This window comes from Lytechinus variegatus, chromosome 10 (assembly GCF_018143015.1).
Source record: "Lytechinus variegatus isolate NC3 chromosome 10, Lvar_3.0, whole genome shotgun sequence".
Classification (NCBI taxonomy): Eukaryota; Metazoa; Echinodermata; class Echinoidea; order Temnopleuroida; family Toxopneustidae; genus Lytechinus; species Lytechinus variegatus.
The window spans coordinates 26,551,680-26,673,575 of record NC_054749.1 but is presented as its reverse complement, the minus strand read 5'-3'; the positions used below and the strand labels follow the sequence as shown (position 1 = coordinate 26,673,575).

The window sequence follows — 121,896 nt, the reverse complement described above, 5'->3', positions numbered from 1 at the left end:
TTGCCCCATGAAATATGTCATTTTGGAAAGAATGTGAAAACATGTTTGTCACATTTGACTGTGAACTCCCTTGACTCTAAAGTACAGCACTTTTTTTTCAATGTAGGGGGACTAGATGTAGTATCTTGGATTTTTGTAGAATTAAAATAATTGAGAAAAGATTTTAATCTATATTTAGTTTCCCTGGTTTCGCTCTTGCGGGCAATTATGATACAAATGTTTCGCTCTACATGCAGATTCAGAACATATCAGTGAAACTGAAATAAAAAAGCAAGAAATGAGTGAGATATTTGAGAAATGAATTGTGGAGTTCTGGAATTGAAGGCAATCAAAAAGTCCTGAGAACTTGAATATATTAAATAGAAATACATCAAATGGCTTTGTAAAATAGATCAAGAATGTGCTGTATGTATTCCTCTGAATAAAAAAAATATAAATAGACACAACTAAAACATGGTAAAAAAAACTCTGCCAAATCTAAGAAGTATCACAGTATTAGCCTGCACTTTTTAAAGCATCATTCCTGCATATTTTTTTTTAGACATTGTCCTTCAGGTTGAAAATAGATAAATGGTGTTAAAGAACACTGGCAAAACCAAGATTGATTTTGTGAAAAGCTAATATTTCATGTGATTTGCTGGATCTGGTTATTACTAGGCCATGTCAAAACAAATTTAACATTCCCAATACATTTTATTATGCAATTTTTTTTTCTCTCCTCTCATTAGGTTCAGAAACTTAGTCTCTCATCAAATTTAAATTTGTTAGAGTCAGACTTTTTTGCCTGTATTCTGAAGGCGGGTTTAACTTAGACCATGGTCTAACTCTGCTAAAATTATGGGAAGCCAAACGTTTCAAAAATTGTTTACAGTGAATGCTTCTCATGTTTACTGTGCTCTTTACTAATTCTTTACTGGTGAAGACAACAGTCATACATGTACTTATCCTTTCCAGGCAGTTAATAATGTTTTGGGAGTCAAATGAGGCGATAAATTGAACCTCTACTGTTAGAGATTTATGTAACAACTGGCTTTCCATAGTTAAAGCACAACTTGAAACCAGAGTTGACGTTAAACCCGACTTCAGAATACAGGCCATACTGTTTGACTTGTATTGCTCAGCTTTGCATAATGATGCAACATAAACATTATGTTTATTACAATTTTTTTTCTTAATATTTATTCAAATCCAGTGGAGAATCTGGAGCTGGAAAGACGGAGAACACCAAGAAAGTTATCCAATACCTAGCACATATAGCAGCCAGCAAGGGTGGCAAAGGTACAGCCACAATCCACAGTATACAAGTAAGTATTCAACTAGCAATCTAACTATTTAACTCGCTAACCACATAACACCTGCACTAGACATCCAGTGGGTAGAGATTTGGTACTGGTCTGTGCTAATGACAGTTTGATATTAAAATCTTTGGAATGCTATTCCTCATTCTGATTTGATGCTGTCGGTGCATTCATATTTAGAGGAATTGACATGATTAAATACTTTCCTACACACATTTTGTGACTGAGATCTTTCATGAAATTGACATTGAATAGATTTTTTCTTCTTCAGAAAATGCACATAAATCAGCCTTAAATACCCTTTTTTCATGATGCACAAGCAATGCACACTAGCGAGCTTGTTTATCTATTAGTTTATGAAAGCACTTGAGTGACTTGACACATATTTGACCTGACAAAATCTCTGCTCACTAAATGAGGATATGATCATCACAATCTCATTCACTTTGAATATAAATAATTATATTAAATCTGTTAAATATTGGAAAAGTCATGATGTTTTTTGCTTGCTTTGGTGAAATATAGATATATAATGATCGGAAATGCGTTGTCATTGGTGCTTTTAGTGAAAGCCACCTGTTAAGTTGATTTTTTTTTAAATAATAGAACATTAGAAAAGCAAATTGATTAATTTGTAGCAGTGCGATTAATTACTATTGCAGCCTTTTTCTTGTGATATCGATCAATGGTCTAACATTAAATCATTTAATTTAGCTTCATTAACAAAGTATAATTTGTATGTAATGTCTAATAATAATAATGCTTTATTTGCAGAAATCTAGTTTATAAGTGGAGTTCTAACGTAAATTACCAATATCTATTAAAAGTATTAAACAAGTATACATAACTTCTTCTCTAACCATAATTCGATATTTTAGTAATAATTGTATGATGCTATAATATGACATGAATTTATCATGCATTTTATGTATAACTTGATATCTTTTCTCTTTTCAAATATAATGCCAATGTTGATATTGCTGAAAATTGGGCCATGATTATTACTGACAGAGACTCACCCAGACAGTGTTGGAAATATGTACAGTATCTTTAGTTGAAAAGTGATACGGTCCATAGCTTGTTGATTATTCTCTGAAAACAGAATATATGCCTTATTACCTTTTAGCTCTAAGTGCTATAATACTTTCCATTCACTTCAGAATAAATAAAAGAAATCAAAAGAAAACCATGTGTCATTAAATATTTACTCATGTTATTGCTATCAAAAGGTAGCAACCAACAATATCCTATTATTATATCATCTTGCAAAACATATATAATTTCAACTTTAAAAGCCTCTTATAAAAATCTGTGAAGTATGTCCAACACTGTTTGAGGTACTGCTAAATAGGTTTCATGTGTAATCAAATGGTTTAGGGTAAAACATAAGGCCCAGGCTATGTTCTTCATCAGCCCAAGCTTTCAAATTATCCTGCTGAGTTTCTCATCTGACAAACTTATACCCTTTTTATACAGGCTAAAATTTCCTTAACCCCGTACTATAGGTGGGGCTAAATTGCCATTTAGCTCCACCTATAGTGCAAAAAAGCAGGGTTATCCCAGCAATTGCGGTGCTAAGAGCGATAGTACGGGGTCAAGATCGCTAGTGTAAAATGAAAGTGGGCTAAGCTTAACCCCGTACTATAGGTGGGGCTAAATAGCAATTTAGCCCCACCTATAGTACGGGGTTAAGGAAATTTTAGCGTGTGTAAAAAGTGTACGAGTGAAGTACTTGTACTACGAATGATCAACAAAAACCACTAGTCCGGGGTTAGCGAGTTTCGTGTGTAAAAAGCAAGCATTCCTTATCCAGGGTTAGCATTAACAATTTGGCATGTGTGAAAAGGAAAAAAAATAGTACGGGGTTAAGGATAGTACGGGGTTAGCGATAGTCCGGGGTTAAGAAAATCCTGTGTAAAAAGGGTATTAGCTGCTCTTTGCTGAATAATCCTGCAAATTCATTAAGACCGACTTGGGATATGGTACAGGATATTTTTTATGAATGTTTCATACCATCACACTCTAGATGAAGTGGAACCCAAAATGCGCATGTTTTGTAGCTCAAGGTCACATCCCATGGTCAAGCGGGAATTATCCCACTTGGGCTTTGGCATGCAGCGGGGTTTTCTTAAACATCAATATTTATCTTGAAAGAGAGCTAATCAGGCTAAAATAGTGAGATTTAGCAAACTCGGGCTGATGAAAAACCGCTATATGATATGCTTGCCATGTGTATTTTTGCTCTATAGATTATTTTGTTTTTATTTATTTGGATGTGCATTGAATGCCATTGATGCATGACTTCCAGAATGCTTGGTTTTGTTTTCAAGTTTCAAAAGACAACTTTCTGTCATATGAAAGTTTTGTTTAAGTTAAATATTGGATTCATTTTCCCCCATGAACCTTTTTGAGTCTTGTATAATTGCCTGTTTTGGAACCAAAAATATTTTCCTTCTTTAAAGACCTACGTGTAAGTGAAGTTACTGCATGGTTTTTTTATACTAATTTATAGCTTTTTTGTGAATATTTCTTTTATAGTTAGGTTTAAATTATGTTATTATTAATGAACTTGTAAAGTATCTCCAAGATTCCCTTTTTCCCCTGTTCCAAGAAAAGTGAGAGATGGGGGACAGATATTTGAGAGATTTTGAAAGTGCATAATGTTTGAAGAGTTTGTGCATGCAAGATCATTGGTTGTTCTGCAGTAGTCTGTATTTTGCTTGGATGTTGATTTTGTAGATTGAGAGGGGCTGCATCATAAATAAAGTTGTAAGTCATGCATGACTTTATGAACCATTTTACAAATGACTGGAACATGTTCAAATTATGGTGCTCAATCATTTGAATTTGTATCAGCTAATGTTGGAGAATGTAATTCAACTAATTTCCAAAATTTGATGAGTTTCTCAGAAAATTTAATCTCCCCTTGTTAAAATGCAAGTGAAATTTGGGGGCATCCTGTTCTGCACAACAAGATACACCAGTCGTTTTTAAGTCATTTGTAGCTCATTAACAGTTTTTTGAAAATGCCCCACCCCTCCCCACCCTCCCTCGTGCGTGAAAGTAGGATACATGTTATTGTACTGAGTGATATAAAGTTGAACAACTAGTTGAAGAACATGAAGAAAGTATGATATGAAGATCATAACATCAACACCTTTCGGTTGATATTTAACATTAACATTTTTGCGGTGAACTCTCACCCAGGAATGCCATAAATTTGTCAAAGATATGTGGCAGATCTGTCAAATACACCAAAAAATGTATGATATTTTGGATGTGTTTCAAATAGGGAGATCAGGTTTAATGTTGTTGACAACCAAATAGCCTAAATTTTAATTCACTTTTCCAACTTCAGTCCTGATAGGTGCCAAGATCTAGAATTGCTTTAGGAATATTTACATGTATTGTCCAACCCTGGGCATAGTTATGGGGTTGATCTTTTATGGGGATGAGAGGGGAGGTGGGGGGGGGGTGGGGGGACTGACTTTGGAGTAAGAAGAAAAGACGCTTATTGGTCTCTGTAAAGGGAGATACTTTAAAGGACAAGTCCACCCTCCAAAAAATTGATTTGAATAAAAAGAGAAAAATTCAACTAGCATAACACTGAATATTTTATCAAAATCGGATGTAAAATAAGAGTTATGGCATTTTAAAGTTTCGCTTCATTTCACAAAACAGTTATATGCACATCTCGGTTGGTATGCAAATGAGAAACTGATGACATCACTCACTCACTATTTCTTTTGTATTTTATTATATGAAATATTTTTATTTTCTCGTCATTGTCATGTGAAATGAAGTTTCATTCCTCCCTGAACACGTGGAATTCCATTATTTTAACATTTTGTGCTTCAGGCAAGGAGGTCCTAATCGTCAAATTCGTAAAAATTGAAATAGTTTATAATTCAAACAATAAAAAACAAAAGAAATAGTGAGTGAGTGACATCATCGACTCTCTCATTTGGATGTAACTGGCTCGTTCATATAACTTTTTTTGTTGAAAATAAGCGAAACTTTGAAATGTCATAACTTTCTTATTTTACATCCGATTTTGATGACATTTTCAGCTTTGTGCTTGTCTGACTTTTTTCTATTGAATCAAATCAACATTATTCTGAGGTGGACTTGACCTTAAATAAGAATTCTTTGAATACTGACAAAAATGATCCTGTAAAAAAACTAAATGAATGGATGATAAATATTGAGATTGCCTGATATTGAATGAAACTGACATCTATGTGACTGTATAGGGGCTAAAATCTAAAATTTGTATGTTCGTCTGATATACCAGAAGCAAACAAAATATTCCAACATTTTTCCCTTTTTAGAAGTCTTTTTTTTCTGACATAAGATAAGTTCAGGTGGTTGTGAGCATGCCCCCAATTTAATGGAAGAGGTGTTCCAAATTACCAATGTCGGCAAGTTCATAAACCCGATGACATCACTTGAATTATGGTTACTCCTAGTCCACCCCCACCTTGCTTATGCAGCCATGTAATTAGACTCAAGGTCCATTCCTGGGTAATTATACACTTATTTGAAGATCCTCTCACATGAAAACACATATGTGGCTACATTATGGCTCCTGCCTTGTCTACAAGTTGTAAGGCTTTCTGACCTGTAATGTGCTTTGTGAAATGGAAAGTCACAGGCTTTAACAACATTCCATAAAGGCAAATGTATAGGTTAATAGCTGAAGCTAAAATGATGCAAATTGTGATTCTGCCTTCAAATATCCAGCTTCCAGGGTTTTTTGATGGGAGGACATATTTAACAGTAATCATTCTATTTTCAATTATCCAAGATGCCACCAACAACTGTTCAAACAGTTTTCGTCCCCAATTTAAAAGAGGCCATATAGATAATTTATTATCAGAATGTTCTTTCTGACTGTCAGACTTCAAATGCAATTATTAGATCCAGACATCAGGGAGTACATAGCTGAATTCTATAGGGAAGGGAGCAAAACATGCAAGGATGTTTTCCAGTACATGGGTCTACATGTACATGGCAACTTCATGCAATTTTAGCTGGGCTTATTATGGTACAATGTGTTGGAAAGCGAGTCACAAAGAACAAGATTGATGAAAACATATGAATGTTTTCCCCTGGGCTTGCACAGTCTTTTTATTCCTTGATAAAATGTTTTCTGAACATATATGTGAAATAAAGTGAAAGAGGGAGAAGGAAATTGATTTCTGGAATAGATGTTTTGAATCTTGTGCTATAGGGCCTACTCTAAATTTCAAGGATTCAAAATAAATCCAGATCGTCTGAATATTAGATTTAGATTTAGATTTAACCTTGTGGATTAAAATGTAAAGCTAAATTATTGAAATTCAGATATTTTGATATTTGAAAGTTAGTCCTTGAGATTGAAAATAAAGCCCAAACTCTGGTCAGTATTCCAGTCGATCTGGATTAATTTTGAATCCTTTAAATTTAGAGGAGTGTACTACTGCTGAGTGCTGGACATTGTAAAATTTTGTATTTTCTACTAAGAAATCAAGGTTTTAGGCAAAAATCAATGTTTTGGCCAATATAAATTTTATACATAACAGACTTTTCACCTTGTTTCACTCATTTGAACCGGCAACCAATGTTCATGTTATTGGAGGAATTACAATATATTGCCATTTAAGAGAGAAGGAGAGAATGAACGAATGAAAGAACAAGGTGTAGGAGATGTTCACATAGTTTGAATCAGGTTGTCAGAGCTTGCTTTTTGTTGTTGTTGTTTTATTTTGATTTGTATTGGATTTGGAAATGAAGTCATGTGGTGTCTATGATTTATTCGTTGAGTTTTGAGTGTTTTCTATTGCATGCTTTGGTTAGCATTATTTGCGTTAGTATTGTTTTTTTTTGCTATTTAATATTTTAGTTTTCTTTTCCCCTTTTTACTCTGGTTGTTTTATCTATTCTTATAATCAATTTTGAAATAGAAATATATCTTTGAAAGATGATCTCATGAATATGTTTCCCTTTCTCTCTTCCTTTCTCATCTCTTTACTTATGGAGTGTAGCAGGTAAGAATAATGAAAGCAAGGATGGTATCTGAAACTTTCTGAATTTTTTTTATTCGTCATTTTCATTCGCAGTTTATATACTCACACCAGCTTTCACAGATTACATACATTATATATGATTATTGGGACTTGAGGATATCATTCGGTTTAGTCTGGGACATTTTTAATTTCCTTTATAGTTTCATTTATCATTTTGATTTAACTTTGGTGAAGGTTCATTTAGAGAGAAGATTTTTCAAACTATTAGGATTCAACCATCGGTTGATTCTGAATATTTCAGTGAAGATACATTTCCTCTTTTCTTTCATCTATTTTAATTGTAACACATGACATAACAAGAGGACATATATTTTGACTATTAAAAGTGGTAGCTATTATTTTTTGAAGAACTAGAATTATCTGATAAGATATTCTTTCAATTTTTTTTTACAGCGGGTGGACTGTAAGCTTCAGAGCTTCTCAAATGATATATTTTCAATTCAGTTTTTGCAATTTCATTTTTGATAGCATACAGTGTATAGCCACAACACATTTTCATTTTCATTACTTTTCTTGTTAATCCCATCAGAATATTTACTATATTTTTAGAGTTCACCTTATATTATTATCATTATCTATAGATGAAGAATATTTACAGCAAATATATTCTGAAACATTTATTTATCAGTCTTTTTTTTCTTACTCGAGAACAGCTTCACAATCCCAACACATCAAGCAGATCATGACATCCATTTTACACTGTACTCTACATTATTTGGGGTCATTTTTGTTATTCCTCAGGTTTGGGCAGGGGAGGGGGGGGGTATTACAAAGTTGATTTGATTTTTTTTCTTTGAATATATACTGGACTGATGTGTATGTGCTTCGAGTGTGTCAATGTCATGGCTTCCGTGGTGAACAGTGTGGAGGAGGAATTTGGATGTTGCATCTGTACTGGTAGTTGTGAGAGTATGTTTATGTATGTATGTTTGAGTGTATGTTTGTGTGTATGTCTGTATGTCAGTCTGCTGGTGTTGAATGCAATTTGTATGTTATGTCTGTGTGCGGAATGAACGTTCCTCGTGGGGCTTTCTTAAATTTTCTTTTGCATATTGTAGTGATGTCCAAGCTTGAAGGAGTATGTATTGTGAATCAAAATAAATTCCATTATCTCATCAATGATTAGCCTATATAATTCTTATGATGAATTACAAAATTTCTATTTTCAAAGTATATTTATTTTCTTTAAAAAAAAAAAAAAATAAAAGAATCTTGAAAGGATGCTATTAAAAGATACACATTCTGGACTGATTGATTATTTGATTAAATCTTAATTGATTCTTGACTGATTTGTAATCTCACAATGGTGTTTTATGTTAGACTTATTTTTATGATATATTTATTACTCATTCATATAAGACATACTCTCTTGATACTTTGAAATGTGTATTGCAGATATTTTATCCCTGCTAACTCCTATTCCCATGGATTAAAGGCCTATATGAGTAGGATAACTCACTTAAATTCAGTACATGTAAGCATCCCTGTCAAATCCTCTATCTCCCTCTCACACTCTATTATGTCCCTTTTCCACTTTCTCCTCATATCCACTTTCTCCTGGACCCCCCCCCCCTCTGAAGGGTATGATCCTACAAAAATACCCTACACATTTAAGTGTTGTTAAACAACCCTTGCAATTTTCTTCTGCACCCTTCTGATCACTTCCATCTTTACTCTATATTTTATTCTATTTTACAACCACTTCTTCAATCCTGCAACGCCCCCTCTACTCCACCCCTCTTACCCTCTACTGAACTATCACTTAACTCTCTTCTGTACCCCATTATACAACCACTTCTTCAATCCTGCCACGCCCCCTTTACTCCACCCCTCCTACCCTGTACTGTACTATCACTTCACTCTCTATTGTACCCCATTATACAACCTCTTTTCGATCCTGCCACGCCCCCTCTACTCCACCCCTCTTACCCTCTACTGAACTATCACTTCTCTCTCTTCTCTATACTTTTCCCATTTTACAACCTCTTCTTCAATCCTGCCACGCCCCCTCTACTGAACTATCACTTCTCTCTCTTCTCTATACTTTTCCCATTTTACAACCTCTTCTTCAATCCTGCCATGCCCCCTCTACTGAATTATCACTTCTCTCTCTTCTCTATACTTTTCCTATTTTACAACCTCTTCTTCAATCCTGCCACGCCCCCTCTACTGAACTATCACTTCTCTCTCTTCTCTATACTTTTCCTATTTGACAACCTCTTCTTCAATCCTGCCACGCCCCCTCTACTGAACTATCACTTCTCTCTCTTCTCTATACTTTTACAACCTCTTCTTCAATCCTGCCACGCCCCCTCTACTGAACTATCACTTCTCTCTCTTCTCTATACTTTTACAACCTCTTCTTCAATCCTGCCACGCCCCCTCTACTGAACTATCACTTCTCTCTCTTCTCTATACTTTTACAACCTCTTCTTCAATCCTGCCACGCCCCCTCTACTGAACTATCACTTCTCTCTCTTCTCTATACTTTTACAACCTCTTCTTCAATCCTGCCACGCCCCCTCTACTGAACTATCACTTTTCTCTCTTCTCTATACTTTTCCCATTTTAAAACCTCTTTTTCAATCCTGCCACGCCCCCTTACTCCACCCCTTCTACCCTCTATCATGTATGCTATCACTTTATCTCTACTCTATTTTCCCTTATTATAGAGCCTCTTCTTCAACCCTAGCGCAACCATCTACTCCGCCCTTCTTGCTCTTAATACTGCACTATCGCTCCATTCTTTACCCTATACATTACCCCATCGTACACACTCTAAAAATCAAGGATTTAAAGTAAATCCAGATCGGCTGCGAATAGTGACCAGCTAAATATTAGATTCAGTTTTAAACCTTGTAGATTTAAATATAAATCTAAAAGATTTGAATTTAACTCTTGAGATTTTAAAGTTAATCCTAAAGATTTATTCAAAGTATCTATATTGGAATCTGCTCTTACTGTACCCCACCCTCCCTTCACATCTCTGACTTCACCTCCCCCTTACCTCTCTACTTCACCCCCCCCCCCGGACATCTTTACCTTCTCTGCAGCCCCTCTCCACCCCTCTCTCATTCCAACCTACACCCACTACTTGTCTCAAAACGTATTGGTATAGTACATCATGTTCTCTGTTCATGTTTCCATCTTTTCAGGACCTAGCTGGAGATAGGATTAAGAAAAAAAAAATATCCTATCAATTACCAAATGCGGTATGTTAACAATCATTTTGCAGTTGTTGTTCAATTCGAAAATATGAAAACTCCCTTTGCTGTTTGAATTTTATTGCATTTATTTGTGTTCTGAATTTGACGGCACAGTTTGTTATATACAACACTTTAGCCAAGATTTAGATTATGCACTAATACTTATACATTGTGTTGTCGTTTTCCCAATGAATGAAGCCTTCCTTTGTGATTATGTATTTATGAGAGGTGTTTTTAAGCATTTAAAAAAATCTCTTTGTTTTGAATTGTTTGCTTAAGCATTATGCTCAATAATCATACATGCAAAAGCATTGTGAAGGAGAATAAAGGGAAATGTATTATAAGGAATGTAAGAAAACATAATACTCATTTTTATGAAAGAAAAGGAAATTTGTGATTTATTTTGTACTTGAGATTATGCACGCCATTTCAGCATGGACCAGAAGTGAAAGAGTTTTGGATCGGGTGTTTAATGGAGGGTAGGAGGGCTTTACCTTTAATTTGGCACAGTGTATTTACATAATATCACTCCAATACAATTTTGGTTCAGAAAGCAAGAGTATCATGGTCAAAGAATTCCTCATCTAAGGAAGTAAATAAATACTCCTGGTAGTAAACTCAACACATTCTTACCCTGCTTTATTCTGGAAGTGACAGGCTGTTTGATAAATATGTGACTGGTGCCTTGATGGCATGATATGGATAAAATGTTAAAAAGAAGAAAGGAGAGCGCACTGGACTGGATGAAATAGGATCTTTGTCTTGGCATCTGCTGGTTGTTTTGGCTTGTCATAGGCATATCATATTTCAAGGAACTGATATTTTCTATGAAGTAGCTTACATCAACATCCATACATAGTATTATAAGCTAGGGAGACTTGACTTCTGTTGTAATGTACATGTAGGCCTATATAGTGACAAATTCTTCAAGGAAGTGATGGAATATATGAATATTGAAATATGAATTCATATGATGAAATAAATATCCTGATTTATTATTATCATTATTATTATTTATTCATGTATATATATATATATATATATATATATCATGTAATTTTTTTTTTTTTGGGGGGGGGTGAAACTAGAAAACTTGTGAACTATGTGCTTCTTTCTTAATATGTTAAACTGGTTTTATGTACCTAAAATATGTTGTCATATGTACATGTATTATGGAATACACTTTGTTGTATTTGCTTTGTGTGACATTACCATGGTTACTTTATAATCTATGTAGTGTACATGTAGTATGACTTTGATAAAAACTTAATGGATTATGTAAATATGTGTATGTTCAGATTATATTGTAGTATAATGTATTTGTTAATAGTTACATATCTGTATATGCATGTGCATGATTTTATATTTTCTTGTGTTATGGTATGTTCTTCTTTTCAAGTTTCAATATATTTTAATTTCTGCACCTTTGGTTATACCCTATCTGTCATTCTCCCATTTCAGCATCTTGTTGCTTCCATCTTGCCCTATCTGTCTTGTACGTTATTGATTCATGGTTGCAGGTTTTATTATCAATCTTGTTTTTGTATCTTTTCCCCACCCCCTTTTACCCTGTTTTCATGTTGATTATAATCCATCCATCCACCTGTCCTGGACCCACCCACCTCTCCACACCCACACACACCATCTACTAAACTTACACCCCTGCCCCCGCCTTGCCCCACCCCATTCCCTAACCCCTCGCTCCACAAATTATATGCGGTCTGTCTGTGTAGAGTATGCATAGCCTTTCCCGGAACATTGTAGTAAGTACCATTCTTTGTTTCCCATTTTCATACACATAGTAAAAATGCTGTTTAAAGTTTTACTACACCTGCACATGTATATGAACTTGATGGAAGTTGTTTAATGGTTTAAACAATCATGCTAAGTTTATTGAAGATTAAATATACAATATAAAACTTAATTATTTAAGAGTTTAAACACTTTAAACAACTGTGATGTTCATATAGTGAATGGTGTTGTATAAAAATTGAAACAGTGTTTTTGCTGTGCACTCACTCACATTTCACAATCACACTGGATCACAACACCACTGTCTAATGGTACACTAAACTAAAAGTATCTGAGGATTAATTATTTCTTAATATCCATTTAGTTCAAATCGATTCGGTTGTACTAATGCCACTTAATAAGGAATTTCAGAATTAGAGAATTTTAACACATTTTGCCACTAACACCAGCAGTTAACATATGCAGCAAACTGGTATGGAATTGCAATTCTTGATTTTCAGATTCAACATCAGAGATTACTTTGTGGAAACAAAGTTACATTGTTGTAACAAATACAAATAATTCATTTCACTATACTCAAAATGATTTTTACTGAAAGTCAGTAGAATTTCCTTACTTTTTCAGTTAAGTTTGAAAGGAAGGTAAGTATTAAAGTTGATTTGGAATTCATGTTCGATAATCAAAAGCTAATTGTATTCACACGTATACAAATGTCTGATACAATAATTTATTTATTTCCCGTTGTCATTTAATTCCTTTTATAAATAAATGCTCATAAAAACACAACCCTAAATCTCCATGATGAATTTCTTAGTCAAAATCTGTTCTTTGTGTAAATAATATGGAAAGGTGAATTGTAAGTGTTGTTATTTCGGTTATGCTTGAAACTTTTGAATCTGACCGTTCCCCTTATCCCAGAAATGCTTGTTTCCTTTGTGGTGTTTATAAATTGGGTTTTATAAATGTTTTTGTTCTTGTAAGTTTTTGCACTGCGTGCTGTGTTTGTTAGTCACAAATTTATGACATTGGGTTTTAATTTGCAAAAAAATCTGAGTTGATGGATCAACTCTGCTTTGACTGCCGTGAGTAATATCTTTTTAAAGGTAAATTTTTATTTTGAATGAAAACACATTAAAAATATGCTTCTTGTAATTATTTTATTCTCATTTGGTGAATAATGTGTGAAGCAGTTGTTTAAAAATAGCATATATTGGAAAGGAAACAAATCTATGAGACATTAAAGTGAGAATACAAAAACATAGACTTTGAAGATATGAAGGGCCCAACAATGTATTAAAACAGGAGACAGACAATGACATTAACAAGATAAAGAAGGTCAATTAATTTAGAGTAGTTGTTATAATGAAATTTACCATGAACAATATCATTTAGTAGGTTATCATCGTTTAATTTAATTCAATTTAAAAGAAAAGAATTTTAAAGCAGATGTCTGGTTTGGTTATTGCTTTAAAAAGATAGCTGTCTAAAATGAAAGTTTTATTAATAGTCCTTATTCAACCAACAATCTCATTAAAATGAGCCAATGATAATCTTAAATGGGAAAACTGATTTAACAGAGATTTACATTTTAAAACAAGTGTTAGGTATGCAAAAGTTCAGTTGGTGTTCACTTTCCATCCGTATAAGATGTTGATTTGGTTTTTAATGTCAATGTTGTTTCTTTTCAGGGTGAACTGGAAGCTCAGCTGCTCCAAGCCAACCCGATCCTTGAATCTTTCGGAAATGCCAAGACCGTCAAGAACGACAACTCTTCACGTTTTGTAAGTAATCGTGGGAAGACGTAAACAGCGATGGTTGTAACAATAAGAATTTATTGATAACTGAAAATGATACCAGGGATCCGTTTCAAGAGTGACTTTAGGAACGACCGGTGAACCTATCTTATGTGCTATACATAATCACCAACGAACATTTAATGTTGAATATCATTTACCACAAGAAGGGATCACCAGTCGTTCTTAAAGTCACACTTACCTTACAAACAGCTTTATGGAACGACCCCCTTGACTATTGAATAGCATTCTGTCTTTTTTAATTCTGTGAAAGCTAAATATTTTATGTCTTCTGAAAATGGGGACCCTAGTGTAAATGTATACTCTCATGTTTGTCTTCATTGAATGATAGCTCTAGCCTCTTGGTGTATTTTTTTTACCATTTTCCTTAGAAAAGTACACCAAGCCACCTTGAACTTTTAGTTATGAATAGAATCATTTTAGGAAAGGCTTTGATTTTTATTTTAGATTAATTGTAAAGGTATTTAATGCGTAATTTGAGATAGAGATAAACATCTTTTGAACAATGGGGGAAACGTTGGTGTTTATTGTATAAAGATACAGGAGGAATTGATTAGGGGTCCATTGTATAAAGGACTGGCGACGGTTGAAACTTTGCTATTGTGACAACTACCATGGTAACATTGCTTAGCAGCCGCTCAGCAGCCAATCGCAAGCAAGGTTTTCATGACAGTTGCAATAATGGCAAAGTTATACTTATGAAACAGGGCCCCAGGATTAAAATGATGAGACTGTTAAAAAAAAAATTGTATGTATTGTAAGTCCAAGTTTTACTGTCATTTTGTTATCTTTTTCTTTCTTCAGGGTAAATTCATCCGCATCAACTTTGACACATCTGGGTTCATCGCAGGAGCCTACATTGACAGTTGTATCCTTTACTTACAGCAGCAATTTTCTAGTTGGTGACCCCAGAAACAAGGCAGCTGCGTAGAATGATCAGTAATACCAAAATTACGAAGCAAAGTAAAATAATGATGGGTGAGAGGGGCTTGCCCTTGGTGGCTTTTCAGGGTTTTTGTCTCACCTGCGAAGCAAAGTCTCTGTAAGTTTATTGGTCTAGTTCATAAAAAGTGGACATAAGAGTAACCATGTGTCACTGAACATCTTGTGCGAGTTAGAGTAGTATTCAAAGTCAGCACTGCTGCTGTATTGAACCGCGTGATGCAGGTGAGACGGCCAGAGGCATTCCACTTGTTTTTTAAAGGCTCTACTCCCCTATCTGAAACTCTGGTGTAATATGATGAACATATATAAAGAAAGGTCCGGCATCAGGAGGCTGACGATGCATAAATTCAGCATAAGATACCTTTCAGAGCATGCCACACCCGTAATGATCACTGAAGATGGGTAGCCCTCATGGTTTAGTCTCACATATGACCCTGTTGCTCAGCTCCTGGATGGTGTCTGACCATGCAAAAAAACCCAAAACAAACAAACAAACACACAAACGCAATTTATTTTTCGTAATTTTTATTTGATTTTTGTACTCATTTATTGAAAAAAGAAAGGGGGTGGGTGGGGGCCGAAGCACCCCTTGCTACTCTTGATACATGTATTCAAAAAAAGGGGGGGGGGTGGGTCAGTTGGTTTGTACCAAGTTCCAGGTCATTGTTTGATATTTGAAATGGCAAGGTTCTGTTTAACAAAGAAGTAAAGAGTGGTCAGTGAAAATGAGAAAAGTGTTTGTGAATCAGGTTAAGAGTCTCAAAAGTTGAACCTTTTCTATTGGTTAGAGCGGATGCAATCAAACTCGTGTAAATACTAGCATTTGTTTGGATCTGCCCTGGAACCCTCCTGGGAAAATGATGACATTGATGGCTGAATGGACCCTTGTTAAAGTCTTGTACACAGATGTGAAAGATTTGTTTGGAGTGATAATAACCTTGTTATTCAGTGATGACAAACATGCATGTATCTCTAATGGAACAAGCAGTCCTTCGGCCAAAAATTTATTCCGACACAGTGCGGCAAAGTATGCAGAGGCAAGACAATTTGGTCTGGCTGCCCCCAAAAACTTTGGACCAATCAAGTTTGTGACAGGTTAAGGCAAAAGAATTTTCAGGGAGGCCACTATTCAGCCTGAATTCACACTGTTCTTAGCATATTTTCAGCCATAGAAAATACCATTTTGATGTAGGAAAGGGGTCGTTCTGGATAATTTTCTGACTTTAGAAATCAATTCTAAGTGGCATCCCCTAGTTTTGCTGGCAGCTTTCTGGCAGTAATAGTATTTGATGGTGAGTTTTTGCATCCCATTTGTTCAGATTTTGGAGGTTTTAAAAACAACGAATTGGTCACATGACGGGTGAGAATACTGCTTACCTGTTCACCAGCATGAAAAAATGAGCAAACACTTTTATCCTACTTGTGTTATAATACCCAGTGTTTGAGGGTCTGCTCTTAGTATTGTAAGTGGGTAATTAGTGAGAATGCACCTGCTCTATGCAATCATACTGGGTGATATGAATTCACAAGGTTCAGATTCTTTTTGGGGGGGTTGTTTTTGTAAGTATTTTGTATTTTGCATTTGGATGATTTCTGCTGTCCCATGGATTTATTTTTGTTCGTGTAGTGGGAGAGATATTTTATCACATTTAGAAATAATGGGAAATTCAAATACCTCTCATATGTAATCACCAAACATATCCATTCTTGTTTCCTTCCTATGGAATACCATACTCTGGAGACTAGGAGACTAGATAGAGAACTAAAGTGTGAGGATATGAGAATCGACATTTACTTTCATGATTCTCCATTTTACTATTCGACTGGTAAAAAAATTGCTAGATAAAAAATTCTGTGGTATAACAGGACTCTTACAGTTTTAAAAACTTGCAAACACTTCTTGTATTAATGTCATTGGATTTATTGTTGACATTTCTCTATGCCTTTGGATGATAAAATGTTCATTGAAAATGGCTCATACACTTGATATGTTTTATCAATGTCAAATGCAAACCGGATCATATCTGTAGAAACAACCGTCCCTCAAAACCCCCAAACCCCAGTCTGTTTTTTTTCTTATAGTCAATGTAAAATCAATTTCATGTTAGTGTACAATTAGATTTGGACTCTGAGATATATGTTGATGTAAGATGATATTTTAAAGGGCAGAGATAGGACTTTGACCCAGCTGAAGTGGCAATCTATTCTCTGAAAATGATTTTGAATAATTGCCAGACAGGGAGGTACTCTGTATGGTCATGATTCTAACTATGCTGCATGTAAGCATGAATATACTTGCTTTATCGTGCATTTTTAAAAAATATATATATTTTTTTAGAATGCATTTAATGCACAATATTTCTTACAACCTACATTATTTGCCCAAAATCCATTGTATTTGGACATTATGCTGAATAGAGGGGAAAACCCTTAAAAAGTTATTGTTTTGTTTCCAGGTGTTCTATATGCTATATCAACCAGTGTCTCATTTCATGAAGTATTATTTGTTATAGTAACAAATACACAATTTATCTAACAAATTTACTATCAGCCAATCAGATGAAAGGATTTCAGTAGCTATTAACTGTTATTGTAAATTTGTTATTGTAACAAGTTTTATGAAATGGATCCCAGATATGGAAATCTTTATTTGTAATTTAAAGGTGGTTAAGTTGTAAAGAGTGCACATTGTACATGAAGTTTATGGCATAATGGGACTACTTGGTCCTCGACAGCAGCATTATTTTAGTTTACCAGTGTACTAGATGTACTCTGAGGATGCCCCACCCCCTCACCCACCAAAGCAATATTATCTAGTAAGGCCTAATTTTTTTAAGGTGGTGGGATGAAGACCCCCCCCCCAACACAAGGATGTATGCAAACATCCACATTAAACACTCTCCATCGCCTATATCTATTGGTGCACTTGATCTTTCCACCCTTTACTATCTGTAACTCTCTCTCTCTCTTAACAGATCGTCTTTGTCTCTCTGTCTTTCACTGTCTCTCTCTATCTCTCTGTCTTTCTCTATCTCTCTCCGTCTTTCTCTGTTTCTCTCTTCCTGGATCTATGTATCTCTCTCTGCGTATGTCCACTTACAACTTTTTATACAAACCTTTAGTGCTTCCTCATCCTCCATTGTTACCCTTGACATTGCTAAGTTGCAAAAGGACACTGAATGCATGTACTTTACCTTATCTACTTCCCCTATTCCCTTCTGCTTCCCTCCTTACAAAATTGACGAGTGATATGTCTTTTTGACAAAGGCATAATTCTTGCCCAAGTTTTGTTGGCAGACTGTCACCCCAAACAAACATGGGGTCTGTGTTGAGGATGTGGGTTTGTTTGTCTTGGGTGCATTTCTTTCCTTGTTTTAAAGAGAGATGGTAGGAAATCTTGAATTGATTCATCATAGATGCATGAGTCAGCTACTTGAACCATGCGTTGTGCGTTGATACCCTACCCTACTGCACTATGGACGATCCTTTTATCGTACTTACATGCACATGTGCTTGCTCATTATTTAGTTCTTCTATTAGCATTGATCCCTTGATCGTTATAATATGCACTGTTTAAAAGGAGGTAATATAGAAGGGTGCCTGTTGAGTCCTAAGAAACATGTACAACATATGGTCTCAAATAAAATATTATCTGTGTTGCATGAGCCAAGATATTGTATCTGTAATAGCACCCTTGGTTAGGTATATTACAATGATTTAATTTAGTTTCTTAATGACTAGATTTCAGTTTTAGCATAACCATTGCCACTTGAGAGCAGATGCTATATTAAACAATAACAAGAAATTATTCAAACCAGTACATGTAGACTGGTTAATTGTGGTTAAGTGGTATCTGGACTTGGAACCTTGTGGTTCCAGGATCAAATCCCTGCCGCAGCACTAATGTCCTTTGGCAAGACATTAACCTACTACATTTGCCACTCTCAGCAAAGATGAGGCCAGTGGGCACCTGACAGCGAAAACAAATCTTTTAAATGTGTTTGTCCTATCAAAAGTCTGCTGGGCCAAAGCCAGGGTAGCAACATCCAAAGTGGAGCATTGTGGCCAATTGGATAAGTCTCCGGACTTTGAAACAGAGGGTTCAAATCTCAGCCACAGCCTAATTTCCTTTAGCAAGAAATTGTTCCACATTGCGCTGTACACAAACTAGATATTTGGTACATGGGCAACTGGTAGGATTAATTCTTTGAATGCACTAAACACCATTCATAAAGCGGTAGCTCAAGCTAAAGCTGAGGTAATAATAGTTGTTCTTTGTTTCCTCTTGCAGAAGGTGCTATATAAAATCCTGCTATCATTATGATTTAAGTCAGTTTGGAACTTGTAGGGATATGATATTTCCTTTGTAAGATTGCAATATTTTTAGCACAAAAGACCGTTTTCCTTAACCTACCCTACTTGTCAGACCTTCTGGAAAAGGCTCGTGTCATCCGTCAGGCCGGCACCGAGAGGACATTTCACATCTTCTACCAGTTGTGTCTGGGAACCAACGCTCAGGACAAGGGTAAGCATAATGTGAACTACTTCACACAGGAAGTTAATCGTGAATTAAGATCTAAGAAAATAATTCTTCAAGAACATGTTTTGTGTGAAAATTACCGTTGTATGAAACCGATTGATTTGAATGATACTCACTTGGAAAGAAATAAGTGACTTTTTTCTCTGCTGGTTCTAGAGTAAAAATTAGTATAAAGCATTAGATTAGTATCACAATCAGAGGAAGTATGTTTTTCAGTTGTAATTTTAAGGAATTATTTATTACATCCTCACCATCATCATTCTTGATATTAAAAGTATTGTGAGAGATCTATAAAATTTATCACTAAATCAAAGTTGGTCATAACCTGTTTCAAAGTATCATTCTCATTTGCCTCTATCTTTCAGAGAAATACGTGCTGCGTAGCATCGATACCTACAACTACCTTAGCAATGGAAACGTGCCTGTCACTGGGGTGGATGATGTCAAGGAGTTTCAAGAAACCATCAGTGCTATGCAAATCATGAACATCAGCGATGAAGAGATCACATGTAAGTTCATCCAGCTATCGTCGTTTAGGTTTGATCCAGTGTGGTGGATCTAGACGCTTCCATTGACATTCGCTCTTTCCGCAATTACTCCTAATGCACCCATTAATCCAAAAAGAAATCCAAATTTCAAGCCATGTCTTAACCTTGATCATTGTCCTCACATGATTCCAGTGTGGGAAATGCATGAGGGGGAGGGGCAATTTGCCCTCGTGATACTCGGCCAAAATCACCTCTAAAATTCCCCCATAATCCATGCTTTCGTGCAACCATTCTTTCTAGATTCGCCCAAAGATCTGTCACAAACAATATTCAAGGTTATTTAGAAAATTAGTATTCTAGTTATGGAAGATATTGCATGTGACAAGAAATTAGGATCATATAAGCACCCACTTATATTATCTTCATTTTTGTAATATTGTTGATAAATGAAAAGGCATTTCTTGGTTACTTCTGAAGGAAAAGATTGCGCTCTCTATCTTACATTAAAGTGTTGTTTGAACCTGTCATCTACTGCGCGCAAGGCAGTGGCTTTACCACTAGGCCGTTACTGGTCCATGGCACAGTCACAATGAATAATGATGCAAATAATGCACAGTTGGCAGTATGTTTAATGATGATGCTCATTATACACTATCGGCAATGGTGTAACATAAAATATGCTCTGTATTTTTGCATATATGTAAAAATACTCTATCATATTATTTATGCTCATCATATGCAATAATGATGGATTTTATCGAAGGTGTATCAAAATTAGCACTGACCTAACCTTATTCTGTAACTTGTTCTATTTTCAGGTTGTCTCAAGGTGGTCTCTGCAGTCCTGTGGTTTGGGAACATGGAGTTCAAGCAAGAGAGGAACTCAGATCAGGCTATTCTTCCCAACAATGAGAGTAAGTATACATCAAAGTCATTCGTACGGAATACCCCACATTTTGCCTCCACTAGAGCTGTGACAGTGTTTTTTTTTTTTTAAAGGAAAATGCAATGGAAGACATGTGATTATACTGGCTTAGCGTTCATGAAACGGAAAGCTGTGCTACTAAGTTCCTACAAGATTTACCGCAACAAAACAGGAGCTTGTGATTATTAAAATGATTTTAATGTGATTGATAGTCGTTTGGTACTTGTGGAAAGACTACCAAGTAGATGAACTGAATTAGAAAAGTATTTCCAAGGACAGTTTTATGGAATATGCATGTGCAATCCCCTTTATATTGGGGCTTCCTGAAAAGATTTCCATCTGTTCTATCATTCATATGAAATGTTTTAATGCTTACTGATTATCATGGCGCAAGAGGTTCATAGAATGAATTAAGAATAGAGAAAATGATGGTCTGACATACAAAAGGTTGATAATTTCATTTAATTACCCATTAGCAGATGATCATCATATAGGGGAAGGCGGGATAAGTTGTGACACTTTTTGCATTTTGCATGTTAGAATTGATATGACTAATAATATTGTAGAAGTAAGTACCTTGCCTTTAAATTTGATTCTTGGGAAATATTTTTCACCCATATATAACTTTCTACCCCCACACTGAAAGTCATTGTGACCTTTGAAAAAACGATGTCAAATGGCTCAACTTGCCCCATCTGTGGGGTAAGTTGTGTCACCGTCAGGGGTAAGTTTAGCAACAAAAACTATGTACAATATGTATGCGGGAAGAACCAGGATGTCAATTTTTCATTTAAGTCTTTTCACATGCTAATTCTCTATAAATACTAACATCTTCTAAAAGTAAAAGAACTGTCATGTGAATTTGCTTCTTTCTGCCTGCATATCAATGGCTTTTTACGTTTTTTATTTTTTTGTTATACATCACCATAAGAATCACCATGGCTCAACTTGCCCCATGTTGATTTGGCTTAAATTACCCCAGTCCGAACTTATTGTGATATTTTCACATGAACACATTTCTTATGCATTCATCATGTAAAAGATTATGACAAGAATGAGAATCCATACCTGGACTAACAATATTGTTCTTATTTCTATAATATATTCAAAGACGTGTGTGGGTAAAAAGCACTTATCTATTTCACACCCTTTTTCACTTTTTTGACTGAAATTTGCAATTTTCCCTCTAAAAAAGTACTTATTGTTTCAAAGTTGAAAACAAAGTGGTTGGGTTAAGGGTTATGCAATGGGTCATCAATACGTGACACCACCACAATGTCTGACTCACTCATTATTAGCCTGGGGGTGGTGGCTCAACTTGCCCCTATGCTCAACTTACCCTGCCTTCCCCTATAGCAATCAATGTTCAATTTTCCTTTCCACATATCCTTCTATCCATTTGCTTCTTGAATAAAATTTGAAATATCTTTTTTCTTTTTTTCTGTGGAACAGTTGCCCAGAGGATAAGTCATCTCCTTGGAATCAGTGTGACAGACTTCACCAAGGCTATTCTCAAACCTCGCATCAAGGTCGGCAGAGACTATGTCAACAAGGCACAAACCAAGAACCAGGTAACTAGCATTCTCCTCCCCCTTGCCCACCCCTCATCTCCCATTCCTGTGTCCCCTTCCCCTTTATTCCTCACAATTATTTTGGGTTTGACCTATGTACCTACAAAGCATATAGCAAGGAACAGGTTTCGAGCACCTTCCTACTCCCCTTGCCTCCTCAAAATCCTTAACCTGTTTGACCTTTGTCAAGAAAGTAACAATTATGGTACCGGGGACTAGCATCGTTGATACCCCTTAACTCCCATCGCAGTTCTTTACGTGTTCAGTATTAAGAATATTCCTCAACCATCCTGATTGCACTGTACATGTAGTTCTAATTTAGGTGATCAGACCCTCCTTGTTTCCTTTGGCATGGATATATTTTCTGACTTTTCATAGTAATAAGTCCATCGCTTCCATCTTATTAATATTCATGTATTTTCTTCTTTCTTGACCTGTGTAGGTTGAGTTTGCATGTGAAGCTCTGTCCAAGGCACTCTATGAGAAGCTCTTCCAATGGGTGGTCTACAGGATCAACAAGTCCCTGGACAGGAGCAGACGTACTGCAGCATCCTTTATCGGTATCCTCGACATTGCTGGCTTTGAGATCTTCCAGGTACGTGCACAATCCAATCTCCATCATATTTCTTCCTTTCCGTTTTGATAAGAATATGTTTGTTTAAATTTTCAGCAATACAAATATATAATTTTTCTTCCCATTACCAAAACTTGCTAGTTTTTGAAGTGAGACAATCTTGTGATGATTTTGTTTTGCAGATGAACTCCTTTGAGCAGCTTTGCATCAATTACACCAATGAGAAACTCCAACAGCTGTTCAACCACACCATGTTCGTCTTGGAACAGGAGGAGTACCGCCTGGAGGGCATCGACTGGAAGTTCATCGATTTTGGACTCGATCTACAGCCTTGCATTGACCTCATCGAGAAGGTAGGAGGGATTCCAGAGAAATAGGAAAAGATAACTTAGAAGCTGGGCAATCCCATAAAGTATATACATCAGGGGGGTATTTCACAAAGAATTCAGTATGACTAGAGTTGTACTTATGTGTCTAGTTGCCTGCGATATAAAAGGTATGACCGCATTGGTCAGATTATACCAAGAGGACGCTTACTTCCACGTACTGATCAATAAGATTACCCGTTAATTTCAATTTCCAGATTTGAACTAATTGTCTATCATTTGACCCATTGCCAAATACCGAACATGAATGGACACCTTGCTGTTATTCTTTAAATAAAATCACAAGCATATTTTGAAGTAACATTAATAATCATGCTCTTCTTGGTGATTTGAAAAGCACTGTTCTGGTTTTTGGCAAATGGCCTTCATCTGGTCATGGGAATATTGTAATTACGAAATAGCTCATTGGAATACTAGGCAATGATAATAATATTAAATGATTTTTTTTGTAGCCCATGGGTATCTTGGCTCTTCTTGATGAAGAATGCTGGTTCCCGAAGGCCACTGATAAAACCTACGTAGAGAAGCTGCACAAAGAGATGACCAAACACCCCAACTACATGAAACCAGACTTCAGAGACAGTGCCGACTTCTGCGTTATACATTATGCTGGCAGGGTGAGTGCGACAAGTTATTTTTTTTATAATAATCATGATTGAGTAGATTTGTAGATTGAAGAAATTACTCATCAATCTGTGGAACTCCTGATATGCTTGTTAAATGTATGTTTTCAGTTTTGATTTGAAGTTGATCATGGATGACAACTTTCCTTAAATTTGATTGGCTGATAAATACAGTTACAATGGTATCTGTCGGATAAAACAGTACTTGTCAGATAAAATGTCTTACAAGTCCTGTCATGAAACACACACCAGATTATGTGAAACATGTGTTAATAACATGTTCCATGTCAAATTTGCCTAAGTTGAACTGATATCTGTGGTCATAAGAGATTCAAATCTGTCCTTTGTACATGTATATTTATGGTTATGTGACATTGAAAGCTGATGAGTGGAGAATTTCCAAATCCACTGTTTGATATTAGTTTTAGCCAGTAGGTTTATGTGACTTATCTCCGTGATCTCTTTCTCTAGGTGGCCTACTCAGCTACTCAGTGGTTGACTAAGAATATGGACCCTCTCAATGACAATGTCATCGCCCTGATGAGGAACTCTTCAGAGCCTTTCATCACTTCACTCTGGAAGGATGGTAAGTCTTTCTTTTGTCTGGTCTGCATGTTAGTCTCCTGACGGTCAACGGGTTAATGGATCCACGTCCAGCAATTCCCGGATGAATAACCTCCTAGGTGGTGTTTCACAAAGATTTAAGTGCAAACAAGATACAATCTGTGAAAAAAAGGTGTAAATGTTCCAACTTTCTGATTTAAATCCAATTTTGATGAAATTTTCAGCAGTATGCTTATTTGAATTTTCTCTTTTATTAAAATCAAGTACTTGTTTTGGTAGACTTGATCCTCAGTAAAGAGCCATAGGTGTGGTGTGCAGTGTCATCCAGAATGTAAAGGCTGTTAACAGTCCCCCCCCAAAAAAAAAAAAAATGATGCCAATTCTGTTTGAATAAACTTTATAAAATACTAAAAGTTCACAAAATGACAAAGGGCTTTCCTCTGTAGCAATCGTATGGAATGAAAACATAGCAGTTCTTATTCAGCTTACGATTTAAAAATTTAGAAAAAAAGAAAGATTTTCTTTCTTAACTCTTGAAACATGATTCATTATAATTCTCATGTTTAATCCTCATTGTGCCTTTGGTACCTTTGTGAAGTCCATCCCTGAGTATAAAAAATATCTCCCCCCCCTCCATTCTGCACCTGTACGCGTACATTAAGATACTGCTATTAAATATAAATTTGTAATTGTTTTCCGGGGTTGCCTTAGAGTCAAGCTAAGCTTGAAGTGGCAAACCCTGCAACTTTCTTAAAATCGATAAGCTATAGAAGATACAACCTTGTTCATACTTGTTGTTAAATATTTTGTTGTATACTATGTAATTTCTTTGTTATATTTTGTATTTGAAAAGTTTCAGAAACAATGAATGGAATGAAAAATGTCAAATGTTGGAGCAATTTCTTTAGTTCCATGCAATTCAATCTTCTACACACCATTTACATCACATTGACATCTACTTTGATCAGTAAAGACTTATCTTTTCAATTTTTCGAAACATTTCTTTGATACCTTGTCACCCGCTAGCCAACATCGTTGGTATGAGCAACCTGGAAGGAAGCAACACTCGCTTTGGTAGCTCCCAGACCCGTCGGGGTATGTTCCGTACCGTGGGCCAGCTTTACAAGGAGCAGCTGTCTGATCTGATGACAACCCTCAATTCCACCAACCCCAACTTCGTCCGTTGCATCATCCCCAATCACGAGAAGAAGGTAAGATATGCCAGGGCCCTGTCTGACACAGAGTTATGATTGATCCCATCAATCTCAACTGTATGGAAATCCATCCATACTATAATTATTTCTACAAGAAATTTGGACAACCTTCTTCGTAAACAAAGATAATCACACTGAATCTTCAAGAGAGTGATGAATGTATGTATACACATCATATCTAGAAAATATTTTGAACAAACATGCATTTTAGATGTTGACGCTGCTGGCCATCCATAGTTGCGGATCATCAGATCAATTGTAACTCTTAGCAATGCGGGGGCCCTGGTTGATATTCTCTAAGGAGATCTCCTTCTTTGTAGGTGTTTTGACATTAAAAGTTAGTGAATAATAATAAGATTTGGAGGAAGAAAATGATAGGGGTGCATTGTATTAATATGCAAATTTCTTCACAATTATCATAGAGGAGGTGCTGCTTGTCTTTATAAAGCTGAATATCGTATATTTGTCTAATATTCAGTATTACAATTTCAAATCTGGATATCGTGCATTGCCATTGAAGGATCTAATGCCAATGAAAATCTTGAGAACATGAATGTTAGGTGAACATTGTCATGTTTGTCGTTATAGGCTGGCAAGATTGACTCCCATCTAGTACTGGAACAGCTGAGATGTAATGGTGTACTGGAAGGTATCCGTATCTGTCGTCAGGGCTTCCCAAATCGTATCCTCTTCCAAGAGTTCAGATCCCGGTAAGTGGCCTTCACATCTATTTCAAGCCTCAGGGATACCTTTCTTAGGCTTTTTCAGGATGCACAGTTGTGCTCGAAAGTTAGTGAACCTCACCACAAAATGCACTCCTTCGTGCTGAGTGTTGAATGTAGACAACACTACAATGTTCAGCGAGCCCAGAGAAACAAACTTCATTGAAAATATAATATTTTCTCACCTGACTTCTTAGTTAAATATCTAAAACATGGTAGAACTTGAACACTTTAAATACGTTCATATTCTGTTGGGGGTTCGCTAACTTTTGAACACCACTGTATTTAGATAGCTCATATGGGCCTGTAGGATGTTCTGGCTTCTTTCTAGGTGCAGGGAGTGAAATTAGTTTGCATCCTGAAACTTGGATTTGATTTTTTTAAGACACACATGTAACAATATGTAACCATATGGCTATATTCTTAATTAGGTATTCATTTATTCAATGAAAAATGTTAACTTGTCTATTACCAGTGAATCAGAGAGACCATGAAAAAAAAAGAGAAAAATGATGTGTGAAAATGGAAGTGACTTCCTGCACATTATAAACCTATCTTGCTCTACCCTGCTGAGATTATTCCTGTTGCAGCTCCAGAAAGCTTAACTGAAATGGGATACTCTCAAGTCCAACTATTTAGTAGCGCAAATGAAACTTGACTTATGGCTTTCGCTTGACTATTTTTTATTTGGATCTCTGATAACAGTGGAGGAATGGTTCAGAAGAAAATTCTTGAAATTTTCATTACCTTTTTAAGAGCTGGCACTTTGTTCAACCCCTCCATCATGATTTCTGATATTGTTATTTTACTGCACACGTTATAGTGTTTTCCTTAGCATTTGCTCCTGTTACACTTGCTCCTACCGGAAAGAAATGCACTCGTTAAGCCAAACAAACAGAAACTTCAAATCTTACCCTAACCCTCACTTTGTGTTTTTAGAGAAAACCGTAGAGGAGCATGTTGCGCAGGAGAAAGTGTCTCGTGCCCATTTTGGGGCTTGTTTATAAGTGTTCATTGATCGAATTGCCCAAGCTCCTGTATCATTACCACCCTTGATCATTACCATTGAGATTTACTTTGAATGCTTTTGTCTTTCTTGTGTAGATATGAGTTGCTGACACCAGACGTCATTCCAAAGGGCTTCATGGATGGAAGAAAGGCCGCCCAAGCCATGGTAAGTTGTTCCCTATGCATTGTGTAAAGACATTCTAGGGATAGGAAAGTTAAGGTGCCTCATTTTTTAAAGACTTGTTAAAACGACATATGCAAAGTTTCTGTAACAAGTGTACTATCAGCCAATAGAATCAAGGAATTTCAGTAGCTGTAACTGTTATTACACATTTGTTATTACAAGTTTTTTGAAACAAAGCTCCAGAAGTTGGAGCGAATCAGATTATGGCATTGTAAAGTATCCCAAAATATTGTCTCAATGTATATTCGACAGTCAAACTTGTCTTTTGTGGCTACCAAATTATCTCCCTTCTGAAAGGAATATGTGCCATGGAACTTGTCTTTGAAAGACACATGTCTACACTGTCGCCTTTCCCTTGGGCATTGTTAATAATCAGGTTCGACTAAATAATTTAGGGTTTAGGTGGACCCCTCAAGACGATGGTGAATAGAGGAGTCTGTTAACATACAAGTAATCAGGGATGAGAGAATGATACATTGAAACGATTCTTCAGATTTTTGTGATTTCAATAGCGATTATCATCATCACCTTATTTCCTTACAGATCAGCGCTTTGGAGCTGGACCCCAACCTGTTCCGTCTGGGGCAGAGCAAGATCTTCTTCCGCGCCGGTGTGTTGGCCCACCTTGAGGAGGAACGTGATCTGAAATTGACCGACATCATCATCCGCTTCCAAGCTCACTGCCGTGGTGCCATTGCTAGAAAGTAGGATATTTCAATATGATGTTAAACAGATCCGGCCCTGTCACATAAAGCTCGGCAATCGATCTTAGCGCGGATTTCTATGACCGATTGCATTCATTATTGTGTATGATCAATCCAAGAATTCAGCCTTGTGATCAATTGCTAAGGTTTATGTAACTTGGACCTGGGGCCGGTTTCATGAAGACTTCCAATTATTGTAACTTCCATGGAACCGTGATCCTGATATGGCTGTCCAGACTGTTACCATGGTATTTCATAGAATAAAAGGAAAGTTTCCATAATTGAAGATCTTTATGAAACAGGCACTTATTTATCTTATATCTCCGTAAAAAGCAAAAACGGTGTGAAGAAATAGGAAAATATATAGAAGGGGGTTGACATCTCCATTATTGACTGCTTTTACAGAGCTGCCAACTATTACACTTATGCCATATTTATTACCATTTTTGAAACCAAGTTACTGCATTATGCTCTTTTTTCATAAAATACTTCTTGTTATGGGTTGTACAAGGTTGGCAGCTCCACTGTAATGTAGTACTGATTGTTCTGGGACCAGTCCACAAATCTTGTTATAAATGACAAGTTACAGCTCTGCAGTCCACCTACTGAAATAATGTTATTTATTTGTTGTAGAATGTTGTGTATGTTAGTGATGACAAGTTTAAAGTAAGAAGGCCTCGACAAGAAGTATTAAGGGTCTTACCTGGGTATTATATTCTGAAGGATGTCTTTGTTGATGATCCATTGCCTCTCAGAGAGATGGGGTGATGTTTCTTTGTGGAAGAATTACAAATTGGATCTGTTTATGAATTGCTTTCAATAGGAACTACCAGAAACGTATCCAGCAGTTGAGTGCCATCCGCATCATCCAACGTAACTGTCTGGCCTACCTCAAACTCCGTAACTGGCAGTGGTGGCGTCTTTTCACCAAGGTCAAGCCGCTCCTGAACGTAAGTTATTTTCTAACCTACCCTGAACCTTACAACCAATCACCAATCCAACTGTCCTGTACTTGGTGAGCCTTAGTTATTCTATCGCTCTGATCCTTGCCAATTTGAGGAATAAAAGCTAATAAAAAAAAGACTTTAGATAATTAAATGGGATTATGTCATGAGATCATGATATTTGGAGGTGAATTGTAAAGATGGGAAGATGCAGCAATGGAAGAATTGTAGTAGATTATTTAGTCAATGTGAGCTCAAATGCAAAATTGATCAATCTCGGCTTCTTATAATTTCATTGGAATTTTTAATTCATTTTGGTCAATCATTTCTTATTTCTAGGTTACTCGTCAAGACGAGGAGATGCAGCAGCGAGAGGATGAACTGCGTAAGGTCAGGGACAAGCTGGAGAACACAGAGAAGGACTACACTGACATGGAGCGTAAACTCCAACAGGTACTTGACGAGAAGAGCCTCCTAGCAGAACAGTTGCAGGCCGAGTCAGAACTGAGCCAGGAAGCTGAGGAGGTGAGTTAATGTCAGATGGGCTATGAATTTCATGGGGAGTGATGATGATAATGATGATAACAATCTTAGATATTATGGTGATGATGAGGGTGATAGTGATGATAATGATGATGATAACAATGTTAGATATTATGGTGATGATGAGGGTGATAGTGATGATGATGATGATGATAACAATGTTAGATATTATGGTGATGATGAGGGTGATAGTGATGATGATAACAATGTTAGATATTATGGTGATGATGAGGGTGATAGTGATGATGATGATGATGATAACAATGTTAGATATTATGGTGATGATGAGGGTGATAGTGATGATGATGATGATGATAACAATGTTAGATATTATGGTGATGATGAGGGTGATAGTGATGATGATGATGATAACAATGTTAGATATTATGGTGATGATGAGGGTGATAGTGATGATAATGATGATAACAATGTTATAGTCAGGCAGCATATGTCATCTACTTCGAAAAATTGGCTAAGTCTGATTTTTCACTTTTATGTGATTGGTGACATCATAAGGAACAACTTCCAACTTGGTGACAAATTTCTAATGGTCATCTTGACCATGTGAGGGGTCAAAATTGGGTCAATAGGGGTCAATTTTTGGAATTGCCCCGATTGTGTTGAGTCATATATCAAATTGTTTGTCTGGCTATACTGAACAAAAAAGTGTACACAACTATATACTCTTGACCTCCCATTAAAAAGTTATGCCGGGAAATGTCAAGAGGTCAACGAACTTTCGTTACATTGTATATTTTTATGGCAAATTACACTGAAGGTGATAAAAAGCTAATATTTTCGTTTTTTCTGTTTTGCATGTGTGTACTTTTTTATTTTTCATTTTAATAAGTTCATCTTCAGAAGTCGTTATCCAGAAGATATTAAGGGTCAAGACAAGGTCAGGGAAAGGTCAAGAGGTCAACAAACTTTCATTGGTAGCCAAAATACACTATAAAAGCGGTTTGAATTTAGAAGTAGGTTCTTCATTTTGAAAAGTCTCTTAGAAGACATTATCCATTAGATAAAAAGGGGGTAGAATGTGCTCATTTAGGAACAAAATAGATAAACAGTGATAGACGTCGAATAGTTTGAGTGTGGTATCATGTTTTATTGCAGGAATACCTTGAAACGACTTGACAAATCCTATAAAAAATCAAATCATCTTCATGACGTTATAAGTGCAACCAGCTCTTTCCGAGTTGCTTGATTTAGGAACTCAATTCAAGTTCTTTTCATTTCCAATTTACCGATCTTTGATATGTAAAGAAACATTTCATCCATTTGTTTGTACAGAATATTTTAATCAACAGAAAATATTGTCATGTACTGGGGTATAATCTTTTGTCGTTTTTTTTCTCCTACTTTGTGAACTACCTGGATGTTGCCAGAAAGAATAATCACATCAAATTTCATTGAAGTAAACCACGGCCATGCCGCAGCGGGCGGAGGTTGCAGCGGTCCCCAGAATTTGTAAAAGAAAATTGCATATTTTTTTTTACTGAAAGATACATGATAATTGACCAAAAGTATGCACGAAATCTATAAATTTCTCTTTACATTATGCAAAAGCGGTCCCGATGATTAGCTCAGAACAGCACAACACCAGAATTGCGTAGTCCTTCTTGGCTCCAGAGATCGAGTAATGGTCAGAATATATCACATCAGCATAATATTGACATACACTTCTACAATACGCATGCCTGCATGATGTTGCCTCTTTGTCAGAAATAATATAACCGTCACAGATTTTGAATTAAGGAGCAATTGGAGCCCAACTTATAATATCATCCTCAATCCTAAGTTAATCCAAATGAAATGTTGTGCATCTTTCTTAGGAGCTGGGGCACTGGTCAATCGATGTTTATTCTGTTACATAGTATTACACTTATACCCTACTATACAATACAATAATTTCTGTTGATTGAAATATTCTGACAAAGCAATGAAGGAAATGTTTCTTTACATATCAATGACTAGTAAATTGAAAATGAATTGAACTTAAAATTGATTTCCTTAAAAAAAGACACTCGGATAGAGCTGGTTGCACTTATTACATCATGAAGATGATAAGGGCACAAGGGTTTGTCAAGTTGTTTCAATGTATTCTTGCAATACCATGATACCACACTAAACGCATTCGACGTCTATCTCTGTTAATCTATTTTGTTCCTAAATAAGCATCTTAATTTATTTAATGTTATAGATACAGACTTTTCAAAATAAACAACCCTTAAAAAATGAGACTTCTACGATTCTAGTCGCTTTTAGGGTATTTCAGCTACATGTTGACCCTTTGACCTTTCCCTGACCTTGTCTTGACCCTAATATCTTCTGGATAAGGACCTCTGAAGGTGAACTTATTAAAATCGAAAATAAAAAAGTACAAACATGAAAAAGGAAAGTAAGAACCCCCCGGCGGAAAATAGCTTTCTTAACACCTTCAGTGTAATTTGCCATATATACAATGTAACGAAAGTTTGTTGACCTTTTGCTATTTCCGGTCATAACTTTTTTACGGGAGGTCAAGAGTATATGATTGTGTACACTTTTTTGTTCAGTATAACCAGACAAACAATTTGATGTATAACTCGACACAATCGGGGCAATTCCAAAAATTGACCCCTATTGACTCCATTTTGACCCCTCACATGGTCAAGATGACCATTAGAAATTTGTCACCAAGTTGAAAGTTGATCCTTGTGATGTCACCAATCACATAAAAGTGAAAAATCAGACTTAGCCAATTTGTCGAAGTAGCCGGTAAATCATGACATATGCTGCCTGACTATTAGATATTATGGTGATGATGAGGGTGATAGTGATGATGATAACAATGTTAGATATTATGGTGATGATGAGGGTGATAGTGATGATGATGATGATAGTGATGATGATGATAACAATGTTAGATATTATGGTGATGATGAGGGTGATAGTGATGATGATGATGATGATAACAATGTTAGATATTATGGTGATGATGAGGGTGATAGTGATGATGATGATGATGATAACAATGTCAGATATTATGGTGATGATGAGGGTGTAAGTGATGATGATGATGATGATAACAATGTTAGATATTATGGTGATGATGAGGGTGATAGTGATGATGATGATGATGATAACAATGTTAGATATTATGGTGATGATGAGGGTGATAGTGATGATGATAACAATGTTAGATATTATGGTGATGATGAGGGTGATAGTGATGATGATAACAATGTTAGATATTATGGTGATGATGAGGGTGATGATGATGATGATGATGATAACAATGTTAGATATTATGGTGATGATGAGGGTGATAGTGATGATGATGATGATAACAATGTTAGATATTATGGTGATGATGAGGGTGATAGTGATGATGATGATGATGATAACAATGTTAGATATTATGGTGATGATGAGGGTGATAGTGATGATGATAACAATGTTAGATATTATGGTGATGATGAGGGTGATAGTGATGATGATGATAACAATGTTAGATATTATGGTGATGATGAGGGTGATAGTGATGATAACAATGTTAGATATTATGGTGATGATGAGGGTGATAGTGATGATGATGATGATAACAATGTTAGATATTATGGTGATGATGAGGGTGATAGTGATGATGATGATGATGATAACAATGTTAGATATTATGGTGATGATGAGGGTGATAGTGATGATGATGATGATGATAACAATGTTAGATATTATGGTGATGATGAGGGTGATGATGATGATGATGATAACAATGTTAGATATTATGGTGATGATGAGGGTGATAGTGATGATGATGATGATGATAACAATGTTAGATATTATGGTGATGATGAGGGTGATAGTGATGATGATGATGATGATAACAATGTTAGATATTATGGTGATGATGAGGGTGATGATGATGATGATGATAACAATGTTAGATATTATGGTGATGATGAGGGTGATAGTGATGATGATGATGATGATAACAATGTTAGATATTATGGTGATGATGAGGGTGATAGTGATGATGATGATGATGATAACAATATTAGATATTATGGTGATGATGAGGGTGATAGTGATGATGAGGGTGATAGTGATGATGATAACAATGTTAGATATTATGGTGATGATGAGGGTGATAGTGATGATTATGATGATGATAACAATGTTAGATATTATGGTGATGATGAGGGTGATAGTGATGATGATGATGATGATGATGATAACAATGTTAGATATTATGGTGATGATGAGGGTGATAGTGATGATGATGATGATAGTGATGATGATGATAACAATGTTAGATATTATGGTGATGATGAGGGTGATAGTGATGATGATAACAATGTTAGATATTATGGTGATGATGAGGGTGATAGTGATGATGATGATGATGATAACAATGTTAGATATTATGGTGATGATGAGGGTGATAGTGATGATTATGATGATGATAACAATGTTAGATATTATGGTGATGATGAGGGTGATAGTGATGATGATGATGATAGTGATGATGATGATAACAATGTTAGATATTATGGTGATGATGAGGGTGATAGTGATGATGATAACAATGTTAGATATTATGGTGATGATGAGGGTGATAGTGATGATGATGATGATGATGATAACAATGTTAGATATTATGGTGATGATGAGGGTGATAGTGATGATGATGATGATGATGATAACAATGTTAGATATTATGGTGATGATGAGGGTGAAAGTGATTATGATGATGATGACAATAATAATGTCAGATGGGCTATGACTTTAATGGAAAGTGATGATGATGATGATGACAACGATGTTGGATCTTATGGTGATGAAGGTGATAGTGATGATGATGATGACAAACAATATTCATTTTTTTCTAAATTGTTTAAGAGATAAGGGTGAAGCTGACTACCAAGAAGCATGAGCTTATGAAAATTGTCAGTACATGTATTGATGATGTTGATGTTAAACAATGTTCTGTCCATGTTTTTTTGTAGATGAGGGTGAAGTTGGCTGCCAAGAAACAGGAGCTTGAAGAGATACTTCATGACCTTGAGGCTCGTATTGAGGAAGAAGAAGAGAAGAATCTAGGTCTCGGTGCAGAGCAGAAGAGACTTCAACAGAATATCAATGACCTTGAAGAACAGTAAGTAATCACTAGAATTTCATAATTCTATTCAATGGTAATAGAATAATGTTTAATTGCAAATCAACTGTAATGGGGTGTTGGAAGAGAGTTGCATTCTATTACAGATCAAGTATAAAGACCAAGTGTAATGGGGTGTTGCAAGGAACTTGCATTCAATCAGATCAAGTGTAATTGGGCTTTGCAAGAAACTTATGTTCACATCAAGCATAATGGATGGTTGCATGGAAATTCTCTTCAATTGCTAATTTAAGCATTGCAAGAAATTTGAGTTACACTTGAATGGAAATCAAATTTGCATTCAATAAAAAGATTTGAAGTGTATTTTTCTTGTGCTTGATTTAGAATTCGGTTTCTTGCAATGCCCTTTTAAACCACATAGTGCCAGTGGCATTGGTTAGGGCCTATTTTATAAAATACCCCAATAAGTTGTAAAATAGCAAGGTTTTAGATTACCATTGAGAGTAATAAGATTGGTAATGTAGGATGATACCCCCCATAGCTCTAGTATTGAAGATAGTAATTTATTCACTGCCTTATTCACCAAGTTATTGTCTTTTATAATCATGCATAGGAAATTGTCCCCCCCCCAAAAAAAAAAAAATAATAAATAATAATAATAATAAAATGTGATGAATGGAAAGTAAGAGATTACATCATTGATTGGATATTCATCATGGATATTGATTTAGGAAGATGGCACCAATCATAACATATGAGATAGATCTAAAATTGCTTTGTATGATATTGATTTAGATTTGTCTTCATAATACTTTTTTGTATATTTAAAAAAAAATTAGTCTCAATAGTATGTTGCTCGATAGGCCTATGTTCTTTGTTGGTCCCACCTCCAATAACTTTTAGTGGTCCGTACCTAAAATTTACTGGTCACCCAAAATTAAGAAAAATATATATAAAAAAGATTGAGTTTATTTTGCAAGTCTTTTATTGCTTTTATTGCCCCCCCAGAAAACCATACAAACAAACAGTACACAAACACACACAACATAATTCATGAGAGCCAATTTTTTTAAAGATGCCAGAGCCATTTTTGTCTCACCTGCGAAGCAGAGTGAGACTATAGGCGCCGCTTTTCCGACGGCGGCGTCAACATCAAATCTTAACCCGAGGTTAAGTTTTTGAAATGACGTCATAACTTAGAAAGTATATGGACCTAGTTAATAAAACTTGGCCATAAGGTTGATCAAGTATTACTGAACATCCTATTAGAGTTTCATGTCACATGACCAAGGTCAAAGGTCATTTAGGGTCAATGAACTTAGACCATGTTGGAGGAATCAACATCGAAATCTTAACCTGAGGTTAAGTTTTTGAAATGTCATCATAACTTAGAAAATATATGAACCTAGTTCATGAAACTTGGACATAAGGTTAATCAAGTATCACTGAACATCCTGCCACTGATCTCTCCCTTATCTGGATGGGAACAATAACGCTGATTGGCCTATTCCGTGTTGAAGCACCGGAAGTTGGTACCTCCGCACGCCGAGTTCCCCCAAAAGAGCCAAAATCGAAGTAGAGTCTGGTTTACGACAATAGTATCAATCTGAATTATACTTACGAGATCAACTCTTATAACAGCACTTTTCAATGTGAATTTATACCTAATACAAAGTTTAAGATGTTGTCCTGTGCCACGTATAATTGCACTTATCGTGACGACCGTGGAAACAGAGAAAAGGGGATTACTTTTCACAGATAAGACAAGCTGGTGAACTGCATAGTTGTAGACTTTATGTAGTCCCATGTGCTCAAATACATGTGTGGTAATTCTAAATTACCAGAGCAAGTTTCCAAAACTTTAAAACTCCAGGGGGGGGGGGTAATCGATTGTTGTGATTTATCTGGAAGCGTGATGAATTTAAACCATGATTCTAATAAATATTCAGTTTATTAATATTCACAAATGTCACCAAGTTTTATGAGTTTATCAGTCATGTTTGGACAGAAGAATATCACGAGACACGAAAATACTGACCGTGTAGCCTGTATTCTGAAATTTGATTTAAGTTAAAACTGAAAATCTGCCGTTTCAGTCGGAGGAGTTAAAAAAAAAAATTTGCGAAGCATAGATCCTGACCGAAATAGACTGATTTTTTGGACAAGGACTGGATCTACAAGGTATTCTGAAAATTATTTTATCTTTTATTTGTGAAAGGACAATAAAATTTACAAGCTAGAGGTATACATGTACGGTAGGACTAGGACTTTAGGGGGTTATGTAACTTGTGGCATGTGAATTTGTGATATTTCTCTGTCAACAATAGATCGAATTATTTTTTCCAAGAACTCATTTTTTAAACAAAAGTATGTAAAAAAGACATTAAGCTACAGAGACGGATTTACAGACTTCAGAAATTTCACAGAACTTATTTTGAGATGCCGAATGTCTTCAAAGAAAAAAATGTCTCGGTGGAGCAAAAAAAAGGGGGGTTATCAACCAGAAATTTAGGGGGTGACGCAAGAAAAATAACCTGACAAGCAAAAAAAAAGGTTATCAACCCAAAATTTAGGGAGGGATGCAAAACAAAAGAAATAATCTGACAAGCATCGAAAAAAGGATATCAACCAGAATTTTAGGGCGGACCACAATGATTTTAGGGGGGTCCACCTGAATTTAGGGGGGATGCAGGAAAAAAATTGACAAGCAAAAAGAACAAAAAAAAATTGTCAACATAAATTTTGGGGGTCTATCCCCCACCTAAAATATAGGGGGACAGGACCCCCCCCCCCGCTTCCGCTGCCTATATGAACAAACTGGGTAGAGGATAATTGAAGAGGGTCGATCGATGTGACAGAAGGAGAGAGAGAGAAGGTCAAGTCCAACTCAGAAAAATATTGATTTGAATCAATAGAGAAAAATCAGACAAGCACAATGCTGAAAATTTCATTAAAATCGGATGTAAAATAAGAAAGTTATGACATTTCAAAGTTTCGCTTATTTAAAAAAAATTGTGATATGAACAAGCCAGTTACATTCAAATTGAGAGAGTCGATGATATTACTCACTCACTATTTCTTTTGTTTTTTATAGTTTGAACTATACAATATTTCAATTTTACGAATTTGACGATTATAGGACCTCCTTGCCTGAAGCACAAAATGTTAAAATAATGGAATACCAACCGAGATGTGCATAACTGTTAAGTGAAATGAAGCGAAACTTTAAAATGCCATAACTTTCATATTACATCCGATTTTGATGAAATTTTCAGTGTTATGCTTGTTGAATTTTTCTCTTTTTATTCAAATCAAGTTTTTGTTGGGGTGGACTTGTCCTTTAAAGGGCGAGTCCACCTCACGGAAACGATTATTTGAATAGAGAGAAAAAACACGATAATGCTCAAAATTTAATCAAAATCAGAAGTAAAATATGAAAGTTATATTTTTAAAGTTTTACTTAAGCGATGAGATTTTCGGTGTTACACTTGTTTGATTTTTTTTGGGGGTGGACTTAAATTAAAGGGGGTTTCAAGCCCAGTGTTATAAGCCTGCATAACCTAGAAAATCGTCGCCCTATCGATCCTAAGAGGTTATTTGGCAAACCTCCAAAATACCCCTAGACAAGTCAAAGATTTCATCCATTCTTCCTTAGGTGAGAAAAACACCAACCCCTTCAAAATTATGTTTCCGAAATGTACTGGGAAAGTACCATGGTTTCAAGAAAATTGCGAATTCTGGCACCTTAAATATATGAAGTTTTGTTTAAAAAGCAAGAGCTTCAGTGTGCAGACAGCTAGCGTATCGCTCACAATGCATATGCTAATGGAGCGATCGCGTTCTTTTTGGGGGAACTGGTATGGCGGACAATAGAACTCGCCGGCTTCAAACAAAGGACCCTCCCCGCATATCCAGTTAGGGGAGAGATCAGTGCATCCTGCATAAGTTTCACGTCACATGACCAAGGTCAAAGGTCATTTAGGGTCAATGAACTTTGGCCGAATTGGGGATATCTGTTGAATTCCCATCATAACTTTGAAAGTTTATGGATCTGATTTATGAAACTTGGACATAATAGTAATCAAGCATCACTGAAAATTTTGTGCAAGTTTCAGGTCTCATGATTAAGGTCAAAGGTCATTTAGGGTCAATGAACTTTGGCCGAATCGGAGTATCTGTTGAATTACCATCATAACTTTGAAAGTTTATTGGTCTAGTTCATTAAACTTGGACATTAGAGTAATCAAGTATCACTGAACATCCTGTGCGCATTTCAGGTCACATGACCAAGGTCAAAGGTCAATGAACTTTGGCCGAATTGGGTGTATCTGTTGAATTACCATCATAACTTTGAAAGTTTATGGATCTGATTCATGAAATTTGTACATAAGAGTAATCAAGTATCACTGAACATCCTGTTCGAGTTTCAGGTCACATGATCAAGGTCAAAGGTCATGTAAGGTCAATGAACTTTGGCAATGTTGGGGTTTTTTGTTAAATAACCATCATATCTCTGTAAGTTTGTTGGTCTAGTTCATAAAAAGTGGACATAAGAGTAACCATGTATCACTGAACATCTTTTGCGAGTTAGAGTAGTATTCAAAGTCAGCACTGCTACTATATTGAACCGCGTGATGCAGGTGAGACGGCCAGAGGCATTCCACTTGTTAAATATCATTGGTATCAGTTTGATATATTTTTTACTGGTCATGTAGGACCAGTGAATCTGGCTATTTCTGAAAAGTTACTAGCCCGACAGCAATTTTTACCAATCTGGGACGGTTGGTCCGGTGCCAGTGTTGCGCGCTGGGTAAAGTTCAAAGAATAATATTGGACTATTGGCTGACCAATACCAAGATTCCTCATCTACGATGACCATTAGATGCATTTTTTCATGAATTGAATTGAATCATTGTGGAAATGCAATATGAATGCTAGATTTAGCTTCCTCTCCCATTGATATCATTACATCCCCGTTTCCATGTTGTCCAAATACTAACTTCATGGTAATAGTTCATTAAATCTGAAAAGCTAACAATTGTATCCTATTTACTAAAAGTAACCTTTATCTTCTCATTCTGGCTGCAACATGAGACTTTATGTTCAGAGTTTTCCCCATGAGTTGCCAAAGGCATCATTGCATTAGCTGTCAGTGTATCAAATTTTGTTAATCAGTATTTTAGAAGAGTGCCCTCTTGTGTTGAGAAGAGTAAATTCAGTCCCAATACGTAGATAACCAAATAGCAATTTATAGATATTATTTGCAAGTACTGTTCAGAAATTAATATTGATGTATATTGTTTGTAATACACTTATTATTAGGTGTTGTAAAGAGGATATTCACCTTAATAAAACAGAGGGGGGGGGGGAGGTGGGGGAAGGCTGATTCAGTCAGGCCGCGCCTTTTATGACTTTTTTCTTTCAAGTCTTCATTATTTTAGTTCAAATTTGCGACCCCACGAGCACTCGGTGCCAAAATTAAGTAACATTTCCTAAGTGCATGTTAGACCCAAAATTGATAAAAAAACATAAATACATTGTGTTCTTATCTGGAATTCATCAATTTCTCATTATTTCTACTTTTGCTGATTAAACTCAATTAATTTCATCTTGTTAATGGTCAGAAAAAGTCGCTGAAGATTTTCCATACAAATAAAATAAAAAAAAACAACAAATTTAAAAACAAAGAAATACATAAGAATTTTAAAAGACATTGAAATATATAAGAATATTTAAAAACATTTAATTACATTTTAAAAATCCGATAATTTAGATTTTATTCTAAAGTACATTTAAACAGAATCCTACAAAGAGTCTGTGAATAAAAAATAAAGTATGGTTGTTTGGTTATCAAGTATATTTATGAATTAAAATGTGCTTTAATTTTCTTGTGTTTCAGGCTTGAAGAGGAAGAAGCTTCCAGGCAGAAGATACAACTAGAAAAGGTCCAAGCTGATGCCAGAATCAAGAAAGTAGAGGAAGATTTAGCCATCCTAGATGATTCTCATGCTAAGGTAGGACATTATTGTATTCTAGTTAGAAGTGCAATTTTATAAAATGATCAACCCCTGATTGGACATAAGAGCCTCATTTTTTATTTGTTTTTCTCTTTGTGTACTGCTCAAGACATGATTTGAGAGCATATCTACTTTTTACATGAAGTAAATAACTAGAAAGGATCCCCCCAAAAAGATTGATTTTAATGTACATGTACATACTGTATGAAATTGTCCACAAGTAGAATCAATGGCAGAAAGAGAATAGAGGAAGAAGGATAGAAAAGGAGAAAGCAAAAGGGAAGGGGGGGGGGGTGAAAGAGGAATAAAGTACTGTCAAACCGATCAAAGGAAGCTTAAAATGAGAATTTAAAGAGAATTTGCTATCATGATCATATTTGTGTTAGTTACATGTAGATGCCAAGTTCAAGTTACATATAAGACCTTGAACATGTGTCCAAAGTTTGATATTTTCTATTTGTTGACATTTTCCTTTGATACAGGTATGTGAAAACCTGTCAATGAAAACATCCAAGTACATGTATCGTGGTAAAATCATAGAAGTTCATGTCAAGCATTTTTTATTTTTGTATTTTATATATTATTGTTTATTTGCTTAAGTTTGAATGTGAATTAGTAATGAAATAATACAGTATGATATTGTTTTAAAAAGTACAAACTTAAAGAATTATTTATATGTAAACATTTGTAACAAGTTTAACATAGCCATGTATGGAGTTTCCCTTGGAGCTCATCATGAAATAATGAGAGAAAACACTTGTTGTAAAAGCATCTAATGTACATTTTAAATCATAGTTTACAAAGTGTATACGTTTGCAAGTATTTGAAGTCTAAGTTTGTCAGATTCTGTGGTTAGTATGATTTATTACAGAGATATCACCATTAATCCATGAATTACCTATGTGTCAAATATACATAGGGAATTATTCTCAGTCCTGTTTCATTAAACGTGATATCCTAAAACAAAAACTATAGAAACTGTTAATAGCCACAGGAATAGCATCATTTGATTGTCTGATGGTGAATTTGCCATATAAATTTGTTATTTATTAGGATAACAAGTCATTCTGGAGGCTGTGTCATAAAACATGTTATAATAACCGTTCAACAGCTACTGAAATCCTTCATTCTGATTGGCTAATAGTAAATTTGTTATAGAAATTTTGCATCATGAAACCTGTCCGAGGACCTGGTTGTTAATAGGCTAATAACACTGCTATATCTGTAGAATCAATTAGTAAGGTGTCTTCAAGTGTGATGAGAAACGCCTAAGTAAGACCCAATGTTTTGCTTCCCAATTGGAGGGTAGATGCCAGGCCAAGAAACAGCTGTCATATCTATGCTCTCTCGGCCATTTGGCTGTTATTGAAGCGAGGGTGATTTGTAATTTTGAGAGAAAATCCATCGAGAGGATGATATATGTGTGTCTGTAGATGTCCAAAGAAGAACTCCAGTAGAGAATGAAAATGAGGTGGAAAACGATTCGAGAGACATTTCATATCCTGCCAAATAGCAAGCATATTGACTTTGCTGTGATGTGCATGTATCATGTTCACACTCTACCAATAGACAGAGAGCAGCTTTTCATTTTTTTAAATAAATGATATACACTAATGGGGAGCAAGAAAATTACAATCGATTAAAGTCAACTTTATGGCAATTATTTGCAAATTTGCATTTGATTGCTTGCCTGATCCTTGCAATGATGCAGCAGTGAAAATCAATTTTGCTCTTTAGTTGCAATTGATATTCAATCTGAAATTTACAATTGATTTCAAATGTTTCCTTGCAACACCCCCAAAGATTGAGTTCTAAAAATGGCAATTCAACAATATGGAAATCTGTTTCTGACCGTGGCTGTTCCGTGTTTGCTTATAAGTAAAGAAGGATATTGGTAGTTCTCATCCATGGTCATTGGAAAATAATACCTTTAAAAGACCCCAATTGTAAATGGGACTACGTAGCTTTCGCATCAACAGTGATGTGCTGCGGGTCTGTTCACACATTACTAAGAAGAGGGGAAGACCACGATTCACATGTTTTGTTTTCAATCTTGCGCCTGTGTCGGGAAGCTTTGCACTTTCCAAAAATGAGATTCTGATGACAGCCTTGGAATATCGGACATGGATAGGTGGTAGCTACCAAACAATACCCACAGTGTGACCAACAATCATCATGCCAGAAGGACATGAAGTTTTACATCTGTCCTACTAATTACTCAATTTTTCAAAGGCTACATCTTCATTTAGCTCCACTCTGAGTTATTACTGTTTACCTCGGGAGTGTGATGTCAGAATTGGAAATAATCAGCCAATTTGTTGTAGTTCGGTAGGAAGGAATATTGGCAGTGATTTGATTGAGGAATCAATGTGTCTCTGACCCTGGTGTTTTTACTCTGACTTCGGAAGTGACTGAAGAGGAAGGAAGAATGTCAGAAGTTATGTTTGGCGACTTTTCAGTTTAACAAATGTACAATCGTGTATTTCTGTGATGAGTTAAACATTTTAGTAACTGAGGATAAAGCCAAGCTTTGATATTTCACTTTTAATGATATGGTTGAAAGCAAAGGATGGATATAATAATTTGCTATTAATGTAAACAACTATAATACAAACATGGATGATGACACCTCAAAGTGAAGGAATTTAATACCAACTTGGCTTCAGAATCGCGATGACATCACGCCTTTATGATGAAAATCAGGAGGCAGAAAGGTTGACTTTGAGTCTAGAAGGAAGGAAATGAATTCCTCCCGTAGAATATCTGTAAAGCTTTCAGAGTGATTGTGGGCAAGGACAACGTTGTTATTGAAATGGAATCAGTAAGTGGCAATGGAGTGGTGGATTCTCTCCCTACCTGTTTCGTTATTGGAGCGAGTGTTTTGGGATGTACTCCTGGCAGCCATCGCATTGCTTGTGCTCTTCCCCCAAAGAGTTGAGTAAAATAGCAGTGTAGAAAGTATTTATTCAATGAGATATTTTGTCATGATGAATGATTGGAATGGAGAGGAGAGAAATTATTAATGGAGGAGAGATGAAGGCACAAAGGAAAGAACTGAAGTAGGAGCTAAGGGATGGGGGAGGAGGTGGAGGAGAAAGAAGAAGATAAAGAAGAAGGGAGATAAGGAGAAAAGGAAGATGAAGGGAAAGAAGGAGAAAAGGAAGATGACGGGAAAGAAGGAGAAAAGGAAGATGACGGGAAAGAAGGAGTGAAGGATGAGGAAAAGAAGGAGGTAGAGGATGGAGAGGGAGGGGAGGAGGAGACAGAGAAGGAGGAGGAGGAGAAGAAAAAGAAGTGGAAGTAGGAATGGAAAGATAAAGGAGAGAGAATGAAGGTGTTTTTTTTCTTTCTTTTGCTATAGAATTTGTTTCTTTGTTTTGGTAGCAGCGAACGTCATCACAAAATGATGATGGTAATAAAAAGAATTATGGTTGTAATAATGATTATAAAATAATAATTTGTGACCTTTCATCTTTTGATATAAGCAAAGGCATGTCACATAACGTTACCAATAAAATCGATGAAAATTGATTTTCATGTTTGTATTCAGGGTAATTAATTAAATTTCCTCCACTTTACAAATCGGTTTGAAAATATAACCAATAAATCGTTCATTAAATTATGATAAAATTGTTCCTAAATGGTATTCAGCTGAGATTGAGATTGAGAGGTATGGCCTTCACCTGCTTTTAGTATTCATCCTCCTTCACTCTATTTAAGTATACATCTATGGATGTTAGTTTCTGGTCTAATGGGCCTAATATATCAATTTTCCACCGCTGAGGATAACAAGGATATGCAATATTGGTATAGATAACTGCCCAAAATTAATTAGATTAGAGCCATTTATTACAGCTGCGTGTTTATGGCTGATTTGTGTGTACAGTTGGAGGAACAACATCATCGTTTCTAATAATATGTCTTCAGAGTGCAATGTCGCAAGCAGAGAATGTATATAAAATGACATTTCATTTTCTTTTTGATTTCATATATCTTTTTTCTATTCAAAACAGGGTGGTTTAGAGTTCATTGTGTGTTATACTGTTTTGTATTCAGAGGAAATGTAATCCAAATTGATGAAGAACTAGATGTTAGTGCATGATCTGTCGTATTGAATCAGAGACAACTACGCATCAAGCAGAATCATATATATATTCCTGAAAAATGACAGTTTAGAAATGGCAGATGCTTTCACCGCGGAGCCAGACTTCAAAGTGCAGCTGAATCTTCGGACAGTGGCTTACTTCATTTGGCTCAATTCTGCGTATATTCATCACGGTGATGTACTGCTCCCGTGCAGTAATTGCAGGGACTCCTGTTTTCCAATTAAGGTTCAATTTGAGGTACTATCCTCGGTCAGTCCAGAGTGAGATTGGCCATGGTTTGGGTTGGTTTGTTGGGAAAGTGAGACTGGGGGGTTTCATATCTTTGAGCTAAATCCTGTGGTGAGGTATGGTGGATGGGGTTGTGTCTCTCCACCGCTCGTAAGAAGGATAGAAGGAAGGATAAAAGGAAGGATCGGAGGAAGGATAGGAAGAAGATGAAGGATATTCCGGCAGAAGATCAGGAGGTATATTTTCCTCTGTGTGTTTTTATTTTTTTAACTTCATAAAGATTCATCTTAAATTCTATTGTAGGTTCATACACCTGTGTGATATATTTTAAATTGATCAATATTTGGGGTTTTTTTTGCAGATGGGTTGAAAGGACATGACTTTTAGTTTATATTTTATTTTATGTATATTTTATGTATGAATGGAACTTCATGGACATAAACATTTGTTGTAACAATAATAATGTTGTGAATTGTATAGGTCATAAAACAATTGATGAGAGATTATATTGGGAGCTACCAGTGCACTTAGAAAATACCCATTGATATTTTGGTAGCTCTGTTTATTTGATTACATGTACATTTATTTGTAAAATGTAGAAATATAATTAATTGTCAATACTGTCAATGTACTAAGTACCATTTTTAACAAAGTCATTGAAGCACCATTATTGGTAATTGTTGTTAGGTTTAATAGAGTATCATTCAATTCAATAAATTAATGAGAGATATAAAGCCAGGCAGAGCCTATGTTAATGTTTTGATGTTCCTGAAATTGTATTTTTAGAGACATTTTTTTCTGCCCAATCTTTATTACTGTGTTGGATGGACTATTCATTTATTGAGATTAAGATGTGAGTTGAATATTAAAGCCTGATTACAATTTATTTTGTCATATCAAGTTGATAAAAATTTATCTAACTTGATGAACATAACCTTTTTGCTTGAATTTTTTACCACTTTCAAATGAGTATAATTGTTTTGACATTGGAATCTGTTTAGTTAAAAGTATGTTTTTTCATTGCCGTAAATAATTTAAACTCCTACATGTATATGAAGTGGCAAGGTATAAACAACTGCAGAGGTATGTTTTTGTCAAGCAATATCAGTTTTGTGATATGCTTATGAAGTAAATGATTCAAATGTTTTTTTTATGTGTGCTCATGCTTATTGCTTGGCTATTACAGAACCTATGAATGGTTTAATATTTCTTTGAAAATTACCCTTCCCTGTTGTGGGTCATACAGGGTATCAAAGAATATTATTTGGAAAATAATGTTCATTACATAAAAGAGATGATAGGGACAAGGTATTTTATGATAATGCAGCTATCTGACCCAAAAGAATGGCAATTTACTGATGCTCTTTGTTGTTCAAAATCATTGGGTTCAATCCCTTGTTAGGAATAAGAAACAAGAATGTACGTAATTTAGTTTTTCTGATGTGTATCAATCAGATCTTACTATTTTTTCCGTGGACCAACCTATAACGTCTCCATCAGAAAGACATTACCAAGGCTCAAATCTCAAACCTCTGCATCAATCTGTAAACTTCCTCCACATAGCTTGTATTGCAGGAATAAGAAAGATCCCATATGTTGCTGAATTTATCTTCAAAGATATGTTGAAATCATTTTTAAAAATATCTCTTTATTCCTACTCCTAGAGCCATGGATTTGTTGTTTTAGTATTGTTAAGCTCCATTGCAGCACATTACTAAAGTTTTATGCTACATGTATGTCCAATTAGTATGATACTTTTTTATATTCTACATGTATAAGAGCGGTGTTTTTCAAATTCGATGTTGTGTCTTTATTGTGTTTAGTTGTTGAAAGACAAGAAGATCGTTGATGAGAAGCTCTCGGAGGTGTCTGCCACGTTGACCGAGGAGGAAGAGAAGAGCAAGGGTCTGATGAAACTCAAGGCTCGCCATGAATCAAGCATCGGAGAACTTGAAGACAAGATTCGCAAAGATGAGAAGGTGAGAGAATTGGGAAAATTATAGCAGTTATAGCAACAGATATGATGTTGATAGAAATGTTGTTTTTTATGATACTGTTGGTGGTAGTGGTGTTGATGATTATGATGATGATGATGGTGATGCTGTTGATGGTTGTGATGACAGTGGTGGTGATGATGATTATGATGATGATGATAGTGGTGGTGATGATGATGATGGTGATGACGAAGTTAATGATGAAAATGTTAATGTTTACGGTAATGATGACGTTTAGTAAATTGCTAATATTAGTCATTATGATTTCATTGGTGATGTGTATGTTTTTTATGGCATTGATGTTGATGATTTGGATGGTATTTATGATAATAACATTAATGTTGCTGATGGATGAGAATATCAAGGTCCTGTAAATTTGTCTAATTATGCCTTGAACTGATGGGTTGGTATAAAAAAAAAATAGCTTTAAGATATTTAACTGGTCTTTTATTTCTTTCTAGCTACGTAATGATTTGGAGCGTCACAAGCGCAAGCTTGAAACTGAGACAGAAGATCTAAGGGAGCAGCTTAATGAGCTTCGTCAAGAGATCGTAGAACTGAGGGCGCTACTTGCAAGGAAAGAAGAAGAGCTCAATGCTGCCCTGGCTCGGTAAGTAAAGGTGTAATTGTCATACAAGTGTGGATATTCTTATTTTAAAAAGAGAGACCAGTGGAAGGACGAAGGGATATATTTCAATTCAAGTAAATGTTTATTTTCGTGCAACTTAACATATTAAGGATCAACTGGTCACATACTTTTGTCCCATTCATAATGAGATTGGAAGTTATATTTTAATACAGGGAAGAAGTGCAAAGTGGTGGATGGGGGCTAGGGGCAAAGATTTGCGAGTGATCCGGTCAACCACAGTCATGTGATGAGAGCAACACCAACATCTAACATGCATGTTCGTCAAATTTTTTTCTTGATATTCATTGTCATGGCAATTAAATGTGCTTATCTTTTCTTTTTTACCAATGATGTTGTGAAAATGTCATTTAGGAAAAAAATTATGACATTGATGGATTTCCATAATGTTGAGGTTGATTGGATCAATCACAATTTCTTGAAAGTTGGGACCTTGGGCACCTGTGTTCAACAGGGACAAAAAGAACAGGATTTAACACTCGACTTTTGCCTGACTGATTGGTGTCATGTTTCCCCCTTCTGTTCTTTCTCAGCATCGATGATGAGGTGACCCAGAAGAACCAGCTTCAGAAGCAGGAGCGTGAGCTCCGTAATCAGTTGACCGAGCTCCAGGAGGATCTAGACGCTGAGAAGGATGCTCGCTCCAGGGCTGAAAAGAACAAGAGGGATCTCAATGAGGTCAGTATTCAAAGCATTGGCTAGAGCTTTGCGAAAAGCCGTCATAAAAGATTCTCAAACCAAGATGAATCATGTGTATGAGTACATGTATTACAACTTGAAAAACATTTTAATGTAACTATATGTCCATGGCAATCTTTGTAAAAAAATGTAGTCAGTTGTAGATTAAGTGTATCTTCCTTTTTCTGAATATGCCATCCACTTCCATATCTGATGCACTTTTCACAAATTCACCATCATCCTTTCTCAAAATGTGGGGCATCATCCATCTTCAACCATGGTTACCACCTTGACAACAGTTACTTCCCAGCCCAGCCTTTCCATGAGCTTGCCTGTGTTCTTGTAATCAGCTGAGCATTTGTTTATGAAACAGATAGTTGATGATTTTCACTGTCTATTGTCATCAGCTCCAGCAAATCTCTGAATCTGATTGGCTGAGTGTATATTAGTCAGTCGATATGACTTTTCATGAAACTTGGGTCAGATGAAGCAACACTACATATATTTTGTATCTGAATCACAGGAACTGGAGGCGATCAAATCCGAGCTGATGGATTCTATCGACAACACCGCAGCTGCCCAGGACCTGAGGAACCGCAGAGAAAACGAGCTTCAGGACATAAAGAAGCAGCTAGAGGAGGGCAGCAGATCACACGAGCAGACCATACAAGATCTCCGTCACAAGCACAACAGTGCCATCGAACAGCTCAATGACCAATTGGATAACGTTAAGAAGGTACGCGTACAAACTGAACCAGGGTGGTTATTCACAAAGATTTAAGTGTGACCTAAGAGTTGTAAAAATAGCAATTTGTCTGCTCATAATATCTGACCAGAGGCAGCAAAAAGTGATTATCATTACAATAGCATATTTCGTTTGATTCTTGCCAGGAAGTCTGTAGTTAGGTAGGTATCTTTTTTCTACATTCTGCAAGAAAATAATCTAATGAAGCTTATGTCTGATATATTTTATCCCTGTAGCATCAATGTGGCTAAATAGGAAATGTGTTGGATGGTCTCTTGTATCAAATTATTATAATTTTTTTGATCAGTCCAAATCATCTTTGGAGAAGAACAAGGCCAGTTTGGAGAGCAACAACTCTGAACTGAACAACGATCTCAAGCAAGCCACCCAAGCCAAGCAAGAATCGGAAAGGAAGAGAAAGACCCTGGAAGCACAACTAGCTGAACTGAACGTCAGGCTACAGGAAACCGAGAGAGCAAAGACAGATTCACAGGAGAAGGCCTCTAAACTTCAAGTACCCTATACATTTTTTTCTTTATCAAATCATATTTGCTTCAAAATATCTTTCTACCAAATAAAATGTAACATAACATAAAATACTATGATTATATTCATAACATGAATAATGATACAACAATGTGTGATTTAATTGTAAGCATAATCAAAATCATACATTTACAGCAAAATTTCTCCATCGACTATCAAACGATACAAATTCATTATTTTCAACAAGAATATAATGTTCAACAGAACGGTGTTAATTTAACATAGATTTGAAAGAATTTAATGATAATGTTTTTTTATGTGTTTGAGAATATGTAAATTGCTTTTATTATTGTAACATATGAATGATGTTAGATTTATTTATTGCACACAGCAGTCTTACAGCTGAATTTGGTACAGTTATATCAATATTGATAGTTTTCAATGTACAAAAAAATAATAGAAAAATGAATTATTCTTGCAGATTTGAGGAGTAAAAGATAAATCTCGACCTAATATAAGCTCTTGGTTTATTTCCTATCCATTAGAATGAAGTAGAGAGCCTGAATACCGTCCTGGAGGAAACAGAGAGCAAGGCTTCAAAGGCCACATCATCATCCAACTCCTTGATGGGTCAGCTGACAGAGATGCAGGAGAGCCTTAACGAGGAGACCAGGCAGAAGCTAGAGTTCAATTCCAAACTGAGAGCTATGGAGGCTGAGAAAGAGCAAATACAGGAGCAATTAGAGGAAGAGGAACAGGCCAGGAGCAATGCTTTGAGACAGATCTCAACCCTGCAGATGCAGGTAAGAAACAGCTACCCCCCTCCCTTTCTCTCTCTGCCCCCCTTCCCTTCTCTCTATGTCCCCATAGTCTTGTTCAGTCCAGAGTGAGACAATCACTAACTTATGTCAATAGACCTTATGGGTATGATGTCTAATCTCACAGCGCCCTCTCACAGAGGATATAGGAATATATGTAAACACAGAGATGTGCCAGCCGCAGATCACCAACACATTCAAAGCAATGGCTTCAGCCTCTAAGATGACGATGCAATGACGTCAATGCTCAATTAAATATTGCTCAAATTTGTGCTGCCAATATTCATGATAAATTGAAAATATGGCCTTTACTGACAAAACTTCTTTTTTCTTTACAAAACACATTCGTAGGGCATATTTTCTGTATAGTAGCACAAGGTGAAAAATGAAAAAGAGCATGATAATGAGCATCAAGGTCAGTCATGATTGTTGATGGGCTTGACTAAAACTCTACCAATGACCTTCCTGTGTTTGCTGTGTCTTGTTTAATAGGTATCTGATCTGAAGAAGAAGGTTGAGGACGATTCCAACTCTCTGGACCAAGCAGAAGAATACCGCAAGAAGATGTCCAAGGAACTGGAGGCCATGAACAACACCAACGAGGAACTCAAGCTGGCTTCGGACAAACTGGAGAAGACTAAGAAGAGGCTACAGGCTGAGGTAAAGTATGGATGGGATGCATTGAAAGGTTGGGTTAATGCATATGTTTCATAATATATCGGTGCAAGCTGTGCCGTCACTGTGTCATCACTCTGCTTTCATCCTGAGGGAATGGTTGACTGTTGAACCAAACAACATGCATTTATCATCCTGATTCTTTTTCTCAGATCTGACTGCTTTCCTTGAGTTTGATTGGCTGAGAAGCACAATTCCAACAGTAACTGTCCGATAATACGTCCCACAAGTCCTTCCATGAATTCTCCCCTAATGTTCAAATGATCTACATTTCAAACTTCTTACATTACATATAGTAATAATAATAGTGATGAAAATAGAGGGTATTTATTAATTACACAAATCCACCTTGTTAGGTGCTCAAGGCGCTCCTCCATTTTCCAGTCTAAGCTAGGCTACTGATATCGGTGCTCAGAGCTTTTTGAGAAACTACTTCCTGCCAGTACTCAATGCCTCGCCTGGGTTGAGTGCAGCGCATAGTGGATCGATTACTCGCTGAAGGAAATTACGCCAAGGCTGGGATTGAAACCAACGATTGTATGTTTCAAAGTCCGGAGACCAATGCACTGGGCTACCACGCTCAGCTAATCTAATGATATATGTATCTTTGATTGTTTGTGATGATTATAGCTTGATGACGTGACTCTGAACATGGAGAGGGAGAAGGCCAGCGTCACGGCTCTGGAGAAGAAGCAGAGGAAGTTTGACAGCATGCTCAATGATGAGAAAGCCGAGAAGGAACGCATCATTCAGGAACTTGACGAGAGATCAAAGGAATGTCGTGACAAAGAAACCAAGGTAGGATGTCGACCATAGACCAAATATTCCAAGGCCAGTGCCAAGGTTCATATTCATTTGGTCTACAAGTGGTTGGTTTACTTCTTAGATACCACATGGGCTAAACCCACTTGGTCTAATTGCCATTTGGTCTACACAACACTTGTCTAATTCCCCCTTATTTTACTTATGATAATGCTCAGATTTTCTCTTTGTCAGCTTATTATTTTTATTATTTGGAGCAGACTAATCACTCAACCGAATCATTCGGCAATGACCAAACTCTTGTTAGATCATAGATTGATACATGTAGCTCTTTGCAATAGCTGTGCTGTTTAGTTCATGTGCGCATCTTGAGGGTCCAAGATTTAACATTCGACCTGTCTAAATAATCGCATTATAATTTTTTGATCAAATTTAGTATCGTAGGTAGAGGGATTGATGTGTGAACCATCCACTAACGCTTTGTGTTTCATATTTTTCTTTAGCTGATGAATCTTAACCGAGAGTTTGAGGAACTCCAAGAAAGCTTACAGGAGAGTGAGAGAGTACGCAAGACACAGAGTGCTGAGCTGGATGAACTCGTCTCATCAAAGGACGATGTCGGCAAGAATGTGAGTAGTATAGAAATAATACACATCATGATGCCCTCTCTGAGTTTGGTAAATTTGTCTTGTGTAAAAACACCAGTAATAGTGTAGGTAATCAAACTGATTTTCTGTATTTAGTTATAAAATGTTTGAATTTGCATAGTGCAACAATTAATCATGAATGGAAGAGCCTCAAAATAAAGAAGGAAGATATCGTATACAAAAATAGAAAATAAGATTAAGATAAGATATTTAGAGATAAAAAAAATCAGCATAGTCTCTTTTGCCTTTTACATCCATGGGCTTGAAAAGACCTAACAAAAATGTTAAGGTGTTTTGGATAAACATTTTGTCATATATTTTGACATGTAGTGTTAATGTGGTAGGTAGTGTTTATATTTTTATGTTTATATAACTATGTTTGCATGATCCTAGATTTGTGAGATTTTCCCACTACTTATAAACAAATTGAATATATGACAAGTGTAAATTAGTAATAAAACAATTTTTATGAGTCTCTGTTTTTTAAATTTTAATATTAAATAAAGTCTGTCTAAAGCATTGTTACAGGGTTATTTGTATGAATTAGACTAAAGTTTTATGTGACATTTTCATTTTACAAAAATATAGCAGTCTTTGAATATGTTTTCAGCTGTTAAAATTTACATTTGGCATTTTTTCAGCCGTTAGAGTTCGAATTGGCCTGTAGTGCCTTTTTCTCTGCAAATGTATTTATTCAAAATACCCCTCTGAACACCTTCTCTACAGTCTTAGTGACTGGATTTTAGGACGCTACTGACAATAATTGTATCTCGACATTTTCAGCCCACTCCGTGCCTGAGAAAGGGTTTTATATGAATATATTCATCTCCTGTTAGGTTCATGAGCTTGAAAAGGCCAAGAAGTCTTTGGAGACCCAGATTGAAGAGATGCGTACTCAGATGGAAGAACTGGAAGATGAGCTCCAAGCCACTGAGGATGCCAAGCTACGTCTAGAGGTCAATCTCCAGGCTGCGAAGGCTAACTTTGAAAGAGATTCATCATCAAAGGAGGAACAGTCTGAGGAGAAGAGGCGTGCTCTCGTCAGACAGGTATGTAGGCGGGTTTGGTCTGCATTCGATCCCAGTCCAGTAGTCATCACAGGAGTGTTGAAAGCTTCAAATTTTGTGAGATTTCATATGTTGTTAGAAATGATTGGTGCCTTCACTGCAGTCAGGTTAACCTAACAATGTGGCAATTGGTGGTTAAGTTAGATATATGATGCTGTTGTTTGGAAGATTTACAAGTGTATATTGATATGGAATGTTATTGACCGAGATAAAAGTTGAGTTATGCCCAGGAGTGTATTAATCGTTTCTATCACCTTTATTATAGAAAATCTTTAAAAGAAGCTAAAATGCTTGAAAATATAAAAACAGTGCTTTTAATTGTTTTCACTTGAGAATTATTTCAGCATGCTAAGAGTTAAGAATTGAAAAGTCATATTATAGACTTTTTAAAACTTATTCACACACTTATAGCTCAAGCTCCCCTTCCTCCACTAGCTCCCTTCTCACCGACCACATATTGTGGTGTAGAAACTTTTATAAGTACGTATTAATGAATGTTATAATAATGATGATAATAATAATATAGGATTTGTATAGTGCACGTATTCACCTTGTTAGGTGCTCAATGCGCTCCTATTTCACCCCGGCTAAACTAGTCTACAGATTCCGGTGCTCACATCTTTTTGAGGAATAACTTCCTGCCGGTATCCATTTACCTCACCTGGGTTGAGTGCAGCACAATGTGAGTAAATTTCTTACATATGATTTTGTATACATTATGTAGCTTCGTGAGATGGAGGCTGACCTTGAGGAAGAGAGGAAACAACGAGGAAGCGCTGTTAACCAGAGGAAGAAACTTGAGATGGATCTCAAAGATCTAGAGAGTCATGTGGACGCTGCCAACAAGACCAAAGAAGATAGTGTGAGACAACTACGCAAACTTCAGGTACACAATCTTTCAAAGTTATCCCCTTTAGCAATCCTAATGAATCTTGCAATGTTTACTAATTTAGCAAGCCTCTTAATGAACTCTTTCAAAGTTTATCTGTTTCATTAACTTTTGAATGAATTTGGGGTTGAACATGATAAGCAGAAAGCTGATGTAAGATTATATTTCTGAAGATTGAATATCGTTACTGCAAAGAAGGTTATTGATATTCTCATAAAAAAGAAGAGATAATGGATCAGAATGATTTTGTTTTTCTTCAGAAGATGAAATATGACTGCCTAGTTAGAGTACAGTTTGTGCACAATATTGTGAGGAAAATACATCCCCCAGAGACAAAACAAACAAACAGCAACAAAAATACAAAATTTGATTCCATTTAGCACAATATATGTTTAACAATAATTGCAAAATGAATGTTTCTATCAGTGCCATAATTCCCCCCCCCCCCCAAATCAAATAAAATGGGATTCTGATATTTTATTGTAAAATCATAATTCTGATAACTATGGCATTGATCACCATTCTTAAGGTATTATATGATAGTAGAAAAGGAGTTATTTATTCTTCTTTACAGGTATTTGAATCTTTAACCTGTTGATTACTGAATTCTGTAATTCCCATAGGATTTATATAGGGACCTCCTGGTTCTGGTAACCAATTATTTAGTATTACAATGTTTACATTTTTTGAATGTTCCTATTTTCTTTAATAGGCTCAACTGAAAGAATACCAAGCAGATATGGAGGATGCCCGCCATGCTAGAGACGAGATCTTCCAGTCTGCAAAGGAAAATGAGCGTAAGCTTAAAGCTATGGAGACTGAACTCATGACACTACAAGAGGTATATCCACATTTTTTATTCACATGATCTTTATAATAATAATAATAGTAATGTTAATATTAATGATGAAAATATGATAATGATAAAAATCATGATAATGTTATAATAATACTGATACTAATATTAGTAGTGATTATTGAGCAATGCTGTAAACAAGTTGTTCCAGTGATGAAAACGTCTATTGCACATTGTGTTGTTAACAGGAATTGGCGATGGCTGAGCGTGCCCGTAAGCACGCCGAGATGGAGCGGGATGAGCTCCACGAAGAGATCAACAGCAACACGTCCAAGGGGTCTGCAGCTATGGACGAGAAGAGGAGGTTAGAACAGAAGCTCTCCCAGTTGGAAGAAGAGCTGGAGGATGAACAGACTATGGTGGAGAGTCTGATGGATAAAGAGAGGAAAATCACTGGACAGGTAGGAGGGGAGAGAAGAGGAAAATGAATAGGAAACGAGAGAGAGGGGGACAGAGGGGAAGGAAGAAAGGAAGGAGGGGAGGAAGGAAGAAAGAAAGATGCTGGTATGAAGTTCAGTATGTTTAGAGAGGGCAGAGTTTGGTAGATACAGAGAGGAAACCCACTGGACAGGTAGGAGAAAAGGAGAGAGAGATAATGAAGAAAGAAATAATTAGGAATGAAGTGGAGAGTAGAGTGTGAAGGAGAGTGGTAAAGCAATTAATGTGGGGGTGATATAATATGGGATATGGAAAGAAGAGATAGAAAGAGAAGAAGAGGGAATAATGAGAGTGGCATAAATTTGTGCAGATAGAGAGTTTGGACAAGTTAGCCAAAGTGATCACTTTTAATGAAATATTACAATTTATTTTGGTCCTGTCATGAAGTATTCATTCTAAAAATCCATTCAATTTTTGCAATTGATGTTTATTTGTAGATGGAGCAAATGCAGGCCGAGCTGGCATCAGAGAGGTCTTCCAATCAACGCAATGAGAATGCTAAGAATATTCTCGAAAGACAGGTAAGACATATTGACCTTCTGGGGGCCCCATGGCACAAAGCATAGCAATTGATGTGCAATCAATCGTATGATCAACTGTACGATCATTATTAAGCTTTGGGTAGTGGGTACCGTGTCATGTCGGATTGGATGTGGTTGAGGATGTGAAAAGTGAAAGGTATTTCACATTTTCAAGCGCAAAAAATTATCATGCATGCAGGATAATTCAATGAGTTTTTAAGAAGTGGACAACAGACTTCTGGATTTGCGTGTCAGTGACAACAGATATGATTTTCATGCTGATGGTCGTGATGTTGGTGGTTGTGATACATGTAGTTAGGATGTCATTTAATAACGTAGTGATGCTTAATGATGGTGATAATGATGGTGATGTTTATGACATTGATAATGATGACAGTGCTGATAGGTTACTGTGATAATGATGATGGTTATTTTGTGTTTGATGATGCTGATATTGACAATGATGTTGGTGATGGTAATGATGGTTTTATTGATGACGATGATGGTATTGGTGGTGATGATGATGATTGTTTTGTTGATAGTGACAATGGTGGTGATAATTATGATGGTATTGGTGGTGATGATGATGTTGATGGTGTCGATGATGAAGACGAGGATCATTCCTGTTATTACTATGATAATGATTGTAATAATTCATTGCTAAATAGAACAAGGATTCAAATGCTAAGAGGGCCGAGATGAAGAGTGCGAGTCGATCCAATGATATCGGTGATGATGATGTTGACGATGATGACGATGTTGATGACGATGATGTTGATGATATGATGATGGTGATGAATTTTCTTATGATTAAGATTAATATAATGATTGTAATGACTACTTGAATTCATTTTTATTGCTAAATAGAACAAGGATTTGAAAGCTAAGATGGCTGAGATGGAAAGTGCTAGTAGATCTAAATCCAAGGCTACCATCCAACAGCTTGAGAGCAAGATAGCACAGCTTGAAGACTCTCTTGATATTGAGGCTAAGTAAGCACATATTACCAAGTATTCACGTCCTGTGTGCAAGTATTAGGGCTGAGTTAAAATGTGTACAGACTGTTCAGTTGACTTGTGGAAGTATCTTTTCTACTTTTCCCAGCCAGCTTTAAAAAAAGCTGTTAAGCATTTTTCACAATGAATGTAGTGACTAAGACAATGCAAGTCATGATGTTGATAATAATATTGATAAATCATCCCAAGCCTTTGGATTGTGTTTTCATTCACAATGTGTAGATATTCTTTCTAATCCTGCATCTTTTTTTCTCAAGGCTCGATTATTTTTTCATGAAATAAAGATCTATTTTCATCCTAATGTGACACAATACACAAATATATTAAATGAATGTATTGTAAATTTGGCTAAGGATGAACAGACGTTGAGTGTAATTGAAGTGGCTATTATGCCAGGCTGTCTAAGATTGATAAATATCTGTTTTCAGTAGAAACTAGAATTAAACTCAAATCCATTTGAATCTATTAAAGGGAGCAAGCTTAGCTCATCCGTTCTGTATGGGTATGTGTTATTTTCAATAGGGAACGCAACACAGCAGCTAAGATGGCTAAGAGAGCCGATAGGAAAGCCAAAGAGATGGCCATGGCTATTGAAGATGAACGCCGCCATGCTGAGCAGTACAAAGAACAGGTCAGTAGATGGCGCTGTTTCCATCCCTTCAAAATAGAGAGTGGTAACAGTGCGATTGGTCCATTCTTTCATAGACCATCAAATAGTCCCTTGAGTTTATCCATAGAGACAACTTTCCGGAGGCACCATTTTGCTGTATATGTCTTTGCACATTGTGACAAAGTAGTCTTTAAGTACATGTCCACTCTCACAATAAATCCATGTTTGTATGATACTTGTAAGAATGTTCTGAGGAAATTTGTACTCGGGTGAGCTTTTTCACCACTAGTGGATGGTGAAATGAAATATCAATAATTCAACATTTATAATTCAATGTTTTCCATGTGAATTTTTATGATATGATATCCAGAGTCCAAAGGAAATGCCACCCCCCAAAAAAAATTGTTGAACAAGATGGTTTTGAAAATTTGATCGATTTTAGAACTTCAGAATGAATTTAAGGTGATTTATATAGTTTGTGACAAATTTGTGCTTCAGTGCATTTTTTCAATATTTGATAGCATTTACCTCAGAAATTTTTTTATACATTCATAGTTATATTGTTAAGGTATAATTTCACGCGCACAAAAAGTAGCACAATTAACCCCTAATTTGCATATAAAGAAAAACATAAGAAAAAGGAAGTGGGCAAGATTTAAGGATAACTACTCATTAGATTCATTTGATATTTGGTATATTTATTCCATTTGAATGTATACATCAATCCATGAGAGCTTTTGATGAAAAAAGAAATTCTTTTATTTTTTATGATTTTTTCTTTTACTTTTGTTATTCTTTATTTTTCTGATCACACGTAATTATGTATTCGTTCATCAATAATTAAAAAAACAATAAGAGATTTAAAAAAACTTTTTAATAGACTTGTAGCACATATATCACTGATATTCCACACCAAATTTGGACACTCTACACCTTTTTCTTCATCCTCAATCTTAGGCCACAGTGTCACACCAACACACAAAATCACTATTCTGAGAAAACAAAGAAAACAAAAAGCTCATACTCACTGCATGTAGAACGCATGTATCAAACACCCCTATATCCATCTCTATGACAAAATAAGTACTTCAGAAAGCTGATATATGCAATATATACATATTTTATATTTACAAATGCAATGTTTACATACATATACAAATTTACAACAAAATATTTACATATTTACACATTTATGATAATTAACATTGATTAAAAAATATTGCACGAAATGGGAGGGTCCAGCAGCCAGCGTTAATATCTGATAATGCTACTGGACCCTCCTGAATATATGATGCTGGGGCAGTGTAAGTGATTATTAGACAGGCAGTGGCAGTGTCCTACCAATTGTCGTCATTAATTGCTACAAAAAAATAATAAAAAATAATAAATAATAAAAGAAAATAAATAAAAATAAAAAATAAAAGAAGATATTAAAATAATAAAAAACAAAAACATAAAAAATGAATGAAATACGTAATAAATGAATTCATAGATTAAGAATTAGAAATTAAAAGTAAAATCCAAATTCATATAAATAATACAAATCAAAATTGGACATTAGATATAACTATTAACAAATATTTACAACAGGAAAATAAATAATTATAAATTCATTCAATTTTCGCGTGCGCAGTAAGGGAATATGATCATGCGGGCGATATTTACACCTCAAAAATTCATGTACTATGACAATTCCCTTAGCTTAATAGCCACCCATCGAATACAACCCCCCTTCCCTTTCTTCATCAGCTTCATCCCTACTTTTCCTTAATGCCCTAAGTGCCTTCCTCCTTCTTTTACTGACCTCCCTTGCCCTAGTTCTTGCCCTCTTTATCCTATATTTATCTTTAATCTGCGCACAAATGGTAGTGTGAATTCCCATTTTGAGATTTAGTTTTTTGAAAATTCTGTAGCGACTAGACTCTGCGCCACAGTTGAACGCAAGAATTGCAAGGTTGACTGCAGTGCGAACAACACGTGGACCTCTCCACAGGTGTTTAGGACACCTTTTCCAGATGAGAGCATTGAAGCTCTCATTCTGGTTCTGGGTGATACCTGGGAGGCATCTCTCAAGGAGATCTGGATCACTGAGTCGCGTGAATGTAGGAAGTAGAAGCTCGAGAAACACGGGATCCAAGTGATTCTCATTCATCTTCTCTTTTCCTGTCTTTTTGTATTCACACCAACCATCTTCCGGACAATACTGATGGCGCACATCACTATCAGACAATGTGACTGAATGATAGAGAATAGCCAGTATTGCCCTGCGCATCTTCTCCACTGCCTCTTTCTTATCATTATCATTATCTAAAGCCTTCATATTAATTGTATTACTTCGAATTGTTGACCTATATAATTTACATAACCTACCAATTGACCCTGTATCTGCTGTCCCTCTTAGCCTACCCTTAGCCCGCCCTACCCCCTTCCCATCCTCTAACTTACCCTTGTTATCCTTCCTTACCTTATCAAGTGCCTTATACATTCTTTTACCCACATGCCCTACACAATCTAATTTATGTACTGTACATTCATCCCCATATATATCCTTAACTGCTTTGTATGCTGCACTGTCCCCATCACTTAACATATACTTATACCTTAATTTATATTTATCTTCAGATCTACCCCAAATTTTAACAGCCGCATCTACCTCCATTTTTCCACTACTCCCTTTATGAATCCCTAAGCAAACATCCTTATGACTAGCTTCCCACGCCTTATATTTATCACTACTTTTATCCCAGCCCTTCCTATACTCACATTGTTTACATGTTTTTGATAGTACCTCCGTATCCAAAACCTCCCCAGTATCTATTGAGATCACCACCCCCACCCCATGATTCGATGTGTGGCCACGCCTATGCCAAGTACCATCGTAGGACACTGCCACCTCCACAAAGTCATCCTCCTTTATTGATGGATCTTTATCCATGGCCCTCCTCCGTAGGCACTCTGCCGCCATCTTCATGTGCTCCTCAGATGCCTGGAAAATGAGAGTGAGAAAATGGATTTCATGAACACTTAGTCTTCAGTCAATTATAGGCTTCACTAAAAATGTTTTCAACACCGAGTTAATTTTTTTTGTATCATAGAAATGGATATCAACTATACATGATGCTCAACCATATAATTTTAGCTTTGGAGTACATATAAATGTAGGTTAATCATAGATTTTAGATAGTTATGATAAAGCGTGAATGAATAATGACTCACTTCTTGTGCTGCTTTTGACAATGCAGCCAGATGGCGTTCGTAAGATGGGGCTGTAACAGGTGGCGAAGTACCCAGGATTGATGTGAAGTCACATAGTCCCTCACGTGCTAGTCCCACTTCACTGGCTGCCAGCGTAGCTCTTCTGTTTATCTCAGCAGACTTCCCTGGCCCTTCACATGCATTCTCTGAGGTGCAAAATTCCTCCTCTTTACTGCAGATGGAACATCGTAGGACCAGGGTGCAACTCAGCCCCTCCCTCTTCGTTTGGTCCTCAAAAGGAATCAGATGCCCTATAGTAGAAAATATGGATTATGGAATAACTGTTAACTAAAATTAATCAAAGGCTGACCATTACATCTACAATTTTGAGAAAAATAGGATCAATATTAGTAAAATGATGATTTATATCGTTTAGACTTATTCTATATGCTATTGTATCTAATGTAGATTTTGTAAACCAAAACTTTCAGTTTACTTTTTTTATTACTTTTTTTAGAAAAAAAAATGGAATTCAGAATATACTCTTAGTACCCTAAATTAAAAAGCAAACCATTTCAGATCAATATATCAAGCTAGAGATATAGTTTGATAATGATTTTGCAAACAATGGTGAAATTTTAACCCAAAATTAGTCAGTCCTTTTATTATTTCTTACAATTAGGCTAGGCTTTACTTTATTCCATTTTTATTTTTTGCTGCCAGGCAGTCATGGCAGTAGTGCAGTGTCTGTACATTAAAATATTGCATTTTGAAATGGGTAATTAGTAAGAGCTACATTCATGAAATGTGAATTATCAAGAATAACAACCAATAAGAAGTACATACCTCCCTGGCACACGTGAGCCCTTTGCAAAGCAGAAGCAAGCTGTTTTCCACTGATCAGGTAAAATCCTTCAAGATCCCTACGTGAATCTGTACATGTGGGACCGCTTTGTAGATCTGGGCTTTCACTGGTTTTGTTGAGGGATAGCTTTCTTTCTGATGCTGTAATCACTTCCTCTTCCTCTTCTTCTCTATTTTCCAGCTTTTTCATGACATGGTATGGTGTTCCTCTGAAGAAATTCTTCTTTTTTACGTATTTTGGGGTTTTGCGAGGCATTTTGAGTCGAGTATCCACACACAGCCAAATCACACGAGTTTGAAGAAAAGTGATTATTTTGTCTCCACCTCTAGATGGCAGTATTGCACATGTATGAAACTAGTCTAGGAATTCAGACCTTGTTTTCCTCTTCATTTTGATGCCCTATTTGATAGGTTTTGCTTAACAATTTTATTTTTAATGAATTTTCAAAGAAAATAATGCGATTTTCGTGTGAAGGGAGCGCCAAAAGGTTATTCAATACCGTGTTATCCTTGACTTTGAACTTGAATTTAACATATTTCTAGTGATTTGTTTGACATAAAAATTTAGATTATGGTATTTCAGATATCCCTTCTTCTAATGATCCAAAAATTAAAAAAATTATTTTTTGGTCAAAATTGTCCCAGATTACTATTTATACCCCCTTAATAATTATTTGTAGATGCCACCTAATGGATTGGTTACGATAAGTCGAAACTGTGAAATATTTGATTGTAGTTGGACAAGAGCAATTCCCGGTTAAAAACCTTGAAGCGCCAGCTGGATGAAACTGAAGAGGAAGTCACCAGGCTTAATGCCGCCAAGCGCAGGATCCAGCGTGAATTGGACGAGCAGACGGAGGCCAACGAAGCCCTACAGAGGGAGACTCAGCAGTATAGGAACAGATTACGGTAAGTTCACCAGGTCTGTCAAAAAAAAAAAAACAGAATGGCTTCTTCACTGGAAATGCATGCTGCATTAGTGTCTCAGGCCTGAACAAAATATTTGGTTTATTAGGGGATCATTAGGTTTACGATTACTATTAACATCCTAATATGGTTACTCCCAAAGAAACCTTGATTTTGATTGGCTGGGGAGATCTGTAACCATGGTAGGTACTATAAGCATAAATTGTTTTGAAATGGGCCCCCAAAGTTTGTTTTTCCTCACGTGGATGGTAGTTATTTGCATGGTAAAGGGAAGTACACAAACAATAATTTTGTCTCTGAAATGTGTTGTGAATGGCATTTCACTAGAAAAGAATGGATGTTGATTTGACGAAAGGTTTGTTACTAAAACTCATTCTTGACAAGCGGTCATGCTACCAGTGTTGGGATTCAACTGTATCCTTGCATTAGAATGCTGTAGTCCATCACAGCTGATGTTGCACGTTCTGAACTTTGGATAAGGAGTTTTGGAAAGGTTAAGAAAAGAGTGCATGCCTCACGAGTGTCCATTTGGATAAGTTTATGTAGAACTTAGCAAGATTCCTGTTGATGGCATAGTCCAAGTCAATATATGAATCACACGAACATGGTTGGTGGTATTCTGCTTTTGTTCCTTTTTATTTATTTTTTTGTTAATTCTTAATTTTGTATCCATATTACTTTTCAGCAATTGATTGATTTGAATATGTCGTGCATGAATGTGTGGACTACTGGACTAACTAACATATTTTTTTTTAAATTGCAATTACTGGTCAGAAGAGAATCACAAGGTCCTACATGTGGTTGATGTACTATACTTTAAAGCCTGTGTATAGCTTTGGTAAAGGGTCAATAATATGATTGATAATCGAATATCATCTAATATGACAGTCTCTTCTCTGAGAAAATTTCAAATATTCAAATCTTGGATATATAGCGCCCTCTCTCGGCGATGCTTGTTTTAAATTAAAAAAAATTGGCATTCAAGCACTTATCTTATAAATTTAGTGATTAGATATCCAAAAGTTACAGACAAAGAACATATCTTGAAAGTTTAAGCCCATTCCATGATTTGGAATAGGATTTAATTGAAAGACCAAAACACACAGATATTTTAATTTGATCGGGTGACCCAATCAAGTTAACTTTCCATGGAAAATCGCAAAATTTGTCCTGTAAAACACATTTTCATTTCATATCCTCCACATCATAAATGTTATAGGGCATATCCATTCATATTAGCTTGCAATGAATTGGAATAGTGATAGGTGCATTTTGGTGGATTTACCAAAACTACACACAAGCTTTAAATTTCAACTATAGGGATGCCCCCAGGGAGTAAACATTAATTTTTTTAATGAATTAAAAAAAAAGTTAATGAATTAAATAAAAATGGGTCAATTAACATTTCATTTCAGGAAGATTTAAGGTCTTTTTCAAACCAAGGAAAGACTGACTGCACTGCAAAGTGCATGTCATTTTTTTAGCTCTTTGTAATATTTTTATTTGAAAGCAAGTCTGAAGCTTTGGTAAATGGCCACTATTGTGAATTATATATATTTTTTTTTATCATTCAAATTTTACAAATATGTAGTGGTCATTTATTTTTTTTTTACCATCAAATTTGGTAAATATGTTTCTAGTGCCCTCTCATGTTATTTTGATTTTTCTTTTAAAATGGCCATTCCAGCACCATTCGCACAAAGTAAGTGATTGAATATCAGAAACCTACAAGCAAGCCATTCCATGCTATAGAAGTGGTTTTGTATAAAAATGAAAATTCTCGTGTTATTTTGATTGGGCACCCGATCAAACAAAATTTTCATGTAAAATCACAAATTCATGCATATTTGTATTTCATATCCTTGACATCATGTCTGTTTTAGGGAACACACATTCCTCTAGTCTTGTAATGAATTGGAACTGTAGTAGTTGCGTTTGGGAGATATTTACCAAAGCTAAAGATGGGCTTTAATACCTCGGGGTGGAGGGCCCAAATTTTAAAGTTAATGAAGAATAGTATATCACAGAATAATTGGCAGTGATCGTGCAGTGAATTGTTTCCATGGGTTTTTAGATGAAAATTGAAAAAAATGAAATAATGTGTAAAAGTCGTTTTTAAAAAAGGCCTTCATTTTTATGAAAAGTTCTCTAATGATGCTTAAGCACTATCGTTATCGCAAGAGTGAGCAATTTAGAGTTTGGGATTTTTGTATTAGTTTATATCTATGTTTTCCTTTTTTGCATCCATTCTTACTCACCGATTCTCCTCATGATTTCACTCCTGGCAGCACCGTTTCTTTTTCCCTGTATGCACATACTCATTCACTGCACTCCTTTAAATCCGGTGCCATTGTGGCCCCTTGTAAGTCCACCATTAACCAAATTTTTACAACCCAATATAATCCTTGAAAGACTATAGCTACCATTGTCCCTTTCCCTCGAGATAGTCTCCAGATAACCGTGGGTGGGTGTTGCGTAAAGGTGTTTGAGAGTTACAGTTGACTCTATGCACGACTGGTGATCCTTTCTTGCGCTAAATGATGTATACCTTTGTAGCTGAGTTAGCACCTAAGAACAGGTGGATGTTTCATAAAGCTGTTTGTAAGTTAAGAGCGACTTTAAGAACGACTGGTGATCTTTTCTTGTGGTAAATGGTACATCCATTGGCTATGGTTTAGCGCGTAAGAAAGGATGACCAGTCATTCTTAAAGTCGCTCTTAAGAACAGCTTTAAGAAACGGTTCCCAGGTTCCAGTCACGTATAAAGTCATTCATAACTTGATAAAGAGCTTTATGAAACATCCACCGGGTCCCATTGCATCAAAGTTACCGTTATAGTAACTTTACCATCCAATGGTAACTACCATGGTAACAATGGTCAGCAGCCAATCAGAATCAAGGATTCCATGGAAGTTACCATTGAATGGCAAGGTTACTTTAGTAAGAACTTTTATGCAACAGGGCCCTTGTCAATCACACACCTTCACAATTAATGCTTCCCATATCCATTCCTGAGCGTATAATGCGGAGAGATGCCACATGAAGGTTCCTCAAATCTGCCCAAATCCACATTTCATGTCAATAACCATTCTGCCCTGATTAAAGCTTTGTTAGAACCAAACAATCTGGAAACAGTCATTTTTCTCTAGGTTCATAGATATTCAAGGGATCCTTTTTTTGTGAATAGGGAATACATTGACAATTATCACCACCCCCCCCCCCCTCCAGAAATTACTTGTACCAGTGTTAGGTTACCACTACCACCATCACCAAACTATCAAATGATGTTTAACTCATCTGCACCATACATACCTCACTCCTTTTCAAAACTACACAATCAATTCTTATCAAATGTTGGATGTATCATGTGTCCATTTCCCTCCTCTCTCATTTATTAATTAAAGTCCATATAAGACATACAACACTTGATGAATGGTGACTACATTGGCAATCAGCATAGGAAGTAAATGTCGGCGACGGATGATTTCACCCCCTCTGCAGCCCAAATTGCCCCTAAAATTCACAAAATTGAATGTTTCGGACTAACATCTTTTCTAAAGTCACCCCAAGAGCTGCCTCAGTGTTCAGACAAGTTTAGAAAATCAGCTTTCTACATCCAGCAGAATAATGATAAAATGCTTTTTACAGCATAATTGTGTGTTCCACAAAAAGTTGCCCTTGGTATCACAGAAATAGCGCCTAAAACTGAGCGATTGCCCCAATGTGGGAGGGAAAAAAATTAGTCCCTGGATATAACATTTTTTTTCCCTACCCAGTAGGCTATTATGATCCTAAGGAAATTCCAGTGCCTGGGTTCTCCACCATCAACCAAACACACTATCAAAATGATATTAAACTCATCTCCAACCAGGGTTGTAATAGAGTCATTACTCATTCCTATAGACATTTGTACAGTGACTTGACTGACTCGATTCTACTTGAACCCTAAAATGTCTCGACCTAAAACTTGTGACTCGTTAACAACCCTGTCTCCACTGTACACCTATCATTTCTTTTCAAACAACACCAACCAATAACATTACTCGAGTGTTAATGTCTCTTGTCTTCTCTGCCCTCGTGTCTCATTTATTAAAGACCATAAGACAATAAAACAGCAGTGCTGTCTCTCAGTCGACTGGTAAGCTTTCTCTTCTTTTCACCCAAAGCAAGCTCTTTTTTTTTCTAAAGATGTAATCACCGTCCAGGAAATTATCTGTATTATCGAAATACTTAAATCAAAAGCACCCTGGGCTGTTTCATCTGCCTCATTTTCTTTTCCTCAGCATTTTTTTTGTCTTACTTTTAATACCTTCTTGGTTCTGCAAGTTGCATGCATGGTGTGGTATCCTCCCAACAACCTTCACTGTACCCTACCATTAAAGTCTAATTTCATGTTTGCTATGTTAAGATATTGTTTGAAACCTGGCTTTAACTGCACACAAAGTTGTATGCTTGCTACAGAATATACATGTATATCCTCCGTTTGGGTATTACATAAAGCTGTTTGTACAGTAATGCTTGACTATATTTTATACCACACTTAAATATTAAGAGTTACTCGTCTGCAGGCTTTTGCCCGTTTTGAGCCTGAGATAACTTCCCATTTCCAGCCTTTCAGGCTTTATATTTTACATAAGTGTTTGGAATTTAAGGTGTTCTGTGGGATTTTATTTTTTTTTTTTGCCCAGTTAACCATTAATACTCAGTTCTAGAATGTGACCTCATTGTATTTTGTTTTTGAAGAAAAAAATTCCCTTTTCCCCCACCTTTTTGATTGTGGCAACTACAATACCTGGTACTGATAAAGTGTGTTTAAGCAATGTCAGTTTAGATTTAAGTAATATGATCACACACTTAGCTTGCTTCATTCTTTAATTATGATGTCATGCATATCTATACACACAGCTTTAAGAACCACTCCAGGTTATTAGATTGCAAGGGGCTGAATATACGTAGAAGATGTAATGAGATGTGGAGTTTTTATGAAGAGATTGTTGTGATTATCCCATCTTAATTGCGGAATGAATGCTCGTTTGTAATGCTACAGTAACAGCAACAAAACGGACTCCAGATTTGAAATAATGTAACAGCTTTATTTGGTCTGAAGTTGGTTTTGTTCATGCAACTGATGCGTAATAGCCATGCCATGTTTTTTCCGCAGATATGTGTTGGACATTGTTAATACAAGTTTATCACAGCATGGCCTGTACACTGTACATTCATGTGGTTATTAAAAATAAAATCAATGTGTCTGACAATTTATGCTTGCATTGGAAAAATGTTTTTAGGAATCCCTGTTCGATATGGAACAGAGTTTGTACTGTCGGTTGCAAGTGGAAGATATCTATATAATGCATTTCTTTAATGTTTTTATTATCTGGTTCTGATTTTTTCCCTCCGAAAATCATTTTAGAGGTGTCAAGAAAGGTAGCAGTAATTTTCTCTCTTCTATTTTTTTTGCTTTGTAATGCAGGAATATTATTTTTTTTATTTTGAGTTAATTCATCTTGCAATTTTGACTTGGTTCAATTTAAGTTTGAAGATCGATCATGCCATTCTACACCATTTATACATGTAGGATTAATCTCTGCATTTTTACTTTTAACTTTAATTTTACAGTTTAACATTTCATCCGCATACAATAATAATTACACACTCTCAATTTCAAACTAGTTATGCCTGTTATTTATTTGAATCATAGTTAAATGTGTCATATTAATGGTGGCCACACTAAGGTGGAAATTTTCTTTCAGAAAGTACTTGAATTCTTAGCCACTCTTGAACTACAAATATTTGTTATGAATTTCTTCTGCATGTAGAAATTTTGAATACATGTATGTTATTTATAATTTATCATTTAAACATCTAGATAAGGTTATGTATTTATTTCAACTCATGCCTGATATTTATAACATGATAACTTACATAATTTGTCTTCAATTTTCTTAAATTTAAAAAACTCAGACAAAACTTTTGGTCAGTTTCTGAGTAGATGGGAGTATATAGTGGAATATTATTGATCAGAATGGAGCTTAAACACTACCTTCAACTAAATCATAAAATTACCAGCACATACATTGTAATCAGAATAATGCCCATAATAACTGATATTATCAATGTATTGGGCCAGTTTACCCAGCTTTTTCAAATGAGTAGTGTTGCTTCAAAAGAAAATAAATCAGATGTAATTTCCAAAATTAGAAAACTTATTTTACTATTCAATTAATATATATATTATTATTCATGGGTATATTTAAAGCTTATTTTTCATTATTTCAAAATTCATAAGGCGTGCTCTGTTGATATTTTTTCATCAATATTGGGTACTATAAACTAAGATAGCCATCAAAACAATTGCGGAACCATTTTGAGAGTGCTACTAATTTTAGGATTATTATTATTTATAGATTTAAGAAACCCAAACCAATTTTATAAGACAAACACCATTTTTATTATAACCAGATGCATCAGATATACATTATATGGCTATGTGCACTGCTGCTAATTCATACTTAACATATTCACCTGTTCAATTGAATAATTTTACAATATTTTTTACATACATATTAATGGCACTTGCAATTTTTAGAATATTAATTTCCAAGAATCAAAGTATTGTTTAAGAGGAAAATAAACAGTGCAGATTAATGGAATATATTTTCTTTTCATTGGTCATCCACAATTTTCTTGAATTTCTTACAGCGTATTACATAGGACATATTTCTTCATTAAAGCTACAGTGCAGTTTACAAATCTTATTTCATTTTTTTTTAAAGAGAAAGAAAACCCCTCCTAACACTATTTTATGTCTTTATTACTTACAAAGGCAAAGGAAATAAAGAAGAGAAAAACATTTTTATTCAAAGAAATTGTTGAACAGACTTCATATCTAGCATTGTATCAATCTTGTGTCATGCCTTAATTTTATCTTCTTCTTCTCCCCCCCCCTTCCTCTTGATTTTCTCCTCCTCCATGTTCTCCCTGTTCATATTACAGAGGAGGGTCCTCGCGACTCGTAGGCAGATCCAACAGATCACACAGGAGCGCCGCAGCGGATAGTGACGATAGGATTGATGGCACTGGATCGGATGAAGTCCAAGAGTAGCAACTTTCCTTTACATCTACCCAAAAATCATTTCCAAAGCTCTAAACCAATATTCTATTTGTGCTTTGTAACTAAAGCCTTTGTTTCTAAGATATTACGGTATAATTGAATACTCATTTCTGGGTTTATCGGGTGATTTGTCTTTGGTCAATGAATCTAATTTTTTTATATCACTTATTTGAATGGTCAGTGGGAACGAGAATATTTTCCCTGGACAGGTTCTTGTACATGTATAAACAATATGTATATTATAATTTTTTTTACATGTTTGTGGTGTATGCGTTATATCCTTATTGCTGTAGAAATTTACCAAAGTGATTTATCTAATGGGATTCAAAATCACGAAAGAATTAATGTATTATAATGATTTGGGATTGGGTGATTTTCCATGTGTCCTGTTAGGGAATTTTCATTGATTTGATTCACCTAAAAAAAAATTAATAATTGCATTTGATTAGAGAAGCTCTTTGTTAACTGAGCCACATTTTTTTCTGTTTTTTTTTTCTACATTTGTTAACCTCTGTTGTATTTATGTCACAACAGGTCAAACCTTTTTTCTACAAATTGTAGCCAACTTTGAATCTAGATTTACTATGGAAATGATTTGTCTGAGATTCTGTCTTGGAATAATTTCCTCTGCTCTTTATTGAAAAACAAGTAAAAGGATACCAAATCATTTTACCCGACTCCTATTTGGTCTAATGTAAGAATTTTGAATTGATTACGTAGTGATTAATACATTATTTTCACAGGAAATTTTGTGTTGTATAATTAGAATATGTATGATTTAACTTTCAAACTTAAAAAAGTTCAGTGTCATTTGAAATGATCAGAATAGTGTCAATTTCTAGAATATCAATATAAGTGCCATCTTTATCAAGAAGGGCATATTTTTGCATTGTAGATTTGAGGAAGGAATGTTTATTAGTCCCTATGTTTGAGTTCCATTACCAGGTATTGGTGGCTCCTGTATGAACGGTCAATGGCATAATTATAAACATTTTTTTTCAGCTTAAATTTCGTGCGTGAGGAAAGAAAAATAAATGAAGTGTACAGCAATAGTCTTTCTTACCATCAATATATTTCTCAATATGAATTCGAAGGAGTACAGTCATCCTATAAAATTGGTGATACAGAAATGACTTGGATCCCGTCATTGCAAAGAGCAAAGACTTATGATATACGTGATTACATGTTTGTGTATGCAAGCCTTAACATATATATATTTCTGAAAGATTAAAGCTCAAGAGCATTTTTTTTGTAATATTTGGGTAGCGTTGCTGTATGTAGACTACATTAATTATGGTTTTTGCGGCAGCTAAATGAAAAAAAAATTGAGTCTAGACCAGTGCTTCCCTTGTTTAATATAATTTGTATTTAGTGGTTTTATATCAATTTATTCCTAATGCTTAGCATGATTTGCAATTTATTATTAGAGTAGAAAAATTGCATACGGTTATGAAACAATTTGTTTTGCTTTCAAGGTATTTTGGGATGGTAAAGAAGAGTTGAGAGTTATTAAAAATTGTAGATATCTGTCAGAGAATTAGAATGGTAACAGTATATTTTCAGATTATTAGGCCACGCCTGTCTATTGAAAAGAATGACCAATGGAAAGGTCATTTTCAAGCTTTCATGTTTTTGTCTGTTTTCTTTCCTGGTAGAATGGAGAAAGAAATAAAAATATTACTTTGATTTTTCTCTGCCCCGACATGCTTGTAAAAAAGGGTGCCCTTATTCACAGGTAATCTATATACATACATTATAAATCCATGTTATCTTTAAACAAATATTTCTTGCTTATTGAAAAAAAGAAGATATGTGATGTTTTATTTCTATGTTATTGGTTTAATTATAGAGTACTAACAAATTTGTGGATGAAAAAGTAAGGATGTCATTTATATTTGCGCAATAAGTTAAGTAATTATGATAGAAAAAAAGACAAATTCCCATGCTGATTTATAGAGATATTAAGAAATGAATGGTTTCCTCTCTTTTTTCTTAATTGAAATGAGAAGTGAAGTATGGGATTTAAATCTGATGCATGTTGGGTAGAGATAGATTCAAGAGATTCATAAATATAGGTTTTTTTTTTAAAGCCTCGAGTTTGATTCATTCCAGATGATAAGAAAGCAGAAAAGATGTTGGTTGATGAGAGTAGTCTTAGTTACTTCACCGCCATTCCGTAGGGGTGAAAACAAAGGGCTTGAATAAATGTTTCTTTTGCAGTTTAGCCTTCGTATTGAAATGCAGGGGCTTTTGAAATGTCAGCGTTGTCTATTAAAGAGGAGAAGCAGATACCGCATATGGTGCGAGTTGACGTTGTAATGGGTGTTTGGCATATGATGTGGTATGACGTCTATATTGTTTATATTAATGAAATTTAATGTTTATTGATGACAGAGGGGAATTAATTTTCAAATAATGAGATATTTTGATGAAATGATACTAGTATTAAAGTGCTGGCAAAGAGTTTGAATTGGGTTGATAAGGTGTTCTCATGCAATTGCAGTAGAATGAGTAATGAAGGGGATGACTGGTTAACATCTTCATTTTTTGATACATTTTGGTAATTGTCTCTGATTTTAATTAATCATGATATCATCTGCTTGTTTATGTATCTCAAATGATTTTCTTTTCTAATATTTAGAATCATTCTGGTGTTGATGGGATGTGATATGACGCATATTGTTTGAAGTGATTTTTTTTTTACATGCCACCTTGACATACGCAGGCTTTGTAAATCAACCTATATGAGGGAAGAAACGTCCCGGCTCTCATTGTAGAAGCTCCGGTGTAACACTGGCATTTTTTTTCCTAATTTATAGTTATGCATATACAGTTGGTTAACCCATTATTCTAGTATGCTACAGTGATTTTTTTTCTGTTTTAGTCATGTATTTGTACATTATATGCTTTTGAGGTAAAAATGCTATAATACAGACCAATAGAAAATATAATGTAGACAATTTTGATATTGTACTTGTATAATTATGATAGGGTGAGAAAGCAACAATAACCTTTTGAAATTAACATTTCTTTTTTACCCAGAAATTTAAAAAGGATGAAAAGGATATGAAACCTACATTATTGAAGGAGCATTTATTTTCTGAGAACTATTCAATTTATACCAAACCCCCAAAATATCACCAATCTTACATGCCCAATTTTGTTTGGAATTATGGAACTTCTCATGTAGTTAATGACAATATTGTTCATCCCTGGGAATCGGGGTTGTAATAAATCTAAGAGATGTATAATCAAATATCGCTTTTATTTTGATGATTTGATGTTTTTATTTTGTGTGTGTGTGCACTGTGGAATCCATTGAAAAGATGTTCATTCGACTGACCAGCCAAAGGGCTTCTGGGGCCCTTAACATGAAACCTGGCAATAAGCCAGTTCACGGTTAGCTCATGGTCAACTTTTCTCAAATGACCTTTGTGATTTTTCATTAGGATAAGCACTTTCATTTTCAAATTTAGATGTTGCATAAGCTTTACCAGTAGAGTATTCAAATTCTGAGAACAAAAGGCATTGTATAGACCAGGTGACTAAAATAGTACATCAGGGATAAAGTTTGGAAATCTGTTTTATTGTCTGCCTTTGACACATTTGACTATTGTTAAGGCTACTGTCAAATACCTGTGATTATGAAGGCTCTATTTAATACTCTTCAGCTTGGATGTGATAAAATGAATATTTTGAAAGGAATACATGAATAATCATCAAATCACAAATGCCTTTGTCAGTGAATTTGAAAGCCACCTTCATGGATTATCTCAAATGCCTTTTTTCTGCTCGTGCGCAGTTTACAACCGTGAACAGGCTTATTGAGTGGGGCTCATATTGTTATTATATTCAATTAGTCACAGACATACATGTAAGCCCCAAGATCAGTCATGAAGCGCTACAGGACCCTGCTCTGAAAAATATGGTAAATTAGAAGGGGAAGAAACTGCAGAAGGTAAATTGCTGACAAGTCTATATCCAGGGGGGGAGAAATAAAAAAGGGTTAGTGTGTGAGAGAGAGAAATAGAGTGGTATTAAGAAAAGAAGACCAAGGGAAATCTTAGACCTTGGTGCGATCTTGTCGGTCTTTTAGATGGTCTTTCAAAATAATTAGACTGGCATTCCACAAACTTGGCCAAGTTGTCTTCAACTGGACACAACAAAGCATGTATTGCTGTTGTGTTGCTTTAATGGGCATTCTTACAAAAGAAATTGGAAAACAAAGTGAGTTAGCAAAATATGTTAAAGGGCTCTGGTTACATCCAACTTGTGATTGCACCTTTAGAGACTGATGCTGTAAACAACTACATCATTAAATATCACTCATTCCCTGCCATACGTACCGTATGTTGTCAATGAGGACAAAATTAACACATAATTTGACAATCGAATCTTTATTGCCGATATCTGCTTCATATCTCAACACAATAATATATATCTTGTTATTGTTACAATTTTCATTTTCACACATATATGAAGTCCACCTTTTTTCCCCAAATAATCTCTTAACAATGCAGCTTTATACATATACATGTAGTACATACACATGCATGTATAAGAAATTTCATTAGTCCTATCTGCACAACATAAATATAAACTTTTAGTCTATTTACATTTGAAAGTTATGTATGACTATAAATAACAATATACACGTATATCATAGACTGAAACATGTTTCAAAACATTTTCTAGATGGAAATATTTAAAAATTAATTTGGGAAATCGTTCTACAGGAGCACTATTTTATCTCTGTATTCTTTTTTTTCCATATGAAATTGCAAGGGCAGCTGATAGAATATGTTGAAGGAATCAATCATAATTAATCAGGAACAGTGTAGTTGTAAAATGTACATGTTATCCATTATTCTTAACCATTTACCTGTAACTTTTTTTTCCGCTTTATATCCTTACACCGTATATTCAAAGTAAAATAAATTTTGGCAAACATAATACATGGGTACATGACACACAGATGTGATCACTGTTAACATTAAAAATATAGAAATGTTGGACAGAAAATATCCACAGTAATTGCAGTAGCAATGAAATAGATTCCAGAGGCCTGTATTCTGAAGTCGGCTTTAATTCCAACTCAGGTTTTAAATTGCGAGTTAACTAAAGCATTAAGTAGAATTTCAACGTATCAGCTCATTTCTCTCTAAATCATTAAGTTTCAGGAGATAGCTGTCTTCACCATTCACAAGTTATGAATGAGCAGAGTAAACGTAAGAAACATACAATTTAAGGAAAATTTTGACATGTTTGGCTTATCACCATTTTAGCACAGAGTTATACCTCACTTCAGAATACAGGCCACACTGTCTAATCTCACACTAATGTACACACAGCCCTTTTAAAAAGCCATGGTGTAAATGGTGGATATAAAGTGAACATTAAACTGGGACTTCAAGAGAGAAAAGGAAAAAGAGACAGTTCGAAAAGAAGAGAGAGAAAGTAGAGGGAAGAGAAAGGGTAGAAAGTAGAAGAGACTGTGTGTAGAAAAAAGAGAAAGAGCAATAGAGCGAGAGAGAGATGGTACAAGAGAAAAGGTATACCATACGCTCCATGCACCTTCCAGAATAATGCTTGAATAATCATAAAAATATATGAACACGTACAAATAACATCAATAATCATACAAATAAAATGCTTGACAGTTGGAAACTTGTTTTTCCTATTTAAAATAAATCCAATATATTTTGTCTCATAAATAGGACAATGTCAGATCTCTATCCGAGGTCAGTGGAATTTTACAAGGACAAGCAAGAATGTTATTGCTCACCCCCTCCAAATAATAACATTTCAATAGTTCTATTAAGAACTATTAACAAAGGTTACCAAACATTTATTTTCAGGATTATCTTACATAATATAAAAAAATTATCATCTAGTCTTACCACCCTGCATACCTTCAAAGCTCATTTTAACCAGTTGTATTTCTTTTATGTGTACTACAGCAGTATGGCTATATCAGACATTTTCTTCATATAAATCAGGACACAGAGCGATTTCCAATATTCTATGCTATGAAAAATAAAAATAAAGTTGCTACGAAGGGAGGTGTAGATAATAAAAAAAAATCCTTTAAAAAGTGAAAGAAATCATGAATGTTATGCACTTCATGTATATAGATACCATACTATGTTCCAGCCAGTACAAGCTGATAACTGAATGATATATCCTGGAAAATTAAAATCTTGGTCATATTGCGACTTGTTTATATCTTGGTACAAATGAGATACAGTATTATTATTGTCTGGAGCTCGCTCTTGGTTCTTAAAAAAGGGTCTAGTGGAACAGTATGAATGCATTAAGTTCATCTGAAATAAATGGAATGAGATTTTTCTTTCTTAAAATAATAAATATACTTGCTTATATAGTGCTTAAAACTTACATTATCAGAAGTCTCTAAGTGCTCTATAGTAATGCAGCATAAATACCATGGCTTTAGCAGAGCAGCTCTTAAGTGCTCAATGTTTCAAGGAATAACTTCCTACATGTACCAGGTACCCATTCACCTCAACTGGGTTGAGTGCAGCACAATTTCTTGGTAACAAAAACATGCCATATCAACGGAGAGCATTTCATAATATTCTTTCAGACCATGAACATATTCACAGAAAGTATGATTTTCTTGGGGAAGACATAAAGGAAAACACATCCCCATCCATTCATTTTATAGATAAAAGACCATCTTGAATGCGGAGAATGATAACCCCCTCAAGTGGTCAACCATGTTTCAGAATGATAACCCTTTTAGGATGGTAATTGGTTTGGAAGGGATGCCAGTAAAAAAAATCATACCCCTTATCACAGGAATTTTCAAAGAAAGCTTGCAAAATCAAGCCCTAAATTTTAGGATTTGTTTAGGGAAGATTTAGAGTTACCAGAGCCACTACACAGTACCCTTTTTCTGCAAAATCTGGAAATGGTATGCAGTATAAATGATCACCTGATGAGCGTGGAAGGTAGGGGGGGGGGGGGAATGGCTACATTAATTAATCTAATCGAAGAATGCCTGGGTATAACCTTATATTTCAGCATCAAGAATGTAGGACATTCACCTTAAGGGGGTTTTCGCTGCTAATGGATTTCCCATCATCCTTCATCTCCTACAAAGAGTTCCTTTTATTGTTCATTTGTCTTCTCAAGACAATCCAGGGGGCCGTTTCAAAAGCTGTTTCTACAAGTTAAGAGCGACTTCAAGAATGACTGGTGAACCTTTCTTGTGGTAAACGATATTCACCATCTAATGTTCATTGGCGATTATTTAGCGTTTAAGCAAGGACCACCAGTTGTTCTTAACTTACGAAGAGCTTTATGATAAGGTCCCCTGCTATTTGTTGAAGCAGATTAAGTTGTATCAAAGATCGAGAGACCAACCCCTGAAGGTTTAAATAAACTCTTCTTTCCTTTTATTACTTCATCTGACATACAGGTGATTCAGTCTTTCTGAATCCATAGAGTATTGCCCATACATGTTCATGTGTACTGGATGTAAACTAGATTTCTTGTACCCAAAGGGGTACTGAAAAACATTCATCATTTTATATAGAAGCCTGTGAGAAAGTTGAGAGCAATTTTCTTTTCAATCAGGAACTTCTGGAGACTTCTCCCCCCTTTTCAGCTGAGAATGTCTCCAGCTTGTTACCATCAATAATGGTGCCAGAGGTGAAAATGTCATGTCATTCATCGATCCAATTACTTACTTTGATGTACCATTTCATGACTGCGGTGAAAACATATCTCAAATAATAACACCAATCTCCTTTTCCCCCTCACTTTAGGCCTGCAGCATATATTGGGAAAATCCTCATTTTTTACTGATTACTGATTCCCTGATTCTAGAATGGAATTGGGGAAGCGTTATACGTGATAGGAGTGACATGACATTTGCTCTGCTGAAAATTCCATACACTAAAGCCAACCGCATACCTTACAATTGGTCTGCGACTCAATTTTAGAATAAAATGTAGTAGAATTTGATGCTAATATTGAGACTTGGAATATCTTACTGTGTAATGTTCTAAATCATTGTACGAATACCTATATTCAAATCTGTGACTATGCTATCATCCTTCTTTAGAATAAAATCAAATTTGATATCTAGTCCTAATGACGTCATAGCAGTCGTATAATTGGCTACGATTTGAAACTAATTTGGCCTTCACTCCAAAATAAAGGCTTGCAATCTTTCAAAATGGTTATATTAGTATTCTTTCAATTGATTTTAGCCTCAAATAAAATGATATGTTCCATTCACATTTTCAGAAAATGAGCAAAATGCGATTTGTTCCAAAATCGGATCACAAACAGTCGTAAGGTGTGCAGTGGCCTTAGCAGAATGACCAGCTTCAACCCTTGATTTAACATTATACCCTATCCTAACCCAACATAAAACCATATTACAACCCTAACCCTAGAACTGAGACAAAATAAAGCCTGGAAATTGTTGCCGGGGCAAATGTCATGTCACCAGTGAGAGGGGGGGGGGGGGCAAATGCTTCTTTGTTATGCATGGAAGGAATGATCTATTAAGTGCCAAATATATTAAATCCATATCAGGTTGACATTTGTGAAAATGATTGAGAATCCCTTTTGGCTTGCTATGATCAATTTGTAAAGTCATTCGTTTCTTTCAAAGGGCTATAAAAATGAAACGCCTACAGTATTTCAGTATTCAAAAAGACAGAGTTCAGTTGGAATGCACACTCACATATGCCATGAAAAGCAAGAAAAAAAAGAAAGATTTTTTCTTGTACCATGAGATTATAGAAAATAAAAACAAAATTCACACTTCTGAATTCAATCTTCCCAATCATAAATATCTACTAACTCCATGGCATGTAAATGTATGTTATGTGATAGTGATACACAATATAATTTCTCCTTTGATTTATAAGGGACTGAATTTGATATTGAAGTACTTGCCTGACATACACAGAACCCCTGAAGGAAGAATCCCTTGTGACTGGTATTACGATGCAGATAAGCAACCTAGATTTCATCATTTCAATTGTCTAGGGAATCGGCATGGCCTGCTACGTTCACACGACCAGCCGTAAGTCCAACTTCAATTCCAAGTTATCCTCAAGAATTAAAGTCCCCAAGGGTGACTTGGAGTTAAGACACATGAGCACACACGTTTTACGTCCTCCATAATTAGTAAAGGCTTAGTACCCCAATGAATCTTAGGGTCTAAGGCTGGAAACCCTGAGCAATGAGGGGTCTCTTTTTGAGATATAGTGTGTGTGGACCATTGGTGTGGACACGAATAGTTTTGTGTTCTAGAGAATAAGAATGACACATGAAGGTTGTCACTTTCAAAACATTGCACGCACAGTACAGGAAAATGAGAAGCATGCACTCCTGATAACTGGTATTTCCAGTAATCAAGTCTCTTGCTATCCTCTGTTAGAACCCGCCTCAGGAATCAGCCATTGGGGTTTGAATTCCCAGGTTAATGCCAAAGGATCTTTGAACAGTCAAAACTGATGGTCACATGTGAACATAACTTTTGCCAGGCATCAAACATAGATCATACCCCAAGGCTAAACACTAATCAGCCAGACTTTAATACTGAATATCATGGTATAAACCGAAGTCAGGTGGCAGCAAACATCACCTGTACGTTCCTTTCCACGAATAGAGGTCACTTTCACAGCCAGAGCTTATCAGCAAAGAGAGCATTGTAAGGTTGCCATGGTAATGATAAATTTCTGACTTCTTCTAATGGCTTGACAATGATCACTTACTACCCTTGAGGCAATGCAATGCTGTGTGGCACTCAATACAAAATAGAAATAAGCAAGAGATAAAGAGCCATGGTAATAGAATGTATATCATTTGTGCTGTCCCATCAGTGACCACCTTCAAGGGCAACCTGAAAACATACCTGTATAAGAGGCCGTTCTCATTACGCTTTCTAAAACTAGTTTACTGGAAACCGATTCAGGAAACCACTTTGGAAGATCGCTTTGCTAGCGTTCCCACTTGATCACACGTAAGTGGTTTTCAAAATCACTTCACGTAAAGCGCTCTTGTTGCTATGGAAACCCTCTCAGTGGGGTGACACGTTTCGCGCGAAATTCGAAACCGCAGCATAGGCATCATACACCTGTCGTGTGGAGAAGCGCGCTCAAAATGTGCGAAGATCGCTTCCCGAAGAACGGTTGTGTCCTCACTTACGCTAAAACCAGTTTAACGAGGCAAAGTGATCTTGAAAACTACATCGCAAAGTGGTTTTCCAAACTGGTTTGGAAGATCGCTTCCAAGACCGCTTTGACCGTTCTCACTACGCGTTAAACTAGTTTCCAGTAAACTAGTGTTAGGAACGTAGTGAGAACAGCCTCTAAGAGTGTTTTTTGATAGACATTGACTTTAATATTGTTCAGACATGTATTATATGTACTTACTTTTTGTTGTTCTGCTCTGAAACGTCTCGAGCATCTAATCAAGATGGAAAGTGCGCTATATAAATCTCATGTATTATTATCATTATTATTATATTAAAGGATCATAGAAATTGTATGCTTGAATCCAGGGGATTGTTTCATAGGACTTGTTGGATGTTTTCACCAACAAAGTCATTTAATATATAGAATCATTCAAATCCAACCTTAAAGCCCCTGTTCCACTATGCCGATGTTGCTACGATTTGACCAACCTTCAAATTGGGTAGCATCGGGGGAAAATGAACCATTTTACCGAGAGTCAGTGAAAAATAATTTGCAGTAATAGAAGTTTTCCAAAGGAACAGGAGATTCATTACGTCCGTGTGCCGCTGTCAGTATGCCAAGAAAGACTCCGATTACGTTCTTACCATGACTGTGCGCCCTGTTGCTTACGCTTTTCCCACTTCCCCCACAATTCAAGATGTGCATTTTCTGATCAGGAAGATTGGCATCAAATTTTGATCACAGCGATCTGAATAAAATGCCCACTGTTACCCCGTCTTCACAACGTTTCACTATTACGCTGCTCCCAATTACAACCGATTCATTTCGGCTCTTGGCCGATCTAATGATCGGAGTGGATCAGGGTTTCAGATCGTGATAGTGGAAAGGTAACGATCTCAAAAATGACTTTTGACAGAATCTAATATAATGACCACCCAAGTGTCTGTTTGTATGAATAAAAAATATGTGCCAAAGGATTCTGGAAGAAATTGTGTAATTGCTGAGAAATAAGCAAAATAAGCGCGGATTCGGTCACTTCCGTCAGGTCTTTATTCCAGCAATATTAATACACTGTCCCACGTGTGCCTATCTGTGTTGGTGATCTTCAGTGTGAACATTTTTCAGTGTAGATTTCAAGATTTCACAAAGTTCAGTTTATGTAACTGTACCAGATCTAGATCCTCGATGATATTCTGACAATTAAGCCTGGTTTTACAGACTTTCTCATGAAATAAGTGTTTACTGCAACTACTGGCATTTCTCTTTAAATCATATTTATTCTCATTATATTTCATATAATCCACTTCTCCATAACAATAAACATCTTCCCTCTTTGCCTACATGTAGATAGGAATACTTTAAACGCTATGTATTATTATGAAAGTATGTTTGATATGATAGTAATAGTGCTTCTCAGCAAATCACGGAGGGTTGCCACATCCGACAACTTATCAAGACAAAAACATTGATTAAATGCTGAAGTAGATCTACTATTACAATATTGATTTAATGCTACTGGGTCATATAGAAAGATTTATTTCTCTCTTCAAAGGGATATACTTCTGCAGAGAAGAAAAAAAAACTGCCCATGTTTTCAAAAGAAAATAAAATATATCTCCTGATGACTATTCCTGATTGATATTTCAACAGCATCATTTACATTATTTCTGAAAGTTTGTATTTTTTAAATGAAACTCTATTCAATAGGTAAGACTTTATATGAGAATACTGACTGGCCTTGAGGGGAATATGAATTATATTGCTTTTAATAGAAACAGAGGGAAATTATGGTTCTTATAAGGGCAATAAATTTGTTGCTCCCCAAAGTTCAGCCAGCCAATGCTGATATTATCATCCAAATCAGACATCTAGACCAAAATCAGGAAGATGCATGGAGTTATCATCCCTTATAAATGGGTTTATGTTATCTCAAGTTTATAATGTAGGAGCTCAAAGCTATACCATTGTAGCATAATCAACAAACAGTACGACCGATGATGTTGCTGCATGGATACTATTATCTTTAAAAAGTAATAAATAATGGGACAAAATTACATGTAAATGTCAAAGTCAATTATACTCTATGCAATACAGTACGTATCTTTCAGAACTTTGTTTGAATTAATCGGTGCAACAGAATGTACATGTACTTTTTATATCATCACAATTTAATTTGTGGACTGGACAGATTTGAATTAATAATATATCATGGAATACATTATGTATATACTGTATATACTAATGAGTATTGGGTGATTGAATATTATTATGATTTAAGTGCATAATAGTACCTTGACAATGTATCTAAGCAAGCTTGCTCACAGTGTATGCACATAATCCCATTAGAGTACTCAAGCCGAGGGGGTGTTTCATAAAGCTGTTCATAAGTTAAGAGCAACGTTAAGAACGACTGGTGATCCTTTAAGTGCTAAACCATCACCAATGAACATTTTGGTGTATACCATTTACCACAAGGATCACCAGTCGTTCTTAAAGCTCTTAACTTACAAACAGCTTTATGAAACACCCACCTAATGCCGTGACGATAAAAAAATCCTACAAGACCTGTGATTCATAAAGCTATTTGTAAGTTACCCTTGACTTTAAGCATGAATTGTTACCAATGCTAAAAATAAAAAATTTCAACAGTTGGTGTTCCCATTCATAGAGCTGCCAACTTTATTAATTCAATTTCAGGGAGAATTTACTGAGGAAGGAGGGAGATTATTCTCGATTCAACACAATCCTATGAAAGAAATTAATGTATGAATCAGGGAGATGTTGAAAATCTAGAGTTTTTCGCTAAGAAATCCTTTTCACTAAGAAGTCATTTTCCAAGTAGTCTCCTGACAATAAGGGACACTTGGCAGCCCCTGCATTCAGCTTAAGTTAAAATCTAATCTCTTTAGATTAAAATGATTACTGTGAACAAGCATTTGAATACTAAGTTCATCATTACTTGCCAAAATTTCATTAGAAATCAAAGCAAACTACCATTATCTTAAAAGAAAAGATTATGATAACAGCAATCACATCATTTGGAACTTGAAAGGGAAGTATGTATTCCACAACTTTTGGTGTACAATGTATCTTTTTGAAGTGGCTATTAAAAAAAACATAACCAGTCATGATATAATCGGATAAGGTAACTTATGAAAATTACATCAGTGGCTTTGACCTATGCTGAATTTATAGTAGCTCTCTTGATGCCAAATTGTTTTTTCTTTATAATTAATTCAAAGCTTGGATAGAAGAGGCTAACATGCCATAAACATGCTAAAGCTGGAGTTCTGTAAAAAGGTGATGCCAAAGAGTTCATACTTAGAGAAATCAATATTGGAGTGAATATGGACGAGCTGTAATGGAATCGTGTGACAGTATACGAAGAGCAAATAGTCACCTCCTAAAGCCGTGAAATGGTACATTTTGGATGGTATGTCGCGTGTGCAACGGTACGAATGTTTGACATTCAGCCTCCCATTTGCTCGCGTACAACAAGCTAAGTAGGCGTTGTACAATAATCTCTGCACGAGAAGCTTGTTCGATGCTTGGTAGACATCCAAGCATCTTCATCACCTTTGAAGTTCCAGGCTACAATCATTCGGGCAGATCGGATGAGAAACATCTTCCTGATGCAGTACAAGCGTTAGAAGTAACTCATCCATTCATCTGTTATTGGGTAATATCACGTAGTGTGGTGAAGTCCAGCTTCAATCTCTAATGTATTCCATGACTCTGAGTTCCTTCGCATGGAATTTGCGTAGAAGACGAGAAGCAGCGACTTCAATGTCATTCCTTATATCTGCATATTACCTGCATGGATCTTGGAAGAGTCTCTATACCATTCCACTTTATAATCAATGTCATCTAGGAATGGATCGAGGGTGTCTCTATAGGGGATATTCAGAACTCTTCCACCCATTCATTATCACATAGGAATGTATCGATAACCTCCTTCATCGCTAGGTTGGGTATAAGCTGGTCTTGGATCAGCTTTGAGCGTGTCACAGGGTCGAAATGACCCACTCTCTGTAGGAGAAGAATACAGTGTATAACATGAGAGTGAGAGAGAGAGGTAGGGAAAGAGGGGTAGAGAGAGAGAAGGGGGGGGGGAGATGAGGAACCCAAAATTATCAATGCAGATGATAATGTCCATTATCATTAAATTTCATTATATGTACCATGACTTTGAATCTTATAAGACTTATAATTTCTTATGAATCCAACACATATTCAATGTTTTGTTCAAGTCAAATAAGAGAGAATGTTCCAGTCTAGTGTATCACTTGCATTAAAACGTTCACAATATAGGAAGAACTAACTGAGCAATACATTTATTCAACATTGTAATAGTATGCTCTAACTGATCACATGAACACTTGGTTTGTACAAATTCTTGCTGAAAATTCTGAAGGCTTTCACTTTGGGGCATAGGGAAGTTTGTCATGAAATAGTTTATCCGAGGTGAAGATTCAAATACCACAAGTAATATTTGCATTGAAACAATTATTGAGCAGTGCCACAAGCCTATCAAACATTCTAAAGCATTTTTTGTCAATCTTGACACAAAATTGCATTAATATTTTAGAACATTGCGCATAACCGAATCATACATCATCATGAAATTAAATTGAAATGTGAATATTTACTTTATGAAAATCTTAAAACTACAATTTTTATCATGTTCAATTGGAAGGATACTCACCTGTAGATGTTCCTCGATATCTTTGCGATCGTACGTGATACCGCTGGGCGTGATGACAGGATCCCTCATCAATTCAAAACTTATCTTGCCACAAAGGTAATCTGGGACTTCACGTTTCTGTTGGGAAGAAACAGCAAAGAGGAGAAATTCTAAGTGTTAAGCTTTTATCAATAACAACCACAAGTCCCCAAATGTGCCATCCCAAACCAACAATTAGCTTCACTCGAAATAAATTGGGATATTGTTTTTGAATGATGGTCCAAAAATCATTTCCTAGCATTTAAAATATAATTATTGATGCTGGGCTGATAAAACCTTGTATCTCAAATTAAAACATATATGGATGACAGCTCAGAATAAGCAAGATTTTAGAGATATTAGAGATTTTAGATTTTAGCAATCTTCTTTTACCTTGAAAGAGTTCTTCACAGGTATCAGATGTTTTCTGACAGTATGAGACTGCCACCATTGCTATATTTTTAAATACAGCCATTTCTATTAAAAAAACCTGCCTTCAATTTTTTTTATTTTGAGATACAAGGTTTTATGAGATCAGCCACGACATACATGTATAAATTTTAAGATTTGACTAAAAGTGACCTACGCATGCACTTGACTGACTGCAACTTTAGGAGAACTTCAAAGAATAGAAAGAAAACAGGGAGAGCCGGAGGAAAAGAAGAAAAAGAGGGAGAGAAATGAAAGGGTGAAAGAGGGAGAGATAGCAAGAGAAAGTAGCATAAAAGAATAAATAGGATTACTGTGAAATGAAAACACCCCCTCACCCTTTCTGGATAGAAAAACATGTAATAATTAATGAAGCGATGAACAGATCTATTGTGGGGGTGAATTATTACACCACATAGAATACAGAAAAAAGAGTTATTTTTGATTGACACAGTGCGTGTATCCCTTCTATCTCCACTAATCTCAATGAGACATCAATGTTGTTTTGAAAGCATTTCTCATCGCATTTAAAGAGCCCATCAATGCTTGTCATAAAAACCATTAGATGGGAAACGTTCGTTGGTAAAAGCTTTCATAGCATATATCTACAGACCTTTCCAAGAACTATAATGATCTATCAGGAAAATGATTAATCCCAGATGCATAAAATATCAGGACGCTCATAAATTCAGATGCACCTATATTCAGAATTTAATGAGAAAATACCACATTGTTTCCTAACAAAGCTGGTCTTATCATGACGTTTCTACATGAAATGTTATTTTGATGATTTAAACCATCCTAAAAAAACAAATTCTGGCTGCAATGTAGCATGACAACACAAGCCACCAACATCAAGAGGCATGTGGGACGACAACCCCGGGGGAGGGGGGGGGGCAGTCAAATGTATTGCTGTTTGTACACGCGTGTCCAAATTATTTCCAAACACCCCCTGAACAAGTTTTTCTCTGTGTGCAAAATAACCTAAACAAGTTTTTTGCAGACTTTATTTACACATTTTGGCCCATAAACAAGTTGTCACCAGAATATGACCCCCGGACAAAAAAAAGTTTGGCCAGTCTTAAAAAAAAAATACCCTAAATACGTTTGACACTGCGATTGACCATTGACCATTTTTTCAAAACTACCCCCCTTTTTTTGGTGAAAATCTGTGTTTTTGATACCCTTAACGAGAACACGCACATTCCGTGTCCAAAATGGAAAAAATGCCCCTTTACATGCAATTTTTTTTGGTCATGCATGTATACAGCACTATATTTGACTGCCCCCCCCCAGCAACAACCTTATCTGTTTCTGCCATTTCTTGCGACATATGTTAAAACAAAGAAACACTCTGGCACTTATTTTGCCAGTGATTTTCAATGTGTTATTGGCGATGGCATAATTTTGTTTGCCAGAGTTTTAGTTCATTTGCCAGAGTTTTTTTATGGCAAAAGTTTTACAATGCAACAGCCCCAGAAGTTTATCAAGAGACAATCTTCATGACATCATCTATTGGGACTGTCAACCAACTACACTCTTAAAAAAAACATATGTACAGATGTTCTTCCACTCAATTAATCATTAATGATCTTCGACATGCATGCTTATTGCTAGTAAATAGAGAGTGGTTGTAGACTCGAGTCACAGCCAACAGCTGCAGTTTCCAATAGAAAATTTGATTTTTCATGAATTCTAACTTTGGTAACTTTCGTCCTCATTAAAAAACACACCTCATGTGATACATGTAGGCAATTAGGTATACAACTACATGTAGCAAGGGCAAGTCATCATATCTAGCAAAAACCAAAGATAATTATGAAAGTAGTATTAGGAAAAGATGTTCATTTAAACAAAAAGTTAGCAAATAACAACCCCAAGGACAGACGCTTGTTACGTACAGACCGGTTACATCTATTCAAAATATCTGTTTTCTTGAAATTGGGGTTTTAATGGGAGAGATTCAAAACAAAATAAAGGAAAAATGAAAAAAAAAAAATTGAAAGGAATCAGCAAATTGACTTTTTATGTGCATATTGTCAAAGTGTACATTAGTGACAATGAGTTGCTTTCTACTCATAAAATCTAGGAAAATCCTTTTTTACCAAAAATTATTTCACATACAGCAGGACAGTGTGTCACTGTGTTGCTAAAACAAAAAAAAGAGCAATGACGTGGACAAAGGTTTTATACTTTAAATGCAGCAGTCACAATTTCCTTATGGTGTCCACACAGTGAGCTGAAAACAGCCATTATATCTATACCAACTACATATAGTGAGCTGGTACAAATATTATAACTGCTCTTGACTCGCTGTACAGCCACCGTAGGCAAAATGTGACTGCGCCAGTAGTAAAAAAAATTAAATGTTTAGAGCTCCAACAGTAAAATATTGTTATATAATAGAATATTGTTTCATGTAAAGTTTTTGTTCTGCTGACATTCTTAAACTTCTTCAGATGATGTTTTCAGAATCTTCTCACATATCATTTTACTGTGAGAAGGTCATGGAGGGGTTTATAGGGTTGTTATTACCTCTGCTATAACTTAAGATAGGCCACAAACCAGTCACGTCACAGAAGCTCTTCAAGTACCTGGGGATGCTCACCATATGGAGATAGAATGCTCTGATTTGTTATTTCTTCAATAAACCATTCATTGGTTCCGCACTTCATCTCATGATTAACGATCCTATCAAGTGGTTCCTCACGCCACCCTAACCCAATGCACACACGCTCACACACCCACACTCACAGACTCAACACCATGACGACAGTGAGACGATACATGATATCCAACCCTCCTGACCAACCCTCCCCTTTCCTTTCACACTAGACAAAGCACCTGCCAGGGTCATGGTTAAATCTTACACACCAGTTTGTTGAAATGAAGGCTACTCTCTGCAAGCTAATCAGAGGTTTGCCCGACATAGCAACAAGTTATATATGCATTTCAAGTAACTAGTATTCTTGGAATCCACGATGACTGCATGACTAGATTGAGGAGGCGCGATAGCTCAGTCTGTAGAGCGGGGGATTCGTATTCCAGTGACCCAGGTTCGATTCCCACTTGGTGCACTAGTGCCCTTTGGTAAGGCATTAATCCTCAGTACCAGGTCCTTCGGAGAGGACCTTAAGCCGTCGGTTCTCTGGTTGCTTGCTTACAAGCATTCATGCTTTCTTAGCAGTCAGGTAAAAAATCACCAATCAATCAAAAAGATTGCCAGCAAGCATACATGTACATCATTATTGAAGTTCAATTCCTGGCAAACCTAGTAATCAATGCAGTAATCACTGCTATCTCAATCATATGATGCACATCTTGGTGCATCTGACTTTGAACAAACATGTTTATCTGGGCAAATAAATTTCTATTCGATTTGAGGGTTTCGTAATCCAGGCTTTAAAGGTTTTTACTTTTCAGAAGAGAAATCATACAACAAAAAGATGTCAGTGTACATTTTGCCGGGATATATGTATATCTGGGCAAATCAATTTCTACTCAATTTAAAGGTTACATAATCTAAATTTTCAAAGATTTTTAATTTTTCAGAAGAGAAATCACACAACAAAAAGTTGTCACATATTTTGCTCTTTTAATTTTCAAGATTCTATTCACCTTAAATGAAAACCTCCATCAAATTTAGCTTCGGTATAATAGTACCCAGTAGTTTTTCAGTGTGGTGTGAATGACCCTTAGTCATAAGATTCACTGGGTACTTGTGACGACACTTCAACTCCCCATCTATTAGTTGGGGCTGAAGAACCAGGGTCATAAAATCTGGAATTCAGAGTTTTCAGACCATGAATTGGAGCATTTACGAGCCTTCTCATTATTACCCTTGCAAGAAGGTAGGGGTAAGATAGAGAATAAGAAGATGATCCATACAGCTAAGATACTGCCCTGTTATATATTGATTTATTATGAAGTTGGTATGCAGTATATGAACCAGCCTTCAAGGCAGGAGGAACCCTTAAAGTTAGTCAACTTTCCGTCAAGTTTCGGTAAATTGTCCTGTATTGCACCATTACTAAATTATCTAAAGATGTACAGTATGCCCTAAAACACGTACGACATGGAGAATGAAAAATAAGAAAAATGTGTTTTAACTTTTATTAGATCATTTTGTGATTTTACATGAAAAGTCCATTTAGACCTGGTGATTGATTTTTTTCCATATAAAAACTCTTCATGGGCATGAAATGGGCTGAAAATTTCAGGATCTAATCTTTGTTCCTTAATTAATGATATGAAAGTAATACATTTGTTAGATTAGTTGCTTAAGTGCTCAAGTTGCCCCTTGTAAAGAAAGACGAAAAAACATTATTGACAGAGGTTGCTAGATGACAAAACCCGCACAAATTTACATTTTCACTAAAGAAATGAAGGTTGAAAGAAATATCAAATGGCAATTGTCATCTTGTAATATTGGCAGATGATACTTCAATATCACAATATTTACCCTTTTTCAAAGCTAAAAGGCAGTCTTTAAACAACTTTAAGATGATATTGATTTAATTGGGAAATCCTTAATACACAGCTTATCCAATTTGATTCAAAGCAGATGGGAACTTAATCAGAATTTAATGTGCTATCTATTCAAATTGATTCGCTAAGTCTACATTATCATATACTGTACATGTATTGGGCCAGGCCCCCGTCTTACAAAGAGTGGCGATTGATCTGATCAATCACAACTATGGACGGCCAGCAACGTCAACATCTTCTATTATGCATGTTTGTTCAAAATATTTTCTTATGATGTATATATTCATGCATTCATCGTATTCTTGAAAATTCACTGTGTTTCACTTTGGTTACAAAAGACATTGGGCAAATTTCCTATAGAAAAATTATGACCCTGGTGGATTTCAATAGAGCTTGATTGGATCAATCGTAACTCTTTGTAAGACAGGTTCCAGATACATACAAAATAACAATTGCCTGCAAGTTTTTGCTTCAAGCAGAAACACAAACAAAAGCTGTTGTCATTCATAGAGCATAATTTGTTAGAAAAGACATGCATAAAACTGCTTAAATAAAATGTTTAAATGCCAGCTGAAGCTTTTGCTTCGATTCACAAGGCATGCTGCATAAAACCAATAAAAATCATTTAAAAAGTGAAAAGGGAGTTCTAATTAGGTGAGAAGATTTTACATTTTGAAATAGAAAAGTGAGCGAGTGTGTGAACATCTTGCTATTGTTTTCTGGTAAAGAGCAGATGTGATTTTTATGATGCAGTCACATTTGCCTTACTAGGTGATTTCAGACCGCCTCAAAGTTCGCCAGTTCCAGGTATTCTCTGATCGGGAAATTTACCCCGATCAGAAAATACCAGGTATTTTGGTAATGTGAAAGCAAACTACGCGCAATTTCCCCGAAAGAAAATACCTGCTAAATAGTAGGTACTTGGCAAAATTACGAGAACTTTCGTGGGGATTTTTCCAAGGTCGCAGGTATTTTGGCGATGTGAAAGCAAATTACGGGAACTTTTATCCCAGCGTGTCGTTGGGCACGGCGGCGTGGGTGGCTGCTGGGCTAGTGATTTTGAATCTCCCGCCTTGCCTGCTTATCAGACCACACTGCGCATGCTCGTAACTTCGGGAACTTATCCCGAAGGATGTGTTTCGGGGCGGTGTGAATGCAGGAATAATTAACGGGTATTTTTCAGCCTTAAAAAGTTCTCGTAATTTAACGGGGATTCTTGTGATCGAGGAGGTTTGAAACCACCTAGTGTGGCTGTACGGTGAGTTGAAAACTTTTTTTTCAACCACCTATATGTAGCTATGACAAAAAATATTAAAACAGCTGTTTTTGACTCACCGTACTGCCGCGCCGTAGGGGAAATGTGACTGCGCCATTAAAGGGAATGTTCACCCTGAAGAAATGTTTGTTGTAACTTAAATGTAGCAGTATTGATGGAGGTTTGGGGGAAATCTATTAAAGATTAATCTATTAAAGATTAAAGATTAATCTATTAAAGATTAAGAAAGTTTTTAGAATTATAAATTTTGGATTTGTGACGTCATTAACAAGCAGTTACCCCATATAAAGTTATGTGCAGAAATTATGATTTTTTAAATGATTTTTTGAATGATTCGTGATGACTTTTTATTTTTTCTATTTAGGAATGGTTGTGAAATGATTTGTGTACTGTTAGGCTATACTGAAGGTATAAAAACAAGTGGAATGCCTCTGGCCGTCTCACCTGCATCACGCGATTCAACATAGCAGCAGTGCTGACTTTGAAAACTACTATAACTCGCACAAGATGTTCAGTTCAGTGACACTTGGTTACTCTTATTTCCACGTTTTATGAACTAGACCAATACACTTACAGAGATAGGATGGCAATTCAACAAATACCCCCAATGTTGCCAAAATTCATTGACCTCACATGACCTTTGACCTTGATCATATGACCTGAAACTTGCACAGGATATTCAGTGATACTTGATTACTCTTATGTCCAAGTTTCAAAAGTCAGATCAATAAACTTGCAAAGTTATGATGGTAATTCAACAGATACCCCCATTATGGCCAAAGTTCATTGACCTTTGACCTTGGTCATGTGACCTAAAATGCGCACAGGATGTTCAGTGATACTTGATTACTCTTATGTCCAAGTTTTATGAACTAGACCAACATACTTTCAAAGTTATGATGGTAATTCAACAAATACTCCCAATTCGGCCAAAGTTTATTGACCCTAAATGACCTTTGACCTTGATCATGTGACCTGAAACTTGCACAGGATGTTGAGTGATACTTAATTACTATTATGTCCAAGTTTCATGAATCAGATCCAAAAACTTTTTAAGTTTTGATTGTAATTCAATAGATTCCACCAAATCGGCCAAAGTTCATTGACCCCAAGTGACCTTTGACCTTGGTCATGTGACGTGAAACTCATGCAGGATGTTTGGTGATACTTGATTAACCTTATGTCCAAGTTTAATGATCTAGGTCCATATATTTCCAAAGTTATGACATTTCAAAAACTTAACCTCAGGTTAAGATTTTGATGTTGATTCCCCCAACATGGTCTAAGTTCATTGAATAATAATAATAATGTACATTCATATAGCGCTTATTACAATAGTTTCTAAGCGCTTAACATTTCTTAAAGCAATACAAGTATGAGGATTATTAAGACCCTAAATGACCTTTGACCTTGGTCATGTGACATGAAACTCTAATAGGATGTTCAGTAATACTTGATTAACCTTATGGCCAAGTTTCATGAACTAGGTCCATATACTTTCTAAGTTATGTCATTTCAAAAACTTAACCTCAGGTTAAGATTTGATGTTGACGCCGCCGCCGCCGCCGTCGGAAAAGCGGCGCCTATAGTCTCACTCTGCTATGCAGGTGAGACAAAAACCATTTTCAATTTTCTGAGAAAATGACATTTCATTGATTCTTACCAGACGAAATGTAGGAAAGCCGCTCGCATATGATGTCACAAATCAAACAATTAAAATCTAATAATTTTTAAATTTTTTGATGAATTTTCTGCAAATCTTCACCAATATCTTTACAATAAACTTATTGCCAGGGTGAACATGCATTGTAGAGAGAGAGAGAGAGAGTTAGAGGTGCGGCTGGGCACTTTGTATGCTCCTCATAGGAGTTGTTCAATATTAAAAATTGTGTGACAATGATTTCTCCATTAAAAAAAGGGTAGGCCTACTGGGGTTGTACTTGTAAAAAGGGAATTTTCTTAGTGTGTGTGAACATGAAATGAAAGCGATTAAATCAAAATTGATGTTTCTATGAGCTAGCACTTGAAGCCAGAGAAAGATTGTTTTCTGATCTGATGGACGGATGATCTGCAGATAAGTGGCACACTCATTAATATTTTTGTTTTTCAATTCTTGTAGCTTTGGCAATAACGATGCAAGGCCATTCATTGAATAACAAAAGAAGGGATAAAATCTATCTCTAACACTATAATAAAATAAACATACAATATTCAAACCTTACTATAATTTGGCTAATCTTGTGTGTCTTTCTGTTAGTTTGATGCCCCTTTACTTCGTGGTTTTCCACTCAATCGAGCTGGATTTTTTTTTTCTAACCATGGTTAAATTTTTCACAGATTGTCATGGGGGGGGGGTGTGGCACCTGTATTTTGGTCGCATTATTTAATTTATTTTACGATTTGTAACTCATTTGCATTCCTTTTCACAGCTCTGAGTAAATTCCCAGTCCATTGTACCTCTCTCAAGTCAGCGAAATACAAAGCATGCATGCTATCATGCCGACCGTCGACCGGTATGTACTCATGCGCTAGCTGCTGCATGTGCTACATGTACATGTATAGAAACAAACGTAAACAACATACCGTAATCAGCCGATATCCTCAGTGGTTACCAGTGAGCATGAGTACGACTTTCTGACAAACCTATTTATTTATTTTGTTGTGAATGATTCTGCAGCTACCCCCATTCTGTACAGTGTAATTCTAACGTATGATAAATTTGTTTGGCTGATGTAGTACAGAGTACTGTACAAAACTTTTTTCTCAATTTTGTATGGGGGAGGGGTTCAAGTTCAGAATAGTAACAGTTAATAGTAATAGATCTAACTTATACCCCTTTCATAAACCCAATTATGCGGATAATATCCGCATAATTTGGTCGTAAAATCAGAGCGGGACCAGAGTTATCCGCATCACTTCAATGCTGCAATTATCCGCATAATAGTGGCATCGGGACCAGATTTTGACTTTATGAACACATTTCCAAAGTAATGCAGATAATTGCCATGGTGCGTTCACATGGTCACCCTTTTCCAACACAACCCCATCGGAGGGGGTGTGTGCAGTTGCCATGATAATTATCCACCTTTTTCAGGTCAGACGCTCGTAAAAAATAGTGCGGATTATTTTTCGGAGTTTGTGAATGCAATTTTTATTGAATTATCTGCATTACTCTTAGGCGGATAATTGGAGGATGGGTTTGTGAAAGGGGTATTAGATTATAGATCTAGCCCAGTAGACTCTCGGCCTTGAGTGAGAAAACTTAATGTTACTTTAAAAGTCTCTTGATCTAGAAATCTATAGCCTATAACCATAAATACTTTAAAAAAGCCCATAGAAACCATACAAATCTTCTCTTTTTATCACAGTCTAAAACCTTTTCTCTCCCTCTCTCACTCTTATAATTTCTCTATCTCTCTCTTCATCTTTCTCTGATTTTCCCACTGTCTCTCACATTCAGTTTCCCCACTGTCTCTTTCATTTTTTCCACTCTCTGTCTCTCTCATTCATTTTTTCCCACTGCCTGTCTGCTTCTCTCTCATTCATTTTCCCCTAGTGGGTCTCTTTCATTTTTCCCCCTTTCTCATTCTCTGTCTCTCATTTTCCTCACTGTCTGTCTGACCCATTTTCCCACCACTGTTTCTGTCTCACTCATTTTATGACCCCCCCTTTCTCTCACTTCTTTTCGACATCTCGCTGTACTTATATATGATTGAGCCACCTTTAATTAAAAAAGTATAAACGACCGCAGTCCAATTTCCATTGTAAGGTACATGTGCAATGTATACATATTTATTTCTTAATACATGTAATGATAAAAATTTCTATATTACAATAATTGCTTCTTGACTGCTTACTGAATACACCATGTTCTAATACATTTTTCCATTTTTTAGATAGATTTGGATTTCACTCTGTAATGATTATTGAAGTTCTTCCTCCAGTTCCATCCAAGATGCTGAACTTAATTGAACCTCGATCCTATCTGAAAGAGAAGTCTGCTATGAATCAGTTGTTCAATATATTTCATCAACAAACTGCTTGACTTTCAGTGTGAATAGGCAGTATAGCTGTACATACAAGAATGTCACCCCTCCCCCCAACACACACACACACCTTGATAAAGAAAAATAACATTACCCCCTGTGCTGCCACGAGTTATTGCTGCTAGTATTTCATAAATTACACAAAAAATATACTATTTTGTGGAATCAAAACAAGATATGAAGATTCATGGTCTAGAAACCAGTTTGAGTGCAGTATTGTGTGCAATGTCTCCCTCTATGGGGCAGGAAGCATAATAATTTATCTAAGTTTTGCTCGCACCAACTGGCAGGGGACTGTATCACCAATTTTGCTTTCTCCTTGAGGCCCCAGGCTCTTAAAACAAGCAATATCTCATTCAAATCTACTGGAAACGTGTGAGTAGCCGCGACATCACTTCCATTTACCTTGAAAACACAGGAGATGACTTTCCGCTATCAAGAAATTACCCCCAATTACATCACCCATCCAAATGGAGACAGCATCCTAAATTGAAAATTAGACCTCTCAATACCAAAGAACAAATTAATCTTTCGCACCCATACGTATTCATAAACAAAGCCGAGATTGTATACATAACTTGAGCACCCGAGCCCCAAGATTCTGCCTAAAACCCTGATGTGCATGTATACACGTACATCAAGGAATACAATGCAAGCATATATTCTAATCAAGCTGAGAAGAGGAAGTGTTATCCACCATTCTCTATTCTAATAAATCTGAAACATGATGCCGGGCTGACAGATGCTCTCCAGTCTCCAGTAAATCTGTCTCTACACTCTCTACCTACAATATTGTTATTATTCCAGCTTCTTTCTTCTCCCTATTTCTCTCTCTCTCTCTCTCTTCCTCTTTTGCTTAAAGGTCAAGTCCACCACAGGAAAATGCTGATTTGAGTAAATAGACAAAAAATCAAACTAGCATAGTGCTGAAAATTTCATCAAAATAGGATATAAAATAAGAAAGCTATGACAAGTTTCGCTTATTTTTCATAAAACAGTGATATGCACAACTAGATGAATCCGTCGATAATGTCCATCACTCACCATTTCTATTGTTTTTTATTGTTTGAATTTTATACAATATTTCATTTTCAATAGATTTGACAATAAGGACCAACTTGACTGAAACATATAGTATTAAACATCATAATGCCACATATTCAGGGAGGAATCAAATGTTGTATCACTTAACAATGAGGAGAAAACTAGAATATTTCATATTTCATAAAATAAAATACAAAAGAAATAGTGAGTGGATGACGTCATAGTCTCCTCATCTGCATACAAGCCAGGATGTGCATATAACTGTTTTGTGAAATTAAGCCTAACTTTAAAATGTCATAACTTTTTTTATTTTACATCCGATTTTGATGAAATTTTCAGTGTTATGCGTGTTGGATTTTTCTCTTTTTATTCAAATCAACTCCTTGTTGGGGTGGACTTGTCCTTTAAACATCTCAACATAAACAGACTGGAAATGGAGGCTGAGTGTTACATGTTACCTTGAGTACATTTACCTATCATGGGTTCTGTCCCTGGCGAGTCATGCCCAAGACTTTTAAAAGTAGAACCTTCTGCCATCTAGCCATGCACTTGGCATATTAGAATGGAGAGGGGGTAATATGATTTTACATTGAAATTTCTAACCCCGTACTATCACTATTAAACCCCTGGCTACTATCCTTAACCCTGTACTTAAATTTTTCCTTTTCACACATGCCAAACTTTCTGCCTAACCCCGGCTATAAAGGAAATGCTTGTTTATCTCAAACATAATTTAGTAATTTAGCCATTCATGAGACTTTTTCCTCTGATTGGACAACAGCGTTGGCTCCATTGCCCCTAGGGCATATATCAAACACTGTCCTTTACGTGGCCGGGTCTCGTTTTATACTAGCGAGCTTAACCCCGGACTCTCACTCTTAGCATCGTAATTGGTTGGCCAACACTACTATTTTGCAGGGCCAAATAGTCCTACTATGTAAGAGGATGAAGCCCGCTTTGCAAAAACACTGAGTAAAAAGAAATTGGGCTAAGCTTTACCCCATACTATAGGTGTGAGGTTAAGCAAATTTTTTGCTGATTTTAAAAGCATTTACATTAATCAGGGCCCCTTGGAAGAGACTGGGCATGGTGGCTATTTGGCAGACCAATGAAAGACAAGCTACAATACTTGTAATAGCTGCAGTGGCCTCTCCTGGTAAATATGAGATCTGGGCCCGGTAACATAGAGGTTAGCAATCAATTGCTAAAATGAATTGACCAATCGATACCATCGTTGCATGCGCATTTTGGTCAATAGACTAACTAGGAACCAATCAGAATTCTTCTTTCAAATATTAAAGCGATTATTTGCTAATCTTTGTGTTACAGGGCCCTGCTCTCTCTCCCTGATGTTCACCTCTTGTTGCATGCTCTTTCTCCCCCTCTCCTCCTTCCCTCCCTCCCCTCTCTCCCCTTTATTCATGCCTTTGCTCATGCAGGGCCTAACCTTTGGAATTCTCTCCCACACAGTTTGAAAACCCAGACTTCAATGACCACCTTCAAGGGCAACCTGAAAACACACCTGTTTGAGGGGGTGTTGCAAGAAAATATTTTGCTATCAATCGCAAATTTTTTCGATCAATTGCAAATATTCTATTGCAAGTTTATAATTTATTGATCACTTTTAACTAGAGCAAATCAGATTACACTCCTTTTTTCATGGAGCAGATTAGCAATCAATCGCAAATTTGCAATTAATTGCACGGCATATACTTGATTTCGGGAACAAAAATAGACTTGCAATTGATTGCAAGTTTATTGCAACGCCCCATAAGAGTTCCTCTTGATAGATATTGACTTATTGTTCAGACACGTATTATATGTAAATAATTTTTGTTGTTCTGCTCTGAAGCGCCTTGAGCATCTAATCAAGATGGAAAGTGTGCTACACTAATATCATGTATTATTATTATCTATAGTTCTCCCTGCTCTTTCTCTCTCTCCCCCTGTATCTTTCTCTCTGCTCTTTCTCTCTCTCTCCCCTGTATCTTTCTACCTCCCCTTCCTCTCCACCCCCTCTCTCTAGCTCCTTTTGATTTCAGAGCCATTCTCTTAAAAAAAAAAATCTATTCCACAATACCGTCTCCCCCTCCCTGCTCATTATCTTCATCTATTTTTCCCCCTCTATCTTATCTCCTCTTCATGCTCTCTCTCCCTCTCTCTTTATCTTTCTCTCCATTTCATCTGCAGACTTCATGTATTTCTGTCTATTTATTTTGCCTTTAATCATGAATGCAAACATTCAATCCACCCACCGTACACCTCTGCTCAGAGGCTTATCCTCATGTTTCCCTTCCTTTCCAGAGAAGACTAATTGGTCATGTTCATGCGAGTCCAAAATTGGGATTTTTCAGATTTCATTCTTTTACATCCACTGCGCAGAACATTTTATGCAATTTTCTGTAGTTTGTATCTGTTTAGATGATGGTATCATCTTCCGTCGACATCTTAATCCACGTTAACGAAAAATATGACGCACACAACAATCAATTCAGTGCGCAGCATACATGTAGAGCACAGTGATAATACATGTCATACATGTAATAGGCTACAAGTCGCACTTCTATGATATTAATCTTATGAAGTGAGGCCATATTAACTGTTGATAGTAAGTGACATGACTTGCTCAATAATGTTAATCCCCCTTGTTTGAGGGGGTGGGTGGGAAAGATAATATTGATTATATTGGATGGCTTGATGGCTTTATTTCATGGAATACCAGAAATATTCCAATATTGCACTCATCTTAGCTTCGTGCATTATTGACCCTAACTCTTGGAATATCTCTGGTATTCGATTCTAAGTCATCCCTTATAATATAAATTATTGGACAAAAAGAATAAAGGCTTGCCATGGGTTATCATTACCCAGACATGGTTCACAGAACTTGAATTTTCAAAATAATGATTTTTTTTTTTGCCCCCGGAATTAAAGTTCATGTAAGAATGTTTGAGAGCAGTACAGTTGGCTGATGGGAATTGTAATCGTGCATAAATGTGTAGAATAAAAAAGAAGGGCAGTGAGCATGAACGTTTGTTTGTATTACTGAACATGTACATGTTCAGAAAATAACGAGTATAGTATATACTCGCACCCCTACTACTTTTATGTTGTGCCTAGCGGTGTTTAAGTTAAAATCAACTCGGTCTACAATAATTTTGTCTACTCTTCAGATCTATGTCAAATACAACATGGGCTTATCCAATTTAGTCTATTATCACTTTGATTTAATTGCCATTTGATCTATACTTCACTTGATCTAATACCCATTTTAGTCTCATGCCCAACTGCTCTAATTTCCACATCATCCACATCTTATGACACCTTGGGCTCGTAACACAAAGCTTACCAATCATCGTTGTACATTTTTTAATGATTGATTGCAATGAATACATTGTACAAGTAATCGTGAAAATCAAGCATACAAAATCGCTTACCTTTGTGGTTCAGACCCCTTGTCATAAAAAGATTTGGAGGGTAAACAATTAATCAAACCTTTATAAACCAAGTTGTGTTTTATAAACCTAGAGGAAATTATATAAAATGGGGACAAAATATAATTGGAAATAAGACCAAATGGTAAATGGTCTCAATGCCTATTGGACAAACTGGTTGTAAAGGAAGTCCATGTGAGATGATACCAAAGCAAAAGTAGACAAAGCGAGAGTAGATCAACCAGCAATAACACCATTTAAAATTCGTCATACATGAGCAATAAATTAAAGCAGTGGAAACATGACTTACCTGTCTCCTTTCATCAACGGAAGCAAATAATCTATTTAGTTCCTTCTGATGTCTCTCCTGAATGATTTAAAAGAGACATTGCTGATTTTTCAAAAAATGTATGATGCATACCAAGGGAATACAATGTTGAAATTAAAATGCAGAAAAGGGAAAATTGGTAAGGCACTTAAAAGGGTATCTTGAATAATGATAGTAAGATACATGCATACTTTGATAGAAAGGCTTTAATGAAAGATAGAGATCTGTTAAAATCTACCATCATTTAAGAACGTACCAAATGTTATGAAATAAACAGATATCCTGAAATTTATGATAAAAATAGTTTCATATTGTCCAACTTCCATACGATCAATAAAAAGGGGTAAATTTTCACCCCTTTAATCAATAAATGTTGGTTATAACAGAAATGAACATAAGTGAGCTGAAAAAATATACCCAGCAATAGGGAATCTTTTTTGGCCTCAATCGAATAGTCTGATCAAGTTGAGAACAAAAATAATATCAAATTTTACATTTTACTCAAGCCACTTCATGTACAAGTGATTGATCCATTGAGTTGTCCTTTAGCAATTATTCACACAAAAATTATTTGAAATTAATATTCAGACAACTTACAAAGTCTTCTTCAATCTTCTTTGTGGCATCAGTATGGATATCTTTGTCTTCCTCCCCATCTTGATCACCTATCTTCTCTTTCAGAGCGTCAATTTTTCTGGGGAAAAAGACCAAAAAATAGTCATGAAAAATAGAACAATGATTGATGCTGAAAATGAGGATGATAACAGTATAACAATCATACAAAAAACAATTAGCGGAATGTGTCTGGCAATCACACCATTTACAAGACAATAAAAATTACACTCATGATCATCATTACTACACTGTAGCTCTCCTATGACTTCTATTACTAAAACTACTACTACTACTACTACTACTACTACTACTACTACTACTACTACTACTACTACTACTACTACTACTACTACTACTACTACTACTACTACTACTACTACTACTACTACTACTACTACTACTACTACTACTACTACTACTACTACTACTACTACTACTACTACTACTACTACTACTACTACTACTACTACTACTACTACTACTACTACTACTACTACTACTACTACTACTACTACTACTACTACTACTACTACTACTACTACTACTACTACTACTACTACTACATACTACTACTACTACTACTACTACTACTACTACTACTACTACTACATACTACTACTACTACTACTACTACTACTACTACTACTACTACTACTACTACTACTACTACTACTACAACTTCTACGACTACTACTACTACTACTACTACGACTACTACTACTACTACTACTACTACTACTACTACTACTACTACTACTACTACTACTACTACTACTACTACTACTTCTACGACTAGTACTACTACTACTACTACTACTACTACTACTTCTACGACTGTACTACTACTACTACTACTTCTGTGACTGCACTACTACTACTACTACTTCTGAGTTTATACCACATTACATCAATATAAAAAGTGCTGCAAAAGGGACATTATAATAAAGACTTGTACATGTGCATGTATTGTTCCATTTTACGGAGGGTGAGTTTATAGTTTTAGATAAAACTAGTAGTAGTTTGTTTTGAATAAAAAACATGACAATTTATTAAAGATGAATGAAAAGTTGAAAACCATCCCATCCCACCCCCCAAAAAAAAGGTATTCAGAAAAGCCAGGGACCTTTTCAACTGAAACCGACTTGTGGACAGGTAAAAATGAAGAATCATGGAAGAAAAACAAAATAAGCCTAGAACAAGAGAAAGAGTGGGAGAAAGAGGGAAGAAAGATAAACGGAGAAGAAAGATCTTAAAAGCAAGAGTAAGGCAGACGCCAGAAGACAAGTAATGAGTAAGACTGCAATAGAGTACCGAAGTGCGACGTCATCAATTTTCACTTTTTGCATATTAGCGCTTTTGATACCATATTTTGGTAGAGCACGATGAAAAACCCCTACAAACCAAATTTGGTGGGAATCGGTCCATGATGCTCCAAGATATGACCTCATGAATACGTAATTAGCCCCATTGAAGTCAATGCATTATTGGCCTGGTTTCTAACATTTACATGTACATGTAGTACCAGGCCAATAACTGACTTCAATGGGGCTAATTATGTATTCGTGAGGTCATATCTGAGGCCCCTATGGACCGATTCCAACCAAATTTTGGTAGTAATTGTTTTCATCATGCTCTACAAAAATATGGAATCAAATACGCTAAAATGATAAAAAAGATTTTTTTTGTGACGTCATCACTTTGGTACATGTACTCTATAAAACTACAGTTACCTTTGTTTATCTTCTTCCATGAGGTTCATAAGATGTGCCTGCAGTTCAATCTCTTGCGCAATTCTCTTTTCTTCTAGGATATTCCATCTTTTTTTCTTTGCTGACCTTAGTGCAGCAGCTATGTCATCCCCAAAATTCACTTTCTGTTCTCTGGCAAGGTCATGTGCTATATATGAGGAACATAAACATCAATCGAAAGCTGGAGTTGGCAAATCAGCCAGTTCAAGTATTGCAGAGGACACGACAAGCAAATATTTACAATAGTTCTAATATCCAACTTGCAAAACACAGGATCAAGTTTGCAACTAAGAGACATGGTCATGGATAATTCTATATTAATCATGGTACACACCCACAGGAAACCTACAGCATCACTGCTTTTCTTCCTATGGGTTGGTTTGAGATGAGATTTTTTTTTCATATAAAGTTCACTTCAACCACTTAATACAGTTTTGAGATTATGGGGAAACACTTTGCATTCACTTTATATCTTCTTAGCAGGAATACATCTAAACATACCTCTGCGAAAGCTTGTAATGGCTTCATCGTATCTCTCCTCTTCAACTAGTGTGTGTCCCAGGAAGAAATGTGCCTTGATGTTGGAGGGATCAAGTTCTAAAGCGTGTCGACAGTCATCCGCACCATGATCCCAATGTCTCAGCTTTATCTGACACAGAGCTCGATTGGTAAAGAACTTGGGATCTGATGGGTTTTTCATCTAGAAATAATACAAGACATGTAGAAACTATGAATATCACTGAAGGTGATTAATAACCTTGCCACATCAAGAACCTAACATGTATATTAGCATTTCCCCTATTGCCAAAAAAAAGTTGTTACCATGACAATGCAGTAACCAACACATCTGAAGTATGTGTCATGCACGCCATCATACCAAGCCTTATGATCACCATCCTTTGTGTCTGAAAATAGACTAGGGGAGACAACACACAAGAAAAAGAAATTTAAAATGAAGAGAAAATAATTTTTTAAAAAGAAAGAAAAATCAATTTTGATTTTTTTTCAATAATTTTTTTTTCAAAGAAAATGAAATTGAAAAGTATTTATGATGGCAAATATAGTCAAATTGACTGGTTGCCAAATGAAAAGACCCCCCCTTACAACTGGTCAACGATCTACATGTAATTTGAAGGAAATCACAATTTGCTTATTTTCTCAAAGTACAGGTATGAATGAAAAAGAATACTAATATCAAAATTTTGGAAAAATGGAAGGCTTTATTTTTCAGTCAAAACCAAACTGATTTCAAATATCAGCCACTCGTGTGATTGTTATGACAATGTTACTATTGAATTTTCATAAATTATTCTAATAAGCAGGGTAGCATAGTCACATATTTTGAACATTTTAAGCATTCCTTCAATGATTTAGAACTTTCCAGTATTAGATGTTCCATGTCTCAATATTCTGATCAAATGCAATTTTCATTTAAACATTGGGTTGCAGACCAATCATAAGGTGTGCAGTAGACTTTTAAAAGGCATTGTGCGTTTACAGCAGTGATCGCCAGACCGAGCCGCTTAAGTGGCGAGGCCTTTCTAAACTTATTGCTCTCATTATATATTGGCATGTGAGGGTCTTAAACCGTCTTATACATGTTTGCAACAGGCAGCAGCTAAATTGATTACATCAATCATACGTTTTCGAAATGTTATTTGTGGGATAAGAAATTAGTTTTCGTCATGTATTCCAGGAAAGGGGCCTATCAAGAAGATATACTGGGATCAATACAATGAATAGAAGGACAATTGGCTTATCTACACCATATTTCCAAAGCACGTGACTGATTAGTTCAGATTCAGCATACGGGGTCCCCGAAAATGCACTAAAAATGAAGAAATCTGTTACTTTTTCCAGGTATCTTCAAAATTACCGATAAAAAGACAAATCAGATTTTTTTATCAGTTACGGCGATATTGAACTTTGCAATTGTTTTTATGAAGTTGCGAGAGATCCTAGAGCACATGAGAGCAAATTGCTCGCAAATCTTGTTTCTTTTTCCACTTTTCAGCCGCCATAAAAATAGCAAATATCAAGAATATTGATGCTGCAATCAAAAAGGGAAGCAGGCATGGACAAGAAACACTTTTTATTAGATCTTTCTAGCCAATTTTTTTAAAATCGTAAAAAGTAAAAAATTTCATGCAGTGGCCAAAAAAGATGCACGCAAGGACGATCAACTACTTTCTTTTTTACTTGGCCTTAACTTAGTTAAACCAGGGTCAGGAAGTGGGAGCAGTTGCCCCACATTCGAAGTAACTTTTCTTATCAAGGATTCAAGCTAATGGCCACTTGTTCACTGCTACCACCCTGCCTGTGGGGAATCTACAGGTAGAACTATGGTATGCCAACGTTGCACAGAGCACACACTTAAAAAATCATTAAAATATCACTTTTGTGACCAAAATTACTACTTTCCATACAGTTGCAATTTATTTTTCATTAGTAACTTGGGAATAATTTTTGTACTTACCAGAGCGCTCAAAAACTTGAATTTTGGGCATATTTTTGTGTACGCCCTCTATTGGTGGAAAGTAATATGGCAAGAAAATTTTCATTTTTTAATTAAGAAAAAAATGATTAAAAGAATTAAATTTAAATAAGAGCAAAGTTGTATGAATAATAGGTGTAATGGAAACTGTCAGTGTAAAAAAATCAAGCATTTGCCCCAAAGAAAAAAAGAAAACAAGCCAAACATTGCCACCCTTATATTGCCACACATGAAGATATAACTGAGAACAAGGTTATATCATAACCTTGTTCCTCCCATGGTTTCAAATAATCTCGCATGCGAAGGATTCATATGCACCTGGTGCACGCGAATCTTTCACACTCTTTCTAAAATAACTATGACTTTACACAAGGCTCCACATCAACTTTTTTTGGTGGTGGCCCGTTCGGGCCACCAAAACTTTCAAACAATTTTTTTGGTGGCCCATTAGTAAAGTTTGGTGGCCCGAAAAATATAAAGAAAAACATTAGTTAACAAGTGGAATGCCTCTGGCCGTCTCACCTGCATCACGCAGTTCAATATAGCAGCAGTGCTGACTTTGAATACTACTCCAACTCGCACAAGATGTTCAGTGATACATGGTTACTCTTATGTCCACTTTTTATGAACTAGACCAATAAACTTACAGAGATATGATGGTTATTCAACAGATACACCAAATTCGGCCAAAGTTCATTGACCTTTGACCTTGGTCATGTGACCTGAAATGCGCACAGGATGTTCAGTGATACTTGATTACTCTAGTGTCCAAGTTTAACGAACTAGACCAATAAACTTTCAAAGTTATGATGGTAATTCAACAGATACCCCCGATTCGGCCAAAGTTCATTGACCCTAATTGACCTTTGACCTTAATCATGAGACCTGAAACTTGCACAAAATTTTCAGTGATGCTTGATTACTATTATGTCTAAGTTTCATGAATCAGATCCATATACTTTCAAAGTTATGATGGGAATTCAACAGATATCCCCAACTCGGCCAAAGTTCATTGACCCTAAATGACCTTTGACCTTGGTCATGTGATGTGAAACTCAGGCAGGATGTTCAGTGATACTTGATTAACCTTATGTCCAAGTTTCATGAACTAGGTCCATATATTTTCTAAGTTATGAAGACATTTCAAAAACTTAACCTCAGGTTAAGATTTCGATGTTGAATCCTCCAACATGGTCTAAGTTCATTGACCCTAAATGACCTTTGACCTTGGTCATGTGACATGAAACTCTAATAGGATGTTCAGTAATACTTGATTAACCTTATGGCCAAGTTTTATTAACTAGGTCCATATACTTTCTAAGTTATGACGTCATTTCAAAAACTTAACCTCAGGTTAAGATTTGATGTTGACGCCGCCGCCGCCGCCGCCGTCGGAAAAGCGGCGCCTATAGTCTCACTTTGCTTCGCAGGTGAGACAAAAATGAATAAAACAAACTGAAATATTCTGCAGTCACTACCATGTACCACTATTCTTTGTACATCTTGTATGTAAATCGTGCTTGCTGTTATTTTACTTTGCTTATTTTGTGGTAATATATAAATTGTTCTATCATTGTGAACATGAAATGATTGAAAGAGAATAAAAGAATTGTATTGTTCCCAGGTTGTGTGGACTTTTAATCTCCATATAGACACACACTCATAAATAAATAGTGCATATAGCAAACTCAGATTGATTTACAAAACAATGATTTTTCCTTTCTTCCTTATTGATCGTAAAACCTAGATTATGCAGGCCCCAAATCCAGTTTATTTTCCAGCATATTATAGCAGGAGAAAATCACAGAAAATATGCTGCAGAATTAGAACAATGTATAAAAGGGGGAAATAAACAAAAATAATTTTTAGAATAGTATATTGAAAAAAGAAACAAAAATTGTGAAAATGAATAAGTGAAATAAGACAAATAAAAAAATTAAGTAAGAAAAAACAAAGAACAGGAAAAAAAATTGAGAAAAAACAAAAGAAAATGTAAGAAAAATGAATAAGACAAAATTATCAGAAAAAATGGGGAAAATTATTATTCAGTAGAAACATGTTCTTTAATCAGGGGTCATTTCATGCCAATTCACCCAATGAATGTGCAATTTTGCACCCGACCATCTCAGAATTCGTTGTAATTTGGTATACATAAAATTCACCATGGCCCAAGCACAAAGCAAAAAAAATTAGTCCAATCGGTCCGTCGGTTCTCGCGCTACGGCCCGCCCTTTTCTCCTTGTTTTGACAAAAATGGGCGTGACCTTCAACTTTCAATGGCCACTGCGTCATTACGTGTTGACCAATTTTCATGAAACTGGTACCATTTGATAGGAAATTCAGAGAGGAATCCAAAACATGCATCGAATGATGTATTGGAGCAATTTATAAGGTCATGACCTTTGACCTTAACTTTGACCTTGAGTTTGACCCCCGGACAAATAATTTTTTAACTTGATTTTCGTGTATGTTAATTATTGGTATGATATTGACAAAATATGTTAAAATCAATGATGATATTTTATTTCTTCACCTTTAAAAACTCTTCCAAAGATACCATGAAATTTCACTCTAGTCCCACACACTGATATTCATGTTAGTAAAGTGTTCACCAGTTACATGATTTCTTCCAATCTTAAGTTACAGCATGCAAACACATGAAAAGAAATTAAGCTTAATCAGTTTACAAATAAAAGATTAAACCTTTATGCTCATGAATAGGTATCTGTTTAGGCATTTTATGATTCAGCAATATATATCATATACATATATATACATGTATATATTTTGATGATAAAAGTGAAGACTTTACTACCATGAATATATATGATATATATTGCCGAACATCAAAATGAATATATATTGATGAACATCAAAATGCCTAAACAGATACCTATTCATGAGCACAAAGGTTTAATCTTTTATTTTAATGCACATGTGGGACTGTGATGTACTCACCTATGTGTTTTATGTGTATTAATGCATTTGGAAATCGGACTTTTTGAGTCAAAAGAGAGGTCATAATTCCTCCTTTTAATGCTTGCAAATTATCAGGTTTCAGTAATATGGACTGTAGAAGGGCATTTCATAGGTAGGTGTAAAATGTGACTTTGACGTAGATTTTCAAAGTTCTGGGGAAGATTTCTTAGCAGTAACATTTCGCTGAGTCTGAATAGTCTGCTAGCGCACAGCCAGCTGCAGTGGTTTCGCGCATGCAAAGCTCAGCCAGACAGCCGGCACGGCCGGCTGAATAATAGTTACTGTATGCTAGCGGTAGGCCTACATACTGTCATGACTATGCCATCTTTGTGTGTGTGTATTTGTGTGTAGATTAACAAAAAAGGCGCATGACGAATTGACTTGCAATATGAACTGTAGAAAGTTGATAAATGCATGCAAAATCGGGAGAAAAATTGCGCTACTTTGAAAATTATTGGTTGCCCGATTCGGGCCACCAAAACTTAACATTTTTTCAATAATGGTTGCCTGAGATGAATTTTTGGTGGCCCCGGGCCACCGCTAATGTGGAGCCTTGCTTTACATCATAGCTAAGAATTCTAATTGTGCTATGACACTTACCGAACCATATGGATCGTTTGTTGACTTCTCTTTGCTGTTTTTTTTAATAAAATAAAAGAGCATTTTTCGTGATCTTCACGTAGATACCTCCTGCTCAGCGTGGATATCAATTTTTGCCTAAAGAGGGCACACGATATTATTCACAAAGCCGGTAGGCACTTAAGAACCAAGTTTGAAAGGACACTCGTAAAATTACGTCACTCTCGCCGATGAACATTCATTAGATCGTGGTCGTGCGTGTTCCATGCACACTGAGTGCATGCATTCAGAGATTTTGTATTGAACACGCACTTCCACGATCTAATGAATATTCATCGGCGAGAGTGACATAATTTTACGAGTGTCCTTTCAAACTTGGTTCTTAAGTGCCTACCGTTTGTTTACGGTTTTGCAACTTGTACTGCTAGCTGCATTCTAGGCGATCAGCATTATTTTCTTGCTCGTTCAATCCACTTTCATCATCATGTCAAAAGATGGCGTACTTTACCAATAAGTATATACATGAGATGCAACCTGTTGATTTTTGGTACAATTTCCTATTATGCGCTGACGACTTGAATCGAGAATGTTCGATAGGAAAAATTGCTTTTCGATTGTTGTTTGCGTACTTTCCACCACAGTATCAAGGATAACTAAGGACGGATCGAACGGTTGAGACTTGGAGGTAAGCAATAAAAACACTTTTATAAATAATAACCTTGTTAATAGAATGAGTGGGTATGGGTATGCCGTATGTTTTTCACCCAAGCCCAAATATCTTCATGACCTTGCTAAAATTGCTTACACAAATGTTGACGAGTGGGACTGGGATACGCAAAGCTCGTACATTGTAAGCAATATTTGTGATTATTTATGCATTCAAAGGCTAAATATTATACTCACTATGGCCTTGTTATAACAACCAATGGCCTCTTCATATTTGCGTGATCCAAAGAAGCGATTCCCTTGTTCTTTTAGTTCCGTAGCATTCATCTTTATGTTCATCTTCCTTCACAAATGTCAGTTTTCGATCATCAGCACGCAATGCTTGTGCGCTTTGATTTTCTTCTCTGCAATGTTGTCAACACCGACAATTGATGAGTGTTATATCGGCTGTATCTCTGTCCATAGATATTTAGGTCTAAAATACTTAATTATTTCAATCTTCTAACTTACAGGGGCTAAGTTAGGTGGTATAGCTATGGGGGCGACACAAATTAATCAAAAGTTAGTTAGGCAGTGCTGTCTGTGCTGAATCATATTTGGATTATTCTCGATCATTATCCGATCATTCTGACGTAATCGAATCAGTCTGCTGCGCAAGATGGGGGGGGGGGGGGGGGCTATAATCTAAAACTACTGGTCTTTTTTTTTGTTTTTATATTATCAAGGCACTGCGTGTAAACAATAAATTAACTTAATCAAGATATATTATACGCACAGCTCTCATAACTACATGTATATAGGCCTACAGCAATATATTTTTTTCTTTATTAGAGGGCCGGCCTGGACTTTCCATGCAATGATGTTTAGCCCCCTACATGTTCTTTGTGTTGTTGTTTTTCTTTCTTAACTTTTAAGAAGACATAGTCGAGAATTGAATGAGTTTCATGATAAAATTGTTGATGCATGTCTGAATGCTGCCTTGCATGTAATGTGTAAAAGTTCAACCAAAATGTAAGGTAATACCTGGATGGAATGAGCATGTAGAGGTATATTTCAAAAATGCACTGTTTTGGCACAAGTTGTGGGTTGAAAATGATCGCCCCAAAAGTGGTGAAATCTTTGAATTGCGTAAAAAAGCAAGAACGGATTATCACAAAATTCTGAAAAAGACTTTGAGAGAGATAGATGTAATAAAGACTGAAATGGCAACTGCGATTGCATCAGGTACATGTAGTACCAGATCATTTTGGTCTGAGGTTAAGAAATACAATCGATCCAAGAATGTCAGTAGATATCCTAATGTTGTTGATGGTGTTCAAGGAAAAGATAGTATGCAGCTGGAATGTTTGCTGATAAATTTGACGGGTTATGTATCTTTCAGTGAATTGGATATGGTAGATCTTAAAAATGATATTGATAACTCTGTTGATAATAAATGCAGATGCCACGAGTGTGTACAAGATGACCATATAATAACAGAAGAAGAGATATGTAATGCAATAGCTAAGTTGAATGGGTCGAAAAAAGACGATATTAGGGGATTAATGTCTGACCATTTAATTCATGGTAAAAAGGTTATCAGTAAATATGTTGCTAAGTTATTCACAGGGATGATCTGGCATGAAATGACACCTGATAGCATGCTTCGAAGTACAATGATTGCAATTCCTAAAGGACGTTGGGCTAATTTGGGTGATTCGTGCAACTTTCGAGCAATTACGTTAAGTAGTATAATCGGAAAAGTGTTGGAGTTGGTGATTATGAAAAGAGAAATTAATAATCTGTGCACTAGTGAGCTGCAGTTTGGCTTTAAAGAAGGGCTGTCAATAACTATGTGTACCAGTATGGTAAAAGAGACAGTGTCATACTTTGTTCATGAGAAGAGTAATGTATATGGTCTTGTATTAGATGCAAGCAAAGCCTTTGATAGAGTTAATTTTGTTAAATTGTTTAAAATCATGTTATGCAAAGGAGTATGTCCCATGTTCTGTAAACTTCTATTGAATATGTATTTGGACCAAAAGATCCGTCTAAGATGGAACGGTGTTTATTCTGATTATTTTACTGTCTCTAATGGTGTAAAACAAGGTGGAATATTATCGCCCAGTCTATATTGTTTATATATTGATAGACTTCTGTCTAAACTCCAAGATAACGGTGAGGGTTGTTTTATGGGACATGTATTTGCAGGTGCTTTCTCTTATGCTGATGATTTAATCCTATTGTCACCTAGTGCTGTTGCCCTCAACAGAATGATCCTTATTTGTCAGGATTATGCTTCAGAATATGATATAAAATTCAACAGTGAGAAGAGCCAGCTTATCATATTTACATGTGATAGAAAAAAGGTAGTGGACCCACAGATCAAAGTCAGTGGTAGTCCAGTTCAGGTTGTGGATAGAATTTGTCATCTTGGTCATGTCAACAATCAGGATATTTTTAGTGATGATGTTTCCAAACCCATAGGTGATTTTAATCGTCAGTGCAATATGGTTTTGAGCAATTTCAAACATGCCAAGTGTTATTTGCGTAATATTCTGTTTCAAAAATTTTGTTGTAGTTTTTATGGAACACAGTTATATGCACTATTTGATTCATCTTTAGATGCTTTATTTAGACACTGGAGAATAGCTATTCGCAGGGTGTGGAAAGTTCCTTGGCAAACACACAATGTGTTCTTACCTTTTTTGGCCAAAACGATGTGCATAAAATTGTGGTTTCATAGAAGATGTTTAAATTTTGTCTTGTCATCTCTTAAGGCTAATAACTTTACCGTATCATATATAACAAAAATGAGTCAGTTTGGTTCATTCTCTGTGCTTGGGGGGAATATCAAATACTTGAATAGTAAATATATGATGGACCCTAGACAGGTGAATAGGCAGTGGAATAAGGTTCAGTGCAACTTAGCTAATGTGGATCGCATGGTTGAGCAAATTAGGGAACTCATTACAATGAGGGATGAAAAGGATGTATCTTATTTAACTGAAAGTGAATTGAAGGAACTTATTGACTTTCTGTGCCTACAGGCATATTGATTCATGGTCCCACCTCGGTTTTGTTTTGTTTGTTGTTGAATGGATGTTTTAAAGTGCATTTTTTAATATACTGAATATGTTTGTTTTGTAAATTGGAAAACACGTTTTTATGTATATATGCATTTTTATGCGAATAAAGAAGACTTTGAATTGAATTGAATTTTAATGTGCATAAGTTTTATGGGTCGTGTCAGTGGGTCTTTATTTTCATCTCTGACTCATATTCGCAAAGTGGTCTTTAATTCAAAACCCACCACTTGAATTAACTAAAAATATGTATATTCCCCTCCCTCCCCAGACGTCTGGAATGGAATCAGTGGTGGCAACAGTATTTTTAAACTTGCGGGGGGGGGCGAGTCGCCGGGTAAAAGGACTTTTTTGCGAGGGAGACAACTTAGGCGAACACATTTTTTTTTCGGCTAAGGCGCGCGCCCTAAATTTTGTATATATATATAGCAAATAACAAAGGTGAAAGATTTTCAACTTGTCTTAGGCCGATATTACAACTATAAAAGTCTCAAATGTTTACAAATACACATGATTTTGCATATACAAATTCATAACAAAATTTAATATTTTTCAGTCCATTCACCCATGATTTCATCATTTCTAACCACAAAGATTGCCCATCAACTAAATCAAATGCTTTTTGTATAGTCTAAAGGCACAGTACACACACCTCTTTTTTTAATAGTCAACAGTATTCTTCAAAGCAAAAATCTTGATCAACAAATTGTAGAATAGGAGTCACTGCATGCAAATAGGTCTTAACGTGTCCCTTTTCAAGTCAGTATACAGTGCGTATCAAAAAAGTTTACACTTTGAAAAAGCCTTGGGAATTAAAATATATACAACATGTGGGTAATTTTTTCACATATAATATTGGGTTTGGGTCTCATCTATCCAATGAAAGTAAAAGTTTTGACAGAATGTTACACTTGAGTGAGCTCTGTCCATTTTTGTAAAGCTCGCAGAAATCTGTTTGCGCAGAAATGCTCGTTTTCACGCTGTGTCAAAGGAAAAGGGCGATATCAAACTTACTCTGCGAAACATTTCTCATACATTTTCCTTGCACTTTCAGTCAATTTAGATAAAACGGATAATTCAAGCATTTTGTAGCAATTTTGCCACCCAAATTGAAATTTCAGCACTTAGTAAGCACAACCTTTACCCTTTTTGTGCCAGCTGCATGGATCTGAGGACATAACTGAATCTGAACTAAAGTTTATATCAGACATCTTCAGCATTTTTTCACTAAGTTTTTATCATTTAAAGTGGGTTTACATTTCATTTTTCATTTAATACTTGTTTCTCCACACTTTTTCAAAGCTTGGCAATGATTAACAAAATGAAAATCAAGCCTTAGCCATTACATGTAAATCACAGGTCAGTGTAAAGCAAATATCGTCACGATGGCTTTGGTGTGTGGGGGAGTGGGGTGGGCGCAATGCACTCTTCGAAGTGTTTTGGTCAAGGAAACAAGTTTAAAAGGGTAAAAGATATCTTCAAATAAATTTTACTAGCTAAATTCTACATGTTTTTCATGATTAAGGTCAACTTTTGTTCGCATAACTATTTCAAGGTTCTGCGCAAATCATTTTTTACTAACTTTTCAAAAGTAAGTGGTGCTCACTCAAGCGGAAATATTTCTCGACAGTTTTATCGTCATTTACTTAAATGGATCTGTACCAATGTTAAAATGTGGAAAAGTCTTCAGAATATTACAAATGGATAATTTTACAGGGTTTTTTCTAAGTGAAAACTTTTTTTTGATACGCACTGTATAGGTTAGTGAAACGACCAGTTCGTTTTCTTGTGTAAATAGATTGTATATTGATATGAAGTTATAACTGTTTGCAAACGAATGCATTCATCTTTTTTTTTTTTACTATAGTTTGTTATATGTTGTTTATATGTTGTACTCTCATACCCCGAGAGGAGGTCGATAGAGTGAATAAAATCTACTTAAATCACGAAAATGATATCATAATCTCAACGAAACCGACGCAAAGCGCAAATGATTTTTTTAATATTAATCATTACCAGATGATAACTGGACGTTCTAGGCCTAAGCACTTGACCATGAACTGAATGGGTGTATAGCTGAACAATTTTGTTGATGAGTAAGCGGAGTGCGAGCTTAATTATTCAGCACATATTTTTGAATTTCAAATATTTAGGATGTGTATCTCGCAAAAAATAAAAACAATTTAAAAAAAACTCAGATAGCGAGAATATTTTGTTGGCTTGAAGATTGGATTTCATGTAATAACATAAGAAAAAAAAGGCCCACCTAATATATATTCATGACGATGGGCATATAACTGTTTTCACAAAATATTGATAAATTTCAAAATTCAATAACTTTGTTCTATGTTATCCTATTTTGATGAAATTTGCATCATTTTACTACTTGAATTCTACTCTATTTATTTAAATACAAATATTTTCAGCCCGGACCATCCCTTTAACTATGTACAAGCGAAACCTTTCGGATCAGTGATCTCGTTGGCATATCGTACGACTCTCAATTTTGACAATAATTCCCATGAATCATAACTTTCATTCAAGATGAGGCTACAATGGCTAATGGATACACGGATATCCTGGCCATGATCCTCGTAACTTCACCCATTTTCTTGTCATTTTCTTGTAGGATAGATTTTCAAAAAGTAGGTTTCCCATTTCAAAGATCATCCGTCGCTAGTTCCTCGCCCGATCCGTGTAATTAACCTCAGGCAGATATCGGGCTAGATGATAATTATGAATGGTATATAAGGAAAACAGACTGGAGAGAAAGAGAGAGAAAAAAATATAGAGGGGGGAGAACGAGGGGAAGGGGGAGAGGGAGAGAGGATTAAGGGAGAGCAGGGGCGAATCAATGCCATTTTTCTTTTTGTGATGATGATGACGACGACGATGATGATGATGATGTTGATGATGATAATGCTGATGATGGTGATTGATGATGATGATAATGATGATGATGATGATAATGATGATGATTGATGATATTGATGATGGTGATTGTGATGATGACGGCAGTGATGACGGGAATGATGATGGCAACGATGGACGATAATCCCAACCCTCCCCATTTTTATGGTTTGATATGAGAAATCAGAGAGAAGGAGGGGGGAGGGGGAGGAAGGGGAGAGCAGGGGCGAATCAATGCCCTTTTTTCTTTTTGTGATGACGATGACGACGACGATGATGATAATAATGATGATGTTGACGATAATGCTGCTGATGATAATGATGATGATTGATGGTGATGATTGATGATGGATGATGATGTTGATTATGATGATTGTGATGATGACGGCAGTGATGACAGGAACAGGCGCGCCGGAACACTTTCAGTTTTGGGGGGGCAAAATCCCGAAAGGGGCACAATATATTTGACAGCGTGAGATATCGAAGCGATCGAGCGGGAGAGGGGGTTGGACCCCCCGTAAGGACTTTGTGTAAAAATGGAGTATAAAAGTTGCGTTTCTAAGAGAATTCAAAAATAAATTTCTTGAGAATTAAACATAGAATTCACTACGAAAGACTATACTCAGAGTTTATGAGAAACTATAAAATCTACGCGCAAAATGTGTTTTTTGTGTCTGATCAATTAAATTACGTAATACGCTTATATTGACTCAAAATACCAGAAATTACATTTTTCATGCATTATCCTTTCAGAAATACTTATTTATGTACATTTACATACACGGACGACGCGAGAGAGCACAATTATCATAAGTTTCAAGGAGTGTATTAAGCAGAAGAAGCGTAACAACAGAAACAACATACATTCTAATGAATGTCTTTTCAAATTCAAAATGTCATACTGTTCTGACGTGGCAGACGTCGATAAGCACTTAAATCCCCATTTTATGCAAATCATTTCTGACCTCAGCATTGGAGATAGTCAGTCCCTGATTATCCATGCATAGGCAAAACGTTTCATATTTTGTAACTGGAGGAAAAAGAAATATGACCTGCTTAATTATTGTCTAACAATTTTATACTTTTCTGAAAATTTAAAACATTACTCGATTTATGTGTTTCCTTTGGCATATTTTGTATGGCTGGGAAGCACTTTTGGATGACCCCTTCAAAATCTTCTTTTTTCTTTACATATTTTCTGGGGAAAATGTGACCATAACTAGGAAATGATGAATATCAAATTCCATGAAATATTCATTTGTAAATAATCATGAATTAACAAACTACGGCAGTTCATAATGTACATTATGTAACATTATTTAGAAGAAAACAATTACATTCCAAAAGCGGATGTGGTTGACGGTACACCATGTGGAGTTTTCGAAAAGTGGATAGAGGAAGAAGTGAAATTGATAGGAGGAAGTGGACAGTTGATAGTCGAGTAATTTTTTGTTCAAATGAGCGTAGTCCTGATAAAGACAGTAAACCAGAAAGGTTGAAGACTTGAAGAGGCTTGATTAGTTGCAGGCGCGGATCCAGGAGGGGGCTGAGCCGGCCCCGACCCCCCCCCTATTTTTTGACATGCATACAAAAGTGTTCTCTTTTTATTGATAGAAACTACGAAAAACAGAAAGAGGTATTTTACCCATGATGTTTAATTTACAAATCATTTTGCACACAATATTTTAGCTCGCACATCAAACTTTCATTATTTTGTTTGATTTATTGTTATATCGCACTCGCATTGTTTAGTTGGATACTTAATTTATCTTTGTTAATGATTATAAAAACTGCTCATTTTGTTATATCAAAATTTTCAGCTCGCGCTGCGCGCTCGCATTGTTTGATTTGTGAGATACCTATCCTCTTTGGAAATTCTTTCCAAAATTTGTCAAAATGCTCCTTTATCATGTCAGTATATAAAAAGAATTACGCTCGTGCTTTGCGCTAGCATCTTGTTTATAACAATAAAAACTAACATATATTTAAAACTTCAGTCTTTAGTTAGGACTACCCTCTGAAAAACCAACAAAAAAATCAGATTATAGCGGCCAATCGAGAAAAATGCTGATGAAAGTATTTTTCGCCCCCCCCCCCCTATTCGCGAAAGCTGGATCCGCCCCTGAGTTGATAGATGAGGACTCCTGCTCTGCACTTCATTCGCCAACTCAAGCTAGCATCTTCTCATTTATCCAATAAGCAACTACTCAAGCCTCTATAACTCTTTAAACTTTTCGGTTTTACAGCTATTTTCAGATGCCATATGTTGCTCGAGTAACTAGCGTTCACGCGCGTTGGTGATATCGGGTCCGGTCTGAGCGTTTCTGGGCGACCGCGCGTTTGTTAGCCGACACAGCATTGGTGAACAATTTTCAATTTGCCATTCGGTTTTAGTCTGAAATGTATTCATTAAAAGGTTAAACGTTATCACACTGTAATAAGATGGAAAAGGGCTTATCAAAGGTATGTTTCACAGAGGGACATATTCGTCAAAAGACGCAGGGCTTACTATGATGTGTAATTGCCCCGTCAGGGGCGAAATTTTTTCATTTTTGATAATGGAAATGACAAAACTTAGGCAGAAAAGTGCCTTCATCGTTTACTTTTGTCCTTAAATGATAAAATTTTTCTACTTTTAGGGGGGGAAAAATCTCGTTTTGCCCCCCCTAAATTTTCTTTGGGGGGGCAAGTGCCCCCCCTGCCCCCCCGCTTCCGGCGGCATTGATGACAGGAATGATGATGACAACGATGGGCGATAATCCCAACCCTCCCTATTTTGGTGGTTTGATAATGAAAAATCAGAGACGTAGCTTGACATTCTAGCTGTATATTTGAAGAAAAAAAATACGAAGTTGAACAAACTTTTGTACAATAGGCATAGTAGGTTTTAATACATGAATATGAATTAAACTCGAGTATCGTCTAATGTTCCATTTCATTGTATTTTTTTTAGCTGTTATAAATTCAAATTTGTCTTCTAATGCCCTCTCTTTAGTTTTATTCAAAATAGCTCTTTGACAAGTCGTATTTGAGCACCCAGTTTACAAATGTAGTAATTGGATATCAGAAAGCTACTGACAAAGATAATATCCTGAAATCACTTAATTACATGCTTGGCAATGTAAATTATCTAGACAGGACCAGATGCGGATATAACTCTGAACACCCGATGCATAAGCGTACCTACGGGGGGGGCAAAAGAGGGCAGACTGCCCCCTGAAGAGTCACAACCCATGTAAGGGACGTATCCCTGCCCCCCCCCCCCCCCCTCTGACGAGTCACAACTGATCCCTGACGAGCCACAAGTGATCCGCTCCTTTGAACTTCAAGACGTGTTTTAGGGGGTTTTTGCTTGTCAAATATTTTCTGGTACGAAATCATTTATTTTTGTTTGAAGACTTTTTTTGTCAATTTATTTTTTTTGGTACGGAATCATTTATTTTTGGTTGAAGACCATTTTTTTTGCTTGTCAAATTTTTTGGCGGACGAATTTGCCCCCCCCCCCTTATCCTAAGTACGCCACTGACCCGACGAAAATAGATTTGATGTAATATAGGTTATTACTTATTCAATAAAACACATTTTCATTTTGTATCTTCCATAATTATCAAAACCGTTTTGGGGCACATACATTCTAGTAGTAATGAATTGGAATACTGTATTTTATGACGTGCGCTTTGGGTCGACTTACCTAAACTAAATAAATGATAGGGAAAGTCTTATTTTATTAATGAAAATTTTAGCAACAAAATCATTACACCGTAATTGGACTCCGAACGAACTTTTATGCTATTGATTTTCTCCATTGACATATTCTAAGACCACGCTCTATACATCTGCCTTTAAATCTGTCTCGCCTTTCATTGATTATTACTTCTCTATATTCCTTTCATTTTCCTTGTCTATCGCGATCTTTATGTCTCCCTATACCTCTCTCAATCTCAAGTCTAGAGGCACATGATTATCCATAACTTTATCAGATATTCTCATGCTCTGTACCTCTGTACCTGTATCTCCACTGCGCCTCCACCCCCCTCTCCCTCTCTCGCTCCTTTTGTCAGCCTCTGTCTTTATTCTTAACTCTCCCACCCACTCTCTCTTGTTTTCTCTGTATGCATCTCTCCCTTCCCATTTTTCTACCCTAATCTCTCCCCTGGCTATATCTCCTCTGCTCTCAATCAACACCTGTCCATCTCTCTACCTGTCTATGTGGAGCGTTGCGGCCAAGTGGATTAGTCTTCTGACTTTGAAACAGAGGGTCGTGGTTCGAACCCAAGCTATCCATAATGGCGTAATTTCCTCCAGCAAGAAATTCATCCACATTGTGCTGGACTCAACCCAGGTGAGATGGATGGGTACCTGGTTGGAATTTATTCCTTGAAATGCCACCGCGATGTAAAAGGCTGAGGGGCTAAAGCAAGGGTAATAATATAAGCGCATAGGGACGTTATGACATAATGTGATATGCGCTATAAAAAAGAGGAACTGCGTAATTATTATGATAATTATCTCCTTTTCGCACCCAACACCTCTCCCTCCACGTCCCACCTCAAAGATGTCATTATATACCTTCTTACTCAATCTATTTTCCCTATCTATATCTCTATTTCTTTCATCTTTTTATCTTCATTTTCTTTCATGATTAAAATTTGTCATAATTAGTATACCATGTTTACTGATAGTGGAACATGTATATAATATGGATAAGTTAATAGATGAAATAAATGATTATCAATAACATTAAACAAAATGTATTCCCTTTTAATGTAGAACTCACGCAATTGAAAAGCCACGTACAGCAATCAACTTCTTCCATTTGTCATCTTTCTTTCTTACCTTTTCTCTCTATCTTCTCCCTGTCTTTTCTTTGTCCTCTTCTCCATCTCTCTGCGTGCAATCCTTAATATTTTCTTGATGTTATACTCGCCCCGGGACTGTTTGTTAACCTTAGAGGTAAAGTACATCGATCATATAAACTTCCTTCGAAGACTCATCGATTTGACCAGTCAAGCTAAATCAGGCAGGGCTTGGATGAAAAAAAACCGTTTGCCTGCATTGCACACCGTTTTTTTTCAGAATGATTCCCCCCTGTCATTCAAAATAAAAACAAAATAGAAAGATGAAAGAGGAGGTGATGATTTGTTTATTCAATAAATATAAATTGTTCAGTTACTCGATACAAAGATTGACATGATGATATGGCAGGAAATTGGGCTAAACATTTGCCAGAGATATTTGGACGTGGCAGGCAAATCCATAATAGTAATACTGCATGTTTTAGTTCCTTTGATATATGCCCTAAGGTCGGCTTATCATAAAATATGAAGGGTCAATATTTATATAGTTAATGGGACCATTATTAATAAAGTCAGATATTATTATGGTTGTTTTTTACGATTCACCATGGATTGATATCCATATTTTGCTGCACTCAACCCGTTGAAGTAAAATTGGAAATATATAGCAATTATGTATTCTGTGAAAGGCATGTGTACTTCAGCTAAAGCCAGGGTAATAATAATAATGATATATTATACTGAAGAGAAAGTGACATGCTACATGTATATTGTATACAAGATAGAGTAATAATTATCATCATTATTTTTCATTTTTGGCAAAAAGCGAAAAAATTTCCATATCAAACTATCCTATTAAATGTCTTAAACTTAATCAGCAGATCACCTTATGCTCCTTTCTATATTTTCATGATTTTTCTCTATTCTTTCATCAGCTTGCAAATCGATATCCGTCCCATTTCTAAAATAGAGGTTTAGGCCACTCCCCTACTGAGCCGAATTAGCCAATCCAATGCGCTCTTACAACGTAAAATTTTCTCCTAGCTGCATGCAGCGCAGCGCCCGGCTGCTGCAGGTGCACTGCACCACGATCTTGATAAAAAGATTTTTTGCTGAAATGCTAAAGCATTTGCATCTGAGATTAGAGGTTTGTTATGTTGTTGAAATTAATTGTTGTCTTTTCCCTTTCTCTCTCATTTAATGTACCTTTGTGCTTTTCTCTTTTTTTCGAACGCGTTCTGATTTTCAAAACTCTCTATTTGAATCCATTTGTAGCTTTCTTTCTTTTTCTTTTTCTTGTTTTTACAATAATTTTTATTTGCCTCTGTCTCGGGGCCATGGTAGAGGGGATTCTTCTTTAACTTAATTCCTACTTATTTTAAAAACTACATACTTTTCATTTATATGAGAAATATTCTCCAACAAAATTTGAATAAACATATTTTAAATATAAAAAAGCATAATAAAAAAAGCCGAAATTTTATTGATATTTGATGTTGAAACGTTATGACATTTATAGGTTTTTAAAGGTGGGGAAAACGATGGCAGCACTCACTATTTTTTCTTTTGTATTTTATTCTATATATTCGTTTAAATACTAAAGGGTTCTATGCTTATTTTTCATTG

General features: G+C 35.9%; 3 protein-coding genes across 7 annotated transcripts; 1 reads left to right on the top strand and 2 right to left on the bottom strand.

The window, feature by feature from the left end:
* Nucleotides 1–1,221: 1,221 nt before the first annotated feature.
* LOC121422183 (myosin-10-like) lies at nt 1,222–73,725 on the top strand. 5 transcript variants are annotated; one of them, XR_005971129.1, is made up of 40 exons: nt 1,224–1,304; nt 12,306–12,335; nt 14,013–14,105; nt 14,943–15,006; nt 19,510–19,608; nt 19,989–20,132; nt 20,930–21,025; nt 22,489–22,607; nt 23,050–23,202; nt 23,364–23,534; nt 24,020–24,184; nt 24,662–24,776; nt 25,781–25,965; nt 26,557–26,678; nt 27,795–27,864; nt 28,426–28,586; nt 29,410–29,536; nt 29,870–30,055; nt 35,062–35,210; nt 41,071–41,185; nt 47,346–47,501; nt 47,978–48,126; nt 48,696–48,840; nt 49,364–49,576; nt 49,893–50,099; nt 50,617–50,874; nt 51,382–51,549; nt 52,195–52,362; nt 52,830–52,955; nt 53,810–54,022; nt 54,765–54,926; nt 55,642–55,770; nt 55,974–56,186; nt 56,661–56,744; nt 57,612–57,736; nt 58,283–58,391; nt 63,166–63,338; nt 67,451–67,493; nt 68,769–68,782; nt 70,352–70,473. XR_005971129.1 is itself a non-coding variant. In XM_041617067.1 (39 exons), exons 3-39 carry the CDS (start codon nt 12,309–12,311, stop codon nt 70,458–70,460), a joined length of 5,268 nt encoding a protein of 1,755 aa, XP_041473001.1. In that variant the 5' UTR covers nt 1,222–1,304; nt 7,325–7,327; nt 12,306–12,308; the 3' UTR covers nt 70,461–73,725. The 5 variants fall into 5 exon arrangements, 4 of the variants coding, with proteins under 4 accessions (XP_041473001.1, XP_041473002.1, XP_041473005.1 ...); XM_041617067.1 differs by lacking the exons at nt 67,451–67,493; nt 68,769–68,782 and adding an exon at nt 7,325–7,327 and having other exon boundaries at nt 1,222–1,304; nt 70,352–73,725; XM_041617068.1 differs by lacking the exon at nt 67,451–67,493.
* On the bottom strand, nt 58,833–63,076 carry LOC121422184. The gene is made up of 3 exons (XM_041617072.1): nt 62,412–63,076; nt 61,587–61,876; nt 58,833–61,356 (listed from the first exon to the last, which is right to left on the bottom strand). Exons 1-3 carry the CDS (start codon nt 62,683–62,685, stop codon nt 60,073–60,075), a joined length of 1,848 nt encoding a protein of 615 aa, XP_041473006.1. The 5' UTR covers nt 62,686–63,076; the 3' UTR covers nt 58,833–60,072.
* A 9,383-nt stretch (nt 73,726–83,108) lies between the features above and the next one.
* On the bottom strand, nt 83,109–110,101 carry LOC121422686 (E3 ubiquitin-protein ligase CHIP-like). The gene is made up of 7 exons (XM_041617851.1): nt 109,737–110,101; nt 103,283–103,481; nt 102,764–102,929; nt 101,016–101,112; nt 100,401–100,457; nt 85,356–85,472; nt 83,109–84,679 (listed from the first exon to the last, which is right to left on the bottom strand). Exons 1-7 carry the CDS (start codon nt 109,836–109,838, stop codon nt 84,554–84,556), a joined length of 864 nt encoding a protein of 287 aa, XP_041473785.1. The 5' UTR covers nt 109,839–110,101; the 3' UTR covers nt 83,109–84,553.
* Nucleotides 110,102–121,896: the final 11,795 nt, after the last annotated feature.

Bases quoted from the DNA above. Each gene is read 5' to 3' on its own strand.
- LOC121422686 (XM_041617851.1), bottom strand. From the start codon at position 109,838: ATGAACATAAAGATGAATGCTACGGAACTAAAAGAACAAGGGAATCGC. The intron at 103,482-109,736 runs GTGAGTATAATA...TATTATTTCTAG, and splicing joins GTTGTTATAACAAGGCCATA to ATGAAAAACCCATCAGATCC. The intron at 101,113-102,763 runs GTAACTGTAGTT...CTTTTTCCCCAG, and splicing joins ATGGAAGAAGATAAACAAAG to AAAAATTGACGCTCTGAAAG.
- LOC121422183 (XM_041617067.1), top strand. From the start codon at position 12,309: ATGCATAGCCTTTCCCGGAACATTGTA. The intron at 20,133-20,929 runs GTAAGTTCATCC...TTCTATTTTCAG, and splicing joins CAGCGATGAAGAGATCACAT to GTTGTCTCAAGGTGGTCTCT. The intron at 28,587-29,409 runs GTAGGATATTTC...TGCTTTCAATAG, and splicing joins CGTGGTGCCATTGCTAGAAA to GAACTACCAGAAACGTATCC.
- LOC121422184 (XM_041617072.1), bottom strand. From the start codon at position 62,685: ATGCCTCGCAAAACCCCAAAATACGTAAAAAAGAAGAATTTCTTCAGA. The intron at 61,877-62,411 runs GTATGTACTTCT...TTTCTACTATAG, and splicing joins GGCTCACGTGTGCCAGGGAG to GGCATCTGATTCCTTTTGAG. The intron at 61,357-61,586 runs GTGAGTCATTAT...CTCATTTTCCAG, and splicing joins TGTCAAAAGCAGCACAAGAA to GCATCTGAGGAGCACATGAA.